At 40.5% G+C, this 137,682-nt stretch overlaps 3 protein-coding genes across 4 annotated transcripts; all 3 read right to left on the reverse strand.

Moving 5' to 3' along the window:
* Positions 1-8,267: 8,267 nt before the first annotated feature.
* On the reverse strand, positions 8,268-24,606 carry LOC108699451 (Fc receptor-like B). The gene is made up of 10 exons (XM_018231535.2): positions 24,483-24,606; positions 23,189-23,206; positions 22,108-22,374; positions 20,456-20,716; positions 19,077-19,358; positions 16,580-16,861; positions 15,426-15,515; positions 13,248-13,388; positions 9,777-9,848; positions 8,268-8,415 (listed from the first exon to the last, which is right to left on the reverse strand). The coding sequence occupies exons 1-9, from the start codon at positions 24,532-24,534 to the stop codon at positions 9,790-9,792; spliced, it is 1,452 nt and encodes a 483-aa protein (XP_018087024.2). The 5' UTR covers positions 24,535-24,606; the 3' UTR covers positions 8,268-8,415; positions 9,777-9,789.
* A 117-nt stretch (positions 24,607-24,723) lies between these two features.
* Positions 24,724-106,234, reverse strand: fcrl2.L (Fc receptor-like 2 L homeolog). 2 transcript variants are annotated; one of them, XM_041573697.1, is made up of 14 exons: positions 105,978-106,234; positions 105,506-105,526; positions 104,415-104,681; positions 101,173-101,433; positions 96,962-97,243; positions 67,942-68,223; positions 64,657-64,929; positions 49,576-49,596; positions 48,837-49,097; positions 46,923-47,192; positions 34,171-34,452; positions 33,751-34,032; positions 31,172-31,308; positions 24,724-24,846 (listed from the first exon to the last, which is right to left on the reverse strand). In XM_041573697.1, exons 1-14 carry the CDS (start codon positions 106,009-106,011, stop codon positions 24,763-24,765), a joined length of 2,757 nt encoding a protein of 918 aa, XP_041429631.1. In that variant the 5' UTR covers positions 106,012-106,234; the 3' UTR covers positions 24,724-24,762. The 2 variants fall into 2 exon arrangements, with proteins under 2 accessions (XP_041429631.1, XP_041429630.1); XM_041573696.1 differs by lacking the exons at positions 24,724-24,846; positions 96,962-97,243; positions 101,173-101,433; ... (1 more) ...; positions 105,506-105,526; positions 105,978-106,234 and adding exons at positions 72,507-72,773; positions 76,512-76,769; positions 84,797-84,817; positions 85,865-86,015 and having other exon boundaries at positions 31,042-31,308.
* Positions 106,235-123,476: 17,242 nt separating this feature from the next.
* LOC121397357 (Fc receptor-like protein 5) lies at positions 123,477-136,857 on the reverse strand. The gene is made up of 3 exons (XM_041574003.1): positions 136,660-136,857; positions 126,911-127,244; positions 123,477-123,841 (listed from the first exon to the last, which is right to left on the reverse strand). The coding sequence occupies exons 1-3, from the start codon at positions 136,855-136,857 to the stop codon at positions 123,477-123,479; spliced, it is 897 nt and encodes a 298-aa protein (XP_041429937.1).
* Between the last annotated feature and the right edge of the window lie 825 nt (positions 136,858-137,682).

Here is a 137,682-nt window from a genome sequence, read left to right on the forward strand (position 1 = left end):
TGATGGACTGCCCCTCTGATGCTTAATAGCTAGATAAGGTGGTTTATCCCTTACATATATACATGCTTGTTGAGAAATGACTAATCTCAGAGCGTGAGGGAGTAAGGCGGCCTGCTGAACTTTGAATTAGATCGCAATCAAGAAAGAGAAGAGAAAGCCGCAGAAACACGCTGACGCTCCAAGATTGTTGTCATTTCTCAACAAGCATGTAAATATAAGGGTTAAACCACCCTTGACCCTTATCTTTCTTTTAAGCATCGAAGGGGCAGCCCATCAATCACTAGTGAGCAGGACGGCCAGCGGCCGCTGAACTTTGAAGTAGATTTTAACAGACAGACATACATTAAAAAAGTGTTTTATTTAGGGCTACAAACGTATTTATGCATTTTAGAAATTTATTTTAGATCCCCTTTAACTCTCCCACCTCTGGCATGGTGTTACTGTACTGAGTGTCATCTGCTGCCACCAGCTCCTGTGCACTGTGCTCACTGCCTGTTGCCATTACTGATGTCCCTGAAGTGCAGGCTCGTGCAGTCCCTAGAGCTGAGGACACTGTCTAGGGGCGCAGGGTCCTGTCCCCACAAACACGGATTTGCTCTTATCCCCAGAGTGCAGGCTGCTGTCCCCTCAAGCAAGGGCTGATGATGATGCTGTCTCCATGGCTCAGACTGCTGCTCCTGTTATCTCAGCCACTTTTGGTGCCAGGTAGTTTTGTCCCTTGGTGTGATCAGGCAATTAGCAGCAGAAAAAGGAGAATCTGCCCCCCTCCTCTCCATCACCCCAGAGGCAGGAGGATTTGTGTGAGGTAAGGTTCCAGCTCTTATCTCACTGATCACCCAGCCCGACACTGCCTCCTTTCTCATGAGCTATTTTAACCCTTCCTAGACTTCCTCTTAAGTTTTCCTGGTTTTCAAGTATGTCCTCCTTATTTTATCTTTTTTTTCTATTCCCTGTCATCAGTCCTGGGAGTGTACTCCTGTGTTTCATTTTTGTGTAAACAAATATAATAAACTATCTATATAAAATATTTTTTCCAGTGCCCAAAATGAATTGTGTGTGTGTGTATATATATATATATATATATTTTTTTTTTTTTTTGAAACGTAAGTGGGGGCAGTGATCACAGGACTATCTTATTTCAGTCCTTCTGAAGTGGTGTCATTAGGAGCTTATCTTGATTCCTGCCTATTGTTCAATTGACAGGCTCAGCAGACAAGGCTCTATTTACATTACAGCAGCTTGTAGGAGGGAGGGGTAATGACATCACTCCAACTTGCAGAGCAGCAGTAAAGTGTGACTGAAGTTTATCAGAGCACAAGTCACATGACCTGAGGGCAGCTGGGAAATGTCAAAATGTCTAGCCCCATAGCAAATTTTAAAATTAGATATAAAAAAATCCATTTCTTGTTTTGAAAAACGGATTTCAATGCAGGATTCTGCTGTAGTAGCACTATTAACTGATACATTTTGTAAAAAACATTTTTTTCCACGACAGTATCCCTTTAAGTTCAGGTAAGTGGTCAGTATCATTGGCAACTTGGAACATCAATGGATCCTGTTACATGGGAAGAGACACTTTAGGTAGTTAACACTTAGAATGCTGTATCTTGCCAAAGGTTTAACCACTCAAAAGCACTTTACCCCAAAGGCAGACTCCACTGAAAAAGATTGCTATTTTCCCAATATAACTTGTTTCTTTCTCCACAGTGTCATCTGTTTTTGAAAGTCTTCAATCTTGCGGCTACCTGTGAAGATGCAACTGTTTTGACTTTTCAGCAAGTGGACTAGACATCTGGACAAGCTACACCCCCTGCACTCTCTGATGTGGTCTAAAATCGTCACTAGTTGCCTAGGCCTCTGGATTTCAAAAAGCATTTAGGACTTCAGGTAAGTCAAGTGGTCAATCTTGAATACTATGCAGAATCTGAAAATGCTGTAAAAATATGACATTCAAAGGTAGTTAGCCAAAAATGTAATGTATAAAGGCTGGAGTGAGTGGATGTGTAACATAATAGCCAGAACACTACTTCCTGCTTTTCAGCTCTCTAACTCTGAGTTAGTCAGTGACTATAAGGGGGGGCCACATGGGACATAACTGTTCAGTGAGTTTGTAATTGATCCTCAGCATTCAGCTCAGATTCAAAAGCAACAGATATGACCCATGTGGCCCCACCTCAAGTTACTGATTGGTTACTGCCTGGTAACCAATTGGTGGAAACAAAGAGCTGAAAAGCAGGAAGTAGCGTTCTGGCTATTAGACATTGAACCACTCTAGCCTTTATACATTACATCCTTGCAGACTGTAGCTAAAGGGGCATACTTATGGTTAGGCATAAAACAGAATAGTGGATTCTATATACCGTATATACTCGTGTATAAGCCGAGTTTTTCAGCACCAAAAATGTGCTGAAAAAGTCTACCTCGGCTTATACTCGAGTCATATATCTGCAAAAAAAAAAAAAAAATGTGATATCATGTAATACCGTTGGATGGTTGATACAATTGGCTCTACTCACATTTAATTAGAAAGGTAGCGTTAGCATATGTACTGTATGTATACTGGGGATCCCCTCTGTAGTTGTGCATTGTATGCAGCTGTACGATCGCTCTGCAACTATCGGGTCCTGAAGTTTCTGTGCATTTAGCGTGTGAAGGCAATGGGGATCTCCTCCGTGTTTGTTCCTAATGGAAAAAACTGTGCATAGTGATATAGAGACAAGGTCTTCAGCCGGCCCGCACTGCAGCTTAACGATCGCTCTATACAGATAAATCTCGGGTGTGCAGATTTATGATCACTTTGTACAGCTGAATCCCGGGTCCTGCAGTTTCTGTGGCTCAGTATGTTCAGCGCATGAAGGCTGCTGCTCCTTCTTTACAGGGAGGGGGTTGTCTGCCTCGTGGAGTTTCTTTCCCCGCACTTTCAGTCTCTGATTACTTAAATTCCATACGCTGCCGTTTGAACTTTGGGGAACCTTGTTTTACCGGTAATTGGTTCCGTGAGAGCAGTTTTGTACAATCAGCTGTACAAAGTGATCATAAATCTGCACACCCGAGATTTATCTGTATAGAGCGATCGTAAAGCTGCATATCCTGTAAGTACAAGTCCAGTTCGGGCCGGCTGAAGACCTTGTCTCTATATCACTATGAACAGTTTTTTCCATTAGGAACAAACACGGAGGAGAGCCCCATTGCCTCCACACGCTAAATGCACAGAAACTTCAGGACCCAATAGTTGCACAGAACGATCCTACAGCTGCATACTCTGCACAACTATGGAGGAGATACTCAGTATACATACAGTACATATGCTAACGCTACCTTTCTAATTAATATAAATATTCTGCTTTGGCAGAATGTGCGCTGCTGGGAGACAGGGCTGTAGTTGTGTCTAGGCTTATACGCGAGTCAATAAGTCTTCCCAGTTTTTGTAGGTAAAATTAGGTACCTCGGCTTATACACGGGTCGGCTTATACACGAGTATATACGGTATTTCTTGCAATATTAAAAAAAATATTTTTAATAAACATGGAAATGTTGGTGGGCGAGGCTTATTAAAAAGGGGGTGTGGCCAATGCATGTGGGCGTGTCCTAAAAAAATTTGCAGCGCGGCACATTCCCATCCCTCCACTTTTTTAAACCCAATTCAACCACTGATTTAGGGCTATCTGATTATTCAGTAAAGACACAAGGCTGTATTTACTAACTTTAGATAAGGTTTAGGGAAGTGCAAAAATGAACAACATTGTCTTTTGTTTCACTTTTAATTTAGAGTGTTTCCCCAGAATAAAAGTTTCAAGGCCAAACCAATTGGAGCACCAAGGCAAATCTCTCCTCAATCGCCTCCCCTTCTGCACGAGGCGAGGAGTAGGGGATGAAGTCTCGACCCTCCATTCGTCACCATGGAGCAATGTTAAATTCACAACTGCCTCAGCCGGCTGCCTCCAAAGTGCCTAGCGCCCCCCAACATTGAGGCAACCTATTTGTGGCCATAATTCTGCCCTCCACCAGATGCAAGGAACACACCAATATACAAAATTAGTAATCAAGTATTAACCTTGACTCATAAGACCAACAAATTCCTTACTGCGTAGATATTAGTTATTAGTGTTAAACTATAAGTTAAAGTTAGTGGTTATTACTAAATTGGTGGCCCAAAGGGTGGGAGCAATAGTGAGGAGCTGAACTACAGCCTTGAAGTCTACAGGAAGGTCAAGTTTGTGACTATAAATCAATTCTTTTTTTACCTTTTACAGATATAAGGACACTGCTCTTTTTCTCATAATAATAGCCAGTATGCTGTACTCGTCTGTTACATGTGTAGGAACCAAACATGTAACATGTAATAAGACAGTAATTAGATAAAAAGTGAAACACAAAGAACTGTCTGATATCAGAAAAAATGGCCTTAAAAACTCACCGTCACTAACCGCCGGTCTAACGGCTTCACTCCGGTCACTGCTATGGGACTTACATTGTTATTCCCCATTATGTTTCACTTTGGCAGTGACTATTGTATATTTCTCCTGTCTTGTTTTTTTTATTGGTTTTCCATCTTTATACCAGGGATAACCTGGATCTCCTAGTGCCGAGGAATCTACATTACAAGTCAGAGTTACAGATTCAGATGTGAATATTGTGGCTCTATGAGAAGCCTCTCCTGTAATGGAACAAATAATATGTGAGTTTGACAGCAAATATAGACGATGAACACATTACAAAGTACAGATAGGGGCACATTTACTAAGCTTGAGTGAAGAATTAGAATTAAAAAAAACTTTTCGAAGTTTTTTTTGGGTACCATCGAATAGGCTACTTCAACCTTCAATTTCGATTCGAACTAAAAATCGTTCAACTATTCGACCATTCGATAGTCGAAGTACTGTCTCTTTAAAAAAAACTTAGACTACCTACTTCGCCACTTTAAACCGATATTCGAAGTCGAAGGATTTTACTTCGAGGGTCGAATTCGAGGGTTAATTAACCCTTGATATTCGACCCTTAGTAAATGTGCCCCCTGGACTTAGTTTAGCATTTTGCCACAACAACACATTTAGTTGGGCAAATTCACTAAATTTCGATTTTTTTTTGCCTTCGAAGGCTTCACCACACTTTGTCAGATGTTAATTCTTTACCACTTCGCTAATTCATCAAAATGTGAAGTTGTGTCTCGGCAGCTGAACGCTGGAGAACTTTCTCTAGCATTAATTCATAAGCGGGAGCTGCCCCTAAATGAAAGTAGTGATGCACTGAATCCAGAATTCGGTTCGGAATACAGCCAGGATTCTGCCTTTTTCAGCAGGATTTTGCTGAATTCTTCTGCCCCAGTGAGTTTCATTTTTGTGCATTCCGTGTATCAGCTGCATCAGTAAAGTTGGGTTCTTTTGTAACTCTGGCTTAATTATTTCTATTAAGGTTGATACATACAGTATATTCAGTAGATGGAGTGATCTTTTTTCCACATACTGATTTAGATTCCTATAAGCTGCAAAGTTATTATGAGCAGTAATGCACTATTCAACTCATTTTAATTTAAAGACAAAATGACATTGATATAAACATGCACCCAAACTGTTCTGAATGTTGAATCATTTTCTCCAAATCATTTTCACTTTTTTATCATAGTTTTAGGTTGGGTTTTTCCCAACCCTAACACTTTTTTCTATTACAGGTATGGGACCTGTTATCCAGAATGCTCAGGACCTGGGGTTTTCTGTATAATGGATCTTTCTGTAATTTGGATCTCCATACCTTAAAGTCTACTAGAAAATCATGTAAACATGAAATAAACCCAATAGGCTGGTTTTGCCTCCAATAAGGATTAATTATATCTTAGTTGGGATCAAGTACAAGCGACTGTTTTATTGTTACACAGAAAAAGGAAATCAATTAAAAATGTTGATTATTTGGATAAAATGGATGAACATTATATAATTTGTAGATTTCTGGTTATACTTGTTAAATACAAGTATAGAATATAATATCTGGAATACTTGGGACCAGATACAGGATCTTTCTGTAATTTGGATCGAAGAAGAAGAAGAAGAAGAAGAAGAAGAAGAAGAAGAAGAAGAAGAAGAAGAAGAAGATCACCACTCACTGGAAAAACCCCGGACTGGTGCAGTTTTCTGCTGATAGGAGCAGTGACCCCGAGTGTCAGATAAGTAAATACAATCACTTGGGGGTACTTAACATTTGGCACCCCAAGTATACAATCACTTTCCTTCTCCTTTAATATGGAGTCTATGGGAAATGGTCTTCTTGTAATTTCAAAATTTCTGGATAAGGAATAAGAAAAAAAAAAACAATAAATACTGTTTTGGGACATTTTTACTAATCCAGAACAGAAGTGATGGTTACCCATTAAAATACATTAAAGAGACATATAACCAAAGTAGAAGTTAATTAAAAAAAATTCAAGATATTTGCACTTCTTACACTGCTAAAATCATGCAATAAACCTCAGGTTTTCATAATGCCAAAAGAAGAAACCAAATAATGCGAGACTCACCTGCATTTTCCATAGTCACCGTAACTGTTGAAGGTACAGAGAATAAATACATATTATACATTATTAAGATGAGATATTGATTATGCTCAGCAATATGCATTGTATTGATATACATTTAGCACCACAAAAAAAACAAATGCACTGGTGAAGGTCCTTAAAGGGATCCTGTCATCGGAAAACAGGTTTTTTTCAAAACACATCAGTTAATAGTGCTACTCCAGCAGAATCCATTTCTCAAAAGAGCAAACAGATTTTTTTATATTCAAGTTTGAAATCTGACATGGGGCTAGACATATTGTCAATTTCCCAGCTGCCCCTGGTCATTTGACTTGTGCCTGCACTTTAGGAGAGAAATGCTTTCGGGCAGGCTGCTGGTTTTCCTTCTCAATGTAACTGAATGTGTCTCAGTGGGACCTGGATTTTACTACTGAGTGTTGTTCTTAGATCTACCAGGCAGTTGTTATCTTGTGTTAGGGAGCTGTTATCTGGTTACCTTCCCATTGTTCTGTTGTTTGGCTGCTGGGAGGGAAAGGGAGGGGGTGATATCACTCCAACTTGCAGTACAGCAGTAAAGAGTGATTGAAGTTTATCAGAGCACAAGTCACATGACTTGGGGCAGCTGGGAAATTTACAAAATGTCTAGCCCCATGTCGGATTTCTAAAATTGAATATAAAAAAATCTGTTTGCTCTTTTGAGAAATGGATTTCAGTGCAGAATTCTGCTGGAGCAGCACTATTAACTGATTCATTTTGAAAAAATTTTTTTTTCCTGTGACAGTATCCCTTTAAATTAACTTAAAACTATTCAGCTACTAGTGCAGGGCGAATCTAACCCATTTCACTTCACCGAAAATTTGCAAAATGGCGGAAATTTGCCAAAATGATCAAAAGTTGAAACTGAGACATATTGATTAACATGTTAGACAAGGGCCATGTTTCCCGCTGTGTTGCACCCTCTCTTGTTTATCATTTGGGAATTGATATAGGATTTCATCTGCTTCCCAATTCGGGAACTCAGTCCATCTTAAATGAGATTATTAAATCCATATTTCTCCATTTCATCCTTTTTTTTAAACTTTTCTCCTAATTCAGTTTCAGTTTTGTGTCAGTCTTCAATAAACATTGAGAATAACTTCTCACTGAATTGTGTCTGGCTCTATTTAAACATCTGGAATAGTGCCTTTATATTGCCACAGAACCTCTCAGTGACTTCTCATATCCTTATCATTTACAGTAGGGGGTACATTATCCCTTATAATACATGAGTGATACTCAGAGTTCCCTGTATAACTCAGCCTGCAGCCTTGTGCCTTTATATGGTCACAGAACAACCCCTCAGTGACTTCTAATATCCTTATCATTTACAGTAGGGGGTACATTATCCCTTATAATACATGAGTGATACTCAGAGTTCCCTGTATAACTCAGCCTGCAGCCTTGTGCCTTTATATGGTCACAGAACAACCCCTCAGTGACTTCTAATATCCTTATCATTTATAGTAGGGGTACATTATCCCTTATAATACATGAGTGATACTCAGAGTTCCCTGTATAACTCAGCCTGCAGCCTTGTGCCTTTATATGGTCACAGAACAACCCCTCAGTGACTTCTAACCAGAAATTAATTAATAATAAACTGATGTTGTACAACTGGACTGAATGATATAATATTACACATTCTTTTTATAAGGAAAAGAATTTTATTTTTATTACAGTTTCTCATAGAAAAACACATTGAAATGATTAACTCTAAGTTAAAAACACAGAAGAAAATGAAAAAGAATAAACCCTGAGTCTCCTGGGAGGACAGAGAAAAGGAAGGCAAAAGGTCAAAGGTCTCTTGATGTGGATATTGTGCAGGTATTTCTCTCTCTTCACTGGGGCATAAACAACACCCTGTTCTCATCCTGCACCAAACAAAAAGCAAAATTATAAGTAAAACAAAAGAAACATTCTTTTAAATTGAATAGAAAGTCCTTTAAATTTACTTAAAATGTAGAGTATATCTAAGAGCTCAGGTATCAGCACTGCTAACGATCTGCTAACGATCTACACTATATAACAGACAATTCATATAACTGCTCAGCACTAATTAGAAGTGTGTAAAATTAATGTTAATATTCTTATACTATTAACGGCTTTGACCCCCAACTTAAAACTTTATTAAAGGGAAACTATACCCTTAGCAATGTAGGCCTCTTTAAAATATCTTGGGATGCACCGAATCCATTATTTTGGATTTGGCCGAATCCCCAAATCCGTTGCAAAAGATTTGGCAGAATACCGAACCGAATCTGAATCCTAATTTGCATATGCTTTATTTCCTTGTTTTGTTACAAGTCACGTGATTCCCCCCTAATTTGCATATGCAAATTAAGATTTGGATTCAGTTCGGTCGGGCAGAAGCATTTGGCTGATTTTGAATCCTGCTGAAAATGGCCGAATCCTGGCCAAATCCCAAACTGAATCCTGGATTCGGTGCATCCATGAAAATATCACATAAAACAGCTCACATGTAAAACCCCACTTCATCTACCCTACTGAGGGCACAATGGAGATTCATAAATATACTATACAGGTATGGGATCTGTTATCCGGAAACTCGTTATCCAGAAAGCTCGGAATTATGGAAAAGCGACTCTGTTATATCCAAATAATCTACATTTGTTAAACATGATTTCCTCTTTCTCTGTAATAATTAAACAGTAACTTGTACTTGATCCCAACTAAGATATAATTAATCCTTATTGGAAGCAAAACCAGTCTATTGGGTTTATTTAATGTTTATATGATTTTCTAGTAGACTTAAGGTATGAAAATCCAAATTACTGAAAGATCTGTTATCCAGAAAACCCCAGGTCCCGGGCATTCTGGATAACAGGTCCTATACTTATACTTGATCCCACCTAAAATACAATTAATCTTTATTGGAACAAACCCAGCCTATTGGCTTTATTTAATCTTTACATGATTTTCTAGTAGACTTAAGGTACAGTATGAAGATCCAAATTAAGGAAATTATCCAGAAAACCTCAGATCCTGAGTATTCTGGATAACAGGTCCCACACCTGTACTTGATCCCACCTAAGATATGACTAATCCTTATTGGAAGCATATCCAGCCTATTGGGCTTATTTAATGTTTACATGATTTCCTTGTAGACTTTAGGTATGAAGATCCAAATTAAGGAAATTATCCCTAAAACCTCAGGTGCCGAGGATTCTGGATAACAAGTCCCATTCCTGTACAGAACTTGACTTGGACTGACCTTTTGGAGCTGGTTAGACATCTATGTACTTGTAACTCATATCCTTTTTGTTTCCACTGGATTCCACTGATGCTAAAAACAAGGTAGAGAGGTACAACACACAGGTTAAGAGATCAAAGTCAAGTTTATTGTAGCCCTTGCACATCTTCTAATAATGCACCAGCCAATAGGACACCTGCCTCAGCCTCTGTTTGAAATTGAAAACCAATCAGGTCCTTTCTGAAAGGATAAAATACCGTATGTTGTCAAATTTCATGGTTTTATTTGTTTTGTTTTTTAATTAAAATCTGCCAAAAGTATTTTTGTATTTCTGTTCTGCCCATTTGGGTCATTCCTCACTGTTTTAATGGAATATTTTTCTCTCATCTCCAGGTCTAAGAATATTCATTCCTATGGATGGACACAATTAATACAATCATTTTAAACCTTCAATGAATCATCTGGCATTTTTCTGAAATTTCATAGCAGTGAGAATTTTAATGTTATCCTTATTTTATAGGTAAGAATAAGATGATGTTTTCCTAAATGCATTGTGAGAAGCGGAGTTTTCTAAAGCTCATCCTGTGTTCAGATATTATCAGATTGAGTTTTGGTTCAGTTTTAGGTCGTGGGACGATTGAAACAGAAATCCTCAGCCAGGTTGGAGATTTTCTCCTAATCAACTCAACAGTCTTTATTATGCCAATGTCATTACCAACTGGGAGGTGGGAATCATTGATGGGGGCGAATTTCTCCAGCTTTGGCGAAAAATTTGTGAATTTCCCGCAAAACTCTTGAAACAGCAAAAAATTTGCGAAAAAATCATGAAAATAGAAATTAAAAATTGGACTTGCGTCCATAAAATCGATCGCATCATTTTTGACACTGGCGTTAAAGTCAATGGGTGTCGAGTTGATGCGCTGCGATTTTGACGCAAGCGACTTTTCGGACGTGCATCCAATTTTTTTTTTGACTTAGGTGAATTTTCGCGGAGAATCACAGATTTATTCGCCAGTTCCAAAATGTGGAAATTCGCTGTGAATTCATGACAGGAGAATTTATTCGCCCATCACTAGTGGGAATATAAGGAATGGGTGATCCGTTGGGATACCTGTATATGTAAGCAGGATATCGACCCATTTGACATTTCAGATTGACAGTTTGTAGAATAATTCAGAAGTATAACATGTATAAACGTGACAATATTGTCTGGCACCCAATACATTTTAACTTGTATTTGCATTTAGATTTAGGATGCTGCTGAATTATTCTACATATACAGACATGGAATCCAAAATTTCAGGCTAATACTTATTGGGACCACCTGGTGTTTTCTGAAAAAGGTGAGGCGATAGTACCTACTTGTTGTCAAAATCTTTCTCACATTAACCATTTCATTTCTTTTTTTGTTTTGAGGGTCAATCAGGCAGTAATCAATATGGTCAAATATTGCTTATTTTTTTATGTAAAAACAAGAATGTACCAGTGCATTTTACTCATTTGGAGGAAGGAAAGGAATGTGCTTGAAAAAGTTGTGTTTCTGGTTACTTTATGGAAACTTTCAGCAAAAACCCTACTAGTCGCGCCCATCTCTTCCTCTTCCTGCTGCCTCCTTTCCCAGGCTGTGCAGCACTCAGCTCACTGCACTGTAGGACAGGAACCAATCAGCAGCTAGCTGAACCTGATAGGGAACTGAAGCCTGGCTTTGCTTTTGTGACTGCAGGGCTGTGATTGGCTATCCACCTCCCACTGTTCTTCTGAAAGGGATCGTTAGAACACGCCCACCCCTCATTTAAAACACAGACAAGGACCAGTCAACATCTACAGGGAACTCCAATAAAGGGGCTATTTTTTAATTATTTTTTTTAGCCCAAATGAACTCAACACCATAAAATTTGTTTTTTTTTATGTCTCCTTTAATATCCCTGAGTATTTTTAAAGGAAAAAAATCTTCATTATTTTTTTGTTGATACAATGTGTACACAAACTAAATATTTAGCTTAAGTGCCCCACCTTAACCCACCTTTTAAAATAAATGTTGTTGTTGTGCCATAGGGATTAGTGGGCACATTAAGACTTTAAAGGACCAGTAACATCAAAAAAAAATTAAAAAAAATTTGTTAGTATACATCAAAAAAAAACCACCAAGGCAAATAAAACTTTAAAATTGCAAAGTCTTTATTAAGAAATAACTTACCAAAACTCCACTTCCGCTCCTCTTCAGAAAAGGCGACACGGCGACCATCCATCTTGCGGCACTGGATTGCTCCTCCCTGGCTATGGACAGCTTGTGAAGCAAGGGACAGAATGGCATTGAGAGGAGGCGAGTGACGGCGGATCGGGCATTTGGTGTTTCTTGTGCACCACAGCAGCAGCTTCCACTCATTCCGGGGTGCCATCGTAGCAGCTGCCTGGCTGGGGGCACTTGCGTGTCTTCCTGCCCTGTGGATTGTAAATCCCCCTCCCTCTCTGTTCCCTTTCATACTTTCATTTTCAGCTCACGATGAACTAGCAGCTGCCTGGCGGGGGGCACTTGCGTGTCTTCCTGCCCTGTGGATTGTAAATTCCCCTCCCTCTCTATTCCTTGCCGCCGCAGAGTCGCTGGTAGGAAGGCGCAGCCGGCGCTGTTAGATTTCTACTGCCGAATCCCATTCTTCAACAAACCGCGAAGTCAAGTAGAAATCAGCCGGCACCAGATATCGCCATTATTCTAAACCTGTTTTTGAAGCAGCGCTGGTGCGCACTGATCCGGGCGGCACAAACCTAACAGTGCCGGCTGATTTCTACTTGACTTCGCGGTTTGTTGAAGAATGGGATGCGGCAGTAGAAATCTAACAGCGCCGGCTGCGCCTTCCTACCAGCGACTCTGCGGCGGCAAGGAATAGAGAGGGAGGGGAATTTACAATCCACAGGGCAGGAAGACACGCAAGTGCCCCCCGCCAGGCAGCTGCTAGTTCATCGTGAGCTGAAAATGAAAGTATGAAAGGGAACAGAGAGGGAGGGGGATTAACAATCCACAGGGCAGGAAGAAACGCAAGTGCCAGGAAGCTGCTACGATGGCACCCCGGAATGAGTGGAAGCTGCTGCTGTGGTGCACAAGAAACACCAAATGCCCGATCCGCCGTCACTCGCCTCCTCTCTATGCCATTCTGTCGCTTGCTTCACAAGCTGTCCATAGCCAGGGAGGAGCAATCCAGTGCCGCAAGATGGATGGTCGCCGTGTCGCCTTTTCTGAAGAGGAGCGGAAGTGGAGTTTTGGTAAGTTATTTCTTAATAAAGACTTTGCAATTTTAAAGTTTTATTTGCCTTGGTGGGTTTTTTTTGATGTACACTAACGAATTTTTTTTTATTTTTTTTTGATGTTACTGGTCCTTTAAGACAAAGTTTGTTTCACTGTGTGAGTGCAGTTAAGAGTGTTAGCTCAGCTATTTTAGTATCACTCATTTCATTACATCTAGGATGTTGATGATGATGATGACGATGCAGTGTTACCTGAGCTTGTTGGGTAAGAATGTTGGTTGAAGAAGGATAAGGCAACTTTACTTTTGAACACAAAGACAAGGAGCCCCACAGTGAGAAAGGACATCAGCAAAGCCATAGTGATTTCTACTCCTATTGGTTCAAAGCTTCTCTCTATTAAAAGAAAGTAAAACACTGTTAGTCAATTATGATCAGTGTTAGACTGGAACACCAGGGACCCACCCAAAAACCTTTGACCAGGGGCTCAAGAATTAATCTTAGATCAGGGGCCAATCTTATTACTGCTATTCTTCCTCTCCTCATTCACCTCTATTCTCCAAGTCTCCTTTCATACTATACTCCATTCCATCTATTTAGCCTCTTTGATCTCATAGAAATAGGGAATGATCATGAAATAGGCCTGGTATCCCGGTGGGCCAGTTCGACCCTGATTATGATACAATAGGTAGTTGTAATTCAAAGGGGGGTTATTAAAAAAAGAAAGAAGAAGAGAAGGAAAAATAACTCAAAAGTCACATCACTCAGTTGGTCTCTCCTACGGTACGATGGTTATGGGCACAATTTTGCTTTAAACTAGTGGTCCTCATACAGTGGCTAGCGAGCAACATGTTTTTCACCAACCTCTTGAATGTTGCTCCTATGTTGCCTCAAAGCAGGTGCTTATTTTTGAAAACCAGACTTGGTTGCCTAAAAACCAAGTGTACAGCCAAACAGAGCCTCCTTTAGGCTGCCATTTCACATAGGGTAGAGTTCTGTGTGGGTCCCGCGCCCAACCCAGACCTACTAGGTGAGAGCCAAACCCAGAACTGCTGGCCATCTAAAAATCCCCATTTTCCAACTGCCGGAACCTACTGGCAATGCCCCAATCTTAGGCCAGACCCAGGGCCCGCAAGAACTGGAAGTGACACACTGGTAGGTGTAAGAGCACATATTAACCAGGTCAGGGGGGAATATATTTTTTTAACAACAGAAGGTGGGGGAAATGTATCCTGCAATCAGCGGGGTACGTATGGAGAGAAGTCTTTCTACCCAAAACCCGACAACCTTGTGTGTATTCCACGGGCACCGATGGAGGACTCTAACATAGGGGCTACTAAATACCCAGTCCTTATTTGGCACCCCAGGAACATTTTTTCATGCTTGAGTTTCTCTCCAACTTTCTACATTTGAATGTGGCTCATGTGTAAAAAAGGAGTTTGTAAAGGAGGACTAAACCCTAAAAGCAAATAAGGCTAGAAATGCACCAGCCTAAAAGTGCAGCACTTCTATAACAGTAATGAACCAGGTCTTAACCGTTGTACACAGGAGCCATCACTGGGGAATCTAAGCTTAGGCAGTGTGGGAAATAATCAAGAAATCATAATTAATGCTACAGGGCTGATTATTAAATTCTGATGCTGGTGTTTGAGCTGCCATGTAATGAGAATCTGTATTAATTACCAATGCCATGATTGGGACTGTTATATTCTATTTACACAGTATATAATGAGTCGGTCCATAAGAACAGGTAAGTGACAGCAACGCAGAGCATGTGCTGGGAGTCAGCAGAAAATAAGATCAGGGGCTATTGGGGCATCTTCATTCCCTGATAATTGGATGTGGTGGCCTTGGGCCGGCACCCCAAAACAAAATGTGCAGCATTTATGTGCTACTTATTTGTTAAGGTTTAGTTTCCCTTTAAAGCAATTGTGTGTCTAGTTAGCATCTACCTGCAGTCAGCAGTTCCAAGAGGCACAGTGTGAACAAACCCATAGGAAATAATGGACTTCATCAACTCGGTACGTATAAGATAAAGTTACAATATGTACAATGTATAAAGTGAATAAAGTACCCCCTCTTGTAAAATATAAGGATATTATAAGTTACCGAGGAGTTTCATGACCATATAAAAACACGAGGCCGAAGGCCGAGTGTTTTTATACAGGTCATGGAACTCCGAGGTAACTTCTAATATCCTCATATTTTACAACTGGGGGTACTTTATTAATTATAATACACAAATTTTAGTGAGTCATGTGACAGAAATTACATCACTACTCACCGTTTATAACTGATGACATCACTACTCACCGTTTATAAGGATATAATTTACAAGATATTCATGGCTTTTGTGTATTATATACTTATCTTGTGTTAGATCCAAACCTACTGATCAAATCCCCTACCCCAATATTTACTACTCAAACTTACCTGCAAGATGTACCACTGGCAACTGACCCACCTCCCTTTCTTCTTCCTTGTAATCCTGAAGTGATGTCACTGTAGACTGGAACTCGGCAACTATTTAAACACAATTTGAGAGAAAAACACCTATTGACTCGAATTCATTTGCGGCAAGAACAAAATGTGAGAAAAAAAAGCCAGTTGACTTTAATGCATTTGGCGCAAATTTTGCCAGTTTGTGAATTTTGTTTACACTGGATTTGGGTTGAAATAGGACTTAAACCCAACTTGAGAAAAAATACCCATTGACTCAAATTTATTTGCTGCAAGTAAAAAATTTGAGGGGAAAAAAAGCAAATTGACTTTAAAGCATGTGGCAAAATTTTGATGAAAATTTTGCCAGTTTGTGAATTTTTCCACTGGATCTGGGTTGAAATGGGAAGGGCACACAAACCACCCCTTTAGATTTCACTCCCATCTATTGATATCACAATAACGGCTGAAAAAAGTCCATCCATTTCACCCACTCCACATCCAATAGCAAACAGATGTAGAAATGTAGATCTTAAGATCCCAATATGCTTTGATATTAATGCCAGTCTTAAATGCTCCTCTTATAGTCATTAACTGAATCAGCATCACAACATCACCCGGCAGTGCATTCCCCAACCTCACTGTCCTCACTGCAGTGTCAGAACTGGCCCACTGGGATACCAGGAAAATTCCTGGTGGGCCCAGGTGTTAGTGGGCCCTTTTGCTTCTATAAATTTGGGCTATTTCATGGTCATTCCCTATTTCTTTATGGGGTTGAGTGAGTAGAGTAGAAATAATAGTTTGGAAAGGTCCACTGTCTAAGGTTTTCTGGTGGGCTCATGTTCTTTGGTTTTCTGGTGGGCTCAAGATCTGGCATCACAATCCAACACTGTCCTCACTGTGATGAACCCCCTACTCTGTTCCTTTAAATGACAACCACCTACATTGCTTCAAATGAAAGTTCTTTTCTTCTAGTCTGAAGGGGAGGCCTCTGGTACGTGATCCACTTTATGGGTAAAAAGGTCCCCTGCTATTTGTCTATAATGTCCTCTAATGTACTTGTAAAGTCTAATCATGTCCCCTCGCAAACGCCTTTTTCGGTGCAGGTATTTGCTATAAATCAGGTGACTGTGCAAAGCTTTCCTCACCTGCCATCTGGACATTGATCTCATTGCTCCTCTTCCTCACGGTGTCATTTATTGTTCTGACCTCACAGGTATAATTCCCACCATTCTCAAGGAGCACTGAAGGAACCTGGAATGTGTTTTCCAAGCTGAATCCCTGCACATTGTGCCCATCTCTGTAGAAAGCAAACTGCAGCTCTGTAGTCTCTCTGTGTGGGCTGAGCTTTGTGTCACATGTTATGGTCATGTGATCTCCTTCTGTCATGTGATTGCGATTCACTTTTATCACTGGTTTGGAGAACAGCTCTAGAAAAAAAGTGTTATCAAATAATAATGTAAAATATAAATGGTTGAGTGAATTATTTGCATTGTAAACCGTATAATTTATAAATAAAAAGTTAACCATAAGAATCATGACAAAATCCCTTTATCAGTTCTTAAACCCAACTTGAGAAAAAACACACATTGACTCCAATTAATTTGCCGCATGAAAAAAATGTGAGATAAAACAGCAAATTGACTTTAATGCATTTGGCAAAACTTTGACAAAATGTTGCCAGTGTGTGAATTTTTTTCACTGGATTTGGGTTGAAATGGGAAGAGCGCACAGACTAAACCTTTTAGATATCACACCAAACTATATCAGAAAATAAAAGCACAATTACGGCTGAAAAAAGTCCATCAGTTTTACCGACTAAACGAACCCAATCGCAAACAGCAGAGCTGGAAATAGGAGTAGGCAGAAGAGGCACCTGCCTAGGGTGCAAAGATGTGGGGGTGCTGAGCAGGTACCTACTCAAACGTTTTCTGCCTACAAGCTAATCCTGGCAGCTACCTCCCCTGCTGCTCTCACCCCCTCCTCTCTCCTCCCCTCTAGCACTTCCCCTTCCCTCTGTCACTCCCTCCCGTGCCCTTCCCCTTTGTTACATGCCTTGTTATGCGGTGCATGTGCTCTTGCACATGCGCACAGTTGCGAGTGCTCACTTCCAAGCACATGCCTGCACGTACAGTTCCGAGTGCACACACGTGCGCGCACACAGGCGGTTGGTATCCTGCCGGGTGCCTAGGGCGCCCTGTCAGCACTGCCGGGCCCTAGCAAACAGATGTAGAAATGTAGATCTTAAAGGACCAGTAACATCAACATCGTGCAGCTCTGGATTTCTCCTCCCTGGCTATCTCTCCTATTGTACTGACAGCAAGTGAAGGTGGGAGGCTTCAACCTACTATCAACCTACTATCCAAGCAGAGCTCCACCGAGAGGGACGCCTGGGTTGTGCATTTCGCGGAGGCTACAAGAAATCGCAGTGCTGGGGAGGCTGCCTGAGGACATGGCTTTGCAGATCTTGCTGCCCCTTTGGAGAGATCCCACCCTGGACTGTTGCTGCAGCTTCGTGGCTCGCCAGAGCAATGTGGGTGTATCTATAGCGGGCTTCGGTTTAACTACCCTCTCCTGAGTACAGAGTTTCGGGAGGAGCCTCGAACCTGGGCTCCCTCAGCTTCTCATAGTATTTTAGGGACTGTCTGTGCCCGTTGTCCCTCACAGTCACAACGATTCACCATGAGGCCTGAACCCCCTGATACCCCAACCTCTCCTCAGCCCAGTGCCCGTGTCATTTTACGCATCTCCCGGAGACCCGGTGACCAAAGCCTTTCCGAGCCCACAGTCTCTGTGCCCATGACTCTCAGTCCCCTCCCCAGGAACCTACTGTCCTACCATGGCACATAATGAGCTTGTGTACATCTCATCACTCCCAAGTGCCTTTCTGGGGTGCAGGGGCTTGAAGCGACTCTTCACTGTGCGCAGCATCTGAATGGAGAGGGGAGCAACAGAATGAATCACATTATGTAAATCTGCACCTGGGAGCGCGATGAATCTATACACTGAGCGATCTTATTAGGGATATTGGCATGGGAACTGGGGCACAATGGTTTGGACAAGTGGCTGGGGCTTGGGACTGGGAAGGGGCACAGTCTCACACACTCACTGACAAGGCGGGAGGATTCCTGTAGTTGCACCATGTGGGACTCTGGGGATCTGATTCCTGCCCCCGTGTCACCTGCCGGCATCAGAAGCAACCCCTATGCAAGAACTGTACAGGGCACCCGGATGAGCTCTGTACAGAGATTTATTAGGATATCATTATCCCTAATGAGATGTATATTAACAAATTTTTTTTAATTTTTTTTTGATGTTACTGGTCCTTTATATATTGATTCCAATATTCTTTAATATTAATGCCACCCTTAAATGCTCCTCTTATAGTCATTAACTGAATCAGCATCACAACATCACCCGGCAGTGCATTCCCCAACCTCACTGTGATGAACCCCCTACTCTGTTCCTTTAAATGAAACTTCTTTTCTTCTAGTCTGAAGGGGAGGCCTCTGGTACATGATTCTCTTTATGGGTAAAAAGGTCCCCTGCTATCTGTCTATAATGTCCCCTTGCAAGCGCCTTTTCCAGTGTAGGTAATAATATACATTTGCTATAAATCAGGTGACTGTGCAAAGCTTTGCTCACCTTCCACCTGGACACTGATCTCATCGCTCCTCTTCCTCACAGTGTCATTTATTGTTGTGACCTCACAGGTATAATTCCCACCATTCTCAAGGAGCACTGAAGAAACCTGGAATGTGTTGTCCAAGCTGAATCCCTGCACATTGTGCCCATTTCTGTAGAAAACAAACTGTAGCTCTGTAGTCTCTCTGTGTGGGCTGAGCTTTGTGTCACATGTTATGGTCATGTGATCTCCTTCTGTCAGATGATTGGGATTCACTTTCATCACTGGTTTGGAGAACAGCTCTAGAAAAAAAAGTATTATCAAATAATAATGTGAAATACAAATTATTATGCCTTATTACTGCCATTGATATAAACAAGCACCCCAGGTATAGCACCCACTTAATAAACAGTGAGATAAGTTTTTCTGAATTGAATTGCATCTCATAATGAGTTTTCACGTGATAAACCTTTTTCTCACTGAATTAAATCTGGCCCAAAAGGGTGATTCAATTAGATGAGAAAGACATCTCCTAGTTCAATTTCAGATTTTCTCATGAAGCGAGATGCAATTCAGTGAGGAAAACTGTTTATCGCATATAGGGTTGCCACCTGGCCGGTATTTTACTGGTCTGGCTGGTAAACATTATGTTTGATGCCAATGTTATTAATAGGGAAAAACGACAAGAATATAGGAAGGCTGGTATTTTTTTCTAGAAAAGGTGGCAACCCTAATCGCATATAACGTCCTTTGGAAGTCTATGGGAAAAAAACTTTACTGAATCCTGCTTTTCAGGGTTCAGCTGATTCCCCACATTCTCCAATATGGATTTAGCCAAAAACCAAACCAAATACAAACCCTTGTGACTGGCATACATTTCCGACACACTGGGGTAAATAAAATATGCATATGCGAAGCACACACAGCAAATTTATTAAGTCATGTAGGGTTCCGATTCTGTTCAGCCAGGCTCTTGGATCTGGCCAAATCCAAATCCTGTGAAAAATTGCTTGGATTTGGTGTATCCATAGAAAAAACTGGACCTTAACTACATAGATCAAAAGTTTTCTCTCCTCACTGAATCTCGCCCATCATTTTTCATATGATAAACCATAAAATAACATTTTCTCATGGGCCAGATTGGTTGAATACCTTTCCTGGCTCACAGTTTTTTTTTTCCCAAAAACACATTTTCACAATATTTATTTATGAACTTTTTTTTATTTCACTTGTGGGTTGAAATGTCCACCATCACTGAGAAGGCATAAACAATTATGTTCTATGGCCAAAAGTATTTCAGATTTTATCAGTTCAAAAGTTTTTATGAAATGGTCATTAGTTTTATTAGGGATTTTGACCCAAATAAATACAAATTAAAATTCTAATTATTAAAGTTTACCTTTTACAGCAATTTGTTCTTCACTAGCATAATTATAATATATGACACCGTCCTTCACTTGTCGGGTGCATCTGTACAAACCACTCGTTGTCATATTTGCTCTTCCAACCAGAAAATCTGCATTCGAGGGAGAGGATCCTATAACCTTATTGTCCTTGTACAACACAGCGTCTCTGGCAGAATACCCAGGATACCCTGCACAGGACACATATAATTCATCCCCTTCACATACAAACGCGGGTACTTTCAGTGTGAGCCAACCTGAAACCAAAGGAAACATTATTGTAAGTGTTTATTATATTTTGCAGTCCTAGAAGAGATCCAAGCCAGAAGGAAAGGTTAAAACTAAGTAAGCCTTATCAGAAAGGTCCATCTAAATATACCAGTAAACCCCCAAAGTGGTGCTGATCTGAGTCCCCTGTCAAAAGAAACACTGCATTTCTTTCCTTCTATTGTGTACACATGGGCTTCTGTATCAGACTTCCTGCCTTCAGCTTAAACATCATTGCCCTGGGCAAGAGCATGCTCAGTTTGCTCCTCTTCCCCCCCCTCGCTTCTCTACTGTAATCTGAGCCCAGAGCAGGGAGAGACTGAGGCAGGAAGTGATGTCACACCACATTAATACTGCAGCTCCTATCCTAAACAAACAGAGAGCTTCTAGAGCTTTTTACTCAGGTATGGTAAAACATTCTACAGAATAAATATAGCATTCTAGCTTGCACTATTGCAGCTAATCTATTGCCAATAAAATGCCTCCGTAGCTTTCCTTCTCCTTTAAAGGCATTAATGTTATCAGGTGACAATATCACCAGGGCATTCCCCAACCTCGTTGTCCTCCTAAACATGTTGAGCCATTCGTTTTGCTTCGGGTAAAAATTCTCTTCTTCAATTATAAAAGGGTGGCCGTTGCTCCACCACTATCCATTGTTTATTTTGCCAGAAAAAGGCAACAGTTTTCATGAATTAATTTATTCTACACTGGACAACAAAGGAATAAAAGATAAAGCTTTTGTTAAGTACCTTCTACGAAAATGTTATTGTATAATAAAGCAAAGAACCAATCACAGTCCTGGTGTCTGGTAAATTCTCTCTGTCTTGGTCACACCATCTGTCATGACACTAATGACGATAATTATTTTTTTAAAGAGGCCAGTTTAACTATTTTCAAGTAAGGAATAATCATTTTATTGATTTTTTTTAATTATTAAGCCACGTTAAGAAGGGGTAAATGGGGAAATTAATTTCAAGCGACTGCTATGAGAAGGAAGGAAGCTAATGACCACCTAAAATTCAGCTGGTTCTATAGAACAAATAATTACTTTGGCTAATGAAGCATGGGGAGGTCAATTTACTAATTTACTAATTTTCAAATTCCATTTTTTTTATTTTTTAAATATCTGAATAGCTTGGGTATGGGGCCCCTAGATTCCAATTGACATTCCACACACCAATACACACACAATAAGAACCCAATGGTTGGGAACACATTCGCCACCATTGAGGAAGGAGGAGGAGGCCAATCCATTGTGCCATATATTTGTCCACATTTCTTTTAACTATCCAATAATAGATAGCTTAACCCAGAACAACCATATTATCTTTGGGTTTGTTAATGTAATAAAAATAAATGTTATAATAGGAAATAAACTTACTATGAGCAACTTGCAGTGTGACGGGTTCACTCTTAACACTGGTAACTGTTTGGCACTGATAGCTTCCTCCATCTTCTTGTTTCACATAGTCAATTTTAACACTCTTTGCTCCAAGATACAACGGGATGATCTGGTTGTCCCTGTACCAGTAATAGATCTGGTCTCTTGGTTCAGGGGGATCCACGTTGCAGGTGAGAGTTACAGATTCCTTGGTGAATACCGTGACCCAATTAGGATCAAAGCTCACAATGGGTTTGCTGGAAGATCCTGAAACGGGACACAAAAAAACCCTTGATGGTTCCCCTTCCCAGTACATCTTGAGTCATTCCCCAATCAATGCACACTGCTTCATGTAAGCCCAAAGTATTATCCACCCATTTCCACTTAAGCTCCAATCAAGGTCCCTGTACACTGGCCTGTCCTTTACTTCATCCAATTACTTCATCCAATTGATTGGCCCATGGCTCTATGCAAGGTGTCTGCATGTTGGGCAGATCATGGTAACCATTCAAAGCTCTACAGACATTAAGGGGCACATTTACTTAGGGTTGAATATCGAGGGTTAATTAACCCTCGATATTTGACCGTTGAAGTAAAATCCTTCGACTTTGAATATCGAAGTCTAAGGATTTACCGCTATTCCTACGATCAAACGATCGAAGGAATAATTGTTCAATCGAACTATTAAATCCTTATAATCAACCGATTCGAAGGATTTTAATCCATCGATCGAAGGATATTCCTTTGATCAGAAAATTGTTAGGAAGCCTATGGGGACCTTCCCCATAGGCTAACATTCGCCTTGGTAGGTTTTAGGTGGCGAACTATGGGGTTGAAGAATTTTTTAAAGAGACAGTATTTTGACTATCGAATAGTCGAACGTATTTTAGTTTGAATCGTTCAATTCGAAGTCGAAGGTCGTAGTCTAAGGTCGAAGTAGCTCATTCGATGGTCGAAGTAGCCAAAATAAACATTCGAAATTCGAGCTATTTTTCCTCTATTCCTTCACTTGAGCTAAGTAAATGGGCCCCTAATTATCAGAAGGTTTTCTAATAAAATTCCCTTTTCTGAGAGCACTTACCTGCATTTGCTGTAACCCCTGTGATAAAAACACAGAAAACACAGAAAGATTTATCGTTCTGTTTGTTTTGTAAATGTTTAAAAGTCATACTATAATGATTTTATTTCCCATATATAACAATAGTCCTGTATCTATTTACTTCAAATTGTACAATTTTCTTTTTTTCTTACTCCATTTCAAAAACTCAATTGTGTTAAATTGCAGGGGAAAAAAAGTGATTGCAAAATCATTTTATTCCAATTATATTCAATGAGTCATTAAAATCCTGATTTGAAAATCAAACTGCTTGAAAATGGAAATACATAAACAGAAGCTTTTATTTTTAAATTTTTATCAAATGATATATGGATTTTAGTCAGTTAGTGATATGGAGTGCAAACCTTGCCAAACCTATGATAAACCACATGACTAACTAGCAACCAATGACAGCTTGGGTGTCGGCTAACTTTCTCAGGATGGCACTGGTGAACAAAAAACTAATTAAGCACTAGTTAGTTCAGAACAATTACATGAAAGTGTTTTCATTGTCCAGTAATGGTAAGAGGTGAAGGAAAGTAATCAGATTACACATCCCAGTTTTATATACCCTTTGATAGATAGATAGATAGAGAGAGAGAGAGAGAGAGAGAGAGAGATAATAGATAGATAGATAGATAGATAGATAGATAGATAGATAGATAGATAGATAGAACGGCTCCTTAACTGTAAGAAAAGCATAGAAACATTGGGGTTACAGTCACCCTGCTATAGTTCCAGGGGTACCCAGGGTACAAACAAGCACTCACCCCAAATCTCCCCCTAACTGACCTTCAGACTGGATCCCCTTAGCTCATAACAAGGTTACAGATATATAGAAACATTGGGGTGTCACCCTGCTATAGTTCCAGGGGTACCCAGGGCACAAATAAGCACTCACCCCAAATCTCCCCTAACTGGCCTTTAGGCTGGGCCCCCTTAGCTCATAACAAGGTTACAGATATATAGAAACATTGGCGTGTCACCCTGCTATAGTTCCAGGGGTACCCAGGGTACAAACAAGCACTCACCCCAAATCTCCCCCTAACTGACCTTCAGACTGGGCCCCCTTAGCTCATAACAAGATTACAGATATATAGAAACATTGGGGTGTCACCCTGCTATAGTTCCAGGGATACCCAGGGTACAAATAAGCACTCACCCCAAATCTTTAATAGAGCAGCAGTAGGAGAAGAATGGAGTAGGAATAACTAAGGATTTCTAATAAAAAACATTTTGGCTGATTAAAAGTAAAAAAGTAAAATAAAACGTTACTCACAGAGGAAGAAGAAGAGAAATTGCAGAGGTGCCATGCTGATTGTATGTGACATTCTATGTAGGAACACAAACAAAACACGTCCCTATTCCCAGTATAGAACTGTACAACTGTTTCGTTTCCCTGGAAGCCCCGCAGTTTGGGGAGGGATAATAGTGACGTCACCACTACATTAGGGCCAATAATAATACAACTACAGACATTAAGGTAATTAAAAGTATCTAAACTGTTTGAAATGCACCCCCTAGTTGTCTAATTGTAGTCCCAATCCTAATTATAGACATTATTTCAATAGAAACTCATTTGCCAGGTGTTGTCGTTGTGCTGTTATCTCTCCATGCAGCTGTGTGTTTGCCATTCCATGTGTCTGTGGGAGGAAATCAAAGCAGATGTTAGTTCCCATCCTAAGTTCCTTGATGGTTCCCTGAGCTCCACATCTGTTTCTCCTCCTTGAGTCTCTGGGTCCTGACGCCCCTCACCCATGCCCTGAGGAATGAGTCTGATTTGCACATACAGCCAACTGACCCCAGACCCCAATAACACAAACCTGTCCCCTTTTATGCGAGACCCACCCCTATCATAACAGTCTGGCCCCCCTGAGTTGACTGCCCCCTATTGTCTCAGCCTACACTTATTTCTGAAATATTTATATAGCTTTGTGGCAATTGTTAGAAATCTTATTATAACTGGGTTCCCCTCATGCAGCTCCCCCCACCCCAAATACGAAACTAGGTCCTTGGTTCTACAGCGATGGGGGGGTTATATCTAAACCTATATAACAATACAGTTTTCCTCTCTAAAATGTGTTATGGGGATGTGAAATGATTGTTCTGCTTACTGATGACCCTTTGGCTTATATTACTAGGCTTGGTATGAAGGTCAGTCTGTCCTTGTGTATTTATCTTGTGCCTTACTTATCTGTGTTTTGAAATAATCCACATATTGTGATAAGTCCTGAGAGCTCAGAATTTATCTCAATATGTGTTTTGGCAAAGACAAAAAAAATATTTGTAATTGTTTAACTCTGGAAATTGTCCCTCAACCTGAGAGTCAAACCCATAGACTATACTGGTGGCACTTTATTCTATGGAGTAACCTCAAGAACTCATAGGGGGAAACTTACTAAATGGTGAAGTGGCTAAAGCTGCTGAAAATTCGCCAGCGTTACTTCATTTTGCCACTTTGCCGATTTACTAACAGGCGCTGGAGTAAATTCGCTGGCGAAGAAGATAGACTCTGGCGCAACTTTGCACTGTAACGCCAGGCGAATTTTCGCACGTTTCCTCTATCGCAAGACTTTAATTCGCCGGCTCAGATCAGCTGAAGTGCAATAGAGTATATAGGAGTTTTGTCTAAGTCCCAAAAAACGCTAGCGTCTTTTTTTACAGGGTGACAGGCTGAAAAAGATCGTAAATTTTTTTTGGGGTACCCTCCTTCCCCCCTACATTTGATAACATACGGCACCTAAACTATAGTGTGGGCACATGTGTAGGGCATTATATAATTTTATTAAGGTTCCCTGGCCTTGTGTAGTGGAATGTATTTGCTGCAACATATACGTCCATTGTACTTTAACTGCACGCCGTATGCAATTTGGCAACGCTAACGTAACTTCGAACTGCTGATCGTATTTTCGCTATCGCAACTTCGCTAACATTTGGAACCCTGTGCGCAACTTCTGATCTTCGTGAATTAGCGTTGTCCAGGTGCGCAAAGCCATCGCTTGTGAATTTTCCCAGTGGCCTTTATTATATAGTGAATAAAGTACCCCCTCTTGTAAAATATAAGGATATTATTAGTTACTGAGGAGTTTCATGACCATATATAAGTACGAGGCCGAAGGCCGAGTGTTTTTATACAGGTCATGAACTCTGAGGTAACTTCTAATATCCTCATATTTTGCAACTGGGGGTACTTTATTTATTATAATACACAAATTTCAGTGAGTCATGTGACAGAAATGACATCAGAACTCACCGTTTATAACTGATGACATCAGAACTCACCGTTTATAAGGATATAATTTACAAGATATTCATGGCTCTTGTGTATTATAATCACATATATCATATCTATATAGGCCACCTTAACACCGGTTAGTGAATTTGCCCCATAGACTGGGAGCCTATACATCTCCATGACCTACTCATCTGGATCATAGGAGTTCCCTGGGGTTTACTGAGCCTTGTCTGCAGCTACTAAAGATAAGTATAGATTTACACCTGGCAGATACATTAGATAGCTTCAAGAAGGGAAATTCCTGAAATTTTGCTTTTCTCTACATGACATAGAAGGTAGACAGGTTTCACTTGGACATGAACGTGTGTCTTTTTATCAACCTCATCTGCTCTGTAAATAACGATGGAATCCCGTCAAAGCCTGAAGATTGTTTCAACTTCCGTAATTGTTTGCATCCCTTAATTATCTAAAAAAGAATAACTTACTGTCAGATGCCTATTTTTTGTTTCCTGTATGATACACTTGGGGGCACATTTACAAAGCTCGAGTGAAGGATTCGAATTAAAAAAACTTCGAATTTCGAAGTGTTTTTTGGGCTACTTCGACCATCGAATGGGCTACTTCGACCATCGAATGGGCTACTTCGACCTTCGACTACGAATCGAACGATTCGAACTAAAAATCGTTCGACTATTCGACCATTCGATAATCGAAGTACTGTCTCTTTAAGAAAAACTTGGACCCCCTACTTCGGCAGCTAAAAGCTACCGAAGTCAATGTTAGCCTATGGGGAAGGTCCCCATAGGCTTGCCTGAGTTTTTTTGATCGAAGGATATTCCTTCGATCGTTGTATTAAAATCCTTCGAATCGTTCGATTCGAAGGATTTAATCGCTCGATCGAAGGAATAATCGATCGTAGGATTTGCGCTAAATCGTTCGACTTCGATATTCGAACGATTTTTGTTCCTAGTCGAATATCGAGGGTTAATTAACCCTTGCTATTCGACCCTTCATACATCTGCCCCTTGTTTTTGCCGTTCTGCTAATACTCTGTAGTTTTCTTTTACACCAAATATTTTTTTAAAAACGGAGCTTAAAGTGGTTGTTCACCTTTAAGTTAACTTTTAGAGGCACATTTATCAAAGGTCGAATTTCAGATGTATGTGAGTTTTTTAAAAACTCCCCTAAACTATCATAAATTCAACCAATCACAATGTATTAAAAAAAAATCTAAGTTTTAAAACTCGGATGAATTAAATCGACCCAACAACTCGAATCGAATTCGATTTGAATTTAAAAAACTTCCGACAAAAACTCGAACGCCAGGAAGGCTGCAGACAACTTCATATTGATCCCTGGACCTCTCCCATTGACTTAAACAGCAATCCGGCAGGTTTTAGGTGGCGAATAGTCAAATTTGAGTTCTTAAAGTGCGATAAATCTCAAAAATCAAATTAGAATTTTTTTAAAAACTCTAATTGAATTTGACAGTTTTGATCATAAAAAAATGGAACATTTTCAATTTGACCCTTGATAAATTTGTCCTTTAGAATATTAGAGAATGATATTCTGAGATAATTCGCAGTTGGTTTGTATTTTTTATTATTTGCGGCTTTTGAGTTGTTTATCTTTTTATTCAGCAGCTCTCCAGTTTACAATTCCAGCCATATGGTTGCTAGGGTCCAAATTCCCCTAGCAACCATGCACTGATTTGATTTAAAGACTGGACTATGAATAGGTGAGGCCTGGATAGAATGAGTAATAAAAAGTAGCAGTAACAATATATTTATAGCCTTTAAGAGCATTTGTTTTTTAGATGGGGTCAGTGACCCCCATGTGAAAGCTGGAAAGTCACCCAGCACTAATTAACAACAAGGCCTGAATGGCTTCCAGTATCCATGCCCTTCTGGCCATCAAATCCTGGGAACCTGCACACTGGACATGAAACAGTCATGGAAGATGCCGACCCCTCTGTATTCTCAGCCTATATATGGGACAAGGATGTAGCTATTGGGGGGCTTTAAAATATAATGGGGCTCTGTTCTCCTTTAACACATTTTCCAGATTTCATATTTTCCCAGATTTTACACAGTCTATTTCTGGGGTGCTGAGAAATGGGGGGTTCTACTGTGTGAGGATTTAAACTATACAAGTCAATCATCTCTATAAAATACAAATGAAAAACACTCAGGAGGCACGGGTAGTGATGGGTGAATTTATTCGACAGGCGCAAATTTGCAGCGAATTTGCACGATTTGCCGCCGGCGAATACATTTGTGAAATGCCCGTGAACATTCGCTGGTGAAAATACGCCGGCATTAAAAAAAAAAAACAGACACCGGCGTCCAAAACGAGATGCCGGCGCCGTTTCGTGGATTTTTCGCTGTTTTGGGAATTTCGCAATTTTTTCGGTGAAACGGAGCAAATTTGCACATCACTAGGCACGGGGTGTCTTCAACTCAGCTGTATTTTTGCACATATAAAAAATATGCTTCCGATATATTTTCTATACTATGAATAATACGTATGTTTTTAATGGGGTGGTTCGCCTTTATATTAGCTTTTAGTATCTTATAGCATGGGCAGTTCTTACCACCTTTTCAATTGGTACATATCTATATTTTTTTTTATCTTGTATAGTTTTTTTTATTATTTGCCTTCTTCTTCTGACTCTTCCAGCTTTCAAATGGGGGTCACTGACCCCATCTAAAAACAAATGCTCTGTAAGGCTACACATTTAGAGGCAGATTAATCAAAGGTCCGAGGTGAATTTTCTAATGAAAAAATTCGAATTTCGAGTTATTTTGTGTACCTCGACTAGGAAATAGTCCAAATTAGATTTGAATTTGGAAAAAATTAAAAAATTTGAATTTCGAAATTTATCATCTATTGTCTCTTTAAAAACTTGACTTCGACCATTCGCCATCTAAAACCTGCCGAATTGCCGTTTTAGCCTATGGGGGACCTCCTAGAACCCATTTGGAGTCAATTGGATGGATTTTGAAAAATCTAATTTTTTTTAAAAAAAAATTAAATCGAATTTGAACAAATGCACTATTACTTTGATTCGTACGATTCGAATTCGGGCGAATACGGACCTATTCGATCAAAAACGGACCTATTCGACCAAACAAAACCTTCGACTTAATTTCGGTGGGTTTTTTTGAATTCGAATTTCGAAATTTTTTCAATTTGACCCTTGATAAACATGCCCCTTATTGTTATTGCTACTTTTTATTTCTCATCTTTCTATTCAGGCCTCTCCTATTCATAATCCAGTCTCTTATTCAAACCACTGCCTGGTTACTAGATACTAGATACTGATATTTCAAGCTGGAGAGCTGCTGGATAAAAAGCTAAATAAATCAGAATCCACAAGTTATTTTAAAGGTGAACGAACCCTTAAACCATTGTTAGGGCATTAAATGATTACATTTAAAATGGTTGTAACAGGCATGTTCTTTACTTTATGCTTTCCTTTTTTCATGGATTCTTTTTTGACAAAAAGTATCAACCCAGCAATAGAAACCTATCAGTTATTGATCAGTTTAATTAGATCAGATGACAAGACTAGTGATGGGCAAAATTGCACTGTTTCGCCGTATAATTAGCGAATTTCGCGAAACGACGCCCGAATTTATTCGCTGACGGCGAATCAAGCAAATTCGGCGTGAATTCGCACCAGGCGAATAAATTCGCCCATCACTAGACAAGACATAATGATGATTCTGGTACAGATATGGGATCCATTATCCGGAAACCCGTTATCCAGAAATCTCGGAATTATGTAAAGGCCGTCTCACATAGACTCAGTTTTATCCAAATAATCCAAATTTTTCGAAATAATTTTTCTGTGTAATAATGAAACAGTAGCTTGCACTTGATCCCAATTAAGATATAATTAATCCTTATTGGAAGCAAAACCAGCCTATTGGGTTTATTTAGGGGCATATTTATCAAGGGCCGAATTTCGAATTGAAAAAACTTCGACATTTGAATTCAAAAGACCAAACAAAAAATTTGTATTTTTTCTTTGGTCAAATAGGTCCGTTTTCGATCGAATAGCTCCATATTCAGCCTAATTTGAATCATACGAATCGAAGGAATAGCGCATTTGATCGAATTCGATTCAAAGTTTTTCCCAAAGTTTTTTCAAAGTCCACCAATTGACTCCAAATGGGTTCTAGGAGGTCCCCCATAGGCTAAAACAGCAATTCGGCAGGTTTTAGATGGTGAATGTTCAAATTTTTAAAGAGACAGTACATTTCGATATTAGAATTTTCCATTTTTTTTCAAATTCAAATCGAATTTGAACTATTCTCTAGTCGAAATACACAAAAAATAGCTTGAAATTCGATTTTTTTTTTTCATTCGAAAATTCACCTCGACCTTTGATAAAGCTGCCCCCTAATGTTTACAGTAGACTGAAGGTATGACGATCCAAATTATGGAAAGATCCATTATCTGGAAAAGTCCAGGTCCCAGGCATCCTGAATAAGAGGTCCCATACATAGTGATGGGCGAATTTGCGGCCTTTCGCTTTGCCGAAAAAATCCCGAAATTCGCGAAACGGCAAAAAATTCGCGAAACAGCCCGTTTTTGACGGCAAAATTTTTTTTCACGCAAATTCGCCGTGAATTCGCGCCTGGCGAATAAATTCGCCCATCACTACCCATACATGTATAAAAATTCTTATGCATTCCTTATGGTGGGAGAGATGATTATCCCATTACATTTTCCATTTCCATTCCCTCCATCTCTGCACGTTCTGTTGATCCAACTGTCTTTATATGGTGGAAGATCAGACACACAGTCCATATGAATATAATACAGGACAATATCAGTCTGATAATATTCAGCAGAGAGTGGCCTGGAAACAAAAGCAAGAAACAACAAAATAAGAATTTTTTTTATTTTTTTTGTTTGTTTAAAAATATCAATACAATATCCTGTGTTAGACAAGGGTGATCAAAGGGGGAGATCATATCTCTGCTTTTCTTCATAGAAATAAAGAAACCTTCCTACTGATAGTAAGAAAAACATTCTTTGGCATGACACTTTGGTGATTTATAAGCTAATTCATAAATTGTATGGTAGTAATTATCAAATTTCTCCCGTTCTGTCCCCCTGATTTGTGTTTATTCACTACAGCAGAGAGGAAAAGTCAGATTTTTTGATGTGCGCTGAGTTTCGTGCAATACCCTGAAGAGTTTTTTGAAAATTCCGAAAAAATGGTATGAAAAAATCGTGAAAGTCTGATTTTTTACGACAAATCAAATTTCCGGAAAAATGTAATAATAAGTGTAAAAAAATCCCGAGCGGGTTTGCAGCAGAAAATATTGAGATAAATTTGGACATTGATAAATAACCCCCTTAGGGTCAGATTTATCAAGGGTTGAATTTTGAATTAAAAAAACTTTGAAATTCGAATTCAAAAACACCAAATTTATTTTAAAAATCGAATGTTTTTTTTTTGGCCGACTAGGTCTGTTTTCTATCTAATTTGAATCATAAGAATCGAAGTAATAGCGCATTCGATTGAATTCGATTCAAAGTTTTTCCAAAAAAAAACTTAGATTTTTCAAAGTCCACCAATTGACTCCAAATACAACCATAGGCTAAAACAGCAATTCGGCAGGTTTTAGATTTTCAGGAGGGAAAAGATGGCAACCCTACATATTGGTGTGTATACTATATATATATATATATAATATATATATATATATATATAATCCTCCAATGAAGAAGCCGCACTCACAGGTCTTGTCTAAATGTATAAACCGTTTATTTAAGAAACTAACATTTCGGCTGCATCTCAGCCTTTGTCAAAGTTACAAATTGTGTAACATTGGAGGATCGTATGTGTACTGGTGGCACGCACCCAGGCAAGAATATCTGCATTGTCGTGAGTGATATATATATATATATATATATATATATATATATATATATATATATATATATATATATATATATATATATATATATATATATATATATATATATATATATATATATATATATATATATATATATATATATATAGATGCTTGGGTGTTCGAACTCTGTCTTTGTCGCAGGCGAGGTGCACAATCAATTGGAATGATACAATCGACGCAGGGATCAGCACACTCTAGTAAAGGTGAATTAAAGTGTTTTTATTTGTAACACAGCAGTGTCCAACGTTTCGGTCCCACCTGGGGACCTTTATCAAGGATCACACAGCATTGTCGGCCGAAACGTTGGACAATGCTGTGTTACAAATAAAAACACTTTAATTCACCTGTAGGGATGTGTAAAATAGCCATCCCCGGTATTATTTAGCAGGCAGTTTCCCTAGTGTTATAGACACCTAACTGGGTCCTAAAATACAGTTGGGAGGGGTAACTGTTTCCTATTCCTGCTCTAAGCTATGCCCCTTGTTGTTTCCCACAGTGACCAGCAGATGGCACTGTGTTAGAGTATAAAAGGCTCTGAAGCCATGCTTTCAGTGTCCATCTTGTGCTGGCTCTAGCCTGAGCAGGCAGGCATAGCTCGAGTGGAACCTAGACAGGTCAGGTCTAGTAAGAATAGGCTACTCACCTTTATAGATCACTCTAGGAGTGACAGACAGTCAGAATAATTTAGCTGAGCAGCTTGAGGCTCCTACAAGGATTGTAGTGGGATTAAGATCCCGGGTACTAATTGCCCAGAAGTAGGGACTAAGTGTACAGACCTAGGGTAGAGAGTATTCCCCTCAGGTTCCACTTAGGGAAAAGGTTGAAAGCTGGGTGTACCGCCTCAAAGCTGCATGTATTGTTCCTATCTCTGAGGAGAATCATACTGACCAAAGGTGCTGTGAGTACTGCCTATTCAATGTACTATATGATCCTGCAAATGTTCTGATTTATGTACACTCCACTGAGGATTGTATACTGTGCTCAATAAATCTGTTATTTGGTTAAGTTATAAGAACCACTGGCGCCCAATTATTTGCACCCTGAATACAGTTACAGTTGCACTACACCCTGCTTCCACATCGCTGCGAAGGCTCACTCCCTAAGATTTTATGGTCTCATCCGGAGCATATGTACTGGGAGTGAAGCTTATAGTAGAGTAGGGTGCAATCAATTTACTATAGTGCTACACACCTTTACTAGAGTGTGCTGATCCCTGCATCGATTATATATATATATATCTCAAGCACAATAATCATGCACATTGTGGTGAACACTATTTAATCTTTTTAGCAGGTGTCAACAATGACATTTATCTCTTTGTTTATCAGTAGCACAGGTACAATCAGTAGCAGTTATAATGATCATACAATCACCCTGTATGTAGATATGAGCCTCTCTGCTCCTCTTCCTCACACTGCCAGTTGTAGTTTGTACCTCACAGGTATATTTCCCAGAATCCTCCAGCTGAGCTGAGGGGACTCCATATTGGTTGGATAAACTGAATCCCTGCACATTGTGCCCATTTCTGTAGAAAACAAACTGTAGCTCTGTAGTCTCTCTGTGTGGGCTGAGCTTTGTGTCACATGTTATGGTCATGTGATCTCCTTCTGTCACCTGATCTGGACTCACTTTTATCAATGGATTAGGGAAAAGCTCTGAAAAACAAAAACAATTATGTAGTATGACATGGTTTTTATTTCAGATTGAAGTCTCTTAGTTCAAGACTAGAAATAGTGGCCTTGACTTACAGAAGACTTCAAAGAATATTACTAGTTAAAGTCACTTCTGCTCACCCTGTATCCAGATAAGAGTCATGTTACTCCTCTTCCTCACACTGCCGGTTGGAGTTTGTACCTCACAGGTATAGTTCCCAGAATCCTCCAGCTGAGCTGAGGGGACTCCATATTGGTTGGATAAACTGAATCCCTGCACATTGTGCCCATTTCTGTAGAAAACAAACTGTAGCTCTGTAGTCTCTCTGTGTGGGCTGAGCTTTGTGTCACATGTTATGGTCATGTGATCTCCTTCTGTCACCTGAACTGGCCTCACTTTTATTAGTGGGACAGTGAACAACTCTGAAAAAGAAAAAAATAAATTTATTAATATGACTTAAAAGGAAACTATTATGAAAGCAATAATTGGCAAACATAATCATTGTATCCAGTTATTAAAATCTGTGCATTAATTAAAATATTGCAGTCATTATAGTGAATCCATTCCTATCTGCTTCTCTCCTACTTGCCTCCGGCCAGCTCTGAGGTTGGGGTCGGGTTCATTTCCATAACAACTCACTTTAATTGGCTGTCGGAGCTGTCAATCCTAGACTGTGTCGAGCCAGCATCGGTAGCTCAGTGGCTTCAAAGGCTCCGTTGTTAGTTTCTCACATAGAAACAAATTTGTGGCAAAGAAGATATTCACAGTTACTGAGTCCCCCTTTATTTGCACATGCCTTTCTGGGAGGGTGGGGAGAAGTGGAGCAGTTTTGTGTGAAACGGAGAATGGAGCTTTAAAGTGATAAAACTAGCGATGCTGGCTGGGGGGTAGGGGGGCTGCCACAGGGGAGAGGAGTTTTTTTTAAAGAACGGAGGGTTTGAAGCCACTGAGCTGCCAATGCTTTACACACTGGGGGAGGGGATCAGGTTAGAGCAGATGTTATGTGTATGGGTCTGTCAGGGAATGGAGTCTTGGGGGGCTGGAGTTATGTGTATGGGTCTGTCAGGGAATGGAGTCTTGGGGGGCAGGAGTTATGTGTATGGGTCTGTCAGGGAATGGAGTCTTGGGGGGCAGGAGTTATGTGTATGGGTCTGTCAGGGAATGGAGTCTTGGGGGGCTGGAGTTATGTGTATGGGTCTGTCAGGGAATGGAGTCTTGGGGGGCAGGAGTTATGTGTATGGGTCTGTCAGGGAATGGAGTCTTGGGGGGCAGGAGTTATGTGTATGGGTCTGTCAGGGAATGGAGTCTTGGGGGGCAGGACTTATGTGTATGGGTCTGTCAGGAATGGAGTCTTGGGGGGCTGGAGTTATGTGTATGGGTCTGTCAGGGAATGGAGTCTTGGGGGCTGGAGTTATGTGTATGGGTCTGTCAGGGAATGGAGTCTTGGGGGGCAGGAGTTATGTGTATGGGTCTGTCAGGGAATGGAGTCTTGGGGGGCAGGAGTTATGTGTATGGGTCTGTCAGGGAATGGAGTCCTTGGGGGGCTGGAGTTATGTGTATGGGTCTGTCAGGGAATGGAGTCTTGGGGGCAGGAGTTATGTGTATGGGTCTGTCAGGGAATGGAGTCTTGGGGGGCAGGACTTATGTGTATGGGTCTGTCAGGGGAATGGAGTCTTGGGGGGCTGGAGTTATGTGTATGGGTCTGTCAGGGAATGGAGTCTTGGGGGCTGGAGTTATGTGTATGGGTCTGTCAGGGAATGGAGTCTTGGGGGCAGGAGTTATGTGTATGGGTCTGTCAGGGAATGGAGTCTTGGGGGGGCAGGAGTTATGTGTATGGGTCTGTCAGGGAATGGAGTCTTGGGGGGCAGGAGTTATGTGTATGGGTCTGTCAGGGAATGGAGTCTTGGGGGGCTGGAGTTATGTGTATGGGTCTGTCAGGGAATGGAGTCTTGGGGGGCAGGAGTTATGTGTATGGGTCTGTCAGGGAATGGAGTCTTGGGGGGGCAGGAGTTATGTGTATGGGTCTGTCAGGGAATGGAGTATTGGGGGGCAGGAGTTATGTGTATGGGTCTGTCAGGGAATGGAGTCTTGGGGGGCAGGAGTTATGTGTATGGGTCTGAAAAAGAAGGTGAGGAAGCAACTGAACTAGCTAGAACTGCCTTTGCAAGTGATAATAATGGAGTACAATGGCTTAGCAGAAAGAAAATAGCATTAGAGAGAATGTGTGAGAAGAAAAAAGTGAAGATGGGTCGTTACAAAAATGAAATGTCGTTACAGGAGGTGCTGAGTGAAACAAAATCCAATATCAAAAGCCAAGAATAGTGGAAATATGTCAATGGAAGAAGCATTGTGGAGATTGGGAGAAAAAAGGGGAAAAATTGACAGAATAAAAAACCAAAAGAGGGTATGGAGGGGATGTATAACAGCTTCTGGTGCTAGAGATTAGGAGCAATGACAGCCCAGAGCAACAAGCAAAGATGTCATGTTAGTCCTGCAACACAATCGTCACTGGACTGAACCCCAAAAATCACACATATCACAATGGGAGCCCCCACTGCTGTCCTCACACTTCCTGCTCCAAAGACCCTCCAGCATTGACTATTGGATGAGGTTTTAGCCTTTAATCATACTCAGGGCCACCATTAGAAATCACGGGGCCCCATACAATAACATTTTCGGGGGAGATCCCACCCCCACTCCACACTACAGTTGAAAGACCACACAGACATCAGCGCTAAAAAAGGTAACCCCCCCACACACACGTTATAAAAAGATATTGATGATCAGGGCCCCCTTATAAGTAAAAAAAAACTGTGGTGCCAGTGCCCCCCATAAAAGTTTTTTTAAAAATGGTGGTCAGGGCCCCCCTATAAGTTAAAAAAACATTGGCGCCAGGGCTCCCCCTTACAAGTAAAAATATAATTGGTGCCCCAGAGAATATTTTTTAAAAAAAACATTGGCACAAAGGCCCCCCTTCCAAGTTAAAAAAAAACATTGGGGCACCAGAGAATATTTTTAAAAAAAACCTTGGCGCCAGGGCCCCCCACACAAGTTTAAAAAAAAAAAAGGGTCACCTGAAAATATTTTTAAAAAAAACATTGGCACCAGGGCCCCCCTTACAAGTTAAAAAAAAAAGGGTCCCCAGAGAATATTTTTTAAAAAACCTTGGCGCCAGGGTTCTAAACTGTCCAATAGACAAACTCCAGGACTTGGATGGGGCTGTGGACTTTATACTATACAGAAATGTATTGGTTGCCCTACACTATACTGACTTAATGCTGTTTCCTACAGACAGACTAGCATTGGGTTTTGGTACCATCTTCTATATTTAAACCTAGGGGGTATATTTTCTGCTTATTATGTCTTGTGAAAGGTCCAAATTAGGACAGAAACATTGACAATGAAATGTTTCCAACGTTTCACTGCATTATGAAGTCCTGGAGTGCGTCTATTGATGGAACCTGCATGTGTGAAGCTTGAGACAGCACCTAGGCATGTGAATGCTACTTCATTCGGAGAGCACACATGGGATTATATACGGTTTATATATATATATATATATATATATATATGGGGCAGGTGAGGTGGCAGCAGAAGTTTGCTTGCAGGGAGGGAGTGGCAGACACATTCGCACATTCTTATGGCTTATTCTCAGTAGAGATGTTGCGAACTGTTCGCCGGCGAACTTGTTCGCGCGAACATCGGGTGTTCGCGCTCGCCGGAAGTTCGCGAACGTCGCGCGACGTTCGCCATTTTGGGTTCGCCATTGTTGGCGCTTTTTTTTGCCCTCTCACCCCAGACCAGCAGGTACATGGCAGCCAATCAGGAAGCTCTCCCCTGGACCACTCCCCTTCCCTATAAAAACCGAAGCCCTGCAGCGTTTTTTCACTCTGCCTGTGTGTGCTGAAGAGATAGTGTAGGGAGAGAGCTGCTGCCTGTTAGTGATTTCAGGGACAGTTGAAAGTTTGCTGGCTAGTAATCGTTTTGATACTGCTCTGTTATTGGAGGGACAGAAGTCTGCAGGGGTTTGAGGGACATTTTAGCTTAGGTAGCTTTGCTGGCTAGTAATCTACCTTCTACTGCAGTGCTCTGTATGTAGCTGCAGTGGGCAGCTGTCCTGCTTCTGATCTCATCTGCTGACTGCTGCAATAACAGTAGTCCTTGTAAGGACTGCTTTTATTTATTTTTTTGTTGTTTTACTACTACTACTACTATAAGAGCCCAGTGCTATTAGTCTAGCAGTGTTGGGGAGTGGGACTGGTGTGCTAATCTGCTGCTCCTAGTAGTTCAGCAGCACCAACTTTAATTTTTTTTTTTAATATTCATTTTTTTTTTATTTTACTTTTTTTATTTTACTACCGCTGTAGTAGTGTATAAGTTGACCTTTTAGGCATTATTTGCCCTGTAGGCATTATTTGCACAGTGTTTTCTTCAACCCGCCATCTAGCTGTGTGACCTTGTTCACATTCTGTCTAAATATCCATAATATTACCGTCTCCAGAAAAAACACCGGAGTGACTTTTTTCAAGCAGCCATAATATATTTTACGTAATCCGTATCCACCGCTGTAGTAGTGTATACGTTGACCTTGTAGGCATTATTTGCACACTGTTTTCTTCAACCCGCCATCTAGCTGTGTGAGCTTGTTCACATTTTGTCTAAATATTGATAATATTATCGTCTCTAGAAAAACCACTTGAGTTACTTTTTTTCAAGCAGCATTCATATATTTTACGTAATCCGTATCCACCGCTGTAGTAGTGTATACGTTGACCTTGTAGGCATTATTTGCACAGTGTTTTCTTCAACCCGCCATCTAGCTGTGTGACCTTGTTCACATTCTGTCTAAATATCCATAATATTACCGTCTCCAGAAAAAACACCGGAGTGACTTTTTTCAAGCAGCCATAATATATTTTACGTAATCCGTATCCACCGCTGTAGTAGTGTATACGTTGACCTTGTAGGCATTATTTGCACACTGTTTTCTTCAACCCGCCATCTAGCTGTGTGAGCTTGTTCACATTTTGTCTAAATATTGATAATATTATCGTCTCTAGAAAAACCACTTGAGTTACTTTTTTTCAAGCAGCATTCATATATTTTACGTAATCCGTATCCACCGCTGTAGTAGTGTATACGTTGACCTTGTAGCATTATTTGCACACTGTTTTCTTCAACCCGCCATCTAGCTGTGTGACCTTGTTCACATTCTGTCTAAATATCCATAATATTACCGTCTCCAGAAAAAACACCGGAGTGACTTTTTTCAAGCAGCCATAATATATTTTACGTAATCCGTATCCACCGCTGTAGTAGTGTATACGTTGACCTTGTAGGCATTATTTGCACACTGTTTTCTTCAACCCGCCATCTAGCTGTGTGAGCTTGTTCACATTTTGTCTAAATATTGATAATATTATCGTCTCTAGAAAAACCACTTGAGTTACTTTTTTTCAAGCAGCATTCATATATTTTACGTAATCCGTATCCACCGCTGTAGTAGTGTATACGTTGACCTTGTAGGCATTATTTGCACAGTGTTTTCTTCAACCCGCCATCTAGCTGTGTGACCTTGTTCACATTCTGTCTAAATATCCATAATATTACCGTCTCCAGAAAAAACACCGGAGTGACTTTTTTCAAGCAGCCATAATATATTTTACGTAATCCGTATCCACCGCTGTAGTAGTGTATACGTTGACCTTGTAGGCATTATTTGCACACTGTTTTCTTCAACCCGCCATCTAGCTGTGTGAGCTTGTTCACATTTTGTCTAAATATTGATAATATTATCGTCTCTAGAAAAACCACTTGAGTTACTTTTTTTCAAGCAGCATTCATATATTTTACGTAATCCGTATCCACCGCTGTAGTAGTGTATACGTTGACCTTGTAGGCATTATTTGCACAGTGTTTTCTTCAACCCGCCATCTAGCTGTGTGACCTTGTTCACATTCTGTCTAAATATCCATAATATTACCGTCTCCAGAAAAAACACCGGAGTGACTTTTTTCAAGCAGCCATAATATATTTTACGTAATCCGTATCCACCGCTGTAGTAGTGTATACGTTGACCTTGTAGGCATTATTTGCACACTGTTTTCTTCAACCCGCCATCTAGCTGTGTGAGCTTGTTCACATTTTGTCTAAATATTGATAATATTATCGTCTCTAGAAAAACCACTTGAGTTACTTTTTTTCAAGCAGCATTCATATATTTTACGTAATCCGTATCCACCGCTGTAGTAGTGTATACGTTGACCTTGTAGGCATTATTTGCACAGTGTTTTCTTCAACCCGCCATCTAGCTGTGTGACCTTGTTCACATTCTGTCTAAATATCCATAATATTACCGTCTCTAGAAAAACCACTTGAGTTACTTTTTTTCAAGCAGCATTCATATATTTTACGTAATCCGTATCCACCGCTGTAGTAGTGTATACGTTGACCTTGTAGGCATTATTTGCACACTGTTTTCTTCAACCCGCCATCTAGCTGTGTGAGCTTGTTCACATTTTGTCTAAATATTGATAATATTATCGTCTCTAGAAAAACCACTTGAGTTACTTTTTTTCAAGCAGCATTCATATATTTTACGTAATCCGTATCCACCGCTGTAGTAGTGTATACGTTGACCTTGTAGGCATTATTTGCACACTGTTTTCTTCAACCCGCCATCTAGCTGTGTGACCTTGTTCACATTCTGTCTAAATATCCATAATATTACCGTCTCCAGAAAAAACACCGGAGTGACTTTTTTCAAGCAGCCATAATATATTTTACGTAATCCGTATCCACCGCTGTAGTAGTGTATACGTTGACCTTGTAGGCATTATTTGCACACTGTTTTCTTCAACCCGCCATCTAGCTGTGTGAGCTTGTTCACATTTTGTCTAAATATTGATAATATTATCGTCTCTAGAAAAACCACTTGAGTTACTTTTTTTCAAGCAGCATTCATATATTTTATATATATATGTATCCACCGCTGTAGTAGTGTATACGTTGACCTTGTAGGCATTATTTGCACACTGTTTTCTTCAACCCGCCATCTAGCTGTGTGACCTTGTTCACATTCTGTCTAAATATCCATAATATTACCGTCTCCAGAAAAAACACCGGAGTGACTTTTTTCAAGCAGCCATAATATATTTTACGTAATCCGTATCCACCGCTGTAGTAGTGTATACGTTGACCTTGTAGGCATTATTTGCACACTGTTTTCTTCAACCCGCCATCTAGCTGTGTGACCTTGTTCACATTCTGTCTAAATATCCATAATATTACCGTCTCCAGAAAAAACACCGGAGTGACTTTTTTCAAGCAGCCATAATATATTTTACGTAATCCGTATCCACCGCTGTAGTAGTGTATACGTTGACCTTGTAGGCATTATTTGCACACTGTTTTCTTCAACCCGCCATCTAGCTGTGTGAGCTTGTTCACATTTTGTCTAAATATTGATAATATTATCGTCTCTAGAAAAACCACTTGAGTTACTTTTTTTCAAGCAGCATTCATATATTTTACGTAATCCGTATCCACCGCTGTAGTAGTGTATACGTTGACCTTGTAGGCATTATTTGCACAGTGTTTTCTTCAACCCGCCATCTAGCTGTGTGTATTATCGTTTCCAGAAAAACCAACTGAGTTTTTGTTGTTGTTGTTGTTTTTTTAAAAATAATGCCAGGCAAAGGCAGGCCGCCACGCAGAGGCCGTGCTAGGGGCCGTGCTGCTATGCAATCCTGTGGCCCTAGCAAATTGCCCAGTTTTAAAAAGCCAATGACCCTGAACTCCCAAAATGCTGAAGAGGTAGTTGACTGGCTTACACAGCACACCCCATCCTCTACCGTTTCTAACTTTACCACAACATCCTCCTCATCCTCCACTGCTATGGCCACCCCACGTAACACTTCCTCCACCACCGGTGCCCCTTCTTCACTGGGGTCAGAGGAGTTATTTTCCCATGAGTTTCTTGAACTGAGTAATGCGCAACCATTATTGCCAGAAGAAGATGAAGGAGATGAGGACCTTACACCAGATTTAATTCTGGCAGAGAACACGATAGAGATGGACATAATGAGTGATGAGGAGGAGGTCCCCGCTGCTGCTTCCTTCTGTGATGTGTCAGAAGAAATTGATGCATCTGAGGAGAATGATGATGAGGAGATTGATGTTTTGTGGGTGCCTAGTAGAAGAGAGCAAGAGGAGGGTAGTTCAGATGGAGAGACGGAGAGTCAGAGAGGCAGTAGGAGAATAAGACTTAGAAGAAGCAGGGAGGACAGCCCGCAGGGATCAGTAGGGCAACAACATGTATCGGCACCTGTGTTCAGCCGGCCAACGCACCCGCCATTGCCGCCAATGCCGCCAACTTCTACTGTTACCGCCAGATCGCACACTTCCAAAAAGTCAGCAGTGTGGGATTTTTTAATGTGTGTACCTCTGACAAAAGCATTGTAATTTGCAATGAGTGCAGTCAGAAACTGAGCCTTGGTAAGCCCAACAGCCACATAGGTACAACTTCTATGCGAAGGCACATGAGCGGCAAGCACAAAGCACTTTGGGAGCAACACCTCAAAGGCAACAGGCAAACTAAAAGCCACACTCCTTCTGGTCCAGCATCTTACTGCTCTACCTCTGCTCTCCTTGACCCGTCTGAACCACCCTCCACTCCGCCTTCCACCTTGACCACCTGTTCCCATTCCCAGTCATCTGCCACCAGCCAAGTTTCTGTGAAGGCCATGTTTGAGCGTAAGAAGCCAATGTCTGACTGTCACCCCCTTGCCCGGCGTCTGACAGCTGGCTTGTCTGCACTCTTAGCCCGCCAGCTTTTACCATACCAGCTGGTGGACTCTGAGGCCTTCCGCAAATTTGTAGCAATTGGGACACCGCAGTGGAAGGTACCCAGCCGCAATTTTTTTGCTAAAAAGGGAATACCACACCTGTACCAACATGTGCAGAGCCAAGTTACCGCATCTCTGTCACTTAGTGTTGGGCCAAAGGTCCATATGACTACTGACGCATGGTCCTCCAAGCATGGTCAGGGCAGGTATGTCACCTACACTGCCCACTGGGTGAACTTGGTAATGGCTGGGAAGCAGGGAATGGGTAGCTCAACAACAACAGTGGAGTTGGTGTCACCGCCACGGATTGCACGCGGTTCTGCCACCACCTCTACTCCTCCATCGCTCTCTACCTCGTCTTCTTCTTCTTCTTACTCTGCTGCTGGGTCCTCCTTCTCCTCCTCCACACCTGTGCACCCCCAGCTCCCCCTAGGCTATTCGACGTGCCAGGTACGCCGTTGTCACGCTGTCTTGGGGATGACGTGCCTGGAAAGCAAAACCATACCGGATCTGTACTCCTGTCATCTCTGCAGTCACAGGCCGATCGGTGGCTGACCCCACACCAACTGCAGATCGGAAAAGTGGTGTGTGACAATGGAAGCAATCTGTTGGCAGCGTTGAGACTAGGCAATTTAACACATGTGCCCTGCATGGCACATGTGTTAAATTTAATAGTCCAACGTTTTGTCTCCAAGTACCCAGGATTCCAGGACGTTCTCACCCAGTCCAGAAAGGTGTCGGCCCATTTCAGACGTTCCTACACAGCCATGGCACGCCTTGCTGACATTCAGCAGCGCTACAACATGCCAGTCAGGCGTTTGATTTCTGACAGCCAGACTCGCTGGAATTCAACGCTCCTTATGTTGGAACGTCTGCTGCAACAACAAAGGGCCGTCAACGAGTACCTTTTTGAACTGGGTGGTAGGACTGGATCTGCACAGCTGGGGATTTTTTTCCCCCGTTACTGGGTGCTTATGCGCGATGCCTGCAGGCTCATGCGACCTTTTGAAGAGGTGACAAATATGGTCAGTCGCACCGAAGGCACCATCAGCGACCTAATACCCTTCGCTTTATTCCTGGAGCGTGCCGTGCGACGAGTGACAGATGAGGCTGTAGACCAGCGTGACGAGGAGCTGGAAGCGCACGATTTCTGGTCGGAATCACCAGAACGAACCCAGGCACCTGCTGCAACGCAGGGAGAGGTGCCAGAAGTGGAGTCAGAGGAGGAAGGTGGCTTTGTGGAGGAGGAGGAGGAGGACCAACAGGAGCAGGCTTCCCAGGGGGCTAGTGGTGACCTTTTGGGGACCCCTGGTCTTGTACGTGGCTGGGGGGAGGAGACGGTGGATGATGCAGTCCTTGATAATGAGGAAGCGGAGATGGATAGCTCTGCATCCAACCTTGTGAGAATGGGGTCTTTCATGCTGTCATGCCTGTTGAAGGACCCCCGTATCAAGAGGCTTAAGGAGAAGGACCTGTACTGGGTCGCAACGCTACTAGACCCTCGGTACAAGCATAAAGTGTCAGAAATGTTACCAACATACCACAAGTCCGAAAAGATGCGGCATTTACAAACCAGCCTGCAAAACATGTTGTACAATGCTTTTAAGGGTGATGTCACTTCAGGAACTCATCAACATTCCAGGGGCAGAGGTGCCAGTAATCCTGCCACGAGCACACCTGCAAGGACAAAGCCCTTTGGCCAGTCTGTAACGTCAGACATGCAAATGTTTTTCTGTCCAAGGCAGCGCCACAACCCTTCTGGATCCACCCTCAAAGAACGCCTCGACCGGCAGGTAGCGGACTACCTGGCATTAACTGCAGATATCGACACTCTGAGGAGCGATGAACCCCTGGACTACTGGGTGCGCAGGCTTGATCTGTGGCCAGAGCTGTCACAATTTGCCATGAACCTCTTGTCTTGCCCAGCCTCAAGTGTGCTCTCAGAAAGGACCTTCAGTGCAGCAGGAGGGATTGTAACTGAGAAGAGAACTCGCCTAGGTCACAAAAGTGTCGATTACCTGACCTTTATTAAAATGAATGAGGGGTGGATCTCGGAGGGTTACTGCACGCCGGAAGACTTGTTCTGACTTCTATGCAGCTGTCCTTCTCTTCAAGCCTCATGACTCCACACACAGCTGTCCTTTAGCGTCCTCCTCCTCCCTCCGCCACCGTTACAAACTAGGGTGCAAACCCTACTGGTTTAATTTTTTCTGGCCTCTGTGCTTCAGTGGCTGCAACCAAAAAAACTGGGCAAACAATGTCTACAAGGTCAACGTATGGCAAAAAATGACTATTTTCAGCATTTATATGGCATATTTTTTCTGGCAACTGTGCTTCAGTGGCTGCGTCCAAAAAAATGCATATTTTCTGCATTTATATGGCATAATTTTTCTGGCCTCTGTGCTTCAGTGGCTGCAACCAAAAAAATGCATATTTTCAGCATTTATATGGCATAATTTTTCTGGCCTCTGTGCTTCAGTGGCTGCAACCAAAAAAATTTATATTTTCAGCATTTATATGGCATAATTTTTCTGGCCTCTGTGCTTCAGTGGCTGCAACCAAAAAAATGCATATTTTCAGCATTTATATGGCATAATTTTTCTGGCCTCTGTGCTTCAGTGGCTGCAACCAAAAAAATTTATATTTTCAGCATTTATATGGCATAATTTTTCTGGCCTCTGTGCTTCAGTGGCTGCAACCAAAAAAATGCATATTTTCAGCATTTATATGGCATAATTTTTCTGGCAACTGTGCTTCAGTGGCTGCGACCAAAAAAATGACTATTTTCAGCATTTATATGGCATATTTTTTCTGGCCTCTGTGCTTCAGTGGCTGCGGCCAAAAAAACTGGGCAAACAATGCCTACAAGGTCAACGACGTTGACCTTGTAGGCATTGTTTGCCCAGTTTTTTTGGCCGCAGCCACTGAAGCACAGAGGCCAGAAAAAATATGCCATATAAATGCTAAAAATAGTCATTTTTTGCCATACGTTGACTCAACGTATATGGCAAAAAATGACTATTTTCAGCATTTATATGGCATATTTTTTCTGGCAACTGTGCTTCAGTGGCTGCGACCAAAAAAACTGGGCAAACAATGCCTACAAGGTCAACGTATGGCAAAAAATGACTATTTTCAGCATTTATATGGCATATTTTTTCTGGCAACTGTGCTTCAGTGGCTGCAACCAAAAAAACTGGGCAAACAATGTCTACAAGGTCAACGTATGGCAGTTGTTTAAAGAGAACAGTAGATTACTAGCCAGCAAAGCTACCTAAGCTAAAATGTCCCTCAAATCCCTGCAGACTTCTGTCCCTCCAATACAGAGCAGTATCAAGCAGATTACTAGCCAGCAAACTTACTATCATCTGTCCCTGAAATCACTAACAGCTCTCCCCCTACACTATCTCTTCCAAGCACACACAGGCAGATTTTTCAGATACATTTTTGCCCTTGATCCCCCTCTGGCATGCCACTGTCCAGGTCGTTGCACCCTTTAAACAACTTTAAAATCATTTTTCTGGCCAGAAATGTCTTTTCTAGATGTTAAAGTTCGCCTTCCCATTGAAGTCTATGGGGTTCGCGAACCGCTCGCGTTTTTGCGCAAGTTCGCGAATATGTTCGCGAACTTTTTTTCCGACGTTCGCTACATCCCTAATTCTCAGCAGCTTATTCTGATTCTATAAAGGATGTCACAGTGAACCATATTATGAAAGGCCAAGGAACGCAACTCCTGTCCTGCAAATAAACTGGACAGGTGTCCAGGAAAAAGGACCTTTCTGTCCATTGTCACGGCCATAATTTCTTATGTCTATGGACCTGCTCTGATCCATGGCATGATAGTAGAGAAGTCCATGAACCACATCTTCTCATTGAGTCATCAACGTTGGACTGTTGGGAACCTCACAGCTGGGCCCCCATTCTAGTCCCTCGTGGAGCCCCTTGATGACATCCCTTCATGTGCTGATATTTGATAATGTACCAAGCCAGGTATTGCTGAAACCATATCCTAAAAACAACTACTAATAAAAGAGATTTATATTTACCTGTGACTAAAAGATGTTCCTCAGCAGATGTGTAATTGATAGTGTAACCCACAGACTTATCATATATTTTTGTTCTACATTTGTATGAACCCGACATATGTGTCTGTGCTCTCCCAAGCACTAAATAGTCTGAGCCCAGAGACTGAATGATTGAATTGTTCTTGTAAAAAACTAATGTGTTTGTTTTTTTATATTCAGGACGAGTGTAACATCTGAGAGTCAGTTCCTCCCCCTCATGGACACCAGGGGGCGCCTGCAGGACGACTTTATCTGAAATAAAGGAAATGATGTTTCTATTAACACGCTTTTCATTTGAACAAACACTTAAAATCAGCAACAGAACAATATTATGCAGCTGCTTTAGATGGCCAGTATAGGTCTAAAGTGAAGGGACACTAAGCAGTAGGGAAGGGGGACATACAGAAAAACGTAATAGAAAAAAGTAATGAATGGCAATGAAGGTGTGAGTGTGTGGAAAATAAGAAATAAAATTAAAAAAATAAAATAAAAAGTAGTGTAGAAGTGATACCTATATTGGTGAACAATAAAATAAATAAATTGCAAGCTTTTGAAGCACCAAGGCCCCTTCGTCAGGCAAAATAGAAATGAAAGCTGAAAGGCACCGCATATATTCTGTTAGATCAGTGAAAGGGATTCATGGGCAATAAATTAGGAGGTTACAGATAGAGATCAAATGTAGAGATAATACAATGAATTGGGGTTGTAAATAGTCCAGGAGTCTGGATTCAGTCAGGTCACATAGTGTCACATGAAACCTGACCCTAAATGAAGGCCCTGTCTTAATGTGTTAAATAACTCCATACATTTGAATTCATAAATCTTCCTTTCCCGTTCAGTTTTAAAGTTGCTTTTTAGAATTAAGACCTTCGTGTCCTGAAGACTGTGATTTTGACTGCAGAAATGTTGCCCCACTGGTGTATCACATGATTTGCTGTTGATTTTATGTCTGTGATGGTTCATCCTTGTGCGCAATCTTTGTCCTGTTTCACCAATGTACCTGCCTCCTGTAGAGCACCCAGTACAGGTATAGGATCCCTTATCCAGAAACCCGATATCCAGAAAGCTCCGAATTACGGGATGGCTGTCTCAACAGCTGCTCAGAGCCCACTGAGCATGTGAGTGTCACAGACACTTTCCAAGATGGTGACCCCCTGTGACAAGTTTGAAGTCCTGGATCATTGCTGCTATTGACAAGCTCAAACTTTAGCCTCGTGCAATAAGTTCACTATATAAAATATGGCATTTTTAGCCACATTCATCTTTAGGGTTTAGTTCTCCTTTAACAAGAAGGCCAGACCATGGACATGAACTGCATGATTGTCATAGCTTAGTCTCAGATTACTATTGCTGTTCTGGCAAACTCCAGGCAAAAACAATAATACTAATAAGTCATACATTAAGGGGCAGATTTATTAAGGGTCGAATTAAAAATTCTGACTCAAATTTTAGATTTTTTTTGTGGTCAAAACTGTCAAATCCAACTAGGAAATTAGGGGAATTTCTTTTGGAGAAAAAACTCAAATCTTGTTTGATTGAATCAGGTCATTTAATTTAAATTTATCCAACTTTTAAAAATTAAAATGTTTTAAATAAATTTCGAATTTAAGGGAGTTTTAAAAAATTCCCATGAATTCGAATTGATAAATGTGCCTCTAGTAATAACATTATCTCTACATACATGAACAAACCTCAGTGCCAGCTATTGGCATGTGATTCAGCTGATAATGAGAGTGTAGGCGGGACTGGTACAGAACTGGCAGTTGTACAGGAGAAATAGACATACAATAAAGAGAAGGAAACTATACGGAAATAAATGAGGAATTAGGACATTTCTATAGAGCATCACATTTCTTATCATTTCTTGAGGTCTCAGAGCTGGGGTGGGTAACTCACCATCACTAACTGTCAGATTAATGGCAGCACTTCTCTCACTGGTCTGACACTGGTACCTCCCACTGTGTTCTCTCTGCTGGGCCCTCTGGATAATATAGTTCTGCTGTTCCTCTCCTGGTATTGGGTTATTGTCTCTGTACCAGGAATATTTCTCATTCCCTTGTGCAGGAGGGGCCCCGTTACAGGTCAGAGTTACATTATCACCAGCGAGTATTGGGGTCCAGTTTGGGGAGAAGGAAATCACCGGTCTGGCTGCAGCTCCTACACAATAACACAAACAGACAGAATAATCAACTCATCACATTATCCATCAGTTCTATAAAATAAAGAAATGAATACAAAACACCTATTAAAATGAGTTGGAATAAATATAAATACATTTAAATCTATCATCATACATAGAAATTCATTCAAATAAAAAGTATTTTCAGCATCCAAGAGGAATGTGACCATTTGTCAGTAAATACATTTGCTATATTTTTCCCTTGGCTGGTGCTACTTTTAGGAAAATAAAATTGATCGGCCGTGGATAAAACCAGTGCAGGTTTTGTAGTGTCTCCATCACATATATAGATCTGTCCCTCTATTTATACTTTATCCCTTAGATTTATAGTCAATAGAGAAAGTAACAGTAATGAATAAACAGGGTAATAATAAACCAGTAACCTTTGCTGCTTGAACTTCACTTGTATTAAAAAGAATGCAGACTGTACTGTATATGTTTATATCTTATACTCACCCATGTTCCCCATCAGCAGAGCTGCAAAACAAATATACATAATATATTATAATTAATAATTATACATTGGCCCTTTAAATTAACACTTGAATCCCTGTGCCCAGCTGCACTCACTAGTGCCCCCCCAGCTCTTTAGCAGTAAAGATCTGTGTCTGATTAGTAAATGGATGTTACACACAGCATAGAAACCAGTGTACTCTAGTCATTTAATAATCACCCCTGAAGCATCATAAGTAAACTGATGTTCTGCTAATATTTAGATGTTTTCCCACAAACTCCAAGACTGAATTCTCAGCAGCCCAGAGCTCACTGAGCATGTGCAGTGCCACTGACCCCCAAAAGATGCCTCACAAGATCAGAAGTATAAGGGCTCCTTTGGGCAACTCCAGGGTCAGACTGGGCTGCCAGAAAACCGGGTGAATACCTGGTGGGCTTCACCAACCGAGACCAGCACCTGCCTAGGTCCTGCGCTAACCCCTGATTGTGTCCCGCAAAGGTAACAGAGGGGGAATGGAGGGGGATAGTGTCTGGGGCTTCTAAGGGGGTGGTGACAGAGGTATTGGGGCCCAAGACGGGGTAGGGGGACCCTGGGGTGGAATCCTTGGTGGGCCTCCAGGTCAATGCCGGGCAACTGTGAAGGACTGGATTAGCATTAGTTCTGTTATGGGGCTGCTGAATCTCTGAGTTGGCACAGAAATGTCACTAGTATTTCTAGCTTTATTCTTGTGCATTAGTTCATGTTTAATCACCAATTAAAACAGTGCTGGAAAGTTACTCCTCTGATATATTTATCCCACAAAAGACAAATCATCAAATAAATGGATATAAGGGTAAAGAGTGAAGTTCTTGTACTTACAGAGCAGAATGACAGACAGAGGGACGGACATGATGGAGTCTCTGGTAGATAGAGAGTAAGTATAAAAGCAGAAACCACCGGCCAGAGGAAGTCTCTTCCTCTTCTAAATAAACTTTCTGATTCTCTATAATTTCACACATTTTCTGTGAAGGGGAAGTATCTGGTAGAATGTATATATATATATATTCTCACTGCACTGGTATGGACAGAAAACATTTGGAGGGGGGTGTATGAGTGAAGAAAGATTCAGATTATACATTAGGAGGGGATAATTGCTTTATGGACCTCCATCCATCCATCTCCTGAAACCTTACAACTGGGTAACACACCTGGGTGGGTATTTATGAAATAAAAGTGCAAATAAGCCCAAATTATTTAAAGACTATGGGGTTATTTATCAAATTCTGAAAAAAAAATCTCAAATAATTCAGATTTTTTTGACCAAAAAAAAATATGATTTTTTTAGAATTTATTATACCCCTAAGCTGAAAAAAGTCTGAATCTGAAAATCTGCCATCTCCAAGCTGTTGGGGTCCTGTAGAAGTCAATGGCAAAGGTCTCATTTCAATATCATGGTCTGCGCTGAGTTTTGGGCAAAAATCTGATTTTTTTTTTTGGATTTTGGCACCAAAAGTCCGATTTGGTGCAATCAGCAATTTGGAGTTGGTCGAACTTTTTTAATAAAATAATGAGTTAAATTCAGACTTTGATAATTAACCATATAATCCATATTGCAGGTGAGAGTTACAGATTCCTTTGTGAATACCGTGGTCCAATTTGGATCAAATCTCACAAAGGGTTTGCTGGAAGATCCTGAAACGGGACACAAAAAAGAATTCACTGAAACCCAAAGTATAATCCACCCATTTCCAATCAAGCTATAAGGTCCCCATACACTGGCCTGACCTTTACTTCATCCAACTGATTGTCCCATGGCTCTATGCATAATACAAATACCAAAGCAAATATCAATGAAACAGAACAAGGGTACCCTGGGCCTGTTTGATCCCTGCCCTCCTGTCCTACCTCTATCTCTCACCACCTACAGTGATATCTAAGGGTCTAACCTACTATTACCTTAATTAATTATTGACTTAAGGAGGTGGCAAGCACTGGCATCATTCACTCGTCTCATATCAGCCCAAGAGAACGTGGCCCATTGCTTTTCCCACTAAACTAGACTCCTGGAAAAAGTGCCTCAGAGGAGAACCTGCTCTAAATCCTTCTCGCCAGACGACTTATCTCCCGAATCTGCCCGTTAAGGCAATTAATTTAAAAGTATCTAAACTGTTTGAAAAAAATCCACTGCACCTCCTAGTTGTCCATTCGTAGTTCCCAATCCTAATTATAGACATTATTAATTTGCCAGGGGTTGTCGTTGTGCTGTGATCTCTCCATGCAGCTGTGTGTTTGCCATTCCATGTGTCTGTGGGAGGAAACAGAGTCGGGCCAAGGTAGTTTGGCACCCTAGGCAAGGACTTCAATCAGTGCCCCCCCCCCCAGTTCTGTAGGACCATTTACCACCTAATCACTTTTTTTTTAATAAAGAAACCTTACAACACATTAAGGAATTAAACTTTTCTTTTATATAAATATGTAATGTTAACAAACAAAAATAAAGTACACTAAAAAAATATCATAAAAACCAAACAGTAGGATAATTTTATCCTGTTAAACAAAGTGCAAATACTAGAATATCCACAACATTTTACTTTTAACACAACTGTGCCAGCCAGCAGCACCCAAAATATTGCCCCAATCTGTACCTGTGCCAGCCAGCAGCACCCAAAATATTGCCCCCCCCCCCGAAGTCTGTACCTATTCTGCCAAATAATGCATTGCCCCCCAGCCCCCCCCAAGTCTGTACCTGTTGTGCCAAACAGCTCCAACTCCAATACCAGCAGCAGCAGCAGATCAGTCACCAGGCACTGCAGGCAGCCACCCACAGTTTCAGGCAGGAGGAGTCAGAGCCTCAGAGGAGAGAGAAAAGAATGCCGCTCCCACACGACGCGCCAGGCTAGGTCACCTGATCACCACACAGGCGCACAGCTCCCTCCTGACGTCATTGCGCACGCCGGCGCGCCTCTCTTGCTGCAGGCGCATCATTGGTTGGATGTGCAATTGCGCATTACGTGCGCTGCTGGCCTGTGCTTCTAAAGAAGCCAGATCCCACGGATCCAGCCAGCAGGGCAAGTAAGAGACTGTCTGGGTCTCGGGGAGGGTGGAAAGCAGAGCGAAACTCTGCTGGGGGCCTGGGGCAGCGCATTGGGAAACACGGAGTTTAAAATTTAAAGAAATTAAAAAAAAATTTAAACAAAAAACAATTTTTTTTCTTTTCTAAATTGTGCCCCCCCTATGACTGCGCCCTAGGCGGGCGCCTACTCTGCCTACCCCTAGTTCTGGCCCTGGGAGGAAATGAAATCAGATGTTAGTTCCCATCCTAAGTTCCTTGATGGTTCCCTGAGCTCCACATCTGTTTCTCCACACTGAGGGGTATATTTTACAAAGAGTGAAGTTAGAGATCGCCACAGTCCTCTAGAGTGAAATTCCACCACTCTCCAATTTTAAAAGGTGGTTTCTGCTTTTATACTTACTCTCTATCTACCAGAGACTCCATCATGTCCGTCCCTCTGTCTGTCATTCTGCTCTGTAAGTACAAGAACTTCACTCTTTACCCTTATATCCATTTATTTGATGATTTGTCTTTTGTGGGATAAATATTTCAGAGGAGTAACTTTCCAGCACTGTTTTAATTGGTAATTTTACAGCCATTCATCTGACCCCAGACCCCAATAACACAAACCTGTCCCCTTTTGTGTGAGACCCACCCCTTCCATAACAGTCTGGCCCCCCTGAGTTGACTGCCCCCTATTGTCTCAGCCTACACTTATTTCTGAAATATTTTAATTGCTTTGTGACAATTGTTAGAAATCTTATTATAACTAGGTTCTCCTCATGCAGGTGCCCCCTAACAGCTAAATAACCATTTGCACCCCAAATACTAAACTTGGTCCTTGGTTCTGCAGGGATGGGGGGGTTATATCTAAACCTATATAACAATACAGTTTTCCTCTCTAAAATATGTTTTGGGGATGTGTATTAATTAATTGCAAAGTTTATTTATCTTGTGCCTTTTTTTAAATAATCCACATATTGTGATAAGTCCTGAGAGCTCAGCATGGATCTGAATATGTGTTTTGGCAAAGACTAAAAAAACAACAGCAATTGGTTAACTCTGGGAATTGTCCCTCAACCTGAGAGTAAAACCCATAGATTATACTGGTGGCACTTTATTCTATGGAGTAACCTCAAGAACTCATAGACTGGGAGCCAATATATCTCTATGACCTACTCACCCAGATCATGAGTTGGGTAATTACCCCCCCCCCCCATTTGCTTTCCTCTAAATGACTAAGAAGTTAGACAGTTTTTACTTATTTCAACCTCAACTACTATGTAAATAAGGATGGAATTCCATCGAAGCCTGAAGACTTTGTCGGCTCAATATTTATTTACTTAGATTATGTAAGAATAACTGTCAGTCACATCCATATTATTCGCTTCTTGTATTATATACTTTTATTTTGCAGATCTGCTAATGCACTGCATTTTTTTTCCACCAATTATTATATGTTAAAGAAAAACTGAGCTTAAAGGGGTTGTTTGTCTTTGAGTTAACTTTTAGTAGGATTTGGAGAGTGATATTTTGAGACAACTTGCCATTGGTTTTCATCTTTTATTATTTGTGGTTTTTGAGTTATTTAGCTTTTTATTCAGCAGCTCACCAGTTGACAATTTCAGCCATCTGGTTGCTAGGGTCCAAATGCCCCTAGCAACCATGAATTGCTTTGAATAAGAGACTGGAATATGAATAGGAGAGGCCTCAATAGAACGATGAGTTATACAATTAGCACAGGAGCAGAGACCGGCTGGGCTGCGGGCACAGGAGCAGAGACCGGCTGGGCTGCGGGCACAGGAGCAGAGACCGGCTGGGAAGCCATCACTGGAGCACGGACTGGCTGGGAAGCCATCACTGGAGCACGGACTGGCTGGGAAGCCATCACTGGAGCACGGACTGGCTGGGAAGCCATCACTGGAGCACGGACTGGCTGGGAAGCCATCACTGGAGCACGGACTGGCTGGGAAGCCGTAAGCAGTGGTTGCTTCAGGATAGGTCCCTCTTGAGCTGTGGGCAGCCGTTGCTGCAGGATAGGCCCCTCTGGAGCGGACACAGGAACTGAAGTAGACTGTAAGCATGGAGCAGATACAGGTACTGAAGCAGACTGCAAGCATGGAGCAGATACAGGTACTGAAGCAGACTGCAAGCATGGAGCAGACATAGGAACTGAAGCAGAGTTTTGCTGAACTGCATCTAGCTTGTCAAAAAGAAAATGCAGACTTTGAATAATATAGTCCTGCTTCCTCTCACGTACCTCTAGGCGAAGAAGGAGGGTAGAGATTTGCATCTCAGTGGTCAGCGGAGCGGTGGTATCCTGACCTTTGGCCTCACCTTCCCCATCCCAAGGGAGCTGCAGTTCAACAACGGGACTTGAAGGCATGGAGGGCTTACCCAAAGGCTTCCTGCAGTTTGGCTGAGTCATTCTGTAACGTTCACAGCGGCAAACCGCTGCAACAGGAGTTAAATTCACACTTGGTAGTGCGTGTGGTGGAAGCCCAGGGAAAAAGCCACAAATACTTGAAGCAGGCATGGTGAAATATACAGGGTTTAATGAAACTGAAGCAAAACAGGAACAGGTCAAAAATAAAGTCTTTACCAGGCAGGCAATGAAAAGCTGGAACAAAAACACAGGTACGAGATTCAGGACTTGGAACTTGGAATATCCAGGAACAGATTCAGGAAAACCAAACAGATTCAGATTCAAGGTTTTCAAGGTTTAGGTCAGGAACAGACAGAATACATTCAATGACTCAGCCCTGGTTTATAAAGAGCAACTGATTAGAAAACACAAAACACATGAGAGTAACAAGAAGGGAGGAGACCAGAGAGTAGACAAACTGGAAACATAACAAGATACAGGATCACTATAACAGGATCAGGACCAACCCCAAGAGTCTCCAGTGGCTCACTTGGTAAGTGCACCGACTGTGCACCTAAAGTCCAGCAACCCCAGTCCCAAGTGTTCAAATACCAGATGGTACTGGCATAGTACCGAGAGACTGGTGAATTGCTAATGTGGTGCCTCTATTCAAAAAAGGATCCCGTTCTCAGCCTCAAAACTATAGGCCAGTTAGTCTGACATCAGTGATAGGAAGGGTTAATAAAGGATAAGATACTGCACTTCATAGCAAATCATAATACTATGAGTTTGTGCCAACATGGTTTTATGCGTAATAGATCTTGCCAGACTAACTTAATTTCTTTTTATGAGAAGGTAAGTAGAGACCTCGATTCTGGGATGGCAGTGGATGTGATTTACTTAGACTCTTTGCTAAAGCATTTGATACAGTGCCACACAAAAGGTTACTGGTTAAATTAAGGAATGTTGGCCTGGAACATAGTATTTGTACCTGGATAGAGAACTGGCTAAAAGATAAACTACAAAGAGTGGTGGTAAATGGAACATTTTCTAATTGGACCAGTGTTGTTAGTGGAGTACCGCAGGGCTCTGTACTAGGTCCCTTGTTTTTCAACTTGTTTATTAATGACCTGGAGATGGCCATTGAAAGTACTGTTTCTTTGCACAGTGATTTGTCTAAACTGAAAAACTGGGCAGCAAACTGGAAAATGAGGTTCAATGTTGATAAATGCAGGTTATGCACTTTGGCAAAAATAATATAAATGCAAGTTATACACTAAATGGCAGTGTGTTGGGAGTTTCCTTAAATGAAAAGGATCTAGGGGTCTTTGTAGATAACACGTTGTCTAATTCTGGGCAGTGTCATTCTGTGGCTACTAAAGCAAATAAAGTTCTGTCTTGTATAAAAAAGGGCATTAACTCAAGGGATGAAAACATAATTATGTCTCTTTATAGGTCCCTGGTGAGGCCTCATCTGGAGTATGGGGGCAGTTTTGGACTCCAGTCCTTAAGAGGGATATAAATGAGCTGGAGAGAGTGCAGAGACTAAGTGCAACTAAACTGGTTAGAGGGAGGGAAGAGTTAAATTATGAGGGGAGACTGACAAGGTTGGAGTTGTTTTCTCTGGGGGAAAAAAGGCGCTTGTGAGGGGACATGATTAGACTTTACAAGTACATTAGAGGACATTATAGACAAATAGCAGGGGACCTTTTTACCCATAAAGAGTATCACGTACCAGAGGCCTCCCCTTCAGACTAGAAGAAAAGAACTTTCATTTAAAGGAACAGAGTAGGGGGTTCATCACAGTGAGGACAGTGAGGTTGGGGAATGCACTGCCGGGTGATGATTCAGTTAATGACTATAAGAGGGACTTGGATGATTTTTTGGACAGACATAATACAAAGGCTATTGTGATACTAAACTCTATAGTTAGTATAGATATGGGTATATAGAATTTAATTAAAAGTAGGGAGGGGTGTGTGTATGGGGCTGGGTTTTCATTTGGAGGGGTTGAACTTGATGGACTTTTTTCAACCCAATTTAACTATGTAACTATGTAACTATCCAGAAAACTCCAAAATACAGAAAGGCCGTCTCCCACAGACTCCATTTTATCCAAATAATCCAAATTTGTAAAACTGATTTCCTTTTTCCGTGTAATAATAAAACAGTAGCTTGTACTTGATCCCAACTAAGATATAATTAATCCTTATTGGAAGCTGAACCAGCCTATTGGGTTTATTTAATATTTAAATGATTTTCTAGCAGACTAAGGGGGTTATTTATCAAAATCCGAATTTATCTCATTATTTTCTGAAATGTACTCTGACCAAATCGACACTGGTTATTTCCCCTTATTTATCAATACAAGTTTTTTCTTCACTGAAAATCCACTTTTATAGTCATAAAAATCGAATTTTTCTAGTTTTTGGCATTCAGACTTTAACAAAAAACCCTTTGATGTATGAAGATCTAAATTACTGAAAGATCCGTTATCCAGAAAACCCCAGGTCCTGGATAACAGGTCCCATATCTGTACTATAAATAGTATGTATGTTTTAAAGGGGTAGCTCACTATGTTTTATCTTTTTTAATTTTTTAATTATTTGTCTTCTTCTTCTTCCATTTTCTTTACTCTATTCTTCCCTTTTTTCGAGGATTTTTGTTTGAGAAAACAGAGTATGAATTCAACAATTCAACAAGAGAAAGCAGTCAGTAATGGATCAGTTTAATCAGATCAGATATAATATAATCAGAGATAATATCTCGTATAGCTAAATCTGAAAACAACTGGACATAATAACAAGAGATAATGATGATTCTGATAAATGATAAACATTCCCATTCATTCCTTATGGTGGGAGAGATGATTATCCATTTCTATGTTCCATTTCCATTCCCTCCATCTCTGCACATTCTATAGATCTGACTGTCTTTATATGGTGGAAGATCAGACACACAGTCCATATGAATATAATACAGGACAATATCAGTCTGGTTACATTCAGCAGAGGTAGGTACTTGTGTTGGTCTGGGAACAAACATATGAAATAACACAATGAGAAAAGTCTTTTGTGTGTTTAAAAATGGCAAAATGCAATATAGAAAGGCCGTCTCCCATAGACTCCATTTTATCAAAATAATTAAAAATCTTAAAAATAAAGAAAGGCCATCTCCCACAGACTCCAAGTTTTTAAGAATGATTTCTTTTTTCTCTATAATAATAAAACAGTAGCTTGTACTTGATCCCAACTAAGATATAATTAATCCTTATTGGAAGCAAAACCAGCCTATTGGGTTTATTTTATATTTACTTGATTTTCTAGTAGACTTAAGGTATGAAGATCCAAATTACAGAAAGATCCGTTATCCAGAAAACTCCCAAGTCCCAAGCATTCTGGATAGCAGGTCTTATACCTGTTCTTAAAACATAGAGATATCCCCTCTTTATCAGAATGTGTTTTAAATTAGCTACAAGATGTATAAAGCTTAAAACAAGTACTGGACGATTACACCATGTGCTCAGATAAAAAAAATAAAACTATTGTAATATATTTCAGGTCAAAAAAAATACTTCAAAAACCTATGTATTGTTTGTAAAGTGCTAGTGCAAAAATTGCAATGACGATACTCTCCTTTGCTTTAAAGTTACAAAGTGCTCTGTTTAAAGTGCTAAATTAATAAATACATCAGAATTAATTATAAACTTTCCAATCACTGGTAATTAATTCCCACAGTTGTATATAACTTTTAAATGATGCTGGGTTGGATTAAATATCCTGTTAATAAATTATAAAGTGGATACGTGCCAATTTAACAGTTCATCCAGTATAATTAAAGGGATACTGTCATGGGAAAAAATGTTTTTTTCAAAATGAATCAGTTAATAGTGCTGCTCCAGCAGAATTCTGCACTGAAATCCATTTCTCCAAACAGATTTTTTTATATTCAATTTAGAAATCTGAGATGGGGCTAGACATTTTGTCAATTTCCCAGCTGCCCTGGTCATGTGACTTGTGCCTGCACTTTAGGAGAGAAATGCTTTCTGGCAGGCTGCTGTTTTTCCTTCTCAATGTAACTGAATGCGTCTCAGTGGGACATGGGTTTTTACTATTGAGTGTTGTTCTTAGATCTACCAGGCAGCTGTTATCTTGTGTTAGGGAGCTGTTATCTGGTTACCTTCCCATTGTTCTTTTGTTTGGCTGCTGGGGGGAAAGGGAGGGGGTGATATCACTCCAACTTGCAGTACAGCAGTAAAGAGTGATTGAAGTTTATCAGAGCACAAGTCACATGACTGGGGGCAGCTGGGAAATTGACAATATGTCTAGCCCCATGTCAGATTTCAAAATTGAATATTAAAAAATCTGTTTGCTCTTTTGTGAAATGGATTTCAGTGCAGAATTCTGCTGGAGCAGCACTATTAACTGATTCATTTTGAAAAAAACATTTTTTCCCATGACAGTATCCCTTTAATGTAATTTTTCAGATTTCATAGATGAGTAAGAAAAGGAATTGTAAGGAGGTGGAGAAGTCCCGTTATTACTATCTTAATTTTCTTCAGGACCCCACAAAGATGGAGAAGTCAGCACTTCTGAGAATGTGCTCTCAAATTTGACCTTGTCTGTCTATTGTAAGAGCTAAATTCCCTATAAAACCACAAAGGGGGGTACTTAAAGGGGTTGTTCACATTTGAGATGACTTTTAGTATGATGTAGAGAGTGATATTCTAAGACAATTTGCAATTTGTTTTCATTTTTTATTAGTTGTGTTTTTTGAGTTATTTAGCTTTTTATTCAGCAGCTCTTCAGTTTGCGTCTTAAGCAATCTGTTAACTGCTCTTTCATGGTTTACATCTTATCTGTCTGACCGTTCCTTTAAAGTTTCCTTCTCTAACTCTACTTCTACTACTTTCCCACTCTCTGTTGGAGTTCCTCAAGGCTCTGTTCTTGGCCCCCTGTTGTTCTCGCTCTACACAACTTCACTAGGAAAACGTATTCAGTCATTTGGACTTCAGTATCACCTTTATGCTGATGACACCCAACTCTACTTGTCTACTCCTGATCTTTCTAATTCTGTCCTTTCCCAAGTCACAGACTGTCTCTCTGCTGTCTCCTCCTGGATGTCACAGCGCCACCTGAAACTGAACCTTTCTAAAACAGAACTCATTATATTTCCTCCAAGATCTTCCCCTGTCCCTCAGATATCACTCACCGTAAACAACACCACCTTTCATTCCACCACACAGGCTGCCTAGGAGTCATCTTAGACTCTCATCTGTCTTTTTCACCACACATTCAAACACTTGCAAAATCTTGCCGTATTCAACTGCGCAACATTGCTCGAATACGACCCTATCTCAGTTCAGAATCAACTAAAACACTGATTCAGTCTCTCGTCATCTCCCGCCTTGATTACTGCAACTTACTCCTCACAGGTATTCCAACAAGTCACCTTTCACAACTCCAATCTGTTCTAAACGCGGCCGCTAGACTCATTCATCTATCTCACCGCTCAACATCAGCTGCTCCCATATGTATGTCCCTTCACTGGCTCCCAATCTCTTCTAGAATCAAATTCAAATTACTTACACTCACATTCAAGGCCCTTAATAATGAAACCCCTCCCTATATTTCATCTCTAATCTCCAAATACTCTCCTTCACGAAACCTTCGCTCTGCTTCTGATCTTCACTCACTTCTCATCTGATCACTTCTGCCCATTCTCACCTACAAGACTTCTCTCAGGCTTCTGCTTTTCTCTGGAACTCTCTGCCACAAGCTGTCAGACTTTCTCCTTCCTTCCAAACTTTCAAGCGCTCCTTAAAGACCCATCTGTTTAAAGAGGCTTATTCGATGTACCATAATTAATCATTGCTGTATCAAAAATGACAGTGTTTATATAATCCTAACGTCTCAATTGTACCCTAACCTTTTAGTATGTAAACCCTATTGTACTCTGTAATCCTTGTCTGTTATCCACCATTTATTCCCTGTCTGCTATATCTGCAGTAAAGCACTGCGTATCTTGACAGCGCTATATAAATAAATGATGATGATGATGATGATGATAACTAGGGTCCAAATGACCCTAGCAACCATGCACTGATTTGAATAAGAGACTGTGTAGCCTTACTTGTAGCCCTGCTTTTTAGAAGGGGTCAGCGACACCCATTTGAAAGCTGCAAAGAGTCAGAAGAAAAAGGCAAATAACTATAAAAATAATAAAAAAAAATTATGAAAACCAATTTAAAAGTTACTTAGAATTGGCAATTCTGTAACATAATAAAAGTTACCTTAAAGGTGAACCACCCCTTTAAGAGAGAAAACAGATTAAAGAAATTGTAGACACGATTTCTGAGCAACAGCAAAGAAAGGATCACTTTCAGAAAGATTGTTAAAAAAAACCCAAGGTTTCTATAAAAATGGTATAACCCTTCTATATGAAATCAGGCAGGGATATCTCTTTGTTTTAATTACTAATCCTCAACTCACTGACACAAGTCAGATCCCTCTCTTTAATCAGCTCTAAGGAACCAATAGTTAGATCTTCTCTCTATTTAACTCTAGGTCCAATACCTGTATCATTAAATCTGTACAAAGGCTGATGAACCTCTTCCAGCAGACAGGCCACTGTGGAGCATACAGTTTAACCCTTGTTCACTCATTACTTTCTCTTTTTTATTTCATTATAAATTGAAGTCAGACTAAATGACATATGTTTTCACCAGCACTAGACATGGTTACTCTCTGGTACTTTTCTGGAGCTCTGTGAAACAGGTGTTTATGGGAGGTTGAATTTACCATAAAAACTATAGAAACAAGAGCTTTTAATGTGAGTCTTATAGTTTCCATTTCCTAATAAAAGACAACATAAAGCTCTTATATCTATTATCATAGTGCTACATTCACTCTATATTTTATGGTATAGCTATAGTATATGGTGTTTTATATGGTTTAATACTAAATTACACTATGTACATTGCAAGTCATTCATTCTAACATTTAATTGTAATATAGGCGACATCAAAGCTTATTATGCCTGGTCATGTGCTTTCAGAAAGAGCCAGCACTTCACAATGGAACTGCTTTCAGATAAGCTATTGTTACAATTTAATTGAGTTGTGACTTATGTTAGCTGGACTTGGATTTTCAATATTGAGTGATGTTCTCCTATCTACCACTAGGTGGGGCATGAGAGCTTTTTTTGCAATGCAAGTGTCAGGGAACTTCTATCTGGTAAACTGGCGAGTAGTGATTGGTGAATCAGACCGTTTCACTTTGCTGAATATTTGCAAAACAGCGACAGTTTGCCAAAATGCATTGAAGTCTATGGGCGACAAAACATTTTTTGACAAATTTGTTTGACGCGCAACAATTTTTTTCACCCATTGGAATCTATGGGCATCATTTTTGCGGCGAAACTTGGCTAAAAACGACTGCCTATTGTTCTGCTTTGTAAATTTTTTTTTTTTATGCCAGTAACCCTTTAAAACTGAGGATCACCATCACAACAGATAGAAGTGTTTTTTTACACTAAAATGTGTTCACTTCTTGAATTTGTGATACATTCCTTTTTAAAAAGATGCTAATGATACAGGAGTCATTTCTGAAATTGAACGTAAATTTCACATTATCATTTAAAAACGCCATAAATTGTGGCAATGTCTCCCTAGTATTGTCCAGATGATTATTAAGGGGCCGATTCATCAAGCTCGAGTGAAGGATTCGAAGTAAAAAAACTTCGAATTTCAAAGTGTTTTTTGGGCTACTTCGACCATCGAATGGGCTACTTCGACCTTCGACTACGACTACGAATCGAAGGATTCGAACTAAAAATCGTTCGACTATTCGACCATTCGATAGTCGAAGTACTGTCTCTTTAAAAAAAACTTTGACCCCCTACTTCGGCAGCTAAAAGCTACCGAACTCAATGTTTGCCTATGGGGAAGGTCCCCATAGGCTTGCCTGAGTTTTTTTGATCGAAGGATATTCCTTCGATCGTTGGATTAAAATCCTTCAAATCGTTCGATTCGAAGGATTTAATCGTTCGATCGAAGGAATAATCCTTCGATCGTTCGATCGCAGCATTTGCGCTAAATCCTTCGACTTCGATATTCGAAGTCGAAGGATTTTAGTTCCTAGTCGAATATCGAGGGTTAATTATCGGCCCCTAAGTGTTCTATATAGCGCCCAAAGACATATATATATTCCTTAAAGGAGAAGCAAAGTCTAGACACACTCGGGGGTGCCAAATGATAGACACCCCCAAGTGATTGCATCAACTTACCTGAAACCCCGAGCCGGTGCTCCAATCAGCAGAAAAATGCACCGGCCTGGGGTAATACCATTGAGCACCACGGAGCGATCCTTTTCCGTCTTCTTCTATCTTCGTATTTTCCCGGACTAACGCATGCGCAGATGAACGAAAAAGCCAGCTTTAAAGTTAAAGTTCGCTTTTCATTCTAATGCGCATGCTTAACATTGGGCACCCCCAAGTGCATCTAGACTTTACTTCTCCTTTAAAGGGATTACAATCTTTATATAAAACCTGGAGTGAATTTGACACCCATGTCCGTACCACACTTCTGTAAATAGCACGTATCATTAAAAAGGGAAAGGTTAAATAATAAGAATTCAACAGCATTTATAATGAATTATTTTGATATTTATCAAGATGGAAACAAATAGCCCCAAGGCCCTGCTGGTGCAATATGCGTGAATAAAAGGAACTTCTGACCAATGCTCCCAGACTGATTTAGGGGGTTATTTACTAAAATCTGAATTTTTCTCACTATTTCAATAAAAAAAAAAGCCAGACCAAACGCTAAATCATGATTTAACCTTATTTATCATTAAAAAAAAGCAAACATTTGGTTAGAGAAACAAGTTTGAATTGTGCTGATTTTTCTGATTGACACACGACAAACCTGAGTTTATTATCAAATGTTTCTTGATATTGTACAAAACCCAGTGCAGACCATGATATCTTCAAATTGCAAATGAGACATCTGCTATTGACTTACACAGGGCCTTGACAGCTTAGAGAAATAGTAGTTTCAGATTTGGACTTGTAGCAGCCTCGTGGCATAATAAATCTTGAAAAATTCCAAAAAACTCTAAAAATGCAGGTCTTATGAAAAAAACTAAAAAATTTTTGAGATCTTACCATTTGAACTTTAATAAATAACCCCCTTAATGTTGTAACTTAGCAAACTAGAAAATGTGCATTAAAGGAACAAACAGACAGAACTGCCTTAGTAGGGATGAAGAATCATACAGTGTTGTATGTGAACTTTGAGCTTTGCTCTGCTTATAGGAGTGAGAGAAGTAACAGGTTTCACTGACCAGATGTGGTGGGTGCACAGGGTGCTGACACTAGAGGGCAGGGTGCTGACATAAAGGGACAGATCAGAGCTGTAAATGGGCAAGATGATGATGATGATGATGCAATGGGAAGGAGCAATGAGGTAATAGGTGGACTGAGGACAGATTCTGTAGGGATGGAGAATATTGGGGTAATATTGGGGCAGACCCGGGCTTACATGGGTGGGACAGGGTCACAAGGAAAACAGCAAATACTGGCCCTGATTTTGGGAAGTAGCTTGGCTGCTTAAATACTGACAACCCTAAATGAAAACAGCAACAAAGTGATAAGAATATAAGTGGGTAGGTGTTTCTACATTCTCACCTTGTAACTGGATATAGAACTCACTGCTCCTCTTCTTCACACTGCCGGTTGGAGTTTGTACCTCACAGGTATATTTCCCAGAATCCTTTGGTGCAGCTGAGGGAACTCTGTATTCATGAGATGAACTGAATTCCTGCACCACTGTCCCATTGATATAGAAAGCAAACTGCAGCTCTGTGGTATTTATGGGATTTGTGTCACATGTTATGGTCATGTGATCTCCTTCTGTCACCTGATCTGGGGTCACTTTTATTTGTGGGGTTCTGAATAGCTCTGGAAATAAAATTCATCCATTTGAGAGGTTATTGTTGATTAAAGAAAAACGGTACCTTTAGAACTAATACTTAATAGATAATGTATTTAATAATAATGGACCCGCCAAAGGAAAAAAAACATATTAGTATATACAATATATAGTATAGTAAATATTGCCCTTTTACATTTTTTTCCCCTTGAGCTGCCATTTTGTGAAGGTCACAATGATCCCAATGTTATTAATAGGGAATAAAGATAAATATATAGGAAGGTCAGTGATCCCAATGTTATTAATAGGGAATAAAGATAAATATATAGGAAGGTCAGTGATCCCAATGTTATTAATAGGGAATAAAGATAAATATATAGGAAGGTCAGTGATCCCAATGTTATTAATAGGGAATAAAGATAAATATATAGGAAGGTCAGTGATCCCAATGTTATTAATAGGGAATAAAGATAAATATATAGGAAGGTCAGTGATCCCAATGTTATTAATAGGGAATAAAGATAAATATATAGGAAGGTCAGTGATCCCAATGTTATTAATAGGGAATAAAGATAAATATATAGGAAGGTCAGTGATCCCAATGTTATTAATAGGGAATAAAGATAAATATATAGGAAGGTCAGTGATCCCAATGTTATTAATAGGGAATAAAGATAAATATATAGGAAGGTCAGTGATCCCAATGTTATTAATAGGGAATAAAGATAAATATATAGGAAGGTCAGTGATCCCAATGTTATTAATAGGGAATAAAGATAAATATATAGGAAGGTCAGTGATATGATCCCAATGTTATTAATAGGGAATAAAGATAAATATATAGGAAGGCCGGTATTTCTTTCCTGAAAAGGTGGCAACCCTATTTATATATGGACTGTTTTATGCAGGGCTGTAGAGTCAATACATAAATCCCTTGACTCCTCAGTTAATGGTACCTCTGACTCCAACTCTGACTCTTCTGTCTTTAAAGGAAAAGTAACACCTGGAGTCTATCAAAGTAATGAAAATACAATGTACTGCTACTCTGCACTGTTAAAAGTTGTGTAAGGCCACCAATTTTGGGAAAGCCTTGCGAGCAGAAAAGGCATGGGTACCCATTTTAGATTCAGTAGAATGTGTACTTTCCAAATATATATGGCTTTGGGGGTAAACATATATTTCTGTGTTTTGACCCCACAAAAAATGCAGTCAATTTGTTGATTTTTCAGTAGCTGAATATGTGCTGACTATATTTTGGGGCCTCTAAATGCCAGATACTTTGGTAAACCTATGCATCATGGCCACCAAAATGTTTGGAGGAACCCTGGCAATCATATTTAGGGTGCTTTTTCTTGGTACATAATGATTCATGGGTGATATGGTGCTGGGAAGTTGAAGCTTTGAGGCAATTTTCAGATATTTCACCAAAACCGACAATTTTGGGAAAGCCTTGCGACTCAGTAGTTTGGAGCAGAAAGGCATGGGTACCCATTTTAGATTCGGTAGAATGTGTACTTTCAAAAAATATATGGTTTTGGGGTGGTAAACATACATTTCTGTGTTTTTACCCCACTAAAATGCAGATTGGATTTTCATTCGTAAAACTAAATATTTTTCTGGTATAAATTCATATATTGTGAAAAATAGAAATTTCTCATTTTTTTTTTGTATTTAGCGCTATAAATTTTTTTGCAGAGGTGGAAATACATGAAAACTCAGCCAGATTTAGAAAGCTCAGTTTCTCCCGAAAAAAACAATGCATAGTTTTCCTAGGTAAACTATAGGTTTCCCCTCAGAAAATGCCAATAAAGTGAGAAATGTTTAAAAATGTTTAAAAAAATGGCTGGCATTTGGCGTAACCAAAATGTGAAATTCTGCTGGCACTTAAAGGGTTAAACCTGTTCAGTCATGTATTCCCTGCCCAAGCTGGCTTCTGGTTGTCTCAGATCTTGCTAAAGCCCCTTTTACTGCTTATTTTTCTTGTTTTGACCTGTTTGCCTGTTCCTTAGCTACAATCCGTGCTGCCAGCCCCTGACCATTGCCTGTTTTTGACCACGTCTATCCCGATTCCTTGTCTGTACCTCGTTTTTGCTTATCTGACTTCTGCTGTTTGTAGAATCTCAGTTAGAACTGCAGCAGAAAGTTTGGGGCCCAACAGGGCATTGGTGAAAAGCGGGACTAGCTGAGCTGAGTCAGATTTGAACCCGCAGCCTAGTTCCCATCTAACTAGTACATACTAGTTGTGTATTTGCGTCAGAAAGAATACTATAGCTCATAATCTGCTGCATGAGGGCAGCCATTCAAGCTGGAAAAAAGAAGGCTGGTGGGGCCCCAGTCTGACATATATGAAAGAATAGAAGCCTGACAAAGGGTCTTGTAGTGGCCTGAAACGTTGCCATTTATGAGCTGAATTAATAAACCCACAACTGGTTTCACAAGCATTGGATGCGCCATTGGTGTTTTATTTATGACATTGATTTTGGGCCCTTGGCAGTTTTTGGGGCCAGACACCCAGAGGCACCCGACACTGAACAGGTAACACTGGTAGTAGCATTCCACTTCAGTACCAACATCGTATTCAGCATTAAAATACCAACTAATATATGGGACATGCTCATAATACTAATCATATACTCAATGCAATTCTAATGCAATATCAATTCTATATAAAATAAAATCAATTCAAGTAAGATTTAGTTGACATCTGCATCTTTGTATTCTAATTAGTGATGGGCGAATTTATTCAGCGAATAAATTCGCGAATTTTTTTTTCGAAAAAACGGACGCCGGCGTCAAAAACGGGCGCCGGCGTCAAAAACGAGACGCCGGTGCCGTTTCGCAAATTTTTTGCCGTTTCGCGAAATTCGCGAATTTTTCGGCGAAGCGAAACGGCGCAAATTCACCCATCACTAATTCTAATGAGAGGGACTGCTCTAGTAAGGAAAATGTATCCACTTTATTTTAAGAAATTTAATATATAAAAAAACGGATATTGAATCTTTTTGTTAAGATGTCCCTACAGATGGGAAGTTTCTACTCACCCTGTATGTGGATATGTGACACATTGCTCCTCTTCCTCACACTGCCAGTTGGAGTTTGTACCTCACAGGTATAATTCCCAGAATCCTCCAGCTGAGCTGAGGGGACTCCATATTGGTTGGATAAACTGAATCCCTGCACATTGTGCCCATTTCTGTAGAAAACAAACTGTAGCTCTGTAGTCTCTCTGTGTGGACTGAGCTTTGTGTCACATGTTATGGTCATGTGATCTCCTTCTGTCACCTGATCTGAGCTCACTTTTATTTGTGGGACAGTGAACAACTCTGAAAGAGAAAAAAACTTTAAATGTGACTTAAAATCAGTTACAGATGATTATTAACAAGTATTTATTAAGTACCAGCATATTCCAGAGTGCCGTACAATAGTAGAAGAGTATAAACATGAAACATACATAGAACATACAGACTGATACATGAGTGTAAGATGGTCCTGCTCGTTAGTCCTTATCATGGGAAAAGAGAATGAAGGAAAGGTAAAGTGACAAATACAATATTATTGGAGATGTAGTGATTGGCAGTGGCTTGTAGTATATCATATAGAAAAAGATAATATGAGATCGGCTAAATGAGAGTTATAAGGGGTCAGTGGGGAGATATACAGAGGAAATAATAAGAATTCTGGGGCAGAACATTAAAATACCTTTACAGAGATAAAGAAGAAGGAGCTTCTCTGTTGTAAAAGACGTTGAAATTGGCCAGCAGGAAGATGACAGTTGCATGCAGTATCTGGGCAGAATGGTGGAGCAGTAGTTAGTATTATTGTTGGGCCTACAGGTGAGGGCAACCCCATCCCCACATGAGAGCTAGGCTCCACCCACACCAACCCCCCCCCCTTGACTCACCCCACTGCAAGAGGGAGCAGGGCATCAGCAAGGAGATTCTGTGAGGAAGGGTTACAAAAGGGACGCTGACTTGTACAGATAACCCTAACCCTAATACACTAACCCTAACCCTAATACACCCTAATACTAACCCTAACCCTAATACACCCTAATACTAACCCTAACCCTATTAGGCGTCTGCCTTTTCTGCTCATTGAGGCATGGCCTGGGGGAAATGTAATAAGAACATTAGATTATAAGGTCTCTGGGGCAAGAATTGATGGGAATATGATAGGGACCTCATTCAGTGCAATACAAGAAGGAGAGAGAGTCTCCTTACAGTCATCACATTAATCCTGACACCAGTTAAACCTAATTTATTACAAAGCCAGGGGAGAAGCAAAAGGCTCCCTTTCAGAATATTTATATGGAACATAGAGGAGCACTCACCAAACAAAAACACAGCATGCTGGGTGCAGGTAAAATGTGTGCAAAATAACCAAAACATACCGCACTCAACAGGCTCAGTTAGAGTAAGTTATTTTATTAGACGATAGGAAGATCCCTATGATGTGATCGTTGGAATTTCTTTTGCTTGTCGAATAAAATCACTTACTCTAACTGAGCCTCTTGAGTGCGGTATTTTTTGGTTATTTTATACACATAGAACTTGTCAGACGTGCTCCTTATCGGCCAGACTATTGACATGAACTGCATCGTTGACATATATTGGTCTCAGATCACTCCAAGGCCGGATTTAAAAATGGTGAGCCCCTATGCCACTCTTCCCCCCACCCTGTTCACCCCCCGCCTGTTCCCAACCCACTCACACACTCCTAGCAGACCACTCGCAAGCTCCTTCCTCACAGCCCCACCACTCAACTCGGGACGGGTGATTAGATGCAGATAGCAGGTGGCATCCTTCATCAGCAATTTGTCACCCCATGCCTTTGTGGCCTGCTCATTCTCTAGCAGTTCTAGAAATCTCCAGACATACATGGCGGATAGTGATGGGCGAATCTGTCCCGTTTCGGGAAAAAACTAGTGGAACCGGAAAATTTGTTACAAAACAGCGAAAAATTTTCAAAAAAGAATTGAAGTCAATAAGGGGGTTATTTATCAAGGTCCGAATTTATCTCGATATCGGCTGCTACAAACTCCGATCTAACCCGTTCGGGTTTTTAATGCTATATTCTGGCTTTTTAGCCCTTGAGGTTAAATAAATTCCAAAAAATTGGGATTGTTTTAAACACAAAAAATCCCGAATTTTTCGGATATTGGGGATTTTCGGGTATTCGGAGTTTAGTAAATAACCCCCCAAGTGTCAACATTTTTTATGCGCACAACTTTTTATTCTCACTCCAAATGCATTAAAGTCAATGGGTGTTTTTTCATGAGGTGACTTTTTTTGTCTCCGTGACTTGTTTGTTGCGGCAGTTTCCTGGAAAAAAAAAATCACAGATGCCGAAAATGCAGAATTTAGCCGTAATTGTACGCCTGGCAGAAAAGAAATTGGCTCATCACTAAACTTGTTTCAGGATAAAATGTCAGGCACTCAGAAATCCCACAGACAGGCTTGTACAAGAACGGAGAACTTTATTTTAGGCCATAAAGTAAATAGTTACATAGTTAAATTGGGTTGAAAAAAAACAAAGTCCATCAAGTTCAACCCCTCCAAATGAAAACCCAGCATCCATACACACACCCCTCCCTAATTTTAATTAAATTCTATATACCCATATCTATACTAACTATAGAGTTTAGTATCACAATAGCCTTTGTATTATGTCTGTCCAAAAAATCATCCAAGTCCCTCTTATAGTCATTAACTGAATCATCACCCGGCAGTGCATTCCCCAACCTCACTGTCCTGACTGTGATGAACCCCCTACTCTGTTCCTTTAAATAAAACTTCTTTTCCTCTAGTCTGAAGGGGAGGCCTCTGGTACGTGATTCTCTTTATGGGTAAAAAGGTCCCCTGCTATTTGTCTATAATGTCCTCTAATGTACTTGTAAAGTCTAATCATGTCCCCTCACAAGCGCCTTTTTCCCAGAGAAAACAACCCCAACCTTGTCAGTCTCCCCTCATAATTTAACTCTTCCCTCCCTCTAACCAGTTTAGTTGCACTTAGTCTCTGCACTCTCTCCAGCTCATTTATATCCCTCTTAAGGACTGGAGTCCAAAACTGCCCCCATACTCCAGATGAGGCCTCACCAGGGACCTATAAAGAGACACAATTATGTTTCATCCCTTGAGTTAATGCCCTTTTTTATACAAGAACTTTATTTGCTTTAGTAGCCACAGAATGACACTGCCCAGAATTAGACAACGTGTTATCTACAAAGACCCCAAGATCCTTCTCATTTAAGGAAACTCCCAACACACTGCCATTTAGTGTATAACTTGCATTTATATTATTTTTGCCAAAGTGCATAACCTGCATTTATCAACATTGAACCTCATTTTCCAGTTTGCTGCCCAGTTTTCCAGTTTAGACAAATCACTGTGCAAAGTGGCAGCATCCTGCATGGAACCTATAGTTCTGCACAATTTAGTATCATCTGCACAAATAGAAACAGTACTTTCAATGGCCACCTCCAGGTCATTAATAAACAAGTTGAAAAGCAAGGGACCTAGTACAGAGCCCTGCGGTACTCCACTAACAACACTGGTCCAATTAGAAAATGTTCCATTTACCACCACTCTTTGTAGTCTATCTTTTAGCCAGTTCTCTATCCAGGTACAACTACTATGTTCCAGGCCAACATTCCTTCATTTAACCAGTAACCTTTTGTGTGGCACTGTATCAAATGCTTTAGCAAAGTCTAAGTAAATCACATCCACTGCCATCCCAGAATCCAGGTCTCTACTTACATTCTCATAAAAAGAATGAATCAGTGTCGGACTGGCCCGGCGGGATACCGGGAAAATACCCGGTGGGCCCCGACCCTAGTGGGCCCCGCCGGGCCAGTCCCCCTCTCCCAAACTGTTTTTTAAAAATAATAAAAAAAAATTCGGCGCATAGTAGCGCCGTTTGCGCATGCGCGCCGAGCGCCGTTTCCGTTTGCGCATGCGCGCCGTTTGCGCATGCGCGATGCGCCGAGCAGGGATTCGCCGAACAAGTAGGTAGCGGGGCCAGAGGGGGGCCCTGGACACCAGTCCCGGTGGGCCCCGGACCCCCCAGTCCGACCCTGGAATGAATGCTTTATTAGCCTATAAATAAAAGTGCCCAAAGGCACAAAATGTGTTAGGCTATGTATTCATTTACTTAATGGCCTAAAATAAAGTTCTCAGTTCTTGTACAAGCCTGTCTGTAGGATCTGTGACATTTTCTTCTTCGTTGGATAACTGAATCTAGAGATGTAGATCTGGGGCATGAGCACCAAGACCCCACGTACTACCGGTGAGATCATAAGCCAATTGGCCTTACAGTGAGATTTTTATTTTAAATGCAGGTTCCAGGGTAAAGCAGCAACTATGAAGCTCTTTGTCCAATTTCACATTTGTAATTTCTAATGTGTAATGGTCTGATACTCGGTGTGACAGTAGTGAAGTCACTGAGCAACTGTCTCATCAGTAACACTCACATCTGGGCCCCATTCTAATCCCCTTGGAGCCCCTTGATGACATCCCTTCATGTGCTGATATTTGAATATGTACCAAGCCAGGTATTGCTGAAACCATAATCTAAACCTAAACTACTAATAAAAGAGATTTATATTTACCTGTGACTGAAAGATGTTCCTCAGCAGATGTGTAATTGGTAGGGAAACCCACAGACTCATCATATATTTTTGTTCTACATTTGTATGAACCCGACATATGTGTCTGTGCTCTCCCAAGCACTAAATAGTCTGAGCCCCGAGACTGAATGATTGAATTGTTCTTGTAAAAAACTGTGTTTGTTGCTTTATATTCAGGGCGAGTGTAACATCTGAGAATCAGTTCCTCCCCCTCATGGACACCAGGGGGCGCCTGCAGGACGACTATATCTGAAATAAAGGAAATTATATTTTCTAATAAATGTCATTTGTACAAACATTTGAAAGCAGCAACAGAACACAAGAATCCATCTGCTTTACATCACTAGCATCTCTCTAAAGAGAAGGAACACTGTACAGCGGGGACAAAAAGAAGAGGTGAGGGGTAAATATAGGGAATATTAATAATAAAAAGGTGGAAGGTCACAATGAAGTTACAACAGAGTATAGAGATAACAATCACACACACAACCTTTAGAGTCTGACACAGAAGAATAAGACCTGATTGGCAGACTTCTACCAACAGCAAACTGACCAGCCAATCACTGATTCTCATGCAACGTGGCCAATTGGAATGCTGTGACACAGGCTCTCAGTCTGATACAATGGTGCCACACAGCATTTTATAAAATACCCAGGGTATACCTCATGTGTACAATATAATCCTCCAACAAAACTTTATTATATATTTCACATTTCTTTATCACAAACATATACACAGTGGGGTCATTTATAAACACTGGGCAAATTTGCACCTGGGTAGTTACCCACAGTAACCAATCAGATGTGTACTTTCATTGTTTTCCTTGCAGCTGACGGAAAAAATCTAATCACTGATTGGTTGCTGCAGGGCCGGAACTAGGGGAAGGCAGAAGAGGCGGGTGCTTAGGGTGCAAAGGTGGAGGGGTGCCAGGCACGTACCTCTTCTGCCACCTTACCCCTAGTTCAGACCCACATGTGGCAGCAATCTTCTTCTTCCTCTCTTCTCTTCTGAGCATGTACACATATGCTCTTGGTTTTTTTGTTTTTTTTTTATAATTATTTTGTTTAGTTTGTTTAGCTCTCCAGTGTGGAATTTCCATCACTGGGGAGCTGGGGTCCAATTCCCCCCTAGCAACCAGGCATTGTTTTGTATAAGAGAATAAAAAGAAATAAATAAAAAAATCCATTTCTCAAAAGAGCAAACAGATTTTTTTATATTCAATTTTGAAATTTGACATGGGGCTAGACATATTGTCAATTTCCCAGCTGCCCCCAGTCATGTGACTTGTGCCTGCACTTTAGGAGAGAAATGCTTTCTGGCAGGCTGCTGTTTTTCCTTCTCAATGTAACTGAATGTGTCTCAGTGGGACATGGGTTTTTACTACTGAGTGTTGTTCTTAGATCTACCAGGCAGCTGTTATCTTGTGTTAGGGAGCTGTTATCTGGTTACTTTCTCATTGTTCTTTTGTTTGTCTGCTGGGGGGGAAAAAGGAGGGGGTGATATCACTCCAACTTGCAGTACAGCAGTAAAGAGTGATTGAAGTTTATCAGAGCACAAGTGACATGACTTGGGGCAGCTGGGAAATTGACAATATGTCTAGCCCCATGTCAGATTTCAAAATTGAATATAAAAAAATCTGTTTGCTCTTTTGAGAAATGGATTTCTGTGCAGAATTCTGCTGGAGCAGCACTATTAACTGATTCATTTTGAAAAAAAAAAAAAAAAAATTCCCATGACAGTATCCCTTTAACACTTAAAAGTAGCACAAAGGTGAACCATCACTTTAATTCATATCAAACAGGGTTAAGGGGTTAGATGAAGTACATGAATGTGATACCCCTGCGATTATAGTAAAGGAAGAAAGATTCCAGTACAGCCAGCTAATAATACTAATAAGTCCTACATTCATAATAATATCAGCTCTATACACATAAACAAACCCCAGTGTCAGCTATGAGCATGTGATTCAGCTGAAGGTGGGGCTGGTCAGTGTCGGACCCACCAGGAAACCTCATCTACAAAATCCATTCCTTCCAACTGTCCTGTTTATAGAGGGACAGTCCCTCTTTTGACAGCTTAACCTGCAGTCCCTCATTAGTACTGGAAAGTCCCGTTTTCAAAGTTTCTAACTTAATTGGCTTTTGGCAGAGAGCCCAGAACAGCCACAGCAGAAGATAAGAAACATTTGTAACAGTTCAAATGTATGTAGATAAGCAAATAAGTAATTGTAACAATATAAGATAACTGGTCTCTTGGGAGACGTTAGACTCACAGCTTAAAGGACAATTCGCCTTCATTAGCAAAACTGTAATAACTGAAAATCCACAGAAATATGTTCAAACTTTTATAACCTGCCAAATTTTTTAAAATGAACATGGTAATTAGGGGGCGTGACCACAAAAATGGGCGTGGTCAAAAAATTGCCAGGCTGCGCACTGCAACTTTTTTGTCCGTCTTTTTATTTCCAAAATGTTGGGAAGTATGCACAATAGTGTCTACAGATATCAAAATTAGCATTTTTATTTTTATTTTTAAAAAAACTGGAATGACCGTAACAATATTGAATTAAAATAGCAGTTTCATAGTGCAGCACTTGCTCTTTCTGAAAGCACATGACAAGGCAAAATTGTTAGGTAAGGAATTCAATTTTACACGGTAGAGTGAATTATCTGCAGTGTCAATAATGTAATTTAGAAATATAAACTACACCATAAAAAAACACCTCTATGAAAACTTCAGCTACCATGAGCTCCTGTGACTAGTGATGGGCGAATTTATTTGCCAGGCGCGAATTCGCAGCGAATCACTGCCGGCGAATAAATTTGCGAATTTTTCGCCATTTCACGAATTTCGTCTGCTGACCAGACACGCTGCCGCTGCTGACGGTCGGGAAGAAGGAGGGAGACGACAGGGGGTCACAGGGCAACACGGCAGAGCCCATGACTAAGTGTCCTGAGTGGGTGTGAAACGCGTAGGGCAGATGGAGATGCAAATATACATTTTTAACTTTGTATAAATAAAAATATTTTTTAACTCATTTTCTTTGGTCCTGTGGATCAGTTTGAGTGCCGGTCGGCCCTGCTTTTTCCACATATTTGTTGCCGTGCCGCTCCCTAAAGATGGGGGTCTGGGGCTGGTGCACCCGGACCATATTTACTATTTGAGTCATTTACAATTTATTCTGGAGCATTACTTTTCTTCCTATTTTTGAGATGCCTGGGAATGCCAATTTATTGGTCTCCTCACATGCAGTGGTTTAAGGGGAGAAACAAGAAGGGGCAGCAAAATGAAATACCAGAAATACCTGACTGTGCTGTAGATGGTGATCGGAGTGACCCCTTCCAATAAAGGGTATGTGCTGCCTTACAAACGGAGGCTGTGTGGAGTGTGGAGCTGCTTTGCTGGAGGCTGGAGCAGGGGAACAGGACAGGCCAATGATTGTCAGGGCAGCCTTTCCATTCGGCCAATAGTAAGCCGCACGTAGAATGTGGGAGGGACTCCGACCCTGGTTAAGTGTTTGGCTGCCTGAAACGTAGAATTTACTTGCAGGCTGCAGCCAAGCACAAGGCAGACAGTCCCTAGCAGAGCAGGGTCCTCAGCATGCAGGCAGCTCGGGCGGAAGTGATTGAAGCATGTAGAGGGCGGTGGTAGGCTCACTGCCAAGGACTTACCGGTAACATTTGTGATTTCATTTTAGTGGGCCCACGCCACCCACCGCCTGCATATGTGTCACCAGGACCGCATGGTCAGGAGCGAACAGAAGCTGGGGCCCACCGGGTTCATTCTCGGGGCTCTGGCTGGCCAGTCCGACCCTGGGGCTGGAACAGAACTGGCAGTTGTAAGGGGGAAATAGAGATACAGATGGGAGGTTGGTGCAATAAAGAGAAGGAAACTATAGGGAAATAAATGAGGAATTAAGACATTTCTATAGAGCATCAAATTCCTTATCATTTCTTGAGGTCTCAGAGCTGGGGTGGGTAACTCACCATCACTAACTGTCAGATTAATGGCGGCACTTCTCTCACTGGTCTGACACTGGTACCTCCCACTGTGTTCTCTCTGGGCCCTCTGGATAATATAGTTCTGCTGTTCCTCTCCTGGTATTGGGTTATTGTCTCTGTACCAGGAATATTTCTCATTCCCTTGTGCAGGAGGGGCCCCGTTACAGGTCAGAGTTACAGAATCACCAGTGAGTATTGGGGTCCAGTTTGGGGAGAAGGAAATCATCGGTCTGGCTGCAGCTCCTACACAATAACACAAACAGACAGAATAATCAGCTCCATGAAATAAAAAAATGAATCAAAAACATCTATTAAATGAAGCTGAATAAATATAAACACATGTAAATCTATAAATCGATCATCATACATGGAAATTCATTCCAATAAAAAGTTTTCCTGCATCCAAGAGGAATATGACCGTTTTTCAGTAAATACATTTGCTATATTTTTCCCTTGGCTGGCGCTACCTAGGAAAATAAAATGAATTGGCCCTGAATAAAACGAATGGAGGCAGATTCCCCATCTGAAGTGAAGGAAGGTGAGGCAGAGCACAGTCCTGAGACTTAGGGGGCCGATTCTCTAACTTCGAGTGAAGGATTCGAAGGTAAAAAAACTTTGAATTTCGAAGTTTTTTTTGGGCTACTTCGACCATCGACTACGACTACGACTTCGAAACGAAGGATTCGAAGTAAAAATCGTTCGACTATTCAACCATTCTCTTTAAAAAAAACTTCGACCCCCTAGTTCGCCATCTAAAAGTCAATGTTAGCCTATGGGGAAGGTCCACATAGGCTTGGCTAACTTTTTTTGATCGAAGGATATTCCTTCGATCGTTGGATTAAAATCCTTTTATCGTTCGATCGACTGAATTATCCTTCGATCGTTCGATCGAACTATCTGCGCTAAATCCTTCGACTTCGATATTCGAAGTCGAAGGATTTTAATTCCTAGTCGAATATCGAGGGTTAATTAACCCTCGATATTCGACCCATGGTGAATCGGCCCCTTATTGTAATGAGAACACCTGGTGTACAGTGTTAGGAGTACGACATCCTCCAGTAAATCATCTAATAGAAATACACTGGCACTCAAGGCAACTTCAATGCAGGGTTACCCCTTTATTAGGTGCGAACGTGCAACGTTACGGGGTGAACCCCTTTATCAAGCATACTACAATAATCATTGTGCAGACAATATAAGGAGCGACTTAAAAAAATGTCCATGTGCAACATCAAGTTACAACAAGAGTTGTTACAGATGAAACTCCGGAAATTCACCAGAGATGACGAGAGGGGGGAAGTCTATACCTGGAAGGATACAAGACGGAGGTTCCGATACTACAGGCGCTCAGAGGCTTCCTCACCCAAAAGATCTTCAACTGGAACGTCGGATGGCGGACAAGATTCACCGGCCTCCTCACAAAATCTTTCGGTTCCTTTTTTAGGGGCAAGCCAATCAAAACACGGCGCAAGATACGGAGGGGACAACGGAAGCCGAAATTACAGCCAACGGAGCAAACACAAGAGACAGTACTGCAGGTAACCTCCGTGTTTAATCTTTCCAATCATGAACTGAACAATTGTGACTGACTGCTTTAGAAAAAGGCTTAGCGTTTGTTCCTACACATACAACTACGGCCTTTGATGCTTCGATTGATTTATTCAGGTTTACACGGTCCCTGAAATTTAAAATGTTTTTTTCAGATAAACAGAATCATGTGGAATTAGAGTCTAGGCTGTTATCTGTAAAAAGCAAGTTGGGGGTAAAAAGTAGGTTTATGCCTCCGGGCAATTACCCTTGCGTTGATGCGTTTGAATCGATTGTAACTTCCGAAATGAATACAGCAGAAAGCTTCTAAACAGTATGTAAGAAATATGTCTGTAAGTGAAAAACCTGCTTAAAGGAAAACTATACCCCCCAAACAATGTAGGTCTCTATAAAAATATATTGCATAAAACAGCTCATGTGTAAAACTCTGCTTCATGTAAATGAACCATTATCATAATAATATACTTTTGTAGTAGTATGTGCCATTGGGTAATCATAAATAGAAAATTGCCATTTTAAAAAATAAGGACCGCCCCCTGGGATCGTAGGATTCACTGTACTCACAAACATACCAACAAACCATACATGTTAGGTCACATGAGCCAATTAACAGACAGAGTTGTGTCTTTTGCTTCCTCACTTCTTCCTGTTACAGTTAGAGCTGCAGTATTTCTGGTCAGGTGATCTCTTCCTGTTACAGTTAGAGCTGCAGTATTTCTGGTCAGGTGATCTCTTCCTGTTACAGTTAGAGCTGCAGTATTTCTGGTAAGGTGATCTCTTCCTGTTACAGTTAGAGCTGCAGTATTTCTGGTCAGGTGATCTCTTCCTGTTACAGTTAGAGTTGCAGTATTTCTGGTCAGGTGATCTCTTCCTGTTACAGTTAGAGCTGCAGTATTTCTGGTCAGGTGATCTCTTCCTGTTACAGGTAGAGCTGCAGTATTTCTGGTCAGGTGATCTCTTCCTGTTACAGGTAGAGCTGCAGTATTTCTGGTCAGGTGATCTCTTCCTGTTACAGTTAGAGTTGTAGTATTTCTGGTCAGGTGATCTCTGAGGCAGCACACAGACCATCAAGAAATGGTGGCTCAAGGCAAGAGATGTAAAAGGGCAATATTTACTTAAATATATATTCCAGTTTGGGAAGATTCTTTAATATGCCGCTTAATATGATATGAACTATCTGTTGCTTAAGTGTTCATTTTGGGGGTATAGTTTTCCTTTAAAACACCTTGAAACAGAATGATAACATCACTAAGGCTGATAAGGGAGGTGGTATTGTTGTTCTCAATACAAGTGACTATAGAGCACAAGCTAAACGCCACTTGGACAATACCACCCACTATAATGTATTCAATTCAGACCCTACTTTCAGATTCAAGAGTGAACTAAATATCTTTTTGAATTCAGCCGTAATGGAAGGTGTTATCAGCGATGAAATTTACCAATTATTAATAACAACTAATCCTAAAGTTCCAAAAATATATTTTCTTCTTAAAGGGTTACTGTCATGAGAAAAAAATGTTTTTCAAAATGAATCAGTTAATAGTGCTGCTGCAGCAGAATTCTGCACTGAAATCCATTTCTCAAAAGAGCAAACAGATTTTTTTATATTCAATTTTGAAATCTGGCATGAGGCTAGACATATTGTCAATTTCCCAGCTGCCCCAAGTCATGTGACTTGTGCTCTGATAAACTTCAATCACTCTTTACTGCTGTACTGCAAGTTGGAGTGATATCACCCCCTCCCTTTTTCCCCCCAGAAGCCAAACAAAAGAACAATGGGAAGGTAACCAGATAACAGCTCCCTAACACAAGATAACAGCTGCCTGGTAGATCTAAGAACAACACTCAATAGTAAAAACCCATGTCCCACTGAGACACATTCAGTTACATTGAGAAGGAAAAACAGCAGCCTGCCAGAAAGCAGTTCTCTCCTAAAGTGCAGGCACAAGTCACATGACCAGGGGCAGCTGGGAAAATGACAATATGTCTAGCCCCATGTCAGATTTCAAAATTGAATATAAAAAAATCTGTTTGCTCTTTTGCGAAATGGATTTCAGTGCAGAATTCTGCTGGAGTAGTACTATTAACTGCTTCATTTTGAAAAAAATGTTTTTTCCCATGACAGTATCCCTTTAACAAAAAACTATTTTCAATTTGAGAATGAGTTTTACATACAGAAGCAGGGTTGTGGCATGGGTTCCAACATTGCACCTGCTTATGCAAATATATTCATGGATCATTTCAAACATACCTTTATTTTTTCTAACAGTGAATTATTTCAGCATATTCATGCATATATGCGCTTTGTTGACGATACATTTTTCTATGGTCAGGATCCAGGGAGACCCTTAACAATTTCCTGATACATCTCAATAGCATTCATCCAACGACTAAATTCACTATGGAAGTAAATGCCACTGAAATACACTTTTTAGATGTGAATGTCAGCCACAAGGATGGCACATTTATAACTACTGTTTACACAAAACCGACTGATCGTAATCACTTGTTGAGGCCGACATCTTACCATCCACCAGCTCTTATTAAAGGACTGCCAAAGAGTCAAATTTTTACGGGTAAAACACATTACATTTATACGATATTGAGTCCAATAAAATGTTACTCAAATTTGTGGAAAGAGGCTACGAGAAAACTAGTTTAGAAGCTTTCAGGGATGAAGTAAAGAGTATGTCCAGGAAACAATTACTTTCAAAAAAATCAGTGGTTCCCAATAAAGTACAGAGAATAGAGACAGCAACTCTAAAGCCTATCGCAAGATAATCATGAAATATTGGGGAATTTTGAGCACTGATCCTAAATATGGCCATTTATTCCAACAGCCACCCTTATTTTCCTATAGACGTGGGAAGAATATTGGGGATTTAATTAAACCTAAAACATCACAAATAAAGGGGAATCTGATTGAAAAATCCCATTTAAATGGCACTTTCCCATGTAGAAATTGTGGGCATTGTAACAGCATTATATTGGGTAATCATGTAACGCACCCTCAAAAAGGTTCAAAACATAACATTAGAGGCTGTTCCTTAAGCGATTGTAGCGATGGAGTATATTGCATCAAGTGCCCCTGTGGCCTCGCATATGTTGGACAAACAGCGAGATCTATAAAAACTAGGCTAAATGAACACAGACGCATGATACAAACTACAAACCCCACAGACTCCAGGTAGTAAACAGAAAAAAAAAGAACACATCAAAAATACAAAGGGAAACTCTATTGGCAAAACATTTTTACACACAGGGTCATCGTGTGGCACAATTCAGATGGCAAATTTTAGAAAAAGAATTGGTAAATCAAGGGCAGGACAAAAAACGTAAGCTACTCCAAAGAGAGTGTTACTGGGTCTGGCTGCTTCAGTCCAGAAGTCCGAAAGGCCTCAATTAGTGATGGGCGAATTTGACGCCCATTTTGACGTCCATTTTTTTCCGAATTTTTTTCGATGCTGGCGAATTTTTTCGCCCATCACTAGCCTCAATGAGGAATACAATTTATCCTGTTTTATCTAAGCATTTATGTAGACATCTTTTGTTACAAATAATGTTGTACTTTTCCTGTCCAGTTACAGATCAGAAAGAGCTTTCGTATACCCCAGGGACAGCTCATTTATTCTTATCTTTATCAGGTTTAGTTGGTTGTTTCAGATATGTAACATTCTATATTTTTAGGGAACAGGCTTTGGCCTGAAGATTCTGTAATCGTTTTATCATTTTTAGATACACCGTTTTTTAACACATGGGAGGAATTAATCTACTTTGCACAGTTTGACCATTCATCATTACAGCTTGCTTACTGATGTTGCACATGGACATTTTTGATACTTTTTTAACACTATGTTTTATGGGACTATACACGCAATTGCAAGCTGAAGGGCGTCGTCTTCAATTTTGTACGCTAATTTATTGTAATAAGCCACTCCTTATATTGTCTGCACAATGATCGTTTGCTTGATAAAGGGGATCGCCCCGAAATGTTGCACGTTGGCACCTAATAAACCAGCAAGGGGTAACCCTGCATTGAAGTTGCCTTGAGTGCCAATGTTTTTCTATTTGAAGATTCCCCATCTCACCTTTCCCAGGTGTCTCTTACACAGATATAGACTTGTACCTGCTCAGTACAGAAGGAAAACAGGTGGGGAACGTCAGTAATATGGAGGAACCAACAGCTTTAGTCTTCTTCTGAAAGGAGGACCAGCCTGGGGAAAAGCAACTGAATTCACTGGAAGAACTGGAAGGCGGCTAACACATTGGCCCCTCTCCTTTGTGTTACAGTTTCCTTCTTAAAGGGATCCTGTCATCGGAAAACATGTTTTTTTTCAAAACACATCAGTTAATAGTGTTACTCCAGCAGAATTCTGCACTGAAATCCATTTCTCAAAAGAGCAAACAGATTTTTTTATATTCAATTTTGAAATCTGACATGGGGCTAGAAATATTATCAGTTTCCCAGCTGCCCGATGTCATGTGACTTGTGCCTGCACTTTAGGAGAGAAATGCTTTCTGGCAGGCTGCTGTTTCTCCTACTCAATGTAACTGAAGGATTCTCAGTGGGACCTGGATTTTACTATTGAGTGTTGTTCTTAGATCTACCAGGCAGCTGTTATCTTGTGTTAGGGAGCTGCTATCTGGTTACTTTCCCATTGTTCTTTTGTTTGGCTGCTGGGGGGGGGAAGGGAGGGGGTGATATCACTCCAACTTGCAGTACAGCAGTAAAGAGTGATTGAAGTTTATCAGACTTGATATTTCTGTTTCCTTTACAGATAACTAGTTTGCCCAGTATGAAACAATAGAATACTTCATAATGAGTGCTATAATACTACGTAATGGTAAAAAGGGCAACTACATAATATAGAATATATTTGTGGTATAATGTGAATTGATTTCTTTCAACCAAGCTAAGTATTGCAACATAGAAAACACTAATCAGTGATATAAAACAACGTTTATTTTCAGGTGTGTCTATTCCAAGGTAGGCCATTGAAATGGCAGTACCATGAACTTCTAATTGTTTAATTGTTTGACACACCCACTTGAACTCCCACACACCTGCACGGGGTGCATCACACTAAGTGGAACAATGGACTGATTGGACACTGATGGACTTTGCACAACTCCCTAAGGGGAGGTCTTTTACACTATTTCTGTATAAATGTTTTTTCTTCATGTGTAAAATATAACACTTGATAAAGGGCCTGGAGCCCGAAACATGTCGTGGCAATAAAGCACAATTAGCAGCAAGCACTGCATTCTTGGCTCTTTCTCTCAGTAACTCCAATTTCAATAGAAGTTTATCAGAGCACAAGTCACAAGACTAGGGGCAGCTGGGAAATTGACAAAATGTCTAGCCCCATGTCAGATTTCAAAATTGAATATAAAAAAAATCAGTTTGCTCTTTTGTGAAATGGATTTCAGTGCAGAATTCTGCTGGATCAGCGCTATTAACTGATTCATTTTGGGAAAAAACATTTTCCCATGACAGTATCCCTTGAAGATCCATTAAATGAGATACTGTAACCAGCACCTGGGCTTATTGACTGATTCAAGTAGAAGATCCTCTGTGCTTTATATACACTGCACATAAATATATTGATTGAGAATTAGCACACAGTAAATACAGATGAAATCATCGGGATTTCACATTTTGTCGCAGTCTCATTTTTTAGTCCTGCAGTCCAATAGTTTCAGTACATTACTTCTAGGCCATTGCACTCTAGTTCCGTCTAGAGACAGGATTTAGCATTAAAAAATGATGCCAGGACAAAATGTGAAATCCCGATGGCTTCATCTGTAAATTACAGTAACCACTGGAAGTACAACGTGTAACACAAGGGGTAATATTTCCAGCTCTCCCATCATTATTCTACTATAATACTATTTGTAGTGTTTCCATCACATATATAGATCTGTCCCTCTATTTATACTTTATCCCTTAGATTAATAGTCAATAGAGAAAGTAACAGTAATGAATAAACAGGGTAATAATAAACCAGTAACCTTTGCTGCTTGAACTTCACTTGTATTAAAAAGAATGCAGACTGTACTGTATATATATATAATACACAAAAGCCATGAATATCCTGTAAATTATATCCTTATAAACGGTGAGTTCTGATGTCATCAGTTATAAACGGTGAGTTCTGATGTAATTTCTGTCACATGACTCATTGAAATTTGTGTATTATAATAAATAAAGTACCCCCAGTTGTAAAATATGAGGATATTAGAAGTTACCTCGGAGTTCCATGACCTGTATAAAAACACTCGGCCTTCGGCCTCGTGTTTTTATATGGTCATGAAACTCCTCGGTAACTTATAATATCCCTATATTTTACAAAAGGGGGTACTTTATTCACTATATAATACACAAAAGCCATGAATATCTTGTAAATTATATCCTTATAAACGGTGAGTTCTGATGTCATCAGTTATAAACGGTGAGTTCTGATGTCATCAGTTATAAACGGTGAGTTCTGATGTCATTTCTGTCACATGACTCACTGAAACTTGTGTATTATAATAAATAAAGTACCCCCAGTTGTAAAATATGAGGATATTAGAAGTTACCTCGGAGTTCCATGACCTGTATAAAAACACTCGGCCTTCGGCCTCGTACTTTTATATGGTCATGAAACTCCTCGGTAACTTATAATATCCTTATATTTTACAAGAGGGGGTACTTTATTCACTATATACCTTATACTCACCCATATTCCCCATCATCAGAGCTGCAAAACAAGAGAGAAAGTATTGGGCAGATGCACTGAACAGACAGGATTCATTTATAAAATATAAATAATATATTATAATTAATAATGATAACCTGTCCATTTATATTAACACTTGAATCCCTGTGCCCAGCTGCACTCACTAGTGTTTCCCCCACACTCACTACTGTTTCCGCACTCACTGTGTTTCTAAAGATGCCCCAGTAGCTCCCCATCTTCTTTTCTGCTGATTCACTGATTCACATGCTCTGTGCTGCTGTCACTTACTGAGCTTAGGGACCCACTCACAATATACAGTACACATAGAATAGAAATGTAACAATATAAAGCTGATTAGTAAATGGATGTTACACACAGCATAGAAACCAGTGTATTCTAGTCATTTAATAATCAACCCCTGAAGCATCATAAGTAAACTGATGTTCTGCTAATATTTAGATGTTTTCCCACAAACTCCAAGACTGAATTCTCAGCAGCCCAGAGCTCACTGAGCATGTGCAGTGCCACTGACCCCCAAAAGATGCCTCACAAGATCAGAAGTATAAGGGCTCTTGTGGGCAACTCCAGGTTTGTATTTGGTAAAAACCCAGTGGGTCCCTCCAACCCAGACCTGCACCTGCTTAGGGCCAGAGCTACCCCGATTGTGTCCCTCTGGGCTCTGATTGCGGCATCGGCTACCACAGGTAAGAGAAGGGGCCTAGAGGGGGATAGTGTCTGGGGTGGGAGGCCTCTAAGGGGGTGATGACAAAAATATGAGGCCCGGCGGGGTAGGGGGGCCCTGGGGTGGAATCCTTGGTGGGCCTCCAGGTCAATGCCGGGCAACTGTGAAGGGCTGGATTAGCATTAGTTCTGTTATGGGGCTGCTGAATCTCTGAGTTGGCACAGAAACGTCACTAGTATTTCTAGCTTTATTCTTGTGCATTAGTTCATGTTTAATCACCAATTAAAACAGTGCTGGAAAGTTACTCCTCTGAAATATTTATCCCACAAAAGACAAATGATCAAATAAATGAGATTATGATTAAAGAGTGAAGTTCTTGTACTTACAGAGCAGAATGACAGACAGAGGGACGGACATGATGGAGTCTCTGGCACATGTAGCGTGAGTATAAAAGCAGAAGCCACTGGCCAGTAGACGTTTCTTCCTCTTCTAAATACATTTTCTGTTTCTCAATATTTTCACATATTATTTTTCTGTAAAGGGGAAGGATTTGGTAGAATGTATATATAAATATATTCTCACTGTGCTGATATAGACAGAAAACATTTGGAGGGGGGTGTGTATGAGTGAAGAAAGCTTCAGATTATACATTAGGAGAGGATGTTTTCTCTACAACATAATTGCTTTATGGACCTCCATCCATCCATCTCCTGAAACCTAACAACTGGGTAACACACCTGGGTGGGTATTTATGAATTTAAAGTGCAACTAAGCCCAACAATAGTCTAATGACATTATGTAGGTCTATATGTATTAGAATTAAAAGTAAATATGAATAGTTACAGATATACCAAATACATCAGAGAGCATGAGCATAGGCTTATACTGACAGTTGGGTGATTGATGGAGTCTTACGGCACCCAACACCAGGACAAATGCCAAGCACCCTGGTCTCGGCTCTTGCTTCACCTGTCGTGTGACCATCATTGGCCTCGGGAGGAGACCTCAGCTACTTGGATGTCACCAGGACTTAAACGAGAGGTGCAAGGCTATAGGTTCTGGATAAGCAGAGGGGCACGACTGTTAGCGCGAGTCTTTGGGCAGAAGGTCGTAGTAAGGCGTTAGGCATTGAGTAGTCAGATCAGGCCGGGTCGAGGCAGGCAGAGAATAAGCGTAGTCAGGCAGGCAAAGGTCAAACCAGAAAGTCAATCAGAGGGTTAAGCAGAATCGGAGTCGGTATTCAGGCAGGGGTCAAGATCCAGAGGTCAGAATCGTCAAAGCCAGGCAGGGATCACAACAGGAATCAAAACAGGTTCAGACAGATTTAGCTAAAAGCTCAGAAGCACCAGGAACAAACTCGTATAACGGGCAATGAGAATCTGCATAATGGCCCTTTAAATATTTTCAAAATTCACCCCATTGCGCACTGACGTCAACACACCAGCACGCATGCACCAATAAACATAGGAGAGACGCGTCGCTTGCGTCCTAGCAGTCAGCGCGCACAGGGAGAGAAGAGGATGCGGCTTGTGGCGGGCGTCCCTGCCGACCCCCTCCCACTAGACCGCCAGGGTAGTTTATTACATGGAGTCTCACCCCTTCAGTCCAGCTTGTGCTTCCACTTGTAATGTAACAGTGGTGATGGGGCTCAGTTGGGTTCACCCCCAGGTTGCAAGGCCATCCTGAAATGATCTGAGACAGAGGAACAAGGCTTTTAATACATTTTAGCTTGCAACTGCCCCTACACTAATCCTCCAATGAGAATCCCAGCTGATCTGTATAAATCTGGCTCCATGTTCCTCAATTTGACTTGAAAGCATTAAGCAGAGTTTCCCCTTTAACCTCCGATTTGGGACTGGTGTAGCTACAACACTGTGCAACACAAGATTGCCTTCAATCCACTAATTCTATTTTGTTTTAGGGAATATAATAAAAGGCACAGAGTTTGCCCAAGTGCAGTAACCCATAGCAACCAATAGCATTTTAAACGTCAAACTAGTAAATGATTCCTGTTCCTGGTTACTATGGGTCTTTCAACTGGCAGCAAAATTTACATCATTATTAGTATTTATTACAACAGTGTATATTTGTGTTCCTAGATCATTAAAGAAAAATAAGGGAGACTTCTATAAAATCAATTTGCAACCGTTCAGCCCAGAAACACCCATAAGCTAACTTTTAGGGGCCCATTTACTTAGCTCGAGTGAAAGAATAGAGGAAAAATAGTTTGAATATCCTTCGATCGATGGATTAAAATCCTTCAAATCGTTCGATTCAAAGGATTTAATCGTTCGATCTAACGATTATTCAATCGTAGGAATAGCGGTAAATCCTTCGACTTCGAAAGGATTTTACTTTGACAGTCGAATATCAAGGGTTAATTAACCTTCGATATTCGACCCTAGGTAAATGTGCCCCTTAGTGTATTATAGAATATCTATTTCCAAGCAACTTTTCAATTGGATTTCATTTTTTAATATGTTTTATTTTAATTATAATATAGTATTTAACTATAACATGGTTTTTTTTAAATTATTTGCCTTCTTCTTCTTACTCTTTCAAGCTTTCAAATGGGGTTATTTTTTTTTAAAAAAAATCCTCTATAAGGCTACACATTTTGGGTCATATTTATCAATGACCGAATTAAAATTTTTGATTTTCAAATGTTTTTATGGTCAAAACTATCAAATTCAATCAGGGAGTTTTTCAAATTTGATTTGAGTTTTTTTTACAAAATTAGAATTAGATTTTTTCGAAATTTATCATACTCTGGCCCTAACTAATTCATTTGATCATTTGCCAGCTAAATCCTGCTGAATCGCAATAGGAAGACATCCAGGGATCAATTTGTTATTTTCAGCCTTCCTGAGAAAAAAAATTGAATTAAGTTTTTAAACTCAAATCAAATTTGATTCGAATTTGATTTGAGTTTTAGGGTCGGTCCTATTCCCCCAAGTTTAAAAAATTTAATTTTTAGAATAAATTTCAATTGGTCAAATTTCGAATTTATGGGAGTTTAAAAAAACATGAAATCGAAAGTCGACCTTTGATAAATCTGCCCTGTTATTGCTACTAGAGATGTGCTTGGAATCAAAATCAGAAATATCAAAGTTGCTGTTATGTCTGTGACCTTAGTGGTTTGTCCAGCAATATAGACATTTTGCAGGATATTTACATATTTACCATATTTGCTTTAGAAATCCAGCAGCAGAATTGCTGGCAGTTGGGGCAATACCACATGGGACTTTTTGGGGTAATTTAACCACTTTATTTTTATGTATTATAAAAACTAGTGTCAATGAGCTGTCTGGGTAAATCAGTTGTAGGAATGGCAATTACAGCCAAAATTTTGTCCCATGTCCCATGTGCCATTGCTTCTATGGATCAGTTTAATCAGATAACAAGGGACAATGATGATTGTAAGATTTATTAGCATTCATGTGATACAGAGTCTTTACCATAAAGCAAGACAAGACTGCTGGGCTTTACCAGTATGAATTAGAGACACAAAACATAATTCCCCATCCAAGTACTAAGATAGTAATGTTTCAGAAAGAAAGTGATGCAATTGAAAATGTTGCACAATTCGACTGTATTGCATAATAATTGACGTTCTTTTTAGTGTACGAGGAAACTTTTTTTTTATTTTTATTACAATATATTAAAGAAAATCAAATGAAAATAAAAATCAAAAAAGAAAAGAAAGACGAATAAGCCCCCCGGGAGGCCAGGGAAAGCGATGAAGACAGATTTGGAGACACTCGGGATTCATCTCTTCTGTCCTAAACACAGATTTCCTCCTGCGTCAAACAAAAAGGTGTGAGCAAATCAATATGTACATAGTTTGAGTAAAAAGTCTTTAAAAGTCTTTAAAAGTAATTTGAAATGTAGGAGCAGCAGCAACACCGCTACCTCTATATAAGAAACATCACAGCGACCCAATAACCAGTGTGAAATGTATTGTTTATATAACCACAGTGTTACGGGTCTAACAGGAATCATTAAAAATGTCACCAGTGAAAATGAAAACAACTCATTGCAGCTTAAAAGTGTCATTTTTAAAAACTGCCAGTCCCTACACTGACGTCAGTTACAATAAAGGACACAATTAAAACTGTTGTCTCTGATGTTCAAAGCAATTCCCAACTCTGCCTCAATCTGTACCAGGAAATCTATGTACAATTACTCATCAAAACTACTCATTATGCTCTTCTATCCATCTGCTCCTCAACTTGTCTCATTATCTCTTCATATAATGAAATTTTATAGGGTTGAACACCATTCTCTGGAATTCACCCGTCTAAATTTCTTCCTACCTCTCTGCCTTTAAACAGGCTTTTAAATCACATTTCTTTAGAGATCCCAATTTGAATTTATTGTGGTCTGAGCAGGGTTTAGCCTGAGTATCCAACTTTATCAGGGTTTTGGGGGGAAAAAAATTAAAAATGTAGGGATTTAGGAAAAAGGCAGTATAATTCGTACAATCGAGTTTTCACTCAATTTTTAAATAAATAAGCTAAATTTGGGTATGGGAGTTTGATTGAGCTTTTTTTATAAATAAATAATTCAGATTTATTCAGATTTTACTTAATAACCCTCTTAATATTTAAATGTTTTTTAGCTCAAATTATGGAAAGATCCATTATCCTGAAAAACCCATACCCCAAACATTCTGGATAATAGATCCCATACCTGTAATAATAATAAAAATAATAAGAAGAAGAAGAAGCACAAGAGGAACATTCTAACCAATGATATGGTGTTTACTTTTACTGGCCTAACCATATACACAATGGTGATATATAAATATACAATACAGAATTTGATGTAGACTGACCTTCTGATAGACCTCTATGTACTTGAAATTCAGATCCTTTCTGTTTCCAGTGGATTCCACTGATGCTATAAATAAGACGGAGGTACTGTAAGGGGCACATTTACAAAGCTCGAGTGAAGGATTCGAATTAAAAAAACTTCGAATTTCGAAGTGTTTTTTGGGCTACTTCGACCATCGAATGGGCTACTTCGACCTTCGACTTCGAATCGAACGATTCGAACTAAAAATCGTTCGACTATTCGACCGTCGAAGTACTGTCTCTTTAAGAAAAACTTCGACCCCCTACTTCGGCAGCTAAAAGCTACCGAAGTCAATGTTAGCCTATGGGGAAGGTCCCCATAGGCTTGCCTGAGATTTTTTGATCGAAGGATATTCCTTCGATCGTTGTATTAAAATCCTTCGAATCGTTCGATTCGAAGGATTTAATCGTTCGATCGAAGGAATAATCCTTCGATCGTTCGATCGCAGGATTTGCGCTAAATCGTTCGACTTCGATATTCGAAGTCGAACGATTTTAGTTCCTAGTCGAATATCGAGGGTTAATTAACCCTCGATATTCGACCCTTCATACATCTGCCCCTAAGTGTATTTTGTTGTGGAAAAGCAAAACCATTCAAGCGGGATATATTTTGTACCTGTGAGTAATTGGTAGGCTCTATAGGATTGGAGTATCCACAACACACTTATGAATATATATGTACATGTAGGGACCCTGAGATTTGGGTTAAATTACTCAGGCAGTTCCCCCATTTGGACACCTAAGGATCCTTTAGTTAACTCAGACAGCTATGTCCCTGGCTGGGTCCACATTAGTTCACAGAGTATGTGATAATATAAAGGGGTTTAGCACCATGTTGTCAGGTCTGTCCTGGGACTTTGCCTCACTGGGAGGTACTACAAGTCCAGGTCTGCCGGTGAAGTTAGTTAAGTGTGAGTTAGTGATAGTGAATACGGTAATAGTCACTCTAGGAGTGAGAGTCAGCACAGGGTAGCTAGTGAGGAGATGTGGCTCCAATGAGGTGAAATAGTGGGGTTAGGACCCCGTGGTATTTGAACCACTAGAGCAGGGACTACAGTGGGTGAGTTGAGGACCAGATAGGGCGCCAAGACCCAAGACCCCAGGCTGAATACAGTGGGTGAGGAGAGGACCAAGTCCGGTGCTAAGATACAAGACCCCAGGCTGAGAATCCCATGCCTTAGTGTTCATCCGGAGGGATAGTGCCTAGTGAGAATGGTAACTATCTCCTAAGTCTATTATTGCTGTTACTTTGACATATTGGATATTAGCTCACCTGGAGCACCTTGTACCCCCTGGAGGGAATATTGCTGTTTGAATCTATCCTATTATATCTATGAACATCTAAGTACCTGTGAACTACTCCATTGCAACAGTTCATTAATAAACAAGTTTATGTTACTGCAAAGAAACTTGTCTGGCTGATTATCCTGCTGCATTGAGCTACACCAGGTACCGGGAGTTGCAGGGAGTTGCACGGGTACACTGGGGGTCCAGGGCACACTACAAGCAGTTTTAGCCTGGTCACACACAGCCTTAATACACAGCAAAAGTACACTCAAGGGTGTGCTACATACAGAATGGGACTTCTACTCCGATCCAATAGTCCACCAATAAATCAATATCACAAATCACAAATTAGCTAAATTGACTTAGATTAAAAAGCAATATTTATTTATCACCATGCCATATGTAAATAAAAACATTTAAAAACAAGCAGCGCTGCATAAAGGATGAGGGATCCCTCCTAATTAGATATCAACTCATCAGGTGAATTCAACACGAATCGTGTGTGAGAGAAGCGTGCAAAGAAATGTTGCTATAGGTAGTTGACTGGAATAATTTAGTGTGTTATAACGACCAAGAACTTGACCAAAAAAAAGATTGAGGCTTAATAAATAATAATTTAATAATTGTAATAATAATAATTTTAATGCTAAAATAAGGATTTTTTTTTTCTTTTTCATATTCCTAAGAAAATTGCTGATGACCAATAACATGCTGGTGGAAGGACAACGAAGCTGAACATAGAAGGAATATCATACTCTATTTCTAGGTTTTGTACATTATGGGTCACATTTACTAAGGGTCGAATATCGAGGGTTAATTAACCCTCGATATTCGACCATCAAAGTAAAATCCTTCGACTTCGAATATCGCAAATACTTTGATCGAACGATCAAAGGAAAAATCGTTCGATCGAACTGAGGATTTTCCTTCAATCAAAAAAAGTTTACCAACCTTATGGGGAAGGTCCCCTTAGGCTAACATTGTAGCTCGGTAGGTTTAAAGTGGCGAAGTACGGGGTCGAAGTATGTTTTAAAGAGACAGTACTTCGACTATCGAATGGTCGAATAGTCGAATGATCTTTAGTTCGAATTGTTCGATTCGAAGTCAAAGTCGTAGTCGAAGTAGCCTATTTGATGGTCGAAGTACCCAAAAAAATACTTCGAAATTTGAAGTTTTTTTCATTCTAATCCTTCACTCGAGCTTAGTAAATGTGCCCCTATGTACATAACGAGCAAAATTAAGCAAAGTATTGACTTTACACAGCCTATCATGTCCAATTATATATGTCCTTATCTCCCCTTTTGTTGCATATACTGTAATAGAGAAAAAAAATGTAAGCACTCGGTGTAAAGGTGGCCATAGATGTTACAATTACGATATTTCTAGGAAAAGATGTTTCTAGGAAAGATCATTTGTTTCAATACACATGTGTAGAGCTGAATCATCAGATATACAGGGAGAAACAATAGAATTCTACCTGTATCTGATGATTCAGCACTAACAATGGCCGATGTTCAGATGCCTTCAAAGACGCCCAATCAAAATTTTCAGGCCAACCTGATCGACAAGCGACCGATATCCAAGTCTTCCCTTGGCACGTCTCCCACCATACACACACCGAATATCATACTAAAATTCATTATCGGTGTGTCTTTGGCCACCTTTACCCATAATTGAACAATTGTGTTCTAAAATTTGTTCCATCTTAGTGTGAGTGCAATGGAACCTATTTTTAAAATATGGTCATTACAATGAAAGTGTAATCTAAACTTTTTACATTTCCAACAATTTAAGCATTAATCATTGCATTGAGTCTAGGATGGTGATGATGAAGAAAACGAGGAGCTGTTACCTGTTGGGTAAGTGTGACGGAGGATAAAAGTTGTGTTTTTGAAGACGTAGACAAGAAGAGCCACAACAAGAAAAAATATCAGCAAAGCTATAGTGATCCCTACTCCCAATGATGTATAGCTCCTCTCTATTAAAAAGAGACATAGAAATATTGTTAGACAATTATTATAGGAAAGGGAACCTATAGTTTAGCTTAGTTGGTTTGCACCTTGGGCCTACAATGGGTTTCAACAATGACTATCCTGTAAGACAGTTTAGCAGATATCCCTGCACAATAGTGTCTATAGACAATATAGAGAGCATCTTCTCCTTCTGGTACAGTTCTGGGCCATGATCCATTCTTTCCTTATTACAAATACAAATTTCTATCATGACTTCAAGAACATCCCTTACAGGACAAACAATGGCATTAGCCACTGGCTTTGTTAGAATGTAGAGATGAGCGGAATTTTCAAAAATTAGATTTTTGTCACCCATAGGGGTAAATTTATCAAAGAGTGAAGTTCCGCCACAAGAGTGAAATTCCGCAGCTCTCAATTCATTTTTATGGGATTTTGAAAGGTGTATTTATCAATGGGTGAAAGTGAAAGTTCACCCTTTGATAAATACGCCTATAAAAATCCCATAGAAATGAATGGAGAGTGGCGGAATTTCACTCTAGTGGCGGAACTTCACTATTAACTTCACTCTTTGATAAATATACCCCATAGACTTCAATGTATTTCTGCAAATTATTTAGCGGTTTCACAAATTTTTGGTGAAATGGATCAGATTTGATCATTACTATTACAAAGGTAGTACTGTTATTTTCTTAATTAACCAGCATTTATTTTTTAAGGATGAAGTTATGGGAAGTCCTCTTAAATGACTTTCAATCATTCGTAATAGGCTGCAAGAGATTTGACCAGTGAATGCAGTGTCATTGATTCATAGAAATTGATACTGTCCATTTTGCCAGACAGCAATTCAATTACAGATAAGGTAAACTTAAACCCTAAAAGTATATATGGCTACAAATGATGTATTTTATGTACCAAATATACTGCACCAGCCTGAAAGTTCAGCAGCTCTATAACTGTAATTATCTAGTTCTTCAAAGCTGAGCTGTGGATTTTATATGGAGTGTCAGTGGCACTGCACATGCTCAGTGTGCTCCGGGCAGCTATTGAGTAGCTGAGCTTATGGGTGGTGAGAAATCATCAAGCAGAAAATGAGACTCATCATCTATTATAGAAGCTGATGCTACAGGGCTGATTATTAGTGATGGGCGAATTTATTCGCCAGGCACAAATTTCGGTGAATTTGCACGATTTGCCGCCGGTGAATAAATTTGTGAACCAGCCGCGAAAATTCACAGCGTCCGTTTTCTGGATGCCGGCGCATTTTCGCCAAAAAACGGATGGTGGCGTAAAAAAAAAAAACAGATGCCGGAGTAAAAACGAGACGCCGGGGCCGTTTCGAAAATTTTCCGACATTTCGCGAATTTCGAACAGAATTTGTAAATTTTTCGGCGAACCGGCGCAAATTCGCCCATCACTACTGATTATTCAGTTATGATTTAGAAAGCACTGCTTTTAGAGTTGCCATGCAATGTGAATCTAAAATATTTACTAATCAGCCCCCATTGAACTGAATTTTTCCCCCTGTTAATCACTACTCACACTGACCTGCAGAATGGACCACTGGCTCCTGACCCACCTCCCTTTCATTTTCCTTGTAATCCTGAACTGGTGTCCCTGTAGATGGGAAGTAAGGCCAATTGTTTACTGTTTAAAACAAGTATTTGGTTGCTAAGGGTTACTAGACCTGTGAAAATTGTGCCCAGTTTATTACAGATATTAATTGTCATCTAACCCCATTGTGGCAATAAGGCTTATAGAATGACTCTGCCAACATTTGGTAAGTGATGTCAATGTTTTGCCTAAAATATCCATTTAGATGTATTCACATAAAGGGGTAGTTCACTTTTGAACTCACACTCAGACCACTGCCTGGTTTCTAGGGTAAATTGGACCTACTGAAATGTTAAACTTAAGAACTTTTGAACAAAGTAAAGGAAAAATTCAAAAACTACAAAAAATAAAGCTACCCCTTTAATTGGAGTTTAAAAAGACAGAAACAAAAATGGTAGGACTTCCCCTTGTGGGTAGTGATGGGCGAATAAATATCACGCCAGGTGTGAATTTGGGGCAAATTTCCACATTTTGCCAGTGCAAAACTGTGGCGAAAATTTGCCGCCGAAAAATCTGGTGCGTCAAAAATATTTTGGCGCGTGTCAGAATAGTTGCGCACATAAAAATTGGTGCGTGTCAAAATTATTCGGACACTCATTGACTTTAATGCATTTGGATAAAATAGGCGCACGTATAAAAATTGTCGCGTGCATTAAAATTGACGCGTTTCAAAATTATATTGACGCCCATTGACTTCAATGCATTTCGCAAATTTTTTGCCGTCTCATTTTTCAGCGAATTGAAACAGGACAAATTAGTCCATCACTACTTGTGGGTATTAACAGAATCAGCCATCCCATCATTATCCAATAGGACATTCCCCAACCTCACTGTCCTCACTGTGAAGAACCATCTACTCTGCTTCAAATTAAAGCTCTGTTCCTCTAGTCTGAAGGGCGGGCTCTGATACGTTATCTGTCTATAATGATATAATGTACAGGTATGGGATCTGGTATCCAGAAATCCGTTTCCCAGAATGCTCCGAATTATGGAAAAGTTGTCTCTCATAAACTCCACTTTATCCAAATGATTTCCCTTTTATCAGTAATAATAAAACAGTCGCTTGTACTTGATCCCAACTGAGATATAATTAATCCTTATTGGAGGCAAAACCAGTATATTGGGTTTATTTAGGGGCACATTTACTAAGGGTCGAAGTAAAATCCTTTGACTTCGAATATCGGAGTCGTAGGATTTACCGCATTTGGTTCGATCGAACGTTTCGAAGGATTTTAATCCATCGATCGAACGATTTTCCTTCGATCAGAAATTTCGAAGAAAGCTTATGGGGAAGGTCCCCATAGGCTAACATTGGTGCTCGGTAGGTTTTAGTTGCGAGGTAGGTAGTCGAGGTTTTTTTTAAAGAGAAAATACTTCGAATATCGAATAGTCAAACGAATTTTAGTTCGATTCGAAGTCGTAGTCGAAGGTCGAAGTAGCCAATTCGATGGTCGAAGTAGCCAAAAAAAAACTTCGAAATTCAAAGTTTTTTTCATTCGAATCCTTCACTCGAGCTTAGTAAATGTGCCCCCAAACGTTTATATGATTTTCTAGTAGACTTAAGGTATGAAGATCCAAATTATGGAAGAATCCATTATCCAAAAAACCCCAGGTCTCGATGATTCTGAATAACAGGTCCCATACCTGTAACTGTTAAGAGTAATCATGACCCCTAACAAGCTTCAATTCAAGTGCAGGTAAAATAAAATAATAGTATCCCTAAATCAGGTGGATTTCAGTTCAAAGCTTTGCTCACCTGCCATCTGGACACTGATCTCATCGCTCGTCTTCCTCACAGTGTTGTTATTTGTTCTGACCTCACAGGTATAATTCCCAGAATCCTCCAGCTGAGCTGAGGGGACTCCATATTGGTTGGATAAACTGAATCCCTGCACTTTGTGCCCATTTCTGTAGAAAACAAACTGTAGCTCTGTAGTCTCTCTGTGTGGGCTGAGCTTTGTGTCACATGTTATGGTCATGTGATCTCCTTCTGTCGGATGATTGGGATTCACTTTCATCACTGGTTTGGAGAACAACTCTAAAAACAGAAACAATTCTGTGAAATGATGTAAAATAGAAGAGCTTAAAAGCCCTGTAGATAGAATAGAATAGAACCCCCCTCCCCCACAATTCTTTACATAAACATTATGTTTTCCTTATTTTTTTGTTTTTGTTTACATTTTTTATTTTTAGTTATGAGAAAAAAACCATAATTGATTACATAAACATCACTCAGGGACTGCAGATACTGGACAATCCCCGGTCTGCAAAATTGTTAAGTCACATTACACGATATTTTGAATTCCTGAGGTTTTTAGGTGAGTAACAGTGAACAACAATCAAATAAACAGTTATTTCCATCATCACTGAGTACTGTTGTTTTCCTGCACTTACAATAATAAGAGCTGTTTAAAGGGTAAGTTTAGATTCTGTGCTTAGTCAGAGTGGGAGTGAGGGAAAAGGGCTTAATTTAATGTAATGTTCCTGTACATCAGCTAAGGGTTCCAGACTTTATTCAAGGCTTTCCGGGAATCATTTTTCTGGTTAGTTAATTTCTCCAATATGAGAACATTATCTAACCTAGTTTTGACTGAATTAAAGTCTAGGATGGACGATTTCCATGCTGCTGCTATAACTTGTTTTGAGGCTGAAAATATATGCATTTTCAGTTTCCTTAGATATTTGTTAACTCCTGGAATTCTTTTATGGATCAGCGCCTCTCCTGGGTCTTTCCTGAGTGTAACGCTCACATCGGGGAGCCGCTGTAACTGGAGTTAGCCACACACTGGGAAGTGGGTATGGAGGAAGCCCAGGTAGGTTCCCCAAAAACAATTGCCAAGGTCATTACCATGAAATCCAGGAGGGCAAGGAATGCTGGAACAAGGAATTCAGGAACAAGGAACGCGGGTCATGCAGGAACACATAATCCCATTCAATGACTCAGCAAGGCTCAGGGCTGGGTTTATAAAGGTGATGAGGAATGGGAGACACATGAGGGAAACAAGGAGGGTGGAGAAAACTATAGACAGGGAGATCACCTGAACATATAACATAGGAACCAGGACCATTTCTAAGAGCCTCAAAGTGGCTCATGGAGTAAGTGCAACACACAGGGGGGAGCGCACCTCCTAAAGTTCAAGTCACGGGCTGGTCCTTACACTGAGAGTTAGTCCTGTTACGTTTGAGATTAGTGTGTAGATATGAATCCAGAATCAGACTGAATTAGGGCATTCCCACCAGATGTGAATTAATGATCCATGTTGGCCACAGTTCCTAAAGGAGAGCACGTGGGATACCATTTTACTAGTTTTGAGGGTACCAGATACCACTGGTGTAAAACCTTCTGGGATGTTTCCTAATTGTTACATTGATTGAGCAGTGTATATTGTCTTTGATAATATCGGACCATTGGTTCCCTTCCATGCATATTTGTAAATCTTTTTCCCAGAGTTGTATAAACCTTAACTCTTTCAGAGGGGTTAGGTGGTCATATAGTGTCGCTATTGCCCGCTCTTGAGGAAGTATTTGAAGGCACATTTTCTCAAATATTGTTGGGTTAGGAAACTGTTTCTCTTTCCATATGGATGTTATATAACTTCTAATTTGTAGGTATTCACTCTGCGGAATATTAAAGGATTCTTGAAGTTGCTGCCATGATAGTAGTTTATTAGTTCTGGTTAAATGTTTTCCTTATGTTTTATACATAGGACTTATATCATATTAAGCATTCTACATAATATTTGGTTGTTTCCCATTCCAGAACCATTTGATAATCTTGTCCACACGCAATGTTCCAGAATTAATTGTAATGAAAATTTTATTTTTCAGCAGCTTAAGCATTTTTACCCCAACCATTGGGTTGTAAAGCAGGCCAAGGAAGTTTCTTATCAGACCCCTGATTTCCCCTTTATCAGTTTAGTGTTTGGCACTTGTAAATCAGGATCCTGAAATTTCCATTTTCATAGAATACCCTTCAGGCTAAAGCTTACCCACTGGTGGCTGTTCCTGCTGAATTGTGCTTAGTACAGAGGAATACCTATGCTGCCATAGTTTTATGGGATCTCTCTGTACAGACTATGAGCAAACTTAGAGACTGTTCCTGCTGAATTGTGCTTAGTACAGGGAATACCTATGCTGCCATAGTTTTATGGGATCTCTCTGTACAGACTATGAGTAAACTTAGGGGACTGTTCCTGCTGAATTGTGCTTAGTACAGAGGAATACCTATGCTGCCATAGTTTTATGGGATCTCTCTGTACAGACAATGAGCAAACTTAGGGGACTGTTCCTGCTGAATTGTGCTTAGTACAGGGAATACCTATGCTGCCATAGTTTTATGGGATCTCTCTGTACAGACTATGAGCAAACTTAGGGACTGTCCCTGCTGAATTGTGCTTAGTACAGAGGAATACCTATGCTGCCATAGTTTTATGGGCTCTCTCTGTACAGACTATGAGCAAACTTAGGGGCTGTTCCTGCTGAATTGTGCTTAGTACAGGGAATACCTATGCTGCCATAGTTTTATGGGATCTCTCTGTACAGACTATGAGCAAACTTAGGGACTGTCCCTGCTGAATTGTGCTTAGTACAGGGGAATACCTATGCTGCCATAGTTTTATGGGCTCTCTCTGTACAGACTATGAGCAAACTTAGGGACTGTTCCTGCTGAATTGTGCTTAGTACAGGGAATACCTATGCTGCCATAGTTTTATGGGATCTCTCTGTACAGACTATGAGCAAACTTAGGGGACTGTTCCTGCTGAATTGTGCTTAGTACAGGGGAATACCTATGCTGCCATAGTTTTATGGGATCTCTCTGTACAGACTATGAGCAAACTTAGGGGACTGTTCCTGCTGAATTGTGCTTAGTACAGGGGAATACCTATGCTGCCATAGTTTTATGGGATCTCTCTGTACAGACTATGAGTATACTTAGGGGACTGTTATTGCTGAATTGTGCTTAGTACAGGGGAATACCTATGCTGCTATAGTTTTATGGGATCTCTCTGTACAGACTATGAGCAAACTTAGGGACTGTTCCTGCTGAATTGTGCTTAGTACAGGGAATACCTATGCTGCCATAGTTTTATGGGATCTCTCTGTACAGACTATGAGCAAACTTAGGGACTGTTCCTGCTGAATTGTGCTTAGTACAGGGGAATACCTATGCTGCCATAGTTTTATGGAATCTCTCTGTACAGACTATGAGCAAACTTAGGGGCTGTTCCTGCTGAATTGTGCTTAGTACAGGGAATACCTATGCTGCCATAGTTTTATGGGATCTCTCTGTACAGACTATGAGTATACTTAGGGGACTGTTATTGCTGAATTGTGCTTAGTACAGGGAATACCTATGCTGCCATAGTTTTATGGGATCTCTCTGTACAGACTATGAGCAAACTTAGGGGACTGTTCCTGCTGAATTGTGCTTAGTACAGGGAATACCTATGCTGCCATAGTTTTATGGGATCTCTCTGTACAGACTATGAGCAAACTTAGGGGACTGTTCCTGCTGAATTGTGCTTAGTACAGGGGAATACCTATGCTGCCATAGTTTTATGGGATCTCTCTGTACAGACTATGAGCAAACTTAGGGGACTGTTCCTGCTGAATTGTGCTTAGTACAGGGAATACCTATGCTGCCATAGTTTTATGGGATCTCTCTGTACTGACTATGAGCAAACTTAGGGGACTGTTCCTGCTGAATTATGTTCAACTTAAAAGCAATACAGTGCAACTCCAAACAATTCCTGAAAGCATTTTGTTTCTTCTTTTTTTCTACCTTCCATTGAGGAGAGAAGCAAATCTAGAAGGGACTGTGTCATAAGCTGTTTTTTTTTTTACAAGGGAAAAAGAAAAAAGAAAAAAGAATACAGTATGAAAAATTAATAATTTAAATTTTTCATAACACTGAGATGGGACAGAACTGCACAATATAAATTTAGAATGGAAATGATCCAAGTTTACCTTTCACAGCAATTTGTTCTTCACTAGCATAACTATAATAAATGAGGCCGTCCTTCACTTGTCGGGTGCATCTGTACAAACCACTCGTTGTCATGTTTGCTCTTCCAACCAGAAAATCGGCATCAGAGGGAGAGGATCCTATAACCTCATTGTCCTTGTACAACACAGCGTCTCTGGCAGAATACCCAGGATACCCTGCACAGGACACATATAATTCATCCCCTTCAAATACAAACATTGGTACTTTCAGTGTGAGCCAACCTGAAACCAAAGGAAACATTATTATAAGTGATGGATTCATGTGTATTACACAGTTAATTTACACTGAGACATATGAACACTCACAACACACACATTTACCGTATATACTCGAGTATAAGCCGAGTTATTCAGCATCCAAAATGTGCTGAAAAAGTCTACCTCGGCTTATACTCGAGTCAGCAGGCAGTAGCTGAGATTGCAGTCACTTTTAATCATTCCTATACCAACAGTTCGCTTGGGGAGAGACTGCAATATCACACAGCGCCCTCTGTTGGTTATATGAAAGAATAACAGTGCGCCCTCTGTTGGTTATATGAAAGAATAACAGTGCGCCCTCTGTTGGTTATATGAAAGAATAACAGTGACTGCAATATCATACAGTGCCCTCTGTTGGTTAATACGAAAGATTAACAGTGATGGCAATATCACACAGTGCCCTCTGTTGGTTATATGAAAGATTAACAGTGACTGCAATATCACACAGCGCCCTCTGTTGGTTATATGAAAGAATAACAGTGACTGCAATATCACACAGCACCCTCTGCACATGGTAGTGGGACAGTGGGACAATGCACACAGTAATCCGTTTGGCAATTCTCTGTCACCATCAACTTTGCAAAGAAGTCCGGTTGATAGCTGGGGGGTCCGGTTGATCGCTGGGTTGATTGGCGAAATGTGCGCTGCTGGGACAGGGCTGTAGTTGTGTCTAGGCTTATACTCGAGTCAATAAGTTTTCCCAGTTTTCATAGGTAAAATTAGGTACCTCGGCTTATACTCGGGTCGGCTTATACTCGAGTATATACGGTACTTTCATAAAGAAGACTAAATGCAGTCCTGGAGGTCACTGCAGACCTGTCTGAGAAGAAATCTAAGCTAATTTTAGGGTGATGACAGATACCACGATACAAGAGATTAATGATGGGGTGACTAATCTCCTCAACTATCATCAGCCTTAAAGAAATGAATGAAATCACATTGTCCAGCAGGGCATTCCCCAACCCTCATCTTGAAGAATCATATGTATCGCTTCAGATAAAAGTTCTGTTCCTCAAATATAAAAAATGGGAGACCTCTAGTTTAGTGTTAGGCGAATAAATCTGGCAGGCGCAAACTCGTGGTGAATTTCAACGTTTTTCAACTGTGGTGAAAATTTGCCGGAGAAAAATTCCAGTGTGTCAAAAAAAAATTGTCACACGACAGAATAGTCACTCACAAAAAATTGTCGCACGTCAAAATTATTCGGACGCCTATTGAGTAATGCATTTGGACAAAATAGTTGCACGTATAAAAATTGACGCGGGCGTCTAAATTGACGCACATCTAAATAATTTCAATGCATTTCGCACTTTTTATGGCAAATCAAAATGGGTCAAATTCGCCCATCACTACTTGTTCTTTTTAGTCTGATAAAAGCTTCACCACTGTCCATCTATAATGTCTTCTATTTACAGTATCTGCAAGAAGTAATCATGTCCTCTTGCAAGCACCATTTCTCCAGAGAAACAACCCAAGTCTTGCATAGATTTACATAGTTACATTTGGTTGAAAAAGGATCAAAGTTCACCAAGATCAACCCCTCCAAATGAAACCAATGAGAAAAAAGAAATCTGATGTTCTAGAGTTCTAGAACTAGAGTTCTAATACTATTTTATGCCATTTTACACATGAGCTAGGATTTTTTTAGAGGCGTCCAATTTTGCATTGGTCTCTAGATATGGCAATGAAAGAGCAAAATATACAGATAATATCCAGCCTGGGTTTGAACCAGTGACCTGCAGGTTGCTATGTAGTTACCTATACAGCTAAGGTCCTGGTTCATGGCCTTTTTCCTGTAAACTTTATTTTCTCAGATTCATTTTTTGCATCCATGGCGGAGAAGCATACAAGAATACTGGAGAATAATTTTTCAGCAATTGGTTTGTAGAAGAACAATCAAACTTCTTTTGATTATGGCTGTAGGTATCATTGTATTCCCTCTCAGGCATGGTGAGCTCAGCTGTTGCTAATGTGGCCACAGGTGCTCAGTATTGGCCAAAAATCTTGCTATAAAACCCCCTGCTCTGCACTGACTCACTGCCCATTATAGGTCAAGAATGCGTTGTCCTGTGTGTTTTGTAACCTGTGATTGTTGTTACTTTGATACCTTCTCCTGTCCCCTGTGTGACTTCTTAGTTCTGAACCCGGCTTATTCCTGAACTTGAGTTTGCCTCACGATTCTGCTTCTGTTCTCTGGTTCTGACTTGGGCCTGTCTGACTACGTACAGCTCCTTTCTAGAGTATATGTTCCATGCTCTTGTGGACTGGATTATCGTGCAGTAAGTCCTGGTGGCACTCGAGTAGCTGAGGACCAGGCCCAAAGCAAAGGTGATTGTTATTGGCAGAGGAGCATGTCTAGATAGGAACCCAATGACTCCCCTGTGGTTTGGGTTTCCCATATGTGATAGATAGATAGATAGATAGATAGATAGATAGATAGATAGATAGATAGATAGATAGATAGATGGATGGATAGATGGATAGATGGATAGATGGATAGATGGATAGATGGATAGATGGATAGATGGATAGATGGATAGATGGATAGATGGATAGATGGATAGATGGATAGATGGATAGATGGATAGATGGATAGATGGATAGATGGATAGATGGATAGATGGATAGATGGATAGATGGATAGATGGATAGATAGATAGATAGATAGATAGATAGATAGATAGATAGATAGATAGATAGATGGATAGATGGATAGATGGATAGATGGATAGATGGATAGATGGATAGATAGATAGATAGATAGATAGATAGATAGATAGATAGATGATAGATGATGAAGATAGATGATAGATAGATAGATAGATAGATAGATAGATAGATAGATGATAGATAGATAGATAGATAGATAGATAGATAGATAGATAGATACTAGCATTTATGTGAAAATTAAATCAAAACGTGGAGAGGAAAGCAGAGAAACTTACTATGAGCAACTTGAAGTCTGACAGGTTCACTCTTATCACTAGTAAGAGTCTGACACTGATATCTTCCTCCATGTTCTTGTTTGACATGGTCAATCTTAACTCTCCTTCTTCCAAGATACAACGGGATGATCTGGTTGTCCCTGTACCAGTAATAGATCTGGTCTCTTGGTTCAGGGGGATCCACGTTGCAGGTGAGAGTTACAGATTCCTTGGTGAATACCGTGGCCCAGTTCGGCTCAAAGCTCACAAAGGGTTTGATGGAAGATCCTGAAACGGGAAACAAAAAAGCTTGATAGTTCAAGAATAAAGGAAAGAAAAGTAACTCCAGCAGAATTACTGCAAATGAACACAGTGTTTGCCACCACTCGGAAGAAGTTCATTTGCAGTAATTCTGCAGGAGCTTTTCTTTCCTTTATTCTTGGATCACATGTAGCAGTTGCAGCACAGAGCAACCATAAAGGAATCACAAGTCATTTGAAATATGTACTGACCACCATCCCACTCGTCTATTTAAGCTTGATGGTTACCCTTCCTACATTCAGGAAATTTTGAGTATTACCTCAATGAATGCCGGCAATTTCACATTAGCCCACTTTAATTTCCTCAGTTTCCAATTAAGCCTTAAAATAGCCATACTCTGGCCATTCCTCCTCTGTATTCAACCAATTGACCCATTGACCCATCAGATTCATCCCATGCACATGAATGACTATAATTCTTTCTTGTGTTTGACCTGCCATACATACATAGACTGTCACAATATGGTCAAAATTGGTAAAACTGCCCAACCAATTCTGGTCATGCATGGGCTGTGTTAGGGGTAGATTATTAAGGGTCATATTAATGAAGCTGTGTAAAAGAAAACAAGGCAATCTCCATCGGAACACCAGCAGCACTAAGTCAAATTCAATGTATTTATCAAGGGGCATATGACTTTTACATAGCTTGATACATAGCCCCCTGGGCACAGACATAGAGCTCTATGCAAGGTGTCTGTATGTTGGGCAGATCATAGTAACAATTCAAAGCGCTACAGACATTATGAATTGCCAGAAGATTTACTAAATAAATAAATTTCTGAGAGCACTTACCTGCACTTGCTGTAACCACTGCTAAAAAATAAGAATATACAAAGAGTTATCATTTTATCTATGTATTTTTGTTAAAGAAATATTATAATGCCAAAGCCTTCCTTTTAAAACAATTATTTAATAAAGTTGTATATCAGTGACTGTTATGTAGTTTTCGGTATTTTTGGGAGATGCGCCACAGTTTGGAAAGTTTGCTATTGAGAAACTAGGACAAACAAAAAAATATTACATAACACGGAACAGAGCTGGAATAGAATACGGGCAGAACGGAGGCACGATGATTTGCATTGCCTTCGATTTTAAGCTCCAGTGGGGAGAGAAATGTTGGGAATAATGTTCAAGCTCTGTAAAGTACTGTGGTGCTATATAATGTAAATAAGCAATAATAATAGAGTAGAATAAAAGGGTAAGTAAGGATTTCTAACACATTATAGCTAATAGAGAGTGCAAAGGAAAATAAACCAATACTTACAGAGGAGGAAGAAGTAGAAGTACAGAGGTGCCATGTTGATTGTACCTTTTGTTCTATAAAGGAGACGTCCCGATTCTCAGTAAATAACTGTACAGTTTAATTTCCCTGGAAGCCCTGCAGTTTAGGGCAGAGCTAATTGTGACGTCACCACTACATTAGTGCCAGTAACAAGGCAATGCCACTTATTAAAGGGCACCTGTCACCCAAAAATTGTTTCCCCCACTAGAGGTGCAAGCTAACTGAGCCCATAGTCTGGTTAGAGCAAACAATATATATATATATATTTATTTATTTATTTTTTAAATGCTCTGTCGTGCATTGCTTTAAAGGTGTGGTTTAAGCACCCCCAGTTGTTTAATGCAGGGGTCCCAAATCTAATTACAGACATTAACCGATTAGAAGCTCATTTGTCAGGGGGCTGTCAATCAGTTTGCTGATATGTCTCCCTGCAGGCCGTGTGCCATTCCATGTGTAAGTGGGGAAAATAAAACCAGATGTTTGGAACTTATCTTTGGTGGTTCCATGATCTCCACATCTGTCTCTCCCCACTCTCTGCTTAGCAGCTGCTTCTGGGTCCTGGTGCCCTCCTTCCTTGCACTGAGAAATACTGGGGCCCCATTTGCACATATAGCACTTGTACAGCACCTCCATAACAGCAAGGTAAGTATATGTACTGTAGTGAAGGGAGACCAATTTAGCAATACAATTTCCTCTCCAAAATGTTCCCGGGATGTGACATTATTGTGCTGTTTACTGATGAACCTTTGGCCTTTGTTCCTAGGCTTCCAATCAAAGGTCAGTCTGTCCTTGTGTATTTATCTTGTGCCTTAGTTATCTGTGTTTTGAAATAATCCACATAATATTATAAATTCGTAGAGCCCAGCATGTATCTATCTGAGTAAGAAAATGTAAGTTTTGGCAAATATTAAAAAAGAATAGAAACTGGTTAACTCTGGGAATTGGCCCTCGACTTGATGGTGTAACCCACAGAGTATACTGGTAGCACTTTATTCTATGAGTTATCATCAAGAATTCAGGAAGGGCATGTAGCAATAGTCACATTTTATTGGTTTTTGATAAATTCTATTTCTCTAAAACCATGAATGCCATGACATTTATTAAAATATCCAAATACAAAAAGCACACATGAATAAAAACATTCAAAACAATCCAAATATGACAAAGGAAAACCAGAAAACATCCACAAATTTATCGGGCAATTACTAGTGGAAAAAAAGCCCTAAAACCTCTTTGCGCCAGAATGAAAGGAACTTTTCCCAGTTGGTTAAGGAGAACTCCTATTGACTTCTACTTGACCTCGACAGCTTTTAGACGGTGAATTTTCATATTACAGTTTTTCGTGGTCTTTACACTTAAAGGGAATCTATCACGGAAATGAATATTTAAGGGCCGATTCTTCAAGAGTCGAATTTCAAGTTTATGGGAGTTATTTTAAATGAAATATATTAAAAAGAATTGATTTTTCTTTAAAATTCTGGTGAATAGGATGTACCCAAAAAATTGAATCAAATTCAATCGAATTCGATTTGAGATAAATCAAATTCGAATTTAAAAATTCAATTGTTAAAAAAGCACAAACAAAAACGGACTCTGGCACAAACTGACAGGTTAGCTCTAATACATCTTCTAGGGTGCAACCTCCCCCAAAGGATGTATTAGACCTGTCAATCACAGTCTGGCCCCACCTACTTCATGAAGAGAATGGGAGTGTGGGATAGTGAAGAGTAACTTAATTATTTCATAACCAGTGCAGAATGTTTGATTATATTTAGAACGTTTCTTATTTCACTGAGACTCAATTTATATTAAAGTTTTATTTTCATGATAGAGCCTCTTTAATAAAAATTTGTGGAATGATGAAAAATTTACGGAATGATGAAAAATTTGCAAAACGCATTGAAGTCAATGGGCGTCAAAATTTTTTACGAGCAACAATTTTTACACGTGCAACATCTTTTCTTACTTCAAATAAATCAAAGTCAATGGCTGTTTTTTCTTATGGCAAATATTTTGTCTCACAGTCAATTTTGTCTCTGTGACTTTTTTGTCCAAATGCATTAAAGTTAATGGACATCAAAAAAAAATAAGTGCAACTTTTTGGTTGCTGCAAATTTTTTCATGGTGAATTTTTGCCTCCGTTTTGTTAAAAAATTTCCAGCTATTTTAAACACATACCAGATCTTGCTCAGGGCATTCTGGAAATTGGGAACTACTGTAAGTTTGCACCTCCTGTGGCCAAGCACATATCACTTATAGGGTAAGCAGAGCAGATCACTTTTCAGAAGCTGCCTCAAGAAGCTGTAGGAAGTCCCCCATAGGCTAAAACACCAATCTGGCATGTAGTAGTCGAATTTGAATTCTTAAAGGGACAGTACATGACAAATTTAAAAATTCGAATTTCCAATTTTTTTAAATAGACAAGAAAGAGAAATGCTCCTTGCTAATCTTTCGATGTGTACAAGTCATGAATCTCCATAAAACTATGTTATTGGTGCACTCGGGAGGCATGGGGTTTTGTTGAACTTTAGCACCAGTTTTGCAAACATTTAGCACCAGGCACATACTTTACTTTCTCTATAAAGACCGTGCAATAAGCATAAGGGGAGCCCAACTCTTCCTTCTTGATCCATAGAGCTGTAATGAGGCCTCATTACTTTCCTTCAGATCTTTAACATTTAACTTGGACATAAATTATCCTTTATTTTAATATTTACACATTTCCTATATGCTCATTTATTCTCTGGAGGGTCTTGTTTGAAAAACAGTATATAAATGCAAACGAATTGTTCCTGATATAAAGACTCCATTCATTCTTCATGGAGAGATGACTATGCATTTATATAATCCATTTCCATTTCTTCCATCTCTGCACATTCTATAGATGTTTTTCTTTCCTTTATCTTATGAGTGTCTATAGATCCCAGTGACTTTATATGGTGGAAGATCAGACACACAGTCCATATGAATATAATACAGAACAATATCAGTCTGATAATATTCAGCAGATGGAGGTACTTGTGTTGGTCTGGAAACAAAAGTATGAAATGAAACAATGTCAAAATGCAATTGTTTTATAATTGATAAAATGCAATTTACAATACAGATACATTATTTTATGTTGGGCAAGGTTGAACCTTTTACTGACCAGCTGTGAATTGCGCATGGAGTGAGGACTGTAACCTATGCCCTATGGGTAGTATGGCTATGATTTATGTCACATGTTATGGACATGTGATCTCCTTCTGTCATCTGATTTGGGTTAATTTGTCCTTAGTTCATGAACTAAACTGAACTCCATCTAGTACTAGGGGTTGATGTAATGGAAGGTCCAGACCAGAAGGCCAAATACCAAGCTTTTAGCTCTAAGTTGACTGACTACTTTAGTGAAGTTGGGGAGCAGGGTTTCCATGAAGAAAGTAATGAAATGGTAGAAAGTTCTCTAATATCAGACTCATTGGAGTTGGCAGTTCTACAGGCCAGATTACTAAGGGCAATATTGGAAAGAACTTGTGTAGAGTTAACACTCCCCAGGCATTACCTGCCAAAAAAAGGAACCACAGTTTGAACTCCAGCTATCTTTTTTCCCAAGGGGCTTCTACTTTTCAATGAAGCCTCTCTTGTCATCCCCAGTACTGATTAACTCACTTTATTTATCCTTACTTTTCTTTAGAAGAACACAAGTGCTAATGGCCAAAGTCAACCTAATAAACCTGCGCTATATCAACTTGTGAGGGCTCAAATGAGAAAGGGAGTTGACATGAAAAGGAATTCTGCCATCAGCAGCTGTGGTTTTGAAGGGAAACCATTCAAGTACCCTTCTATTGGTTTGATATACATAAGCCAAAATCCATGAAGCCATATATCTCTGGTAAATCCCTTATAATGTTAAGCCTTAGGTTTTTCAAACACAGAGAACATGGGGTAAAGTAATACAAATTGCTATGTTTAAACTAATGCTAGCAACCAATCAGGCTTTAGGGTTGGAAGTCAGATTAAAAATCATTAGAAACAGAGATCACTTGTTATATGATGTATAAAATGAGGGACCTGACTAAAGGACATGTTTTATTTTTTGGGTATCTAGTCCACTGCTGTCCAACTGGGGAAACTACCCTGCAACTTATTCCTATCACTTGCCTTATTATTAACCAATATACTGTTGGACAAGGGAGCTGCACAGAGATTGGACACAAGGACAATTCATACCTCTGTTAAAATTAACCAGTCCCTGCCCAGTTCCCTTGGTTATGGATATATGAATAAGTGAAATAAGTATTGGAACACAGGACAAATGAACGGGAACTGACTGATGAAGTTGGATAGAAGTTTAAATCTACTGATGCTTGTCCAGTCCCTGTTCAGTTCCTTCTCATATTGGCATCTTGTCTCCTCAGCTCATATGTTCTCACACAAGGGAGACATAAGGAGATCTAATGGGAGACATGAGAAGCTCATAGTTTTTGTTGCACAGATAAACATAATATTACATTGTGGATTCTCTGCAGGTGGAGAATCCACTGCCCTTCTGGCCTCCTAGCTTTTTGAACTGCAGGCAGATTTTGGTGCAAAATGTCAGGTTATGGCGACTAGATCAGCTGCACCCAAGTGCAAACAATGCCTCTGGTACAGGCAGAACAGGAGCAGAATAGCAGTGGGGTAGTGGATTATTGGCCTGTGGAGAAACACAATCCATCGTGTGGCCCTGGCCTCAGTTTTGGACTGGCCCACGGGATACCAGGAAAACTCCCGTTGGGCCCAGGTGTCAATGGGCCTCTTGCTTCTAACCATTTGGCCTATTTCATGGTCGTTCCTTATTTCTTTATGGGAGCAAAGAGGCTTAATAATGGAAGAATGTATTTTCCAGTCTCTAAAACTTTACGCACTTCTAATCCTGCAAACCTTATTCACATAAAGCCATCACCCTCCCTGCCTTTCTCATGTGCCTCTGGAATGCACAGTCAATCTGTAATAAACTCACAGCAGTCCATGATCTTTTTATATCCAAATCTCTTCACCTTCTGACTATCCCTGAAACATGGCTCTGTCCCACAGACACTGCTTCACCTGATGTCCTCTTCTATGGAGGCTTCTCACTTAGTCACGGTGGTGGGATTGGATTTCTACTCTCCCCCAAATGTAGGTTTCAAAATGTAACCACACCAACTTCTCTCTCCTTCACTTCTTTTGAAGTCCACAGCATACGTTTGTTCTCTCCAATCTCTCTGCGTGTTGCTGTCATATATCGCCCCCCTGGTCCCTACTCTACTTTCCTAGATCACTTTGCTGCTTGGCTTCCATACTTTCTCTCCAGTGAGACACCTGCTCTCATTTTAGATGACTTCAACATCACTATTGACAACTCTGCTTCTCTTGCCACCTCTAAACTCCTCTCACTAACAACTTCATTGGACCACCCCATCTACCCACATCTGCCACTTGTGCCACCCATCCAACCTTACTAATTCACCTTACCCCCTATCTGACCATCATCTACTCTTCTTTCAGATAACACTTTAGCTCCCTCCGTTCATGTCTCCTCTTTCCACCTAAAAAAGCCCTTTGTGTTCCCCTGTAATTGCTTGCGCCGTGTTCTGACTCTGAGCTGAACCGCTCATCTGTGTCACTGTCGATGCTGCGGGGGGGGGGGGAGAAGTTCACCTCGAGTGGTGCTGCTCAGGTGCAAACCTGTCCAAACACGTTTGCTGCCATGGAGAGCCGCCTTGCCAGATGTACACTTTAACTGATGTGTAATCCCAGGTATCTCACTCAAACTTCTTCAATTTCCTAGTGAATTTTTTTTTTTTTTAGCTATGCAACCGTTAGAAAGAAATAACATCCTAAGTCCTGATAGATTTCATGCCCCTAATACAGTAAAAGGTATTCCCAAGGGCCAATTTCTACAGGTAAATTTGTAGCCAGAGGCTACAATAATGATACATTATGTGAGATAAAGGATGAGGCCCTAGCCTTCCTGAGAGGAAAGAAAACACGTAAAGGGGACAGAAGGAAACCCTTTGTAACTGAATACGGGGTCCTGAGCAAACAAATTTAAAGAATTGTAAGAAAGCATTGGTCCATCCTTAGACAGGACCATAACTTTGGCAAACTATTCCGGGAACATCCACTCTTTTCATATAAAAGAGGTAGGAATATTTCCAATTATTTGGTCAGAGCAGATATTGGTACACTTCGCCGAACTTCGCCAGGCATAGATTCATCAGGACATCGCAAATTCACGAAGATCCGAAGTTCCGCACAAGTTACTGATCGTTTCCGAAGTTGCGCTAGCGAAGTTACGATGAGCGGTCTGAAGTTGCGCTAGCGAAGGCTAATTTACACATGGCGCCATATTTGAATTTCAATGGACGTGTGTGCAGCAGCGCATACAGAACACTACACAAGCCCAGGGAAACTTAATAAAAGTTTATTTAGGTGTTCTAATGCCCTACACATGTGCCCACAGTATAGTTAAGGTGCCACAAATGAAGGGGGGAAGGTGGGCACCCTAAAAAAAAATTCGATCTTTTTCAGCCTATCACCCAAAAAACACCAGCGTTTTTTGGGACTTCGAAAATTTTTTAACTATTTCTGGACTTTTTTTCAACTTTTTTTTTTAAAAACGCCTATCTACTCTATTGCACCTGCTCTAGCCTGGCGAAGTAAACTCTTGTGAAGGAGGTCACATTCAGAAAAAGATCAATGTTAGTAAATTTGCATATTTTCACCCACTTTGCCAGAGTGCAACTTCGCCAGCGTTAGGGTGCGAAGTTGCGCTAGGCTATCAGCATCGCTGGCAAATTTTCGCTAGCATTGGGCATTTTCATTACTTTGCAAATTCACTAACGGACGTTGGCGTACATTCGCTAGTGTAACTTCGCACCCTTACGCCTGGCTTAACTACGCAACGGACGTAACTACGCAAATTCACTAATGCGCGCAGTGTACTGAACGCTACCTTTTACGCTAGACTTCCTTCGCCACCTCAGACCAGGCTAAGCGCAATAGAGTAGATAGGGATTGCTTCAAAAAAAGTTACAATTTTTCTAAGTCCCAAAAAACGCTGGCGTATTTTCTATATTATGGGTGATAGGCTGAAAAAGATCGAAACATTTTTTGGGGCTCCCCTCCTTCCCCCCTACATTTCCTGACTCATGGCAACTTATCTAGACAGTGGGCACATGTGTAGGGCAAAATAAACATTTTATTTGCTGTTTTGAAGGTTTCCCAGGCTTGTGTAGTGATGCTACATATTCCTCCATTGAAATTTGAATTTCGCGCCGTATGCAAATTAACCATCGCTAGCGTAACTTCGCTTCGCTTAGTGAATCAACGCTAGCGCAACTTCGCAACCTTACGCTAACCCTGAGCGCAACTTCGGATTTTAGTGAATTTGCGAAGCGCTGGCAAAACTACGCCTGGCAAAGTGCGGCGAAGTTACGCCTGGCGCAACTACGAATCTTAGTGAATGTCCCACATAGTGTTCATATGCTTGAAAGTATGCTGATGCATTCTGTCCGCTGGCCACAAGATGGAGCTGTGGACACACTTGGGATTATGGGTAAAAAAGTCATTTTGTTCACACTGTTTGTAACTTGCACCAGAGGAAGGACCTAAGGGGTCCAAAACGTGGAGTGCGTCAATAAAAACGACATTATTCACATTTGAAGACTCTCCAGTTTCCTTCATACTTCATATACTAAATCCTTTATCTACTCGGATAAATGGAACTTCCTCTGGATCCAATTGTTTATGCTCTAAAATTCAATCCCTCATACTAAATTGAGCCTAAGGACCACATAGTTGCTTCATTTATAAATACAAAGTTAGCAACCAGACGGCACTTCTGAAACTGGGGTTTATTGGAGTACCTGCTGGTAACACCTGACGCGTTTCGGGAGTTATCCCTTAATCATAGGTCATATTAACTCCCGAAACGCGTCAGGTGTTACCAGCAGGTACTCCAATAAACCCCAGTTTCAGAAGTGCCGTCTGCTTTCTTGAATTTTTGCTATATTCACAGTGGGGACACTGTGAGACTGAGCACCTGAACCGGTGGAAAAACGGTGAGCTTGTGCGGTCCCTATTCTGCTTTCTCAAAGTTAGCAACCAAAAGATGATGCCAATCCAGTGATGCCCTACGTTTGAAACCACGGATATCAAGACCAAATTGACCTCAAGTTAAAGTTGTTCCCAAAAAGAAATCACAGGTAGTCTGAGAACATAAGATGTTAAATAATAACATTACCTGTGTAAGATATAAACAATTGGATCTATGACAGCAACCTGAAAACTATCAAATGTGAGACTGATTCTGAGGTTCAATGTCTCCTATAACTGGTAATACAGAAAAAGATCAATCCAAGGGCCACTACGTATATACCCGAGTATAAGCCGAACCGAGTATAAGCCGAGGTACCTAATTTTACCTACAAAAACTGGGAAAACTTATTGACTCGGGTATAAGCCTAGACACAACTACAGCCCTATCTCCCAGCAGTGCACATTCCGCAAAAGCGACCCCCCCGCGCAGTGGCGTAACTAGACCCCTTAGGGCCCCGGTAGAGAAATTTACAACGGGGCCCCCCAAAGGGATTGCTCACCTAGGAGTTTACTTTTAGTATGATACTGTATAAAGAGTGATATTCTGAGACTATTTGCAATTGGTTTTCATTTTACTTTATTTGTGGTTTTTAAGTTATTTAGCTTTTTATTCAACAGCTTTACAGTTTGCAATTTCAGCAGTCTGGTTGCTAGGGTCCAAATTCCCCTAGCAATCATGCACTGATTTGAATAAGAGACTGAAATATGAAAAGGAGAGGGCCTAATTACACATGAGTCATTAAAAATGAGCAACTACAGTTAAAGTCACACGTAAAAAGGACATGTAAAATTGAGGTTTTGCTGTATTATAATGATATACGGTATAATGTACCCCCTACTAGAATCTCTCTGTACAGACTAAGAGCAAACTTAGGGGACTGTTCCTGCTGAATTGTGCTTAGTACAGGGAATACCTATGCTGCCATAGTTTTATGGGATCTCTCTGTACAGACTATGAGCAAACTTAGGGGCTGTTCCTGCTGAATTGTGCTTAGTACAGGGAATACCTATGCTGCCATAGTTTTATGGGATCTCTCTGTACAGACTATGAACAAACTTAGGGGCTGTTCCTGCTGAATTGTGCTTAGTACAGGGAATACCTATGCTGCCATAGTTTTATGGGATCTCTCTGTACAGACTATGAGCAAACTTAGGGGACTGTTCCTGCTGAATTGTGCTTAGTACAGGGGAATACCTATGCTGCCATAGTTTTATGGGATCTCTCTGTACAGACTATGAGCAAACTTAGGGGACTGTTCCTGCTGAATTGTGCTTAGTACAGGGGAATACCTATGCTGCCATAGTTTTATATGAGATCTCTCTATACAGACTATGAGCAAACTTAGGGACTGTTCCTGCTAAATTGTGCTTAGTACAGGGAATACCTATGCTGCCATAGTTTTATGGAATCTCTCTGTACAGACTATGAGCAAACTTACGGACTGTTCCTGCTGAATTTAGACCATGCCCACTATGGTAGAAATATTAAATATATTGATAGCTAAACATTTCCTTTAGCTGTACTTAAATCACAAATCTCATCATTCTGAGATAAAAGACACTGATGCAATTTAATTAATTATTAAAACATTTAGCAGAATAAACACAGTTGCAGTTCCATGTATAATACCCCATAAATCATAGTAGGATTATACAGTGTCAATTCCATGAATAAAGAACACCAGAAATCACATCAGGGTGGCACAGTCAATTCCATGTACACATACCCCAAATGTCATAATAGGAGGGCACAACTGCAATTTTTGCTATTGAAAGCAAGGAAATTGTTATAAACCACAAGGCAGTGTAATAAATGTGATTTGTATTCTTACCAGCCTGCCTTCTTTCTTTCTCCTGGGGGATGGGTGGAGAGGAAGAATCTGTAGCAGCACCACTGTCTGCCATCCAGCCTGCCTGTTAGAGTCCTGGACAATATGAAATATTACTGGCGCCTTTTCCCCCTGCTGCAATTGGCTGTCATCTGTCCTGCCCTCACACTCTCTCAAACCCCCCCCCCTCAGTCTGCCACTGTTGTATTTGTTAGCTATAAATCCTGCAGACAGTGAGGGGGAAGGGGGGAAGAGGGGAATAGATATGCCCCTGGATGTGTGCTTCAAATTGAGGAATGTAGCTAAGAAAGACAGAGAGAATGAAAGATTGCTGTGTGTACCGCTGCCCCTGCATTGGCTGCAGTAGTCCTGGCAGCAGTCGGCGCTTCAGTTGCAGTAGGTGTCGCGTAACAGGTGGTGCCGGTGCGTCTTAAGCAAGTACACGCATTGTCCCTTCCCAGGCAGCACTTGGGGTGGGTGTGACTGGCACAGGCTGATCTGTTCCCGGCGGGGATATGGAGGAGAAGCCATGTCCTTGAGCTGCACAGCTGCATCCCGGGGCACCGAGTGAAAGCGTTAAGTGAAAGAGGAAAGATGCCGGGGAGGGTGTCCTGCTTGAGTCTGCGGGGAGGCTTGAACTTACTGCAAGACAGGTGCAACTACTAGTGTTGTGAGTAAAGTTAGGGTACAATGCGGCCGCAGTTGTCAACGGCGCGCTGCTTGTGATGTCACTGGCGCTTGTCTGCAGGAGCCAGGAACTGATCTTTCTGATACCCGGTACTCCTCTCCTGGGTTGCGGGCCCCATCGGGGGTGCATGGGTATGGGCCCTGGGGCAGCCGCACCCTTTGCACCCCTGGTAGTTCCGCCACTGCCCCCGCAATCAAACGGACTTCTTTGCAAAGTTGATGGTGACAGAGAATTGCCAAATGGATTACTGTGTGCATTGTCCCACTGTCCCACTACCATGTGCAGAGGGTGCTGTTTGCGATCACTGTTAATCCTTCATATAACCAACAGATGGCGCTGTGTGATATTGCAGTCACTGTTATTCTTTCATATAACCAACAGATGGCGCTGTGTGATATTGCAGTCACTGTTATTCTTTCATATAACCAACAGATGGCGCTGTGTGATATTGCAGTCACTGTTATTCTTTCATATAACCAACAGAGGGCGCTGTGTGATATTGCAGTCACTGTTATTCTTTCATATAACCAACAGATGGCGCTGTGTGATATTGCAGTCACTGTTATTCTTTCATATAATCAACAGAGGGCGCACTGTTATTCTTTCATATAACCAACAGAGGGCATTGTGGGATATTGCAGTCACTGTTATTCTTTCATATAACCAACAGAGGGTGCTGTGTGATATTACAGTCTCTCCCCAAGTGAACTGTTGGACTTCTTTGCAAAGTTGATGGTGACAGAGAATTGCCAAATGGATTACTGTGTGCATTGTCCCACTGTCCTACTACCATGTGCAGAGGGTGCTGTTTGCGATCACTGTTAATCCTTCATATAACCAACAGATGGCGCTGTGTGATATTGCCATCACTGTTATTCTTTCATATAACCAACAGATGGTGCTGTGTGATATTGCAGTCACTGTTATTCTTTCATATAACCAACAGATGGCGCTGTGTGATATTGCAGTCACTGTTATTCTTTCATATAACCAACAGATGGCGCTGTGTGATATTGCAGTCACTGTTATTCTTTCATATAACCAACAGAGGGCGCTGTGTGATATTGCAGTCACTGTTATTCTTTCATATAACCAACAGATGGCGCTGTGTGATATTGCAGTCACTGTTATTCTTTCATATAATCAACAGAGGGCGCACTGTTATTCTTTCATATAACCAACAGAGGGCATTGTGGGATATTGCAGTCACTGTTATTCTTTCATATAACCAACAGAGGGTGCTGTGTGATATTACAGTCTCTCCCCAAGTGAACTGTTGGACTTCTTTGCAAAGTTGATGGTGACAGAGAATTGCCAATAAATTCACGAAATGGCCGAGAAAATTCGCTGGCGAAAAAAATTGTCGCCGGCGTCCAAAAAACGGACGTCAAAAACGGGACGCCGGCGCCGTTTCGCCAATTTTTCGCTGCTTCATCACTATATAGAATTATTTATATCAAAGGTTATTATATCATTTGTAACATAATAATTCTGTGTGAAAAATACTCCTGACAATTTGAAAATTTCAACTGTTCGGGTGAAACAATTCCAAGTTAGCTTCCAGATTGTGATGTTGTTCCTTTCAGAATGATGATTTCTGTCCCTTGTTAAATATCAGCCAGTGTAGCGGTGTATTAATATACAGTAAGGGGCAGATTTAAGGGTTGAAGTGAAAATTCAAATTTCAAATTCGAATTTTAATTTTGAAATTAGAATTTTAGAGTTTTCTTTAGTAAAATGTGACTAGGGAATAGTTAAAATTTGATTTGAGTTTTTACAAAAATTTGAATTAGTTTTTTCGAAATGTAACATATACTGGCCCTTTAAGAATTCAAATTTGACTATTCGCCACCTTTAAGGGCTCTTACACACGGCCGTTCCGACCTGCGCTCCCCTGCGTTCCGTTTGTTGGCGTTCAGCCGCAGGGGAGCGCAGGAATAGACGCAAGTAATGATTTGAAATGGGGCTGTACTCACTCAGGCGCGTGTAGGCGCCGAACGCAGGTTCAGACGCAACATGCTGCATTTTTCCTGCGTTCGGCGCCTACACGCACCTGAGTGAGTACAGCCCCATTTCAAATCATTACTTGCGTCTATTCCTGCGCTCCCCTGTGGCTGAACGCCAACAAACGGAACGCAGGGGAGCGCAGATCGGAACGACCGTGTGTAAGAGCCCTTAGAGCCCTAAACGTAACAAATTGCTGTTTTAGCCTATGGGACATCCTGGGATCAGTTTAGAGTTGTTTGCAACCTTCCTTAAAGGGATACTGTCATGGGAAAAAAATTTTTTTCAAAATGAATCAGTTAATAGTGCTGCTCCAGCAGAATTCTGCACTGAAATCCATTTCTCAAAAGAGCAAACAGATTTTTTTATATTCAATTTTGAAATCTGACATGGGGCTAGACATATTGTCAATTTCCCAGCTGCCCCAAGTCATGTGACTTGTGCTCTGATAAACTTCAATCACTCTTTACTGCTGTACTGCAAGTTGGAGTGATATCACCCTCCTCCCTTTCATCAGCAGCAGCCAAACAAAAGAACAATGGGAAGGTCACCAGATAACAGCTCCCTAACACATGATAACAGCTGCCTGGTAGATCTAAGAACAGCACTCAATAGTAAAAACCCATGTCCCACTGAGACACATTCAGTTACATTGAGAAGGAAAAACAGCCGCCTGCCAGAAAGCATTTCTCTCCTAAAGTGCAGGCACAAGTCACATGACATGGGGCAGCTGGGAAATTGACAATATGTCTAGCCCCATGTAAGATTTCAAAATTGAATATAAAAAAATCTGTTTGCTCTTTTGAGAAATGGATTTCAGTGCAGAATTCTGCTGGAGCAGCACTATTAACTGATTCATTTTGAAAAAAAAAATTTTTCCCATGACTATCCCTTTAACTGTTTTGTAAGTCTGTTTGTAAGTCTGTTTGTTTCTTTCTGTCCTCTCTTTCCTACTTTTTATTTGTTACTTTCTTTAATAAATTTACAGAAAAAAAAACTTGACTAACCCATCATGAGACAGGCGTGTCTGAATCCCACCAGGTTTAGAACCTCAAGGTTCCTTCTCCTGATGTCCTCCATCCCCACCTTGTGTTGTGTAAATTTTACCTTTTCCTCTGTGGCTGTGATTGAGGGATATTGAGGTTCACAGAGTCCACAGGGATCAGACCTGGGTTTTGTTGGAGTTCTGCGAGCCCAGTCTGACCCAGTACTAACATCTCCCTGGCTAGCACATTCAGGGATAGACTGACTCATCCACAGCTGGTCTGTGGATCTCCTCACAAGCCATTTATAAAGGCTTACCAGGTGAGATATTTCCATGCAAAACATGGACCCATCTACTGAACCAAGTACACTTAACTACTGTAGGTACAAATCAATTTCCCCTTATATATTCTCTTAGTTTATTCACATTCCCTCCCCAATAGCTAATGAAATGTGCTTTCATTCAATGGTTAGAAAGAATTTTGATTTGTACACTGACAACAGATTATTGAACTCCATTAATATGCACATGGAATCCCCTATAATGTTTAGCCCAAATAAAACTGGTGCCAATAAGTTCAAGTTCATGCTGAGCATTATTTACAATTAGGGCTGGGCAAATTTTTTCACCTTGTCTCGCCGCAAAAATGACGGCCATAGACGTGTATGGAATCATGCGTCAAAAAAAAAAGACACTCGTCATAAAAAATGTTTTGCTGCGCGACAAAAATTGACGCCCATGGACTTTAATGGGCGTAGGCGACATTTCACTGGCAGCGAATTTTTGGTGAAAAGAAATAGGTCAAATTCGCCCATCCCTATTTACGATTCATATTACAGATTATCTGAACCGGCAGGGGGAGTGAACCACAGAACCTTTGAATTTTTCTTTATATTTTTAGAGGGCAGTGATGCCATTTGCAGGACCAATAACAGTGCCCCTTAATGGGGTTGTCCAACAGGTATTTTGGATTTTGATATTTACATATCATTTGAGTATATTAATAAACACTGCATTTTTATGAAGCCAAAAAAGTGGCACGAAGCTCCCAAAACTTCCCTTATTGACTTGCAGGGGAATTTTTGGCAGTTACAGCCAAGAATGTGGGCAGTTGGAAACCACACAATATTTACATTGCCAACAACATGCCATTGCCTCTATGGATCAGTTTAATCAGATCAGATGATAAGAGATAATGATGATTCTGGTATAAACATTCCTATTCATTACTTATGGTTAGGGTTGCCACCTTTTAATACAATGCTTACCAGCTGGTGGTAGGGGGCGGGAGCAAATGGGCGGGCCATGACATAAAAGGGGACGGGTTGTGATGCAAAAAGGGACGTGTTGGCCAGAAGACAGCAAAATAAGGTAAATTTTCAGCGGGTTGGGGGCAGCCAAGGGCTTTTATAAGGAGTTTTACAAATTTACCGGCAGCTATACTGTCGGTAAATTTGTAATACTGGCCCCGGCCTTGGCAGGTGTTTTACACGGCCGGATGGCAACCCTATTTATGGTGGGAGAGATGATTATCCATTTATATATTCCATTTGCATTCCCTCCATCTCTGCACATTCTATAGATCTGACTGTCTTTATATGGTGGAAGATCAGACACACAGTCCATATGAATATAATACAGGACAATATCAGTCTGATAATATTCAGCAGAGGTAGGTACTTGTGTTGGCCTGGAAAAAAAATCATCAAAAAAAATCAACAACAAATAAGAGAATTCTGAAAAATGCAAAAATACAGGTACAGTATTTGTATTGGGCAAGGCTGATCTTTCTTTGTCCATTTATGAATTGCATAGTGACTGGTATTTTACTTTCTGTGTTTTTTGTTGATTTTTTAATCACATTCTATAAAACATAACGGAGAGCCAAATGTATATATTAAATCTGTACTTAGGAACAAGGTTGAAGTACCTCTCTGACGCACCCCTTTGATGCTTAAAAGGGAACTATTGCGAAAATGAAAATTTAGTATAAACTTTATCATACTGAAATAAGGCCTTTTCTAATTAAAATCAAACATTCTGACCCTTTTCTGAAACAATAAAGTTACTCTTCACTCTCCATTCTCAGAATCTGTCTCTCTTCAGTGTCCCTTCATGCAGGAGTCGGGAGTCTGATTTTGATTGATAATTAGGTCTAATACAGCCTGGGGGGTGGTGCTTTTGCCGAGTAGATATATATTTTTAAATAATCAGAGGTCCTGTCTCTCTACAAGCTGGATTTGTGCCAAAGTCAGTTATTTTGTTAGATTTTGTATTTGATTATTTGAGTGAGCTCTAATACTTCTTCTGGGAAAGGGAGCCCCCCTAAAGGATATATTGGACCCAACTGCCTATTAATATCAGACTCCCAACTCCTGCATAAAGAGAGACAGATGCTGAGAGGAGGAGACTGAAGATAAACTTGATTATTTTGCTTAGTAATGTGGCTACTGATATTGCTTATGCTCAAGAAACACATTTCCTTAATTGTAAGTCCTGCCCTCTCACTAAATATTACCCCACTATTGTACATGTGTCAGGACCACATACAAAACAGGGAACATAGGGCAGACAGAGTATGGCACACACAGAGAGCATAGGGCAGACAGCGTATGGCACACACAGGGAGCATAGGGAAGGCAGAGTATGACACACACAGGGAGCATAGGGAAGACAGAGTATGGCACACACAGGGAGCATAGGGCAGACAGAGTATGACACACACAGGGAGCATAGGACAGACAGAGTATGGCACACACAGGGAGCATAGGGCAGACAGAGTATGACACACACAGGGAGCAATGGGAAGACTGAGTATGGTACACACAGGGAGCATAGGACAGACAGAGTATGGCACACACAGGGAGCATAGGGAAGACAGAGTATGGCACACACAGGGAGCATAGAGCAGACAGAGTATGGCACACACAGGGAACATAGGGCAGACAGAGTATGACACACACAGGGAGCATAGGGCAGACAGAGTATGACACACACAGGGAGCATAGGACAGGCAGAGTATGACACACACAGGGAGCATAGGGAAGACAGAGTATGGCACTCACAGGGAGCATAGGACAGACAGAGTATGGCACACACAGGGAGCATAGGGCAGACAGAGTATGACACACACAGGGAGTATAGGGAAGACAGAGTATGACACACACAGGGAGCATAGAGCAGACAGAGTATGGCACACACAGGGAGCATAGGACAGGCAGAGTACGGCACACACAGGGAGCATAGGGCAGACAGAGTATGACACACACAGGGAGCATAGGGCAGACAGAGTATGACACACACAGGGAGCATAGGACAGGCAGAGTATGACACACACAGGGAGCATAGGGAAGACAGAACAGAGAAGGAGACAGGGAAACCTATCAGGACCACTCTGAAATATGACACAGTGCTGGTGCCCCTTAGGCAGTTTGTATGAGTGTGAACAGGTGAACAATGTGGGCAGTTTCAGTCTGGGATTTAGGTGTGAACAATAGAGGTGTTACAAGTGGGAACAATGCAGGGGGATTACAGGTGTAAATAGAGGGGATTCTGAATTTGAGGTTTAAACAGTGTAGGGGCCAGTTAATCTCTATAGTGATACCTTTTAAAGTTTACACATAGTAGGCAGACACAGCAGACTGGCAGGGGAGCCACATAAGGCAGGGTCGTGGGATGCCAGTTGGACAGTCCTGCTTTAAGAGACACATGTGCTGTTAATATGAATTTTGATACAACAGCACCACCTGCTGGTCAGTTTCCCACCAGTCTGACCAGCAAGTAGTCAAGGAAGTTGTCAGGAGAAAGAAAGAGGCTAATGTTCTTCTGCTTAGGAATAAAATATATAAACCTTTCTGAAATCTGAAGAGTGTCTATTGTTGTCCATTAATGGTAATTACACTTACTTTTAACCACAGAAATGGGTAGTTAGATGTTTCTAATTCTACAATCTCACCTTGTAATTGGAAATCCCAAATACTGCTCATCTTCCTCACACTGCCGGTTGGAGTTTGTACCTCACAGGTATAATTCCCAGAATCCTCCAGCTGAGCTGAGGGGACTCCATATTGGTTGGATAAACTGAATCCCTGCACATTGTGCCCATTTCTGTAGAAAGCCAACTGTAGCTCTGTAGTCTCTCTGTGTGGGCTGAGGTTTGTGTCACATGTTATGGTCATGTGATCTCCTTCTGTCACCTGATCTGGACTCACTTTTATTTGTGGGATGGAGAACAGCTCTGTTAATGAATTCAGTTAAGACATGTTCAAAAAATGAAATGGGCACAAACAAATCAACATCATACAAATCTTGATACTTTTTTATAACCAGACTGAATTGTGGCAGGATAAACATGGCAATTGCACTTTACTCACTGCACTAGAGTAGTTAGATCAGGCCGGGTCGAGGCAGGCAGAGAATAAGCGTAGTCAGGCAGGCAAGGGTCAAACCAGGGAGTCAATCAGAAAGGATTTAGCAGAAGAGGTAGTCGGTATTCAGGCAGGGGTCAGGATCCAGAGAATAGAATAGTCAAAAAGCCAGGCAGGGGTCACAACAGGAATCAAAACAGGTTCAGACAGCTCAGAAGCACCAGGAAATAAATCCTATCACGGGCAAGGTCTGTCAGCCCTAATGAGCTTTAAATACAGTTCAAATTGGGCGCCATTGCACGCTGGCTTCATCACGCCAGTGCACCTGCGCCTTTACATGACGTGGAGGCGCCCACGTGTCCTAGGAATCCAAGATGGCGCTGGACACGGAGCGGTGCGCCGGGCATCCCCGCCGCACCACTGGACCACCAGGGTAAGTAGTATTCACTACAGATACTAAATTGTGCAGAACTATAGGTTCCATGCAGGATGCTGCACAATGATTTGTCTAAATTTGAAAACTGGGCAGCAAACTGGAAAATGAGGTTCAATGTTGATAAATGCAGGTTATGCACTTTGGCAAAAATAATATAAATGCAAGTTATACACTAAATGGCAATGTGTTGGGAGTTTCCATAAATGAGAAGGATCTAGGGGTCTTTGTAGATAACAAGTTGTCTAATTCTGGGCAGTGTCATTCTGTGGCTACTAAAGCAAATAAAGTTCTTGTATAAAAAAGGGCATTAACTCAAGGGATGAAAACATAATTATGCCTCTTTATAGGTCCCTGGTGAGGCCTCATCTGGAGTATGGAGGCAGTTTTGGACTCCAGTCCTTAAAGGAGAATTCTATCCCTACCATAAAAACCCCTCCCCCTACCCTACATAGACCCCCCTCCCTCCCCCCCAGCCTCGCTGCAACCCCTGTCAAATGCCCCTAATTTTTTACTTACCACTCCGTGCAGATCTGTCCTCGGTAGTTCACGGATGCCATCTTCTTCGGAATCTGAGCAGAGTTTCGGCGCATGCGCAGTTGGAGTAGTTTTCCGCTCCCGAACAGCTGCGAATTCGCCAAAAGTCATGAAAATTTATAGAAATTTAAGTGTTTTTCGGATCTTACGCAGTTGTTCGGGACCGTAAAAGTTAGGGGCATTTGCCTGGGGGGGCAGCTAGGTTGGGGGGAGGAGGGAGGGGGGTCTACATAGGGTAGGGGGAGGGTTTTTATGTTAGGGGTTGAATTCTCCCTTAAGAGGGATAAAAATGAGCTGGAGAGAGTGCAGAGACTAAGTGCAACTAAACTGGTTAGAGGGAGGGAAGAGTTAAATTATGAGGGGAGACTGACAAGGTTGGGGTTGTTTTCTCTGGAAAAAAGGTTCAATGTTGATAAATGCAGGTTATGCACTTTGGCAAAAATAATATAAATGCAAGTTATACACTAAATGGCAGTGTGTTGGGAGTTTCCTTAAATGAGAAGGATCTAGGGGTTTTTGTAGATAACACGTTGTCTAATTCTGGGCAGTGTCATTCTGTGGCTACTAAAGCAAATAAAGTTCTTGTATAAAAAAGGGCATTAACTCAAGGGATGAAAACATAATTATGTCTCTTTATAGGTCCCTGGTGAGGCCTCATCTGGAGTATGGGGGCAGTTTTGGACTCCAGTCCTTAAGAGGGATATAAATGAGCTGGAGAGAGTGCAGAGACTAAGTGCAACTAAACTGGTTAGAGGGAGGGAAGAGTTAAATTATGAGGGGAGACTGTCAAGGTTGGGGTTGTTTTCTCTGGAAAAAAGGCGCTTGTGAGGGGACATGATTAGACTTTACAAGTACATTAGAGGACATTATAGACAAATAGCAGGGGACCTTTTTACCCATAAAGTGGATCACCGTACCAGAGGCCTCCCCTTTAGACTAGAAGAAAAGAACTTTCATTTGAAGCAACGTAGGGGGTTCTTCACAGTCAGGACAGTGAGGTTGGGGAATGCACTGCCGGGTGATGTTGTGATGCTGATTCAGTTAATGACTATAAGAGGGACTTGGATGATTTCTTGGACAGACATAATACAAAGGCTATTGTGATACTAAACTCTATAGTTAGTATAGATATGGGTATATAGAATTTTAATTAAAAGTAGGGAGGGGTGTGTGTATGGGGCTGGGTTTTCATTTGGAGGGTTTGAACTTGATGGACTTTGTCTTTTTTCAACCCAATTTAACTATGTAACTATGTAACTATGTAACTATGTGAGGGGACATGATTAGACTTTACAAGTACATTAGAGGACATTATAGACAAATAGCAGGGGACCTTTTTACCCATAAAGAGAATCACGTACCAGAGGCCTCCCCTTCAGACTAGAGGAAAAGAAGTTTCATTTAAAGGAACAGAGTAGGGGGTTCATCACAGTCAGGACAGTGAGGTTGGGGAATGCACTGCCGGGTGATGTTGTGATGCTGAATCTGTTAATGACTATAAGAGGGACTTGGATGATTTCTTGGACAAGCATAATATTATTTATATATATATATATATATATATATATATATATATATATATATATATATATATATATATATATATATATATATATATATTTACAGTGCTATGCAATATGTTGGCGCTATATAAATACATGTTAATAAATAATAATAATATATATATATATGTGTGTGTGTGTGTGCACTGGGGTTAATTTGGAGGGGTTAAACTTGAAGGACTTTGGGCTTTTTTCAACCCAATTTAACTATGAAACTATGCAACTATAAGCTTACCCAAATCAGAACCAATATTTTTTTTCTTTATAAATCTGAGTGACTTTTGCAGAAAATTCCCATACCATGATTTTACACATGAAACAATCCTTTCATAGCACATACTGTATATGTCAAGAGCAAGCTTCAAGGAGGCCAGTAGTAAACAGGGGGGGAGGAATATTGTATTTACCTGTGACTGAAAGATATAGGTCATCAGATATGTAATTATTAGCCATACCCTCAGCCTTTTCATATAAGTTTGTTTGGCATTTGTATGAACCTGACATACTGGTCTGTGCTCTCCCAAGGTTGAATTGAGGGTGTGAGCCCAGAGACTGCATGACCGCCTTGTTCTGAAAATAAACTGTTGTGATTGATGCGTCATATTCAGGGCGAGTGCGAAATCTAAGAATCAGCAGATCCCCCTCATGGACACTAGGAGGCGCCTGCAGGATGGCAGAATCTGAAAGAAAAGCAAATAGTTTTTTGTCCCAGTGAACACAGTCTTCAACTGAGGAAGCATTCTGAAAAAGCAAAAAATAGAAATGTACAGTTGCTTTAGATGACTAGGATAGATATAAACCAGTTATTGATTCTTATGTAACATGGCCAATTGGGTTTCTGTAGCAAAGGCTTGCAATCTGACCCAACATTCACATAATACCATTTACAAAAGATCCAGTGCCTCATTTATGTTACATGGTTTTTAATGTATAAAGACAATTCTCTGCTGGGATTGGCTAAAATGTAACTAGAATTACAACCAATTCCAGTACGGCTTTTACACAATGATGATAACCATTGGGTGTTAGAGCTATGTCCATGTCATACCTCTATGCCATTGAGATTATGGAAATAAATGAGGAATTGGGACATTTCTATAGAGCATCACATTCCTTATCATTTCTTGAGGTCTCAGAGCTGGGGTGGGAAACTCACCATCACTAACTGTCAGCTGGAGGGCAACACTTCTCTCACTGATCTGACACTGGTACCTCCCACTGTGTTCTCTCTGAGCCCTCTGGATAATATAGTTCTGCTGTTCCTCTCCTGGTATTGGGTTATTGTCTCTGTACCAGGAATATTTCTCATTCCCTTGTGCAGGAGGGGCCCCGTTACAGGTCAGAGTTACAGAATCACCAGTGAGTATTGGGGTCCAGTTTGGGGAGAAGGAAAGTACCGGTCTGGCTGCAGCTCCTACACAATAACACAAACAGGCAGAATAATTAACTCATCACAAACTACTATACACTGTACTAAGCACAAATTAGTAAACAATTCAAAATTAAGTATAGTAAAGCTTTCTGTGATTGGCTATACTGTATATATCCATTTAATTGTAACAGATGATTCTTCTAATTATATTGAAAACTCAGATTTTCTTGCTGAGTAGCATTTAGATCACATGGTGCAATACCAGTAAGACAAATGGAGTGAAAGGGATTTGACCAGGGGACGAATAGGGCCCTAAAATGGTTGGTGGATCATGGCAAGTTTAGCTGAGAAAGTCTGCTTTGCATTAGGAGGGGTAAGGGAGGTTGTAGAGGACAAAGGAGGAATTACAATGTCATTTTACCAGGACACCAGAGGGAGAAGACATCTTTTTTCTCTCCCACCAAGGATTATGGGTGTAGATAAGTGGGGCCCTTGTTGGCTGGGATGTCTTGTTGCAACAGGGGTGAGGTTAGCTTGCCCAAAGGGTCAGTCAGAATAGGGGGAAGGAGACAGAATTAAGGTGTACGTAATGGGTGAGAGATTGGCCTAGGGCAGGTATCATGTTAGACGCTGCACTATACAGGGGTATTGGAAACATTAGGTGGTTGAGGCCTAGTCTCAGGCTTGAGAATTCATGTTAAAGGGATACTGTCATAACTCCCTACTACTTGTCCAATAACTCACAACAATACTAAATACTTTGGGTGGTAAGGCCACAACTTATATAACTTATTTTATAAATAACAACAATCAACAAACATCCACATCATTAACCACCCATAATGATATTTTGTGAACGTATAAGTCATAAATATGTACATAACCATTGCTGGCTGCATGTAACCACATAACATAACTTAAAGGGACACTGTCATGGGAAAACATGTTTTTTTTTTTAAATGAATCAGTTAATAGAGCTACTCTAGCAGAATTCTGCACTGAAATCCAATCTCAAAAGAGCAAAAAGTTTTTTTTTTATATTCAGTTTTGAAATCTGACATGGGGCTAGACATATTGTCAGTTTCCCAGCTGTCCCTAGTCATGTGACTTGTGCCAGCACTTAAGGATGGAACTACTTTCTGGTAGGCTATTTCTCCTACTTAATGTAACTGAATTTGTCTCAGTGGATTTTACTATTGAGTGCTGTTCTTAGATCTACCAAGCAGCTGTTATCTTGTGTTAGGGAGCTGCTATCTGGTTACCTTCCCATTGTTCTGTTGTTAGGCTCCTGGGGGGGAGGGGCTGATATCACTCCAACTTGCAGTACAGCAGTAAAGAGATACTGAAGTTTATCAGAGCACAAGTCACATGACTGGAGTCAGCTGGGAAATTGACAATATGTCTAGCCCCATTTTAGATTTCAAAATTGAATACAAATTTAAAATTTAAAACAAAATCTGTTTGCTCTTTTGAGAAATGGATTTCAGTGCAGAATTCTGCTGGAGTAGCTCTATTAACTGATTCATTTTGAAAAAAACATGTTTTCCCATGACAGTGTCCCTTTAAGTTATGTGGTGTGGTTACATGCAGCCAGCAATGGTTATGTACATATTTATGACTTATACGTTCACAAAATATCATTATGGGTGGTTAATGATGTGAATGTTTGTTGATTGTTGTTATTTATAAAATAAGTTATATAAGTTGTGGCCTTAACACCCAAAGTATTTAGTACTTGTTATTGGACAAGTAGTAGGGAGTTGAGGGTCTACATGAGTCATATATAGGCTGGTAAGAATGGTCCAATTCAAAGTCATAAAAAATAGTCATATGGTGTCTGATATTTTTATTAACTGAAAAGATGCCTTATTGGAAGGAACAACAACATCTTTGAGGAAACAATAAGACTTGTGTCACATGTTGCCACAAAGAAAACCCAATCTATACCTTCTGCCCTTTCTTTAGGAAGCACTAACGCAGTAATATAGTAAGTCAGGCTGAAAAGAGACAAAAGTCCATTACGTTCTATGGGGTGCCGTTTGTCCCAAATACATTCTGTATACAAAACTATCCCTAATACACAGAATGAATGTCTCTCATGGTATATAAGTATTTGTGACCATACACAGAGAAAAAAATATACAAAAGACTTATTTCTATTAAAGAAATCTGGTTAGTGCACAAAAGGATGTCATTATATCACAAACTCCATTCTGTACAGTTTAACAATCAATCTGTCTCACAAATGTATAACCTCCATGTAACGGACGCACTTATGTGCAAAGTTACTTACAGAATGAATTATGTAAAAAAAAAAACTTGGACATAATATATAATAGTGTAACTAACTAGTGCATGTCAAGCTAGATTTGAATAACAAAATAGATATTTGTGACAGAAAGCAAAGTTTTATAGTACAAGATTCATTCTTTCCACAAAATGACAGTTTTGTTTCACAAAACAGATAAAATAACCATTCTGTGAAGCAACACTGTCAGTCACATTCCTGAACCAATAAGAACAAAGCTCATTGGCATATACAAACAAGATGAGAAGTGGCCAGCTCTGCTCCACATGGCTAAGGCAAAGTATCTGACCTGCTATAGAGGGCGCCCTCTAATGTCCCCTGTGCTGCGTAGTAATAAACATGAACAAACATTTCCTAAAAGAGCTGCTGTTAAACACTACAGGTTCATGATTAGAAGTTCTTACAAATGGCTGAGAAATATAATGCTGCACTTATAATGATTGTAGTGAAAGAAAAGTATGCAAAACATAAATACGATCATTTTAGGTGATATGACTATTCTTATTGTAGTAACCTGCTTGTGTGGCCATTTTGGTTAAGGGCATTCCTGCTGTTTTGCCATTGTCTTATGATTCACTCCTGTTCCTGTTTCCCTCTTCCTGTCTAAGCTGAGAGCAATAATGGGACAGGCCACACCTACCTGCCATGTTGTAATAAATGTACCAGAAGTTACTATGCTTGTCTGGCTGTTTTGCACAGCAGAATCATTTAATCCACTACCAGCCAGTTTATCACCATTATATCTTGCAGCCTAACCCATCACAGTCCTAATATCCCTTCAATAACATCTGACAAACTCTCAGGGGTATATTTATCAAGGGTCAAATTTTGAATTTGAAAAACTTCGAAATTCAAATTCAAAAAGACCAACCGAAATTATGTCTTCTTTTTTGGCCGAATAGGTCCGTTTTCGATAGAATAGGTCAGAATTTGAGCAAATTTGAATTGTATGAATCAAATGAATAAAGCATTCCATCTATTTCGATTCAAAGTTTTTCCGAAAAAAACCTTAGATTTTTCATAGTCCACCAATTGACTCCAAATAGGTTCTAGGAGGTCCCCCATAGGCTAAAACAGCAATTTGGCAGATTTTAGAAGGCGAATCATCGAAGTCGTATTTTTAAAGAGACAGTACATGATAAATTGCGATAATCAAATTTTCAAATTTAAATCGAATTTGGACTATTCCTTAGCCAAAGTACACAAAAATAGCTTGAAACTGGTATTTTTTTCATTTGAAAATTCACCTCGACCCTTGATAGATCTGAACCCTCAGAGTCAGTAATGAGCTTTGTATATGATTGTTAGACTCCAATGTCTCCTCCTAGCTGTAATCTTGCACCGGTTAGGTTTTAGCAGTCTCTTAATAATGTGCTTAGCTATAGTTAAACTACTACATAATAGGTTTAGCCAGAGATGTGGGACTGATCTATGGTCGCCACCTGTCCAGATTTTACCCGGACATCCCAGTTTTTGGAAGGGCTGCCCGAGTGAAAAGTCTGGATTTCCAAATTAGGAAATCCAAACAGGAGACTAAAGTATAATGACAATCGCTGATTGCCACATAATCAGTCCCACCCCTGATGTCTCCTGCACTGCCCCCTACATCACTAGCCCACCCCATGTCCATTTTTGCTGGAAAAAAAAGGCGGCAACTGTAGACTGGATAAATGCACACATATTCTGTATAGTATAATGAGTGGGTCTTATGAGATTTCTCTAGTTAGCTGTAGTTCAACTACTGCATAATAGTTTTAGACACAGATGTGGGACTGATCATGTGCATACATATTGTGTATAGTATGATGTGTAGGTCTTATAAGCAGCCATTCATAATAAATATATAATATTTTCCTTAGTGTGAGTTCACATTTTTGCAACAAGACTGAGCTGCTGAACTCTATCCACCAGTGGGTCTCTCACTGCTTTACTGAGCCACATATACCAGATTAATCCAATGGGAAACATTCACACATGGGTAGTCTCTGCTCACTCACAAACTGAAATGGAAGTTATGTAGTAGTTAAACTACTAACTATGTGACTAAGAAACTGCTTATAAGGCCCACACATCATACTATACAGACTGTGTTTGTACCCCAGTGTCTGGGTGCTGACTAAAGGTGGACATACACTGGCCAATAAAAGACCAAGTGGTCCCTAGGGCCTACAATCGTATCAGATGAACATCACCCAGTGGCCATACGGGGGCAAGATCTGCTCATTTGGCAACCTCTCCACTCCAGACAATGGGGACTCACAGTCTGTATAGTATGAGTAGGCCTTATAAGCAGCTTCTTGGCAGTTTCCATTTCATCACTATGGCAGCTTTGTCAAAAGCAGTGTAACAGTTTATGAGTGAGCAGAGACTACCCATGTCTGAAGTTTTCCCATATGGATTAAGCTGAATGACCGACTGGCGGATGGAGTTCAGCAGCACAGTCTTGTTGAAAACTTCTGAACTCACTCTAAGGAAAATACTGTTTTTCTAATTCTATTATTGTATAGGGATGTAGCGAACAGTTCGCCTGCGAACTTGTTCGCGCGAACTTCGACCGTTCGCGTCCGCCTAATGTTCGCGAACGTTTGGGAACGTTCGCAATTTGAGTTCGCGACCATTCGACCGCTAAAATCCATTCGTTCGAACGATTTCCATTCGTTCGAACGATTAAAATCCCTCGACCGTTCGATTCGAATGAAAATCCTTCGATCGAACGATGAAAATCCTTCAAACGTTCGAATCGAACGAAAAATCCTTCGAACGTTCGAATCGAACGATTTTGCGGGTGTTCGAAGCTCGCGAACGGTTCGCGAACGGTTCGCATTTTTTGCCGGTGTTCGCGAACGGCGTTCGCGAACACCAAAACGGCGGTTCGCTACATCCCTATTATTGTATGACATGCTCCTGGATTGCTGCTGGGCAAGGAACTCCGCAGTTCAGATTTGACAGTATTAATTATACAATGTCCCTAATTAGTGATGGACAAATCTCTGCCTTGAAATTCTCAAAACAGCAAAAATTTGCAAAATGCAATGGGAGTCAAAATAATTCTGACTCATGTCAATTTTGACGCGAGCTACTACGTGCAACTATTTGGTACAAATGCATTAAAGTCAATGGGCGTCTGAATAATTTTAATGTGCATGTCAATTTTACTAGCGACAATTTTTCATTTTGATGCAACGGAATTTTTGACGGCAGATTTTTTGCCAGAAAATTAATTTGCTTGTAATGAAATGTGGTAATTCTCAGCGGATTTGTGTCTGGCGAATTTATTGGCCCATCACTATCCCTAAACACCAAGGCTACACATTGTACTACATAGACTTTAGGGGTCATTTATGACTACAGTTGCCATGTTTTTTACCACAATGCAGATGAGATGTCTGTGACACAGACAGGCCCCTAAAATGTCTAGTTGTTGACTTGTTTTACCAATATTTATTGAAACTGTATATGAATTAGGGCCTTATGGGGCCCCTATACCTCCTGGCCCACCCTGCACCCACAGGGTCTACTTCCTCTGTAGTTACCCCCCTGCTTCTGGTACATTTATTACAACATGGCAGGTAGGTGTGGCCTGTCCCATTATTGCTCTCAGCTTAGACAGGAAAAGGGAAACAGGAACAGGAACAGGAACAGGAGTGAATCATAAGACAATGGCAAAACAGCAGGAATGCCCTTAACCAAAATGGCCACACAAGCAGGTTACTACAATAAGAATAGTCATATCACCTAAAATGATCGTATTTATGTTTTGCATACTTTTCTTTCACTACAATCATTATAAGTGCAGTATTATATTTCTCAGCCATTTGTAAGAACTTCTAATCATGAACCTGTAGTGTTTAACAGCAGCTCTTTTAGGAAAGGTTTGTTCATGTTTATTACTATGCAGCACAGGGGACATTAGAGGGCGCCCTCTATAGCAGGTCAGATACTTTGCCTTAGCCATGTGGAGCAGAACTGGCCACTTCTCATCTTGTTTGTATATGGCAATAAGCTTTGTTCTTATTGGTTCAGGAATGTGACTGACAGTATTGCTTCACAGAATGGTTATTTTATCTGTTTTGTGAAACAAAACTTTCATTTTGTGGAAAGAATTAATCTTTTTTATTTTAAAATCTTGCTTTCTGTCACAAATATCTATTTTGTTATTCAAATCTAGCTTGACATGCACTAGTTAGTTACACTATTATATATTATGTCCAAGTTTTTTTTTTTACATAATTCATTCTGTAAGTAACTTTGCACATAAGTGCGTCCGTTACATGGAGGTTATACATTTGTGAGACAGATTGCTTGTTAAACTGTACAGAATGGAGTTTGTGATATAATGACATCCTTTTGTGCACTAACCAGATTTTGTTCTCATTCTTTAATAGAAATAAGTCTTTTGTATATTGTTTTCTCTGTGTATGGTCACAAATACTTATATACCATGAGAGACATTAATTCTGTGTATTAGGGATAGTTTTGTATACAGAATGTATTTGGGACAAACGGCACCCCATAACGTTCAACCTTTTAAGTCTAGATATATATAACCTGACTAACTGGCAGTTGACCTAGAGGAAGGCAAAAATAGATTTTATATTATTTTACTGGAAACAGCGCAGGTCATGGTGGTTTGACAGGTAATTGCCCGTAACAAGCCAAGTAATAAAATTCTAACCAGCAGCTCTCTCTAAAGCCCCCCATACACAGGCTGATAAAAGCTACTGACAGACCAAATCGGCATCTTATTAGCCCATGTGTGGGGCCCTCCGAAGGCCTTCCCTGATCGATATCTGTCCAAAAGTCTGCCAGATCTCGATTGGGCAGGTTAAAAAATCCCACTGGATTGAGGCTGCATCTGTGCATTAGGATGCATTATAATCCGATCATTGGGCCCTAGGGCCCACGATTGGATCAGCCCAATATCACCAACCTCAATGTCAGCATATCGGGGAGAGATCCGCTCATTTGGTGACATCGCAGATCTCTTCGTGTATGGCCACCTTTAGACATCATGCATGTGCAGTAGGAGATGCCGTAGAGGACCACAACTATTAGAAGGGACCCAGCCCTTATTTATGTTTGCTCCTGTTAGAAGCAGTTCTCTTTTTAGCCTTGGGGAAGCATTAGGGCTTGCTGGAAAACATCCTAGGGACTGGGGTTTTGGTCCTTGTGATCTTTTTTCCCCTAAGCACATTACCTCCTGTATGAAGTCTTCAGTGTTTCATCATCTGGATCAGGTAGGCATAGTGTTACTGTGGCTTATATGACTGGTTTGCCCATGATCCATGTGCCTTCCCGGCCTGATTATAACCTGTCCAGTGGCAAATGCTATGTCCCCCCTTCCATGTGCCTTTCTGGGCATGACTAAAAAGTGTCCAGCTCCACACTCCTACACCCCTTATGATTTTTACAGATGGGAGAAGGAGGTGGCAGTTAGCTAAGGTTAATCTGTTGGAATCCAAGGTTTGCCTTGGGAAGTGGGGTTAGCAGAATGTTTAGTTAGTGCCTCAACCTTATGGCCTTCGTCTCATTTTCCCCTGTACTGGGGTATTATTTTCTTTTCTTTCTTCTGGAGGAATTTAGGTTTCATAGCCAGCTGCCTCCTTCACAAGTATTTCCCAAGGTTGAGGTAATTTAAAAAAAATCCTGGGGCCTTTGATCTGCTAGCAGTTAAGAACTAGGCTTAGCTGGGAACCCCATCCTGATGCTGGAGTCTCTTAACTCTTAAGAATGTATGGGCCAGATTGGCCATTGTGGGAACGGTGGCTGTTCTGTACGTTCTATGAGCAATTCTAATGTAATTCTGTGTTCATGCAATGCTAATTTGCATGTTCTTTGAGCAGTGAAAATACAATGTGGATCTGCAGGTTCTCTGAGCAGGAGCTGTAGGTAATTAGGTAATTACTCTGGAGGTCAGTGTCAGGCGCAGTTAATGAGCAGGTATATTCCCCTCCCACTCCTTCCCTTAGCAGCTCAGCATGATTCTCAGAAGCATCAGGTAAGATTCTGTGTTACAACTTTGTTCTGTTATTATAAAGGTTTGTTAGTTAAATTAACATGTACTGTACTTCTTTTATCCTGCTTTCTGAGTCTAGCTACCTTAGAAGCTAAGGCAATGCTGTGGCAGAGTAGAACACCGTTCAGCCAGTGTATGTTTGTGTGTATATGTGTATGCAGAGCCGGACTGGGAGCAAAAAGCATTCTGGGCAAAAAAAAAGCAAAGCAGCCCATATGTAATTACACACAGACACACACATACACACACACAGAAACACACACACACACACAGAAACACACACACACAAATACACAGACACACACAGAGACACACACACACACACAGAGCAGAGTAGCTGGAAGCATTTATAGGACTCACTCAAGGAAGAGTAGTAGATTAAGCTTTTTTGCCAGTACATACTACCCATTATGAAGGGGTGCTGGGAAGACTATAACCAGTATTATTGTGCCTCTCTCACCCGGAATATGAAGTACTCTTTGATTCTGGCCTGATGTGTGGGGTTTTGCACAGTGAGTGAGCGCAGAGACTGCACGGAATAATTAGATGCGGTCCCGAAGGTGCCCCTTTCCGGGCTCAGTTGGACTTCAACGACCCCAACACCTTCAGGTGAAAGAGTGGCTGCCAGGCTGGTATCGGAGTCATTGAGCTGCAGCATGACAGTTAGCGAGTTGGCTAAAACAAGTTGGGAGATAGTATACTTCCGCACCACATCATATCCGGGCTGGAGCTAGTGTCACGTGCCACTAGAGATGTCGCGAACTGTTCGCCGGCGAACTTGTTCGCGCGAACATCGGGTGTTCGCGCTCGCCGGAAGTTCGCGAACGTCGCGCGACGTTCGCCATTTTGGGTTCGCCATTGTTGGCGCTTTTTTTTGCCCTCTCACCCCAGACCAGCAGGTACATGGCAGCCAATCAGGAAGCTCTCCCCTGGACCACTCCCCTTCCCTATAAAAACCGAAGCCCTGCAGCGTTTTTTCACTCTGCCTGTGTGTGCTGAAGAGATAGTGTAGGGAGAGAGCTGCTGCCTGTTAGTGATTTCAGGGACAGTTGAAAGTTTGCTGGCTAGTAATCGTTTTGATACTGCTCTGTTATTGGAGGGACAGAAGTCTGCAGGGGTTTGAGGGACATTTTAGCTTAGGTAGCTTTGCTGGCTAGTAATCTACCTTCTACTGCAGTGCTCTGTATGTAGCTGCAGTGGGCAGCTGTCCTGCTTCTGATCTCATCTGCTGACTGCTGCAATAACAGTAGTCCTTGTAAGGACTGCTTTTATTTATTTTTTTGTTGTTTTACTACTACTACTACTACTACTACTATAAGAGCCCAGTGCTATTAGTCTAGCAGTGTTGGGGAGTGGGACTGGTGTGCTAATCTGCTGCTCCTAGTAGTTCAGCAGCACCAACTTTAATTTTTTTTTTTAATATTCATTTTTTTTTTATTTTACTTTTTTTATTTTACTACCGCTGTAGTAGTGTATAAGTTGA

This window comes from Xenopus laevis, chromosome 8L, assembly GCF_017654675.1.
Source record: "Xenopus laevis strain J_2021 chromosome 8L, Xenopus_laevis_v10.1, whole genome shotgun sequence".
Classification (NCBI taxonomy): domain Eukaryota; kingdom Metazoa; phylum Chordata; class Amphibia; order Anura; family Pipidae; genus Xenopus; species Xenopus laevis.

What these genes read in the sequence shown, in the direction of transcription:
- LOC121397357 (XM_041574003.1), bottom strand. Translation starts at nt 136,857, where the DNA reads ATGCTGCAGCTCAATGACTCCGATACCAGCCTGGCAGCCACTCTTTCA. An exon ending in AAGAGTACTTCATATTCCGG is followed by an intron (nt 127,245 to 136,659) that starts GTGAGAGAGGCA and finishes TTGCTTTTTCAG; the next exon opens with AATGCTTCCTCAGTTGAAGA. An exon ending in CCTATATCTTTCAGTCACAG is followed by an intron (nt 123,842 to 126,910) that starts GTAAATACAATA and finishes ATTCATTAACAG; the next exon opens with AGCTGTTCTCCATCCCACAA.
- fcrl2.L (XM_041573697.1), bottom strand. Translation starts at nt 106,011, where the DNA reads ATGGCACCTCTGTACTTCTACTTCTTCCTCCTCT. An exon ending in AGTGGTTACAGCAAGTGCAG is followed by an intron (nt 104,682 to 105,505) that starts GTAAGTGCTCTC and finishes TTCCCGTTTCAG; the next exon opens with GATCTTCCATCAAACCCTTT. An exon ending in AGGGAATGGAAATGGAAAAT is followed by an intron (nt 24,847 to 31,171) that starts GTAATGGGATAA and finishes TTCCTCCCACAG; the next exon opens with ACACATGGAATGGCAAACAC.
- LOC108699451 (XM_018231535.2), bottom strand. Translation starts at nt 24,534, where the DNA reads ATGTCACATACAATCAGCATGGCACCTCTGCAATTTCTCTTCTTCTTC. An exon ending in GATCAATGTCCAGATGGCAG is followed by an intron (nt 15,516 to 16,579) that starts GTGAGGAAAGCT and finishes GTGTTTAAATAG; the next exon opens with TTGCCGAGTTCCAGTCTACA. An exon ending in TTCTTACCCAACAAGCTCAG is followed by an intron (nt 9,849 to 13,247) that starts GTAACACTGCAT and finishes CCTTGTTTTTAG; the next exon opens with CATCAGTGGAATCCAGTGGA.